The 123,486-nt window shown below is 40.2% G+C and overlaps 4 protein-coding genes and 3 non-coding genes across 9 annotated transcripts; 4 read left to right on the top strand and 3 right to left on the bottom strand.

Annotated features, from left to right (window-relative positions):
• Positions 1–9,199: 9,199 nt before the first annotated feature.
• On the bottom strand, positions 9,200–19,960 carry LOC110071970 (pantetheinase). 2 transcript variants are annotated; one of them, XM_020779886.3, is made up of 8 exons: positions 19,735–19,960; positions 19,115–19,344; positions 18,901–19,031; positions 15,924–16,116; positions 13,777–14,071; positions 11,897–12,267; positions 10,919–11,089; positions 9,200–9,581 (listed from the first exon to the last, which is right to left on the bottom strand). In XM_020779886.3, exons 1-8 carry the CDS (start codon positions 19,787–19,789, stop codon positions 9,456–9,458), a joined length of 1,572 nt encoding a protein of 523 aa, XP_020635545.3. In that variant the 5' UTR covers positions 19,790–19,960; the 3' UTR covers positions 9,200–9,455. The 2 variants fall into 2 exon arrangements, with proteins under 2 accessions (XP_020635545.3, XP_020635535.3); XM_020779876.3 differs by lacking the exon at positions 19,735–19,960 and adding an exon at positions 19,602–19,682.
• A 4,383-nt stretch (positions 19,961–24,343) lies between these two features.
• LOC110071965 (pantetheinase) lies at positions 24,344–39,240 on the bottom strand. Its single transcript, XM_020779861.3, has 7 exons — positions 38,308–39,240; positions 38,079–38,209; positions 35,313–35,505; positions 33,873–34,167; positions 30,731–31,104; positions 28,230–28,400; positions 24,344–26,220 (listed from the first exon to the last, which is right to left on the bottom strand). The coding sequence occupies exons 1-7, from the start codon at positions 38,518–38,520 to the stop codon at positions 26,101–26,103; spliced, it is 1,497 nt and encodes a 498-aa protein (XP_020635520.3). The 5' UTR covers positions 38,521–39,240; the 3' UTR covers positions 24,344–26,100.
• A 2,535-nt stretch (positions 39,241–41,775) lies between these two features.
• On the bottom strand, positions 41,776–75,095 carry SLC18B1 (solute carrier family 18 member B1). Of its 2 annotated transcripts, none has more exons than XM_072996533.2 (14): positions 74,835–75,095; positions 71,292–71,431; positions 68,814–68,909; positions 67,750–67,823; positions 65,846–65,993; positions 63,173–63,329; positions 59,885–60,021; positions 57,937–58,038; positions 56,225–56,316; positions 54,163–54,258; positions 52,126–52,200; positions 44,305–44,398; positions 44,162–44,211; positions 41,776–42,328 (listed from the first exon to the last, which is right to left on the bottom strand). In XM_072996533.2, exons 1-14 carry the CDS (start codon positions 74,878–74,880, stop codon positions 42,262–42,264), a joined length of 1,374 nt encoding a protein of 457 aa, XP_072852634.2. In that variant the 5' UTR covers positions 74,881–75,095; the 3' UTR covers positions 41,776–42,261. The 2 variants fall into 2 exon arrangements, with proteins under 2 accessions (XP_072852634.2, XP_072852640.2); XM_072996539.2 differs by lacking the exon at positions 74,835–75,095 and adding an exon at positions 74,585–74,662.
• Positions 75,096–78,993: 3,898 nt separating this feature from the next.
• Positions 78,994–84,389, top strand: RPS12 (ribosomal protein S12). The gene is made up of 6 exons (XM_020779826.3): positions 78,994–79,107; positions 79,286–79,330; positions 81,549–81,665; positions 82,748–82,850; positions 83,287–83,388; positions 84,302–84,389. Exons 2-6 carry the CDS (start codon positions 79,317–79,319, stop codon positions 84,362–84,364), a joined length of 399 nt encoding a protein of 132 aa, XP_020635485.1. The 5' UTR covers positions 78,994–79,107; positions 79,286–79,316; the 3' UTR covers positions 84,365–84,389.
• LOC140703618 (small nucleolar RNA SNORD101) lies at positions 82,057–82,133 on the top strand. Its single transcript, XR_012082920.1, has one exon. It is a non-coding gene; the product is annotated as a small nucleolar RNA SNORD101 (small nucleolar RNA).
• LOC140703639 (small nucleolar RNA SNORD100) lies at positions 83,129–83,217 on the top strand. Its single transcript, XR_012082941.1, has one exon. It is a non-coding gene; the product is annotated as a small nucleolar RNA SNORD100 (small nucleolar RNA).
• Positions 83,931–84,063, top strand: LOC140703636 (small nucleolar RNA SNORA33). Its single transcript, XR_012082938.1, has one exon. It is a non-coding gene; the product is annotated as a small nucleolar RNA SNORA33 (small nucleolar RNA).
• Positions 84,390–123,486: the final 39,097 nt, after the last annotated feature.

Genomic DNA, 123,486 nt, shown 5'->3' with positions numbered 1-123,486 from the left:
GCTCAAGAGTCAGACCACAATTTTTAGTGGGCAGGTGTGTATGCCACCTTGCCCTGGCAGTAGTAGTCAGAAATCTGAGGTTGGGAAGGATTTGCTAGGCAAGTGAAGGCAGGCTTTGATCAGCATAAGCATGGTAGCCACTAGGCCTCTGCCATGAAAAAGCCTCATGGAATAAGGAAAAAGCCTGTCTAATACTAGCACACTGATTCACAAGCATTGGCTGCCTTGGTGGAAGAAATGCACTAAAGTAGGAAACCCCTCTCTGGAGTGCTTAAACTCTCAGAAGGGACCCTGGGCCAACAAAAGAGGAAATGCATAACATCTCAGACAATAGGTCGGTAGGGCAGTAGAGACAAAATATCCTCATACACCCTTTTATAGTAAGCCTACTGCCCAGTGGGAATGGGTAGGGATGGGTGACCAGGTTTTTTTAAAAAAAATCAAACTTTTTTCTCCCTCTGGTATTTTTTGAAACCAGATTTGTCTCCCTGTGTGGAGATCTGGCAAGTCTACAGATGGCACACTGGAAGTTTAAAATTTGAACGTTTATCTCGTTCCAGGCTTCTGAAGACAGGTAACCTGATACTTTACTAGGGACATGCAACATTTCCAGTTAAATGCACACAGATAGGATGTGTCTGCCCCATCTGGTTCTTATCCAGATCCATGGTGTTGTTTGCTTTTTCCCCCAGCTCTGCGTGAAAAATGTAGTTCTCCTAAATGTACTACCCATACACTGCAGACAATATTGGATTAATGCCTGACCTCCTATAAGACCACTTCTTGTGTTCCTATTGTTTGCCACTGCATTAAATGGCTCTTTGCAAGGTTCATATAGTGTTATGCTAATGTGATGTAATACAAGATGGGCTATTAAAAATAGTGAATTATATCTTGGCAATAGAAGTCTCTTGATCATTCAAGACCTGACCATAATGTTTTCCCCCTCGTTGTATTTATGATAGACATCTAACCATCACAACTTTATTACATGGGCCTCAGTAGTGAAAAGATTCTTTATCCTGATTCATTTAATAGTTCACAGTTCCTCGTTTTAATTTTCATTCTGCTTGTTTCTTAAAATTATATTTCCTCTCTATCAGAGAGATGTCGCTGTTTCAAGACAGGTTTATCAAATTAAATCTAAATGGGTGGTTATTTACATCCATCAGTTAGCAAAATGCTTAAATAATTACATTCTGCAAGTAATTCCCATCCATTTCCTTTAGTGTACTTAAATGAAGGCAAGGAATAATCAAGTTAAGATGAGAAACAAGTGGTTTAGCTAAGAGAGAGCTTCCATCTGTTTTACACTGACAGCACATTCTTGAGACAGGGGCGTAATATACAGTCTCTGAAACAAATGGTGTATATCTAACACAAGTCAAAATTTCATCCCCAGCAGAGGATGCTCAAACGTGGTCTTCCAGCAGGAGATTCTCTAGGACTTCCCTTCCTGCAGTACCAGCGGTCTCCTTCCACAGCAAACCAGCCTGGGCTCTGTGCTTTGAGGAGGGATACTCAGGGATTATCTTCAATCCACACTTCACAAGACCTGAAATAATGTCGTTCTCCCAACTGCACCTTCAGTGATGCAACTTTTGACTTAAAAGTTGGAAACAGGATTCCTCTGCTAATTCCTTCTCGTAGCGAGCTCCTCCAGTTCCCATCATGCTACTTGGAAGGTGAGGGGCCCTGGTCAGTGAGAAAAGATGCACTATATGGAAAAAGGGGAAACTTCTTAGAATTGAGTGGAGACATCTTCAATGAATGGACTTCAGCTCGTGGAAGAGGCCTGTCCCCATTTGGAGGGATCCTTCTTCCCACTGTCTGCACCCCATACAGCAGATTCCACCCATAACCCAGTAATTGTGGTCACCAAAACAGAGTGCAAACCCAAAAGCTGGGGTAACAGGTGGAGTTAGCACTGGGGCATCTTATTTCACTTTTTTCCCTCACAGGAATTCTCCAGTTATGACCTGCCTATGTGCAAACAAGATTCAATTTCAGAGTGCAGATTTGAAGTTGTTAGCTGATTTTTAAAAAAAGCCTTTAAAACAAATTCATAAAATGAATCACCCATTAATTTGGGGATGTATCATTGGTGTAAGGAAGGAGATATACAATGATTACAGAATTTGGGCACCCAGAATGTGATAGCTGGTGTCTGATCAAACCCTCTCCTCATATTTAATTTCTAAGACATGGGCCTCTAGGAAAACCAATTACTGATCTAAACTGCTATCTATCATCTTTTCTCATAACTGGACTTTAGACTGAATGGATGGATAGACAGATAAGTAGATAAATAGGTACTGTATGTTTGTCGATAGATGTTTATGTCTAACCTATTGCCATTTATGGCAAAAATATTATGCAATTGATTTAACACCTCCTTGTTTATGAAATTAACAAATACCAAAGTACAAAGTATACCAAAATACAAATTCTTGGTTTTAGGCAAAGTTTGGCAAACTGCGATATTCATTCTGTGCAGCACTTCTTCTGTTTCCAAAATATATAAAGGGAAGAACATGGGTATATATACAGTCCAAACATACACAGGATACTAGAAGCAGAAAAACATGTCAGTGTGGTGGTGGGATCTTGCACCAAAAAAACCCAGCCCAGTAAGGACTAAGCATGCTCAGTGGGCATAGAGTGCTGACTGAGTATCATGGAGAGGGCAGTAAACTAGGGAAGTGGAGTGAAAGGAAGTGACTGGAATCCTAAACAGGAGTGTTCTATCTATCAAGATTTTGTTGCAGATCCTACTTGTACTTTAGCTCCTACTTATCTTGGCAATGCATTTTCTGCCATGGAACATCCTGTTAAAATATTCATGTAAGTCCTAAACTTTCCATAGTACATGGCTGTACTATAGTGTGTCATACTGCCCTTAGTCAGAAATATTTGACATCATATACTTGTAATGTGTTGTCATCCGGTGTACTTTTTAAAATCTCTTCAAAGAAGGTTATTTTTTTTTGCTGCGTTTTTTAACATAAAATATGTACCATGTTTTTTAACATATAAAATAAAAAAAACTATGGCTCAGTGGTTAAACTGCAGTACTGTAATCAAGCCTCTGTTCACAACCTGAGTTCTATAGTAACAGGTTCTGATAGTCAATTCAAGGTTGACTCAGCCTTCCATCCTTCCAAGGTTGGTAAAATGAGTACCCAGCTCATGGGGGTGGGGAATTGTTGTTTGCATAATTATGTTGTAAACCACCCAGATATTGTTTTAAAGCACTATGGGGCTATATATGATTTAAAACAACAAACAACAAATGCAAATAGCAGTAGTTGGAGATTATTTTAAACATTTTCTTTTAAGTTGGAATGTTATAGTCTAAGTTTCTTTTTGCATCTAGTTTGATTTAAAAGACCAAACAGAAACTGTAATATCTTTAACTGATGCATGAGAGCTGGAAAAGACGGTGAGGAAGCACGCCAGCTTCATTTTAGATGCTGACAAAAACTTCCAGCTGTATGGGACTGACTAGCTTTTGGAGCAAATGGTGATATGAGATTGGGAAAATGCATAGAATGTTTATTTGCATATACAAAGAGATAGATACAGTGGTGCCTCCGCTTACGACCATCTTGAATTGTGACCAATTCGAGTTACGACCAGCTCCGGCCGCAAAATTTTGCTTTGAGATACAACCGGAGCTTCGAGTTACGACCAGAAAAAAGGCAGGGAAAAAGGCAGGGAAATTTGAACTGCTAACTGTTGGTCAATGAAGAGGTTGCTTCTCTGTAGCTCCTTCAGGTTACAGAGTGTACATTCACAGAGAAGCTTTGGACTGCCTGGTACTGCTTTTTGCTTTTTAAAATTTTAAAAACTGCCTGTTCTGGTGAGTATATTTTTGTGCTTTTAATGCTTTAAGACTTTGTTTTTAATGTTTTTATGTCCGTAAGCCGCCCCGAGTAGACCTGGTCTAGAGAGGCGGGGTATAAATCTAATTAAAGTAAAAAAAAGTTTTTAAAAAGTACTGTACAGGGTTTTGCAGCGTGGGTTTGGGCTGGGTGGGGTGTGTTATGTTTCTGCGCTATGCTGGGTCTTGCGGTGTGTTTATTAGTTCCTGCTGGACTGGGTCTCTTTGATTCTGTGGCTCCTATGGTTTGGGCTGTGTGGGAGTGGGGGTGTTATGATGGGGCTTGCAGTGTGTTTTTTAGTCCCTGCTGAAAATGTTTTTTTTTCAGCCAGAACGGATTAATCGTGTTTCAATGTATTCCTATGGGAAATGGTGCTTTGAGTTATGACCAACTTGAGTTATGACCATCATTCTGGAACGGATTAAGTTCACAACTCAAGGCACCACTGTACAAATCATTGGGAACACACATATTATCTGGTCAAATTCATCTAAATGAAGTAAGTGGCCCATGGCCAACTTCTGTCATGACTGACATGGCCACTGTGCTCCTTTCCACCTTTAGCCTCATGACAATGCTGTGAGGCAGGGCAGACGGAGAATGAGCAGCTATTGCAAAGTACACCCAGTGAGTTTCACTGCCCAGTGAGATGGGACTGGTGCTGGCCCTTCCAAATCCCAAGCCAACATACAAAGCTCTATGTTCCACTCTCTCTGTTGGGGTATTTTTTATTTCTATGGCAAAAGGAAATATGGTGGGCTGTTAAGAAGGGGCTTTTTAATAGGCCCATCTTCCTACCTTTTGTGTTCAGTGAGTTATCCTTGGCTGTTGTATCGTACGTTTTATCTTCTCCTTTATGTGGAAATATTTCTTCCAGTGAGAAGCCAACTAGTTTCTTCATTCCTGACAGAGACAGCTGAACCAAAGCATGCATCTATTATAGGCATAAGCCTCACTAGCATGTGTGCCCTGAAAGCCTCTGTCCATACATTGCTCAAGCCAACATGTCCAGTAAAAACTTACTGACTGCAATAGACTATTGGTAAATGTATTCCTTTGCTATAAAGCAAATCTTAACTAGTATTTAACTAAACACTATAGGCAGAGGGAGAACAAAAGGAATCATGCAGCACACTGCACACCATCTACTTTGCGCAATCATAAGGTTCCCTTTTGTGCTTTCTTTCAAAGGGGGCTTTGTGTACAGGAAGTAACAGTGGACACTGAGCTGTTGCTTACCCTGCTAAGCAAACAAGCCTAATCCAACAGACCTATATGTCAAATATTTGTCTGAAAAACAGGCATAGTAGATAAGTGCTGAACCTCCAAAGTGAAGCAGGCCGAGCACCTTTCAAGAAGTATCGATGAACAAAATTGCCTCCTGTCTCTAAAGTTGAAATGGCAACTTTAAATCTTTCTAAAATTTATTTTGTGTGCATGTACATTTATGTTCCATATCAATTTTAAACTTCTTTTTCAGTTCAGGTACAGCAGTGTACCATTACAGTATTTTCGTTATTATCTCTCTTCTAACAAGAGGATCCTACTAAAAACTATCATCTTCATTCAGTTAATGTGTCAAAAGGACACAAAACTCTCACAGAGGGACTGTAATAGAAATTCAGTGGAAGGGAGCAGAGCTATTGCTGTCCTTATCACTGCCCTGTTACCATAAGATAGCTTCCTGGTAATCAAGCAGAACAATATTGTAGTCTTTATCTCTGTGATTTTGCCTAAAATGAGACATAATGGCAGGCATCAATTTAATAAAAGGAAGTTAAATGTCTGTGACAGTATGGACTCAACAGTCATCCTTATTTATTTGGAACTTCTTCCTTTGCCTCCCCCCTTCCAGATGGCTGGATAACTAAGCAAGGGTGTGATCAGACAATGTGAAAGGTGCATGTCCCTTAAGGAGATCCTTTCATCCATCAGGAAATTGTTCCAGCCTGGATCCCATAAGTAGTAATCTTACCAAAAAGGTCCAGCTTGCACACAGATTGGGGTCAGGCTGGGGTACTATCACCTGTCCATCATGTCATCATTGGGAAATGGAGACCATTCCACAAGTGGTCCGAAATGCAAGCTATATACCTAAGGCTTCATACTCTGAGTTGGGTACCTGGCTCTCTAAATATGCTAGGTACATCTCCTGGTTCCAGCAATATCTCCTACAGCTTTACCAGAATACATTGTTTATCTCTCCTAACCAAGCTGGGGAAACAATATTTGATCATCATATAGTATAAACATTATACTGATTTTGAAATAAAGAAAATTTAACTTGTCTGTTTTTGCAGTAAAGGGATAGATGGTTGAGATTATCCTTTTCTACATGAACATTTTCAGCAAAACTTTAATTGTAACATCTATTCCAAGTAAAATAAATTGTAATAGGGACAGTTAACTTTCATGGATTGGCCTAATCAATGCTTGTTAGAAACATATTAACACAATGATTTTTTAAAAATTATAAAAATTGTGCCAAATTTAGAGTTATTTTATCTTCCTTCCCCCCCACACATGCATGCAACAGGTTCTTTTTATCATTGTTTTGCCAGTAAAAACAGATCAGCTGAAAACTTTGATGCCCATCTTCTACCCAACAGCTTTATAACATTCCCCAAAGTGAAAAGAAACTTACCCCAATATAGAAAAAATTACGAGCCAGGACAGCAGCCTTCCCTATCATTAGTCCGTAAGGGGAAAAAAAATTCACATTACTTCTTATATCAGTCCATTCAAATTCAAGTCACTGAGGCTGTGTGCAGCCAAGTCTGAGTTTCCTTAGTCTCATACAAAGCCTTAACCAATTTGCTGACGTAAATATTAAATATTCAGACAAGATAAACAGATGATAAATCATCCCAGCCACACGCTTGCACTGCCAGGGAAGGCTTTTTACTGAAATAATATCAAGTACATGGTATGAATAGGTCAAATAAAAATAAGTAGTTATGACAACTGAATTTGCACATGTTCCACCAGAAATCGTAATATCCTATCATGACAGTTTAGATCTGATCTTGGAAGTTTTTTTTCCCAGTTATGATTTAGTTACTTTAATGTATGTAAAACCATTTTTCAAAAGTTGGTGTTTATAGAGTTGCCAGGCAGTTGACTTCTGTGCAGTTAAAGATAAAACATACTGAAAATATGCAGGGTTTTTTTTGTTGGTTGCTCAGGAAAGGAAAAAATACAGATTTGTTTTAGGCAAACATAAAATGATCCATGCCAGGGCAATCTCAGCTTCACATTTAGAAAGATGGGAATGCTGCTGGCAGCAACATACCAGGAATCATATTGTGGTGCAAAACGCAATGAAAATGCCAACTCAGTGTGTGGCTACTGCCAGAAAAGAACCCACCCACCCAAAAGGGGGAGGGGGGCAAATACTGTTTGGGAATTTGGCAATAGAAAAAGAAACAAAACTTTATTACAATCGCCCCACCTGGAACACTATGTACAGTTCTGGTTTCTGCACATGAAAAAGGATGTTGTAGGGCTCGGAAAGGTATAGAAAAGATCAAACAAAAAGATCAAGGAGCAACTTCTATGCAAACAAAGTTTGCAACATTTAGGGTTGTTCGGCTTAGAAAAAATATGAGCCAGGTGAGACATTGTGGACATTTATAAAATTATAGACAGAAAGTGGATAAAGAGAAGATTCCCTCTCCTGCCTGCCTCTCTCATAGGACTGAAACCAAATGTGGAAAATTAAATATGAATAATGACAATGTAAATTAACACTTTTTTAACCTTATCTGTCTACTTAAAAAACAATTACTCGATACCTAATTAGCAATAGTGATTTTAAGTAATTAAAGATTTCCCACTCCTGTCTTGCAGCCCCCCCCCAACAGTTTCCCAGTGATGAAAGTGATGGCACAGGACTCTTGGGACTTTTGCGGGAAAAATCAGAAATGATTAAGTTGCCGCTGCTGGTTAGGTCATCAGCCGTTCATGGTGGAACTTACGCAACAGGATTTCAGCCAATATATTAAAATTCATGATGGTTCTGTGACCTAGGGACAGGGATCACCAGGGCCTCCAGATATTCTCAGGCTGCGACTTCCATCAGCTGCAAACGATGGAAGTTTCTGTCCACCAACACCTGGCGAGCCAGGACTTGCCCACCTAGGGGTTAATTTTATACAAGCAGTTAAAAAGATTGCATTGCCCTTACGTTTTATTCTGGGTATCAAACCTCTTCAGGCTAACAACACGTAACATGGATAGTTGCATTTTACAAAATTAATAGTTTAAACAGAATCTGGATTTTTAAAGCTCAGATTTTAAACCGTAAAGCTTACAAAACAGGTTTTTAATAGCTTTTAGATCTTAAAGGCTAATAATATCCTGTTTGAAAGCACTGCCCTTCTAGGAGATCGCACGTACTACGGACAGGTGCTTCTTGTTTATTTTGGCAACACCAGCAGGTTGTTAGGAAAGCATATTGACCAGAGAAAAAAAGCAATTCATGCCAGCCAGGAAGTTGCTGAAGAAATTATCTATACATTTATGATTCATTATGGCTCGATATGGAGCTTCTCTTAGAAAGTGGACTTAGCTGGGGATGTAGGTGATATTTATGTTGATGTTTTCATTCAGTATGTTCACCTTACAGACAGTAAAGCTCTTTTAAAACCAATTAAGACTATGGGTGGGCAGAGTCTTGATGCAGATGGGTCCAATAGTTTTTAAAATAAATCTGTTGTACAATTATTCCATAGTATCTCAAGGCGTAAATGTACAGAACTGCTTCTCCTCCACATTTTGGAAAGGTCTCTTCTGTTTGAGACATGATTAACCTACTTTTGCAGTGATTTCAAAGTAGGAAACATGAAATATTGAGTGATGCAAAAGTCCTCTGATACTGTAGTTAACAACTAGTATTGCTCATGATTTTCAAGCAAGATACTAATTTTATTGTTTATATTTCAGACATTTTCAATACCTCTATAGCCTCAATGTGCAGCATTACCTTGAAACATCCTGGGGATGCTTCTCAGTCAGGGTGCTTTTGTCACACAATGACTTGTAATGACATGTAATACATGGTGCAGGCTAGCCCTCTGATACTCTTGAACACCAGTGGAAACTTGTCTATTAGGTCAAGTGAGGTACTGCTGGATGTCTGGGTATCCCCTGCTCTCAGCCATCCCATTTCTGTCTCCTTACTTGAACCAGAGGGCCTTTGTGTGAATCTAAATACCCACATATGCCCCCAGCTCTACCTATCTCCGAATGCTGTCTACTGTCCCACCAGCCACAATGGATACCAGACATGACAGTGATCAATAAAAAACCACAACTCTGCTTGATCTTTATTAGTCCAGATTTCTTTTCAATGAGTGTATATTCTTGTACATTTGATAGGTAGATCTAAATTGATGTAGCCACTATGGTAGGATGCAGCACCTGCAAACATGTTAAAGTTAGCAAGAGATAAGTAATACACAATGTGTTTGTTAAATAAAGTGAAGACAACAGAGAGAAGAAAATAATGAAAATATATGCCACTCATGTTCTATTGCAGTCGTCCTTGCAAGCCATCATGCTCAGAGCATTTCAGAGAATCCTGCTGTGAGTGTATGGATGTGGGGGATCCTTCTCAAACCACCTTCCAAAAAGTGTCACAGTTAAAACTGGCTGTGATGTACGCTTCAGACTAACGAGTCGCCCATCACTCAAAACCTAATTAAGAATGAGAAGAAGGGATTCAGTTAAAAATCCAAAAATTGCACAACATCTAAATGTGATATACTACTTTCATTTCAGTATTTTTATTATGTGAGTTCAGCAGGGACCATAGCTGCATGGAAGATGTTCTCTTTTGTTCGGTCTTGCATGCAGAAGGTCCCAGGTTCAATCCCAGCTAGTGCTGAGAAGAGCCTCCTCCTAAGACCTTGGAGAGCCACTGCCAGACTCAATAGACCGATAGTCTGATCCAGTATGTGACAATATCTTTACAAGAATGAAAGCAAAAATAGAATAGAGTCATTGCCTAATCCGAATTGTATATGTGACCACAGCATTATTCAGGCATTTGCCTGCTCACATGTAGATCTGAATATGAGGTTGGAACATGGGTATGCACATAACCCCCATCACTGAATATCAGTGAATACTACTTCCAGCAGTGTTCTAGAGTTCAGTGTGGTGGAGGGGTCTTTAACCATCTCTGGCTTAATCCAGTAACACAGCTCCCCTAATTGGGAACCCTAATGACACTTGGTTTCAAATGGGTTCACAAAATCCTTTGCACTCAGCATCCGTGCCAATAACTTTATTACATATTTAGTCCTACACACAAGGAGGTGAATGCTTGAGAAGAACTCATACATTGCACACAATGTTCTTATACATTAGAGTTCTCCATAGTTCCCCCCCCAAAAAATATTATATTATATAGATTTTAGCTTTATACAATTTCCCTTGTTTTTTATTAGAACCTTGTGGCTGCAAAAGGTGGACATAGCAGTACAAAAGAAGATACTTCTAAAGGCGTGCTTAGCCCAGGAACCATCTTTCGATGTTAGAAGTAAAACATGTAGATATACAAACACATGCAAAATTTTGAGACCTCTGGCAGCTGTCCAGGCTCTTAGGCAGAGAAAGGTCCTTCTCATCACCTCCTGCCTGACCTTGGATGAGGAAATGCCAGAACTTTACCCTAGAGATGGCCAGGGATGGAATGTAGGTCCTTCTCCATTCAAAACAGTAGCTCTAGTACAGAGGTAAGTATAATCCCCTCCTTTGGGTATCCTAGGCAGCATGGTTAGTGGGACTCTGAAACATTTGGTTGACACTAATGCACCTATTGTCTGCCACCCATATGAGCAATACAGTAACCTTTTGAAGTCAACCCTTGCTGTCCTCTGAAGATGCCGGCCACAGAGACTGGTGAAACGTTAGGAAGAACAACCTTCAGAACATGGCCAAAGAGCCCGAAAAACCCACAACAACCATAGATCCCGGTCATGAAAGCCTTCGCGAATATTTGTGGGCTTTGGTTAGAAATGCCATCCTACCTGAAACTCTCCAGGTGCCAACTGGACTCCACTGAGCAGGACTTCTGGGAGAACATAGTTTGTGCTAAATGTGCCACTGAGGGAAAAATAATCAAACTGGGTGTAAGCTGCAGTCACTGGCTGGCCACAGGTTTGGAGGTCAGTACTTCCACACTTCAGCAGTGTACATACCTGAAAAGAAAAATACATATCTTGAAGAAGTGCTCACAATAAAGTAAGCAGATTTTTATTGCTATAGAAAATTAATTGCTTTTAATTATTCACAGGATCGTCCTAGGTGGCCCTCTCAAGCTTGGTTGATATTGGGTTTGTTTGCTACTGCCCTCATTACATGCCTCTTGGTGGAGAGATTTCAGTAAATGCCTTTTGAGCTACAGAGCCCTGAACTTTGGCACCTAAGAGAAAGCCCTAACAACACTCCTAAGAGAACCACCCAATGAATGGCCACTAGAAGTCTGCTCCTGTCTCATCAATTAGAAGCCATATAGTTGAAACAAAACCTAAAACTAGTCCAGGAAAATGGTTCCTTCTCCATCAAGCCCAGTACTGTGAACTCTGCCTGGAAATGGCTCTCCCGAGGTTCACCTTTCCTCCCTGCAACTAAATGTGGCCTCAAGTAAATTGTTAAAAGAATTAGGACTCTGCCATTCTTCTTTATTGCAACAGGCCTTCATTTGTTACCTGCAACATCCAGTGCAGAGGTAAGCACTTAAATCCTCATAGCTTAAAGTTGATAACTAAATTATAATTAAGTAGCCTAGTAAAAACAGTAGGAAATCTTGTGGCACCTCAAAATCTACTCAGCTTCAATACTGTATGACACAAGCTTTCATGGGTGGCTGCCCAGTAGGATATGGGATTAATATTGCTTTGCTTTGGCCAGATGGCATCCTGCATTTCTCTGATGTTTCTTCCACTTCTCAATCCCAAATGAGCAAAAGAAGAGATCCCACTTCTACATCAAAGATGAAATGAGACCTGGAGGTAATATTCTCCTTCAACTGTATGAAGGCCATCAAATGCCCCAAGGACATAACGTTCATCTTCTTGCTGTTCTGTCATCCTGTAGCTTAAGTGGCAGCACAGACTTTTCTGGCACACTGTCAGATTGCCGGCTTCTTTGGTGAGCTCCGAGAAAGTGTATTCATCAAAGAAAACGATTCCGGTGAAATTAGGTTCCTCTGAGAATGGCTTGATAGTTGTGGCAAACAAACTCCAGTTAAGAGCAGAAAGGTAGGTAGGAGAGAGAGATGGACGGGAATCAAGTTCTGCAACCAGAAGATGCCCATTCTCTGATTTGGCATCATAATGAAATGCCGTGGGTCCATCTGGTGCGTAGATGCCACTACCTATGAATCCAAAAACAAGTGTCAGTTCAGATTTCTTGTGTACTAAAGTTATTACAAGAACTAGACTTTCTTTTTCTCTTCTCCTTCTCTATCCTTTATTTTTATTTTTATGTCATGCCTTAAATTTAGAGTGCCTAACTACTGGGACTGTCATGCTTCCAACTTTGTAAGATATTCTGAGAGTCTTTCCAGCCAAAGAACGGAAAAGGAGTGGAAGGAAGGAAGGAAAGCAGACACTTGTTCAGTTAGAAAGCAGGCAAACACATATGCTAAAATGTACATTTTGCCCTCCCCCTTCTATCTGGCTGTGGTGTCTACCACTTTTTTCAGCAAGAAGGGAATAAGAATGTTTTATATTCCTAGTTTGAGGAGGTAATAGAAATTCTTTGCCGCTGATTCAGTCTATTGGAAAGGATAAGAATAGAAAACTGAAAATTAATACTTGTAGGTGAGCCTAATGGGTGGCTCCTAGACTTGGGGAACTGCAATAACCACACACGTATTGATTGGAATAACTTGTATTGGTTACAGCCACCAACTGCCCCTGGAACAAGCATAGAGGACAGATCCCTGATCAGGCACTCCACCTGTTGAGTGATCACAATCATGACTGACCTAGTGTCAACCACAGGCCAATGAGTGGCTCAATCTTTTCCAAATGGGAATGGGAAGCATGCAACACCAACACTGCCTCATGAGTTCCACCACCTGAATGGGGCCCCATGCCTGTGTGGCCCTCCCTCTACCTCCTAGATCCATCTTCATGCTTCAAACCCAACCCAACTAAAGTTGCGAGAAAATGCAATTATCCAAATTAAATTTATAATTCCAATTAAACCAATTGAACCAAATTATCTTAACCAAAACAAATCTGATGGAGGGTATGTGAGAGATGATCAAAAATAGACTGGCCTCTGCCTCAGCCAGCTATGCTTTTAGGCTTCCCAGGCAGACCAGATTGAAAACTTCAACAATCACAACTGCTTGGGAACTAGTCTTGAAAAAGCCACCAAAGTGGCTAGTTCAGATTCAAGCACAGGAAAGCCCTGCTCTGCACTATGGCATCCGGCAGCATTTTTTTAATCTCAGAGTCACTGCCGCCAACAAAACATGTCCCATGGTAAGCCTAGGATTGAGTGCTTCTCATTAGCACCAGCGACAACCAGTTCATGCAGAACGTTGGACGGCTACTGCTTTCAGCCATGTATGGAAACTCTCAATGTTAGGTGTGGTTACTCTTGGAGAAAACACACACGCAAAAAGTAAATGTTTTCTGTCTTTGTTTTAAAAATGAGTAGAGGAGGCTTCTGTATGTCATCCCTAAGGCAAAGATTGGCTTGCATGAACATATAGACTTGTGAGATTCCAAGAGTTCCCCATATATCATAGACATCTTAATTTTGGCAAATGGACCGTAAGAAAAACCGCATGAACGTTCATCTGCAACCAGTCAAAGTTTGCCAGTAGATGGCTTCACAGAATTTAGCTTTATCTACAATTGTGCATTACCTGTCATGTTCCTGCTACGAAGATGAGTATTAGATGCCAGAACATTGACACGCATGCCCATAGCCCATGCAGAATGGAATTCGATTGCAGTTAAATGTGGAAGGACATTTATCCAAGCAGTAGGGAAAATGATGGTATCCACGTGAAGATTGCTCACCAGTACCACAGCAGGATCATGAAAAAGTATATCAAAGCACGTGAAAAGGCCAAATTTCCCAAAAGTGGTATTGAAAGTCACAAGTTCAGGCTCTTTAGGGGCATCAAAGTGCAGCTGTTCTATCATAAAGAGATTGAGCTGTTTAAAGATAACACGGAAAATTATTAAGGCATATCAGTATAAAAAATGGAGTCACTTTAAAAGAAATGGATTTATGTAATGGATTTATAATCCATCTTTCTCCCAGAAATGGGACTCAAGATGGTTGAATAAAAAGTACATCTGAAGCACCAAAATGAGATCAAAGATTAAGACAGAATAAGCAGAATCTAAAATAATTTAAACAAAAAAGATTTAAAAGCATATCAGTCAGAAAAATAAAGTAACTAACTGGTAACAAGCTCTGTCAGCTGATAACAAGTCAATTGCAAAAGCCTACCTGATTAAAAATATTACTGAGCCAAACTAGATATTATGGGGATTGCATTTTGCCTCCGATTAAGCAAATTTTGTTGTCACAATGGGATTTCTTTGAGGATGCATGCCTCAACAATCAGACTTTCAAATTAAACCTAAATTTATGTTCCATGATCCCATCATAAAACAAAATTATACTAAATGCAAGTTATGGGTGTGAGGAAAATCTTAAGACAGAGATTTTTTATCATTTGTGGGGGGGGGCTCTTCTAAACATGTGCTGAATATCATCTAATTCAACCCTTAGTTTGCTGGCAGGACAACAGAGAGGGCTCAACCTAGTCTCCCTTGGAAGAGTGTTCTACAACAACTGAGAAAGTTCTATCTTATATCCCTACAGTAAATATGCCTCTGAGAGTACTGGAAATCTGAGCTGCTCCAAAAGTATGCTTGCATGGAAAAAAAATCATCTTTCAGATAGCCTGGACCTAATTGTATAAGATTTTATAGACTGTAAGCTGCACTTTGAATTTTTCAGTTCAAAGATGCATAGTCAATGAAGCTACTGTTTCAAGGGTGTAGTATACTCTCTAGAAACAGTCCTGGTCAACTGTCTGGCCACAACATTTTGGCCAGATGAAGTTTTTGTGCACTTTTTAAAAGCAGCCTCATGTACAGTGCACTACACCACAGTAATTTGAATAGCATAAAATTAAGGTGTGCATCATGGTGGCCAGAATATGATACCTTGCAAGAAAAACATGACAACTAAACTCAACATTTTAAACCCAATATGTTTTATTTTAAACAGATACATGTTGAATGGGCCTTTGCCTATTATGCATAGCTTTAGCCTCTGTTCATGTATCACTGTTCATGTATCACAGTGTCAGTGAACAACCAAAATTGACACTACAAATAGCCTATCATTTGTGCCTCAAGTCTGTCAACATTCCAGAGATGTGATTCAGGCAGAATTTCATAACTGGGCAATCATACTTGCAAATGAAGATTGCATTTACATTTGAAGACCAATGACAAAGCAAAGAAAGCTAATTGAAAGCTATGGGAAGTGTGACAAGCTTCAGCAGTGACTAACAAGACATATTTCAGCCCTCGAGGAATTCCCTCTTCCAGTGAAAGGCTATCTGTAGCGTATAGCTGCGAGACATTCGCACTGACTGGCTTGTACATTCTTTTGTAATTTTGATATAGCAGCATCTGTATCTTGCATTTTCTTGTCTTTCATCTCCACACTGTGAGACCAGTTCTTGCCTAACACATATTTTAATATAGATGGATAGGTCGTTAAATGAATACATAAAATAAATAACTTGAAAAACTGGGATTCCGACTTTCATCACGAAAAACAATGTCATAATATATATTCACAAGCCTGAAAACTTTTGCTATACATTGCTAATAAAACGTTTGTCCTCTGATATCTAAAAGATACATTGTATTTATCTTTAGATTTTCGGTCTAAATATTATCAGAAGAAAATTAACTCCAGAGGGATGTGCTTAAGACAGTATGTTAGAAAGCGACTGCCAAAGTGACTGTATACTCGTACCTTGTGGTAACGTGCCACCAGTTTCCCTTGTGAATCAAAGGCAACATCTGTGTTGTACTGATAACGGCCATCACTAGGGCAGTCAGGGTCTGTGAAATTGCATGGCTTCTTATCCCCCATGTTGGCAACCACATAAATAGCGTTGTCACTTGCCAGACAACTCAGCCTTACTAGCACTGGGGCAGGCCCAAATCTAAAGGCAGAGAATCATAGAAATGGAGGACATAAAGCAGGATACAAGAGCTGTAAACAGATCATATCATCCATTCTAGAGAAATGATCATAGCAGATCAGCCCATTTTCCTCCAGGTCATAGGACATAATATAGAAGGAAAGAAAACTTGACCTTGCATAAGACAGTACAGTAGTGTTATATACTCCTTTTATTAAGTCAAAGTTGGCCACAGGAAGGATGCCGGTTAGATTAAAGAAATGATAGGAGATTGGCAGATGAAGTTTCTGCCTCATCCTTTCTCCACGTGCCATTCTTCCATTCCAAGATGGCCATATGAAGGCATATCTGTAGACTTCCCCTCATAAATGAAACACAGTTTAGTTGGGGATGAGAGTTAAGCACACCTTCCAGACCATCCAACTGGAGGGTATGTTTAACCCTCCTCCCCTACGATGCTTAGAAACTTCCATGCGGCTGTTTGTCCTCAGAAATTGTGAGGGTCACTTTCTCTCCTATATAAAATATAATTTCTCCCTCAAATGTTTCAAGCAAATTGAAGCCAAATTACATGGCATGCATCAACATGTGTAACTGTGGCAGAGCAACTTTTTCTCCTACTGTATTAAAAAAGCTGCAGGAGTAGAGATGGCTGAGAAGGGAGAAGCAGCTCATGGGTGTTCAGTCCTTAGCCACTCCAAACCTGCTCCCCCCATCAGCACTACTGCCCCAGGGGAATTTCAAACACATATTTGTGAGGCAAAAATCTGCTATGCTGTCCCTTCTGATCCACATTTATGTAACATAACTACCAAACTGGGGATACTGGGTTAAGTAAAAATAGCTACCCCAGCTCAACGCTAATGTGATGAGCAACGATTTCTAAAACTTATTACCTACAGAATCAACACTGTGGAGTCCTAGCCTACTACTGTGAATTTACAGTCCATAACAATCTTTCTGAATGTTTTATTAGCCAAAGTAGGCTGGAAAAAAAGAAACACTTTTTCTACTTAGTTTCCATGTTTACTTCCAAGTGTGATTTATCTTTATCATGTCATTTCTGACGAAATGAAAATAACTTATTTTCTAAAAACAAATCCCTGAAGAAATGTTTATTTTCAATCCATTTCCTGTTCAAGCAGTTATGATATGTACAACAGTATCAACTCTTAAAGTGGGACGTGGTGGCGCTGTGGGCTAAATCGCAGAAGTCTGTGCTGCAGGGTCAGAAGACCAGCAGTCGTAAGATCGAATCCACGCGACGGAGTGAGCGCCCGTCACTTGTCCCAGCTTCCGCCAACCTAGCGGTTCGAAAGCGTGCAAATGCGAGTAGATAAATAGGGACCACCTTGGTGGGAAGGTAACAGCGTTCTGTGTCTAAGTCGCACTGGCCATGTGACCACGGAAGATTGTCTTTGGACAAAACGCTGGCTCTATGGCTTGGAAACGGGGATAAGCACCACCCCCTAGAGTCAAGTACGACTGGACAAAAATTGTCAATGGGAACTTTACCTTTACCTTTTTATCAACTCTTAAAGGAAAGGATCCTTATTTATTCTCCTGTTTGTGCTCTGAGTTCTTACACCTACAGAATCTGCTATATGACATTGGTTCTATATTGCTATAGGACATTGGTTTAGAAGAGGTAGCTGTTTAAGTCTGTGCAAGCATTCTTCTGTTTGTTTTTATAAGCTTTCTACCAACAGACAGATAAGTGGGGGAGGAAAGACACTTGTGGAAGATGATGATGTCTGTGAAAGAAAAACATTTTGTCTTGGGACTTATCTGCGTGGTCCTCATTTTAGGGATCAGAAACATTCTTTTGTATGTTGTTTCCAGTGCATCTAATCATACTATAAATATTCTATTAATTCCATTCTAGAGTTCCTTGCCCTTCTCTTTCTTACTGTTTTCTAGAACATCATTAAAGATTATTGCTCTGCATTCAGGAACTTTATATATGGAACCAATATGTAGGCCAAAAATATGGGTATTCCAGAAAAAAAGCTATTATCCAGAGAAATGAAAAACCAGAGGAATGTGAAAATTAAATTGCATATTATTTTTAAAATCCCCTCCTTTTTTAAAAAAAAATTGTTTCCTCTTTTTTCTCTGCTGACCCTCCTAGAAAATGTAATACTCAACAGATTCTAAAGCTCTCAGTGAATGACACAAACAATTATAGTATGCTAGTTGTATTTAGACTGGCAAAATCCATTCAGCTACAAGGTTTTTTGAATAACCCTGGCACTATTTCTTAGCTATTCTCCTTGACCTGTTTATTGTGTAGGTAACAGGACAGACCACATACACCATTCTAAAATACAAAGAACCTTTCTTTCTCCATGCTCTCCCTGTACTTCAAGTTATATATTGCAATGCTGAACCTCAAGAGTAGAAGAAAATTACTATGGTGAAAGTGTCTTTAGGAGTTTTAAAGGTGAAGCACAGAGTCGTTATGGTCCTGTGGTTAGCCATCTTGGACTGAAAATGGGAGGTCCTCATTCAAATCCCCTGAGCCATGAAATCCATTTTGTGTAAGCCATGCTTGTCTCATAGGTTTGTTGTCATGGCAAAGATGAAGAAGAGGGCAACATAGCTCAGTAGTTTAGGTATCTGCTTGCAGAGCCTGAAGTTAGAAGTTTGATTCCCCCTTAACAAAACCTGGACTTGATGATCCATAGGGTCCCTTCCAGATCTGCAGTTCTAATATTACTATTATTGTCTTGAACTAAGTGGGGGGAAATCAGGGTAAAGGTGTGACAGACAGACAGACAGGCAGGCAAACAAACAAAGGAGTACCTTTCTGGCTCAGTACAAGGAATCCAGTTGACTTGTGGATCTGGAATATCCTCAAGATACGGATAAAGTGTTTCTCTTGTGAAGGAAAAACCATATATACCATCTTCAGGGGTTACAATGATGTGTGCACCCTGTCAAAAGCCAGCAGAACTGAAGCTACCACAGAACAATTTGCACAGAAATACAATGGAGGTGGTGAGAGACAGTTCCATACCTGCTTTGCTGCCATTTTGATGGCCTCTTCTAAAATATCCATGTTTTTGTTCATCAGTTTTAAAGCCTCTTCAGAAGAAACTGGCTTTGTAGTGCTTTCTGCCAATATGACTGAATGCTCGTATACTGCTGCAGTGTACTTGTCCAAGGCAAAGGCTCCCAGGCCCATCTCCAGAATGAAAATAAAGACACGCCATGAAGACAGAAAGGACACCATTGCTGGAGCTCTGACTGTGGAAAAGAGAAGACCACTAAGCCAAAGAAAGTGGAGAGAGAGAGAGACGTGGAAAAGTCCACAGCTATAGGCAGCTGGCTCTGTATACTGTTAGTCTTGTTTATGGAATGGATAGCATTTCACAAGATTAGCAGTTACAAACTGACCTTTAATCCCTTGTGCAACCTTTGATTAGCTCCAACTTGTGAATGACACATTAGCTCCAAGAGCAGAAGGAAGGTAAAGATGGACAGATATCATAGGCATGCCTTACCTCTCAAGGACAAAAACATTTCATTATCCAGCCATACACTGCAAATCTTAAACTTTGTTTTTCCTCTCATGCCGTGTGAATGCACTTGCCTATATCACACATAAATAAAATGGTTTTCTGTTCACTTGTTTACCTGAATTATTATTACACCTTTCTCTTATTACCGCCAGTTTTTCAGCCACTGTCATGGAATGATTTCAAGAATGCTGTGACTATAAGAATAATAGAGAAATGCCTGTTCTTGGCTGTTGCGGAGGAGGATTACTTAGTAATTAATATTCCACCACTGACTAATGTTCTAAAGGAATCGCTAACTTGAACTGGTGCAAACCAAGCCGCCAAAGGAAATATTTTGGAGTGGATCAAAGATTAGAGAGCTGAACATAAATAAGTGTATCTCTTCCTGCCTGCCTTGTCCTCCACCCACTGTTTTAGGTTTGGTAGGGCCTTAAAGGGGAAAAAGGAAACACAGAGGCAATCTGAGATTGTGCTTTAACAATCTGCCAAAATGATTGCTATTATGAATAATGCTTTTGGGAATGGATATTGGATTACCCATGATTTTTATTTGAGGGGTTTTTTAAATGTTCATTTCTTATATTTTTAGTCACAATTTTCTTAGGCATTTAGTAGGTGAAGGGCAATGAGACATCTTGACTAGATCTCCTGATGACAGTAAAATATGTTTTGTCTATATTTCTCTGTGAGAGTCAGGCAAGTCAGGCTTCATGTATTTGCCACATGTAACTAGTAGTAATGAAAAGCAAAATGTTGGTTAGGTATAGTGTAGCGCAGCCATCCCCAAACTTTTTGGGACTGCAGACTGGCTGAGCCTTTGAGGAAGGTGGAAGGGCCCTCCCCCATAACTGATTTGTGCATGTGCACGTGTGCCAGTGCTGGCGTGAACGCTCCCCACCCCTTCGCACATGCACAGGGGTGCCTGCACGCCCGCCTGTCTGCACGCCCGCCCACCCCTTAGCGTGGACACTCAGGTGTATGCATGAAAGGGTGGCGGATCACTCATGCCAGCACTGGCACGTGCACATGTGTGCAAAACATCTATGGGGAGGGGAGTACGTGCAGGGGGGTGGGAGGCCTGTCTTCACAGCCCAGTCCAGCTCAGGCCACGGACCGGTATTGGGCCACGGGCCAGGGGTTGACGACCTCTGGTGTAGTGGGATGAAGTAGATAAGGCATGGGGGGGGAGAGCACTAACAGTGACTGAATAGAGTGGCAAGGAAGTTTCAGGAGAGACATGACAACGGGCATGTGAGCAGACCCCAGAGGTACACCTTTCTTTTTCTGTTCCTTTCTTCTTCTCCCTTGTGCCAGATTTGCACACAGGTGTGTAAAGTACATTTTAGGGCCTCAGATTATGAAAGGATTCTTTCAGATGACCCAGATTTACTAAACTGTGAGTTTAGCCTCCTAAAATAGTTGCATGATTTAGGGACTCATCATGTAGAGATCACTTCCTTAAGCTTTTATTTGCTTCTTTAGAGTATTTGACACCTGAGCATTCAGCCTGCAGGCAGGCAATGCAGCATGGCCTTTCCTAATTTGAAGAGACCCTTTTCCAGCAGGCCAAGGCAAAGAGGCAGGCACGAAAGCAGCAAAATCAGGGAGCTGGATAGGGGACAGATTGGATTTGTCTTCAATGTGGAAGGGATTGTCACTCTTGAATTGGTCGTCACAGCCACACTAGATGTTGTTCCAAGACTTCTATTAAGAGCACATTACCATAGTCTCTTGAGACTGAAGGATGCCTACTAGGTATTAGATCACTTTGATGAAAACTCATGATTTGATTCCAGATGAGACTTCCAAACTTATGTGGTCACCAGTCTTGGCTGAATGAAGCAAGAGAAATCCCAGGAACAGGCAGTCAGATATTTCATCTACATTCAACATATGACAAAGAGGCTGGCAGTTGATGTTGCCATGGTCCGTGTGGATATAATCCCATTTAATAAGTGTCCTGTTCAAGAAATAGTCATTACTTGCCATGTAGGCTAGAGACTTAGTGTCTGACTTGAGATTGTATTGGTGTACCTGTCTCCCTTCTTCTTTGTCCAACAAATAGGATGGATTGCCTCTCAGCCTTGTGTTTCATTTTAAATTGATCTGTGTTAGGCAACTCAGTTATGCCCCTTCCTTCCTTCCTTCCTTCCTTCCTTCCTTTCTTTCTTTCTTTCTTTCTTTCTTTCTTTCTTTCTTTCTTTCTTTCTTTCTTTCTCATGGAAGGCATAATGAATAGTTTTGGGGTGGGATATCAGAGATCCAGAGCAGAGCAAAAGAACAGCAAACTGAGAACTATAGGCAGCTAGAGATCTTTATTGTTCTTCTTAATGGGAAAGTGAATGGGATAGTTGGTCCTGTAGATGTTACAGGCTTGTATGTTCCTTCCATTCCATCAGGAGATCTCACTATGCCACTACATTGTTGTTGTTGTTTCAACTTATATGCCACCCCGTAGTGCTCTGGGTAGTTTCCAACATAATCTCTCACATACAAACATATTGTTGGAGGGGAGGGAGGTTAAAACTGCCCTTGTGGCCGAATATTTGGTTCACCAAAGGCAGGATTTAACTGATGCCATAACAGGAGATAAAGAAGTATATGCAATAAAAAAAGCATTCTTTGGGTATGTGAATAGCAAAAGTCAAACAAAAGACATAGTGGCACAGCTCCGCAATGGAGATGGAAAAATGATAACAGATGACAAAGAAAAGGTGAAGGTGCTCAATTCCTATCTTAGTTTCATCTTTTCCCATTAGACAGACTATGAACTTCCAAACAAATTGGAAGTGCAAGTGGGGGTGACAGGATTACAGCTGGAGATTGATAAACTAATAGTCAAACAATGCCTTACCACATTGAACAAGTTCAAATCTCCAGGGCTGGATGAACTGCATCCGAGAGTACTGAAGGAACTGGCTGAAGAACTCTCAGAACCGCTATCCGTTATTTTCTTGAAATCATAGGAAACAGGAGGTGTGCCAGAAGATTGGAGGAGGGCTAATGTCGTCCCTATCTTTAAAAAAAAGGGGGGGGGAGGAAGTTGGGAACTACAGGCCAGTCAGCCTAACATCAATCCCAGGCAAAATTCTGGAACAGATTGTAAAGTGGTCGTTGTGCAAGCACCTAGAAAACAAGGCAGTAATAACTAGAAGCCAACACGGATTTGTCAAGAACAAATCCTGCCAAAGTAATCTGATCTCATTTTTTGATCAGGTAACCTCCCTGATAGATAGAGGGAATGCTTAGACATAGCATATCTTGACTTTTGACAGTCAAATATGAGATCCTGATTAGCAAGCAAACTAGGTGTGGCCTGGATAGATCAAGTATCAGGTGGATACACAACTGGCTATAGAATCATACTCAGAGGGTGATGATTAATGGCTCCTTCTCAAACTTGGAGGAGGTAACAAGTGGGATACTCTAAGGCTCAGTCCTAGGCTCCATGCTCTTCAATATTTTTTATTAATGACTTGGATGAGGGAATGCAGGGAATGGTTGTCAAATTTGCAGATGATACAAAATTGGGTGGAATAGCTAATACCCTAGAACAGAAACAAAATTCAAAATGACTTTAATAGGATGGAGCACTGGGCTGACAGCAACAGAATGAAATTGAGCAGGGATAAAGACAAAGTCCCCATCCAGGAAAAAGAAACCAATTGCACAGTTACTATGAGTGAGAAGGTTCTTGGAATTGTTGTAGATCACAAGCTAAATATGAGCCAACAATGTGATGTGGCTACAAAAAAAGGCAAATGCTATTTTAGGCTGCATTAATAGAAGTACAGTTTCCAAATCCCGTGAGGTGCAAGTCCCCCTCTATTCAGCACTGGTTAGTCCTCACCTTGATTATTGTGTCCAGTTCTGGACTCCACACTTCAAGAAGGATGCTAACCAATTGGAACAAGTTCAGAGAAGGGTGACAAGGATGATCGGGGAGCTGGAAACCAAGACTTATGGGGAAAGGCTGAAAGAATTGGGCATGTTTAGCCTTGAGAAAAAAAGTCTGAGAGGTGATATGATAGCACTTTTCAAATATTTGAAAGGCTGTCATACAGAGGAGGGGCAAGATCTGTTCTTGATCATCCCAGAGTGCAGAACACACAACAATGGGCTCATGTTAAAGGAAGCCAGATTTTGGTTGAATATCAGGAATAACATCCTGTTAGAGCAGTACGACAGTGGAACCAGTTACCTTGGGAGTTGGTGAGTGTTCCAACACTGGAGACATTCAAGAAAAAATTAGATAATCACCTGGCAGATATGCTTTGATGGTATTCCTGCACTGAGCAGGGGTTCCACTTGATGGCCTTGTAAGCCCCTTCCAACTTCACTTTTCTATATTTCTGTGTTTAATTTTCCCTCCAGGTGCACCATTTCCCACACCAAAGTGCATAATAAATCAAGTCTGGCTAATCTATTTTGGCCCTTGAGAAAGAAAACTCCACAAATGTCTTTGTGTGGGATTGAATTCCAAAAGTAATAATTAATAATTTGGTCTCCTTTCATAACATTCAAAATCACCTGTTTGGGGTGGCCACCTCATATTACCTAAGGGTAGGGCTGACCCTCTTGCTTGTAGCATAAGAGGCCTTGACATGTCAACAGTTCCTCTTCTTTTGAGGTTTACTTGCTACAGCACATTGTGCTGATAGTTTATAAAAATATTGTGCTTTAGAGTTTCTAAATATATATATTAAAATAAGCCAGAAAAAAATAAATGAGATATTTATTTTAAGCAGGGAGAAGTTGAAAAACACACAAGAAAATTCAAAACATTTATTCAAAGTATGTGAGTCCCCTTTCCTCTTAAGCTAAGCATTCATGGTGACATACAACAAACAGAAACACATTTCATATATAGCTTTCTAGCCTGAAAGCAGAACACATTTCAAATACATAATTACAATTTTACATGAATTTAAGAAGCCATTTATCTTTGGACAATGAAACCATGAAGTCTCTGAACCACATAACTGGAGCCCAAACATGACTCTTGCACATGGGAAGAGCAGCTAAGGACCAAGGAGCTAGAACATTAAGTATGTTTGCTTAGTAAGACTTGAGGGAATGGGGCTTAGCTTCATTTCATTTTTGGTTAATGTTATCAGTCATATTTTATTTTTATTTTATTTATTTATTTTTATACATTTTACCCCTCCGCAGTAGACAATGCCTAATTGGGGTGGCTTACATGGATAAAAACACAACAATATGACAATATAAAAATCATCTAAAACACAGTTTTAACACTTATTACTATACAGCACATTACCAAGATGGCATAACTCAAGAAAGAAAAAAAGGATCAATTAATTGACTGGAGGGAAGGCCTGCCTGAAGAGCCAAGTTTTTAAATGGCTTTTGAAAACACCCAGCGAGGGTGCCAGACAGATTTCAGTTGGGAGGGTGTTCCATAGCTGAGGGGGCACTGCCAAGAAGGCCTGGTTTTTTGTTTTTTTCCTTCTGGGCCTCTCTTGGCGTTAGGCCCCTCAGCCGTCCCTGCAGGGTGATTCAGGTAGATCTAGGTGGAAGAAGACGATCTGCCAAATATCGAGGTCCCAAACCGTTTAAGGCTTTGTATGTAATCGTTAACACTTTGAAATCAATGCGGAAACGGATGGGCAACCAGTGCAAAGCAGCCAGAGTGGGATATGCACAGGGCAAGAAAAGTATAAACTCACACATTGTTGGGTCCAGGAAAAAAGACAGTCTAGGTGTCACGGTGACCTTATAAAGTATGGGGTGAATTGGCTATATGTTCCCCTTCAAGCATTCCAACATAACTCAAGGTACTTTTAGATGGAGTTTGTTAATCAAAAGATAGTCAGCAGTGGAAAAACAAGAGAAAGTTACAAGCAGAAGAGGATGCTGCCTGCCCCTCCATCCAAAAAGGATGTGAGAGGGGCAAGGTGGCTGCGTGGAGAAAAGCCTGTTCTCAAGTGTTCCTAAGGAACAAGAAAGAAAGGTGGAAATTTAGACATCTCAAAATGTGCAGTTTCAAGTAGCACCAAAGCAATATAGATTTCCCCTGGACAGCAAAGTTTAAAGATTAGTTGTCTGACTACTTACAGTCTGGACTAAAGACTGCCATAATTTCTGCCCCCCCCCCCCCGGCAACACACACACACACTTTACAATAGATACTGAGCATGCTGTAGGAATCTCAGTTATACGTAATAACAAAATCTCAAGGCAAAATATTTCTTTGTTGCTTATCACACATTCCTGGTTATGGGATATGGCAATAAAATGGAAAGTGTACGTGGGTTTATTGTATTAATCCATGCTCATAGCTGATAATTGCTCCTAATGCAATCAATCTGGTTTGTCCAACAATGAAATACTGTTTATTTTGATTTCTGCTCTACACACACAAACGCACACCAGGCTCAGGAAAAGAGACATAACAGAAGTGACTAGAGGAGAGAATGCTGGTAAGGTGACAAACGAAGCAAAGTAATGAAGATTAATTTCATGGTGACGTGTACAGTGGATGTAGAGAGTCTTTCTCATACCATCTTCCAAACAGAGCCACAGATAAGACTGGCTTTGAAATACTGACGTTGCTAATCAAACGTCCATCAGGCAGCACCTAAAAGACAGAACATTTAGATAAAACATTGTGCAGAGGAAAACTTGGATGGGTGGCCATCGTTCCTTCTTGTGAATTGGCCTTCCTGGGAGCTGCCACTAAGGTCTTACATTTAGCAGATGGCATACAGAATAGCATGAAACAAACCTGGTTAACTATTTGTTACAAGGAAGGAAAACTGGCACCCTCTTGCCGCTCTTTGCCCATTTTTTAGTGTAGCTGAAGGTGGATAAACCCAGATGACCTGAAGGTTATTTTTCGGATTTGCTATCATCATAAGGGTTGCCCTCCTTGAGGGCATGGGCTGAAGTGGAAAGAATGTGGCCAAAGTTGCAGATTAATATTTCATTTCTGAAGGAGATAAAAAGTAATTTTGATACACTGTTGTAAATCATCGTAAATAATTTACTAGAATTTCATTAATATTTACATTCATTTATTACTTGTTAATTTATTACTTATAATGTTATAATAAGATTCTATGAAGTTTAAAATTTATTACTTATAATGTTATAGTAAGATTCTATGAAGTTTAAAAAAATATATTAAGGGTTTAATTAAGTGATTATTAAGACTCAGAGTACAACTAGAAAAATTTGTATGGATCCACTGTGATGTCACTACTGCTGCACTGCTGCTGCAGCTGGGTAGGATGGCATGAACTAGAACAGCCACAAACCCTTCCATTTGAAGGAGCAAACCATATGCATTGGCACAAACAATTATATGGTCTGAACTAACGGAAATGCATTCACTGAAAAAATAAAGGTAGAAGCCCCAGTGGGAAAGGAAAAACATTCGGGTTGGGGGTGTGTGTGGTAATTCGCATTGATTTGTACATTGTGTTGTCAAGAAATATGATACAAATCTAACCATCCCAATTCCTGAATAATTTCAGTATTATTTGTCAATGTAGTTGCCCTCTTAGTAGGGTTGAAAAGAAAGTCGCTGAGAATTGCTGCTGCAAAACATAGTTTCTGTTATCTATGCAGCATCTCCACAACATCTAGTCAGTTTCACACTATTTACCTCTTCAGTTACTGTTCCTTAAAGTTATTTGGGTGTTAAACAGAGTTTAGCTCTTTTATCTCTTTTAGAACTAAATAACTTTTAAATGACTCTAATCAAACAGAATTAGCCCACACTTTAGACTGCTTCTGGCACAGTCCATTCTGAGCTATTTCCCAGCATTTACACGACATATAGGCAGTAGAGATCTGTGCCCAAGCTGGACCTTTCTGGGGGGCTAGGCTGAAGTGATCCCCATACAGTAAGGGAGATTGCCTCCCCCTTCCCCTGCGGTCATTGACTACACTGCTTAGGGGTGATGTGGGGGTTGCAGCTTGATGACACCTGGTGGGTCACTTTCCCCATCCCTGGTGATGGGTATAGTGAAGAAATGAAACTCACCTCACCCATCTCTCTTACTTCCCTGGGAGTCTCAAGTAGCAGGTACAAAAAAAAGCTATACATAGTGACTGTATCTTTACTACTATTCTTGATAGGAATACAGTGGTGCCTCGCATAGCGAACTTTTCGCTATGCGATGAAACCGCACAACGAGGGGTCCCGGGCCATCGCTGGAGCGTTCGCTCAGCGATGGCCCCTATGGGCTTTTTTCGCTATGCGATGATCGCGCGGACGCAATCAAAGCATAGCGAACAGCTGATCGGCGGTTCCAAAATGGCCGCCGCTAAAACAAAATGGCAACCGCTGTTTTGCCTCGCTAACAAGGCATCCAAAATGGCCGCCGCAATGGAGGAAACTCGCAGAACGGTGAGTTTTAAGTCCATAGGAACGTATTAAATCAGTTTTAATACGTTCCTATGGGCTTTTTTGTTTCACTTAACGATGGATTCGCTGAGCGAGGGTTAATCCGGAACGGATTAACCTCGCTAAGCGAGGCACCACTGTATATGTATTTAATTTAAATGTCTTATTAATTCCCCCCCCCCCGCTGTTCTCATGGTTGGCGTTGAACTTTGAAGCAACGTGAGTTCCTCACTCACCTGAAATTCTCTCGGGGCCAGTTGAGTCTCTGTAAGCAAGACTTCAGGGAATACATAACTGGTGTTGAATGTGCCGCTGAGAGAAAAGGAATCAAACCTTGTATGAGCAGTATCTACTGGCTGCCCACATGATTTCAAGTCTGTGCTCTTACATTTCAGAAATGTACATATCTATGGAAAGAGAGAGGAGTAGGATGTTAATGGAATTAAGTTGTTCAAAGTAATAGGAAAACCACTTGTGTTCACAGAACAGGGGAAAAAATTCACAGTCTAACATTGGTACCACTGGGCTTTGGACTCTAAGTTTTAAAGTAGACATCATATTCAGCACACATTTAGAAGCATTGCTCCCATGTTCCATGGTGAAAGCCATCTGTTTATTCTAGCACATGCTTTTCCTAACCTCCTCTATAGTGCATTCAAGCATCTTTTGTTTTGTAACTGGTTATCAGAAGGTAAAAACAGATTTAATTGACATGCTTGGTAGCTGAGACATACGGTACATATGTATGGATAGCCCATTGTCAGAAGAGAGAACATGCTAATTGTAGTGAATACACAATCTTGTTAACATCCAGTTTGACTCTCAGACTGCACAATTCTTTATTTAAAACAATGTTAGCCTACTTTTCAGTGTCCCAGATTGCCTTATACAAGATCAAGAAAAACCGGATAGTCCCTACTGCTGGCAAGCACATTTTTTATAGAGGAAAGAAGGGATTTTGAACAGGAAAATAGGCAAAAGTAGGCCTAAATCCAGCAGAGTAGTAGCAGAATGAAAATCCCTACTAGTGCAGTCATATGGCATCACATTAATTTAAAATACATTGAGCAATCATTTGTACAAATGTTCACACACCAAATCCATATTGGATACTGCTCTAGCACTAACACTGAAAATGCACAATTACAGTTAGCCTTACACCAGTAGAATAACATAACTGGGCACCAGCCTTTGGGATAAATTCTTAAATTTTCATTGTGGTTTCTATGTTTACTAGTACATAGTTCTTTTTATTTTCAGATAGTAATAGTTTCATTTTGTCTTATTACTTGGAGAAACAGCAATCAAGTCTTTTGTTGATTTCTTCCCTCAGGGGGAATCAATATGAATTACTTTTGAAAGCTTAAATAGAAAACAAAAAACAAAAGTATTGTTTTGAAAGCTTAAATAGAAAGCAAAAAATAAAAGTATTGCACTTTAAGACAAATACATGCATTTCACTGTGAGGTTTGATGGATTACACACCTCAAAACGGCCTGTAATCCATGAAAGATCAAAATGAAATTTGTTTATGTTGAAAGTGCCAATGTTTATTTGTTTTTGCTGCTGTTTTTGTTGTTAACAAAAATTATCAAGACTATGTCTCTGAAAATGTTACATGACACCTTTTAAATTCAAGAAGAAGTAAAGGTAGGATGAAATAATACTCAACATGAAGGCATAGAGGGGCATTGTATTCTATACAAGGGCTGCTTATTTTGTTGCTTTATCACCTATGTGGGTGTTTTTTAGAATCATAATTTTAATATTATTACTGTAATTTTTATTACAACAGTTTTATTGTCTTAACAATAAATACCTGTTTCCAGATACCTGTTTCCCTTCCCTAGCATTAGACAAACAATAATAACCAATTAGATAACAAATTGTTGCCCTTTCAAAATACTCCAGTATCTGCAACCTGAAGTAGATACCTCACACTGCTTGACAACAGAATCAGCTCTGCTTCACTGAGTTTGACACAATGCAAGTGTCAATGGGAGCATTTTCTACATAGAGACATAGCTTGGTAACAGCATTTTAAAATGATTGTGTTAGTGTTCCTTTTAAAAACATTCCTCATTACCTGTTACTCACAAGGAATGAATAACATTACTTATTTATAATATATTAGCTTGAAAAGAGAATTTTTACAAATAAAAAATGCCTCACATTTCCACAAAGCACTCTGCCAGTGTTGTTATGAGATGATGTGTCATTGTTTGGTGAAATATCAACCATCCAACAGATTTTCAAACCTAAGTTTCAAAGTAACATTACCGCCCCCTTGTTGCCCCCTGCCCCAAGAGCAATGCATTACAAGTAACAGGTGCCCATGTAGGAGGGCCTGCTCTGTTGCTGCTCCCAGACTTTGGAACTCCCTCCCACTTGAGGTCAGGCTGCTCCTATCTTGACTTTCTGCCTGAATGGGTTTTTAAAATGGAAACTTGTGCTTTCCTGCTTTGAATACATTTTTGGTGTTGCCCTTCTTTACTGTCTTTTAGTGTGGTATATTTATTTTTTAGTATTTGTATATTTACTGTTTTTAGCTTTATATATTGCCTTTCAATGATGTAAGCTTCCAGGATTCTTTTTAAGAAGAAATGCAGGGTAAAAAATGGTTTAAAATAAATAAAAATAAAATAAACAAAATCACAACTTACAATGCATTACTTCCAAGTTATGGATAAGAATAATGTTTCACAGATTGCTTATTGTACTTCTCTAAATCCTTTACCTGCAAATAATATTCTCCTTCAACCACATGAAGCCCATCGAAAGCACCAAATGCGTAAACTTCATCTTTTCGCTTTTCTGTCATCTTGTAGCTCAGGTGGCAGCAGAGGCCATTCTGGCAGACGGTGAAGTTTCCTGCTTCTTGTGACAGTTCCGTGAAGGTGAAGTTATCACAATATATGCTTCCTGTAAACACTTGGCTTTCTGGTGAGAAATGTTTGACACTTGTAGCATATAAGCTCCAGTTGACTCGGGGAGGACAGGTGGGTGAGAGGCGGGGATATACGTCAAGTTCTGCAAGCAGGAGTTTGCCATTCTGTGTTTCCATATCGAAGTGATACACCTTTGGACCCTCAGGTGCAAAGATACCGCTTCCTGTGGGTGACAGAAGAATTTGCACCAAGCTGTCATGGTGACCGTGGAGATTTTAGGAACTATAGTTTTGAAAAATACATTTTCCAAGTGTACATTGTTAAACACAAGCTGTTGGGAAAACTAATTTCTTCGTGGAAAAAAGTGTGTTATGAATTGCACTAAGCAGATTTGATGTGGATGGTAATAGAACCATGTTTTGTCCTATTATTTTCCATAGATTATAAAGGCTAAACATGTCTTTTCTTTTTCCGCTTCTTTCTCTCTTTCTCTGCTTCTTTTTGTTTTGTTGTTTTGAGGGGACTGAGGTTACCATTAACCCTTTGTTCTCCTAACTTAATTAAACTTTTCAGAGTTTTCTAAATAGAGAGTACTTCACTATTCCCTTCTTGGGGACATCCTCCTTGTGAAGCTTGCCCAAAGCCACCCGGGCTGGCTGGGATGCACAGTGGAGAGTTGAACTTCCAAATCTGGCTTCACAGCCAGATAGCAATCCAGCCAGCCTTGAAAGGTGCTCTGGAACAATCTCCCTCCGGAGATTCGCGCGGCCCCCACGCTGGGCACCTTTGAAACCCAATTAAAAACATGGCTGTTTATTCAGGCCTTCCCTCCAGCCAACTCTTGATTTTTTCTTACTTTTCCTTTTTATTTTTACTGCTGTTCTTGTTTGATTATTATGTATTTGTCTATGTTTTATTATTTGATTTTATATTTGGAAGCCGCCTAGAGTGGTCCGGTGGGCCAGATAGGCGGGGTATAAATTAAATTAAATTAAATTAAATTAAATAAATAAATAAATAAATAAATAAATAATTGCCTACAATTTGTATTTGATTTTTTCTGAAGGTACTTCACTTTCTGTGCTGTATTAATACTCTCAAATGCACATAAACAGCCAGAGAAAAGCTGAAAGACGCTTCTGAGAATCATGCATAAAGTTACCCAATGTCTTATCACACAGGTGACAATCTGAAGATATAGAAATAAGCAAACAAATTAGTTTCTATTCTTAACACAACTAGAAGAGGGTAGGACCTGCTTGTCCGAAGAAGGACTACATTCCTACACGGCGTAACAATGCTAGAAATTTATTTATTTATTTATTTATTTATTTATTTATTTATTTATTTATTTATTTATTTATTTATTTATTTATTTATTTATACCCCACCCCACTAGACCAGAGAGCTAGAATTACCTGATATGTCCTTGTTTTGTCTGTCACTTCCTTCTCTCAGTCCAAACCCTCTCTTTCCTAGATCTGGAGTTAGCCACAGCATTCCAGGCTTATCTCCTTATCTTCCAATGGACATTCTATAATGAATAAATTTTCCTTTTACGGAAAATGGTGTTTGCCACTTATTCCAAATGCCACATTCCACCCATATCTAACAAATGCAGCAAAGGTGTTGCTTGTGAAGTCATTGTATGCCAATCCCCTGACTTGAGAGAACCACATAGGAAGTCCATAGTTATGACTTCAACACCTAAATGACCAGCTTATGTTTATCTGATCCATGTTTGTCTGTTTCAGAAAAAAAAAAAAACCAAAAACAAGAGAGTGGCCTCTGGCACCTTAAAGACTGCTGTAGCTATTATCGTGTGAACAAAAAAGTCTGTAAAATCTGTCTGTAAAGTGATAGAAGATTCTTGATTATGTTTTCAGAAGCACAGTTTTTTAAAAAAAATAATGTTGGTATCTAATAAAGCCATTAGGAAATGCAACATTTTCATTAGCTGTTCTTAAAGTAATCAGAGCTTAGATACGTATGTTATTTTTGAGACTACAACTCCCCAAATCCCCTTAGAGACTTCAGTTTTAGTCCAAAGAGTAACTTTTCCACACACTGAAATGAATCATGCTTTCCTCTGTGTTCCTCTCTCCCTTCCACACATTATGGGGTTATGCTCCCTTTGAAAACACAGGCACGCAGCTTGGGGGATTCATCTCTGAGCCTGGATGCCCAGGTTTCAGCAGTGGCCAGGAGCATCTTTGCATGGTTAAAAGTAGTGCACTAGCTGCGCCCATTCTTTGAGAGGTCTAATCTGGCCACGGTGACACATCCCCTAGTTACATCTCATTTGGATCACTGTAACACACTCTATATGGGGCTGCCTTTGGAAAGTGTTTGGAAGCTCCAGCAGGTCCGAATCTCCACAGCCAGATCATTACCTGGGGCTGGTTACAGGGAACATGTGACACCCCCCCCCCCCCGTTACAACAGCTCCACTGGCTGCCCATCCGTTTCTGGTCACAATTCAAAGTGCTGGTTTTAACCTATAAAGCCCTAAATGGCTTAGGTCCAAGCTATCTAAAAGACCACATCTCCCTCTATGAGCCTGCTTGGGTAATAAGATCATCAAGGGAGGACTTCCTCTCAGTCCCACCACCCTCACAGGTGTGTTTGGTGGGGACACAGGAGAGGACCTTCTCTGTTCCTGCTCCCAGACTCTGGAATTCCCTCCCAGGGGAAGCTAGGCTGGCCCCATCTTTGCTGTCTTTCTGCAGGCAGGCTTTTCCTTAATGACTGGTCTTCTGAGGGGGGTTTTAAATGGACTGCTGTGCTCTGTTGTTTTAATATTGATGTTAGTTATCCTTTTCATATAGTACTTGTTTCATCTTTTTTTAAGTATTTGCATACTTACTGTTTTAGCTTTAAATATTGTTTTAGTAATGCAAGCCGCATTGGGTGGCATAGGAATATTTTAAATAAATACATAAAATAAATATCTTGCTTTCAGCTGCCAGAGTACTTGAAGGTTGCAATTACCAGTAATATCCAGGTGCGGCTTGTGTATATTAGCTGCGAGGAGATTGACACGCATCCCCATAGCCCAGGCTGAGTAGTACTGTACAGCAGAGAGAAGGGGCAGAGTATTCATCCAGGCCGTTGGGAACAGGACAGTGTCCACCTTGAATTTCTCCACCAATGATACAGCAGGCTCCCCAAAGTTAAGTATATCAGCACAAGTGAAAACTCCAAGCTTCCCAAATGGCGTGTCGAAGTTAACAAACTGTGGTTCCTTCGCATAATTAAAGTAGATTTCTGATGCAAAAAGGTTGTACTGTTTATAAGACAGGGGGGAAATCAAGGGAAAAATTATTCAGAAAAGCCAGAAAAAAAGCAGTTTGAAGGCTATTGTTTTAAATAGAACATTAGCCACCTGACTTGTCTTTAGAACTGAGAAAGCAGTCATGAGTTTACAAATGTAACTATTAAAACAAACACAAGGTAAGAGCTGAGTCTTATATTTTCAAAAATGAATTCAGCATTTCTTCAAGTCAGCAGGTCTACATGCTCACAGCACCTAGTGTTACTTAATCTGAGTGTCTGAAACCCCCATCTACATTCCATCTTAAGACTTAGGGGTAAAACAGATGTCATAGAGAGCATGTCCTTAGAAGACCAAGGTGCTGAAAGATGTTTGACTGTCACAATACAAGCTTTTCACACTTCTCAGTTAAGAGGAGTCACATCCTTAAACGTGTAACTCAGCCTTCAATGTCAGCAGCTTTTTGCCCTCCTTTCTCCCCTCCTTTATTGCTGGATTCATTATCTAGTTTGATACAGAGTTCTGAAGAACCTGAAAACTTGTATCCTCTTTTGTAATTGGATTTGTTTCAGCGTAAAGATACTGCCACAATATAGAACTGGAATATAGAATCTGGAATCTAAAAACATGCAATTTGTTCTTTGCTGATGGAAAAAAATGCACTTTGCATTTGTGCCCAATGATACAGATCAAGCATTGTGTGCGTGCAGTGGTCTAAACAATAAAAAGGTCCATTTAAGCAAGATTTTTAGGTGGAAGAGTAGAAGCACACTTTTCCTCTCATTTTCATAGAGCAGAGGTAGGTAATTTTGCTGTATTTTGCCCCTCTAGGTGTTTTATGCTGAGGGAGGACTTTTTTTTTCAAAGCTGTTAATGTCACTTAGGAGAGTATCAACTGGAAAGAAAGAAAGAAGGAAGGAGAGAGAAAATAGTCGAAGACAAAATAGCTCCCTCCTGAGGGAAACAAGGAGACTTACTCAGTGGAATTTTTAAAAATCTGAGGATATACAAATGAAAGTCGGCCCCAAGATCCAAGGCAGGTATGTGTGATCCCCAAGGACACTGGAAGTTGCCTATCCTGAAGCAGAGCAATGTGAATTGCTTTTCTCATTTGTTTAGAGGAACCAATTATTGACTGAATGGAGAATAACGCTTACCTTGTGATAACGCGCCACAAATTTCCCTTCTGAATCATAAACAACATCTGTGTTGTACTGGTAGCGGCCATCGCTGGGACATTTGGGATCACTGGAGTTACATGATTTCTTGTCTCCCATGTTGGCAACCACATAGATGGAATAATTTTTTGCCATGCAGCTGAGTCTTTCCTGTACTGGGTTTAGTCCAAACCTAACATTGAATGACCATGACAAATTCCATTAAAGTTTGGTGCTTTGTGTGTGTGAAATCATAACATAGCTGTAACTTGAGGATTTGGAACATGAGGATTAAATCAGAGTTTGGAAACAACTTTTTGGGGACCATAACTTCCAGAGTCCTCCAGTGGCCATGCTGGCTCCAGGGGTCTCGAATTTGCAGTCCACAAAACTTAACTTTTCTTGTGAATGTGAAGGCAGAAAAGAAGAGATACAGCACAGGCACGTTAAAAATGTTGGTTAATGCAGAAATCTTAAAGGCTGTAAAGAGATCATTTCTCAAAGTGGAGATATCTTGGATGGAAATCTGAAAATAATTCATGGAAATAATTTCAAGGACATCTTAGAGCAATAATGAAATGGTGCCATATTGCAGTTCATTATTGCAGTAGTAGCGACGGATGTTTGAACTAAAAACCAAGAAACAAATTGTCTATATGCTGATTCAGCCTGCTCTCCAACATACAGGCTGTATGTGATAGGTAACCTTCAGCTTATAGCCTGAAATGAAAGTCACCAATTCTGTGAGGGATTAAAACTTCATACAGAAGCAGGTTTCTGTCCAACTGGCAGCAGATGGTCCAGGCAGTAAAATGATGTTAAGAGTCAGCTGCCTACATGCTTGTCAGACTTGTTACAATATAAACCATGTTCTCTATACTAATAAAAAGGACTACTATGAGAACAAATGGGGCAGGCTTTGGAGAAGCTGATTTATTCATTCTGATTAAGAGTTTGAGCAAACATTTGCATTACGGTTGGACAAACAAGACTCACCTGTTACTATTTTAAGGCAGTTGAGTAATATTCATTTGCATTACTACTGCTCTTTAATATTTGTTGTTCAAAGCTTACTCATATTTATTTATCCTTAGCTTTTTGGTCAGTGGCACTCATGCTTCTATTCTGGACTCATTGTGTCCTTTCCAGAAAGGTCTATTTGGAACTCCTTTTTTAAGGATATTGATCTGTAGTGTCCTTTCTACACCTGCTGGCAATTCTATACTCACTGATAATCTTTCTCCTTTCTCCTCTTTTTTTTGAGCTCTGTGGACTGTTTCTGTTCCAACACACTGGGAAAAGTTCAGCCTGCTAAAACAATCTCTCTACATCTGATTTGACTTCCTGCTATAGTTACAGCAGCTGCAGCTCTGCACACAATCTGCCACAGTCCAACGGGTCTGTTTCACTGATGGAACAGCACCACACCATAGTATTTGTCCAAAAATTGATACTGTGTTTGCAAATGTTTTTGTCAATAGGTGTTTGCACTGGAGCAACAAAATTTGAATTTAAAATGTCGATTACACATGTAGTTCTAAGGCATGTCTTCTTAGAAATAAGTCCTATTCAATTCAGTGGGGCTTACTCCCAAGAAAGTGTGCAAAGGATAGATAGCAGTCTACACCAGTTTTCCCTCCAACCCCATTTTAAAAAAAATGAAAATTGTTCCAACTTGTCATTTTGTTCCAAGTTAGCCTTAGCTTGCAAGCTCCCTTTGCTGGATACGTGTCAGGCCAGGAGCAGACATTATATTTGTTTCTTTAACAGCACTGCTTAATTACATCTAAATATTATTAGCTGATAATAATACACAGAGCCAGACTCCAGAATGCATGGAAGGCTACATGACCTGTAGGAAAGCTGTCCCTATACTGCCATCTTCTGAGATAAACAGGGGAAACAGATTTACTGTATTTACTGAACTCCAGAATTTTTAAAGTTGTACCACATCAGCATTAATAACTTATTGTTTTTAAGAAATGTGCAGTCTGCTTCTAACTATATTTACTTAGAACAAAACTCAAGAGAATCCAGTGTTAAGACTGGCAGGTCCTGACATTTTCAGACTCCCTCCTTGAATAGCATTTGATGGTAAATAAAGTGCAGCTGGAGACTTCACAGAAAATCCTTTACAGGCCATATCTATCCTATTGATTTCATTTACTGTATCAGTGTACTTCCCACAACAACACTACTCAAATAAAATGCAAAGATGCAATCCCAAAACAGTGTGTTCAGTTTGGCAACATATCAAGTCAACAGTTTTGTACAGTTATCCTTAATTAACTAACTGGGAACATAACGGCATCCTGTATTTAAAATGACTAGTGCTGTCTGGATTCCCCATTCTGTACAAATTCCAAGAACTGGCAGGAAACCCCACAATGACTTCACCCAGTGTGCTTGCAGATTGTCCCTTTCCTTTGCAGTTGTTTTGCATCATTCTCAGTATTTCTTGGGAGGTCCACCTGTAACTCCTCCCCCCATGTTTTCCTACTTATTTTTCTGGCTCCTTTCTTGATAAACAAATAGTTAAGAAGGAGAAGTTAAGGAGGAAAAAGATCCACAAACTGATTTTTTAAAAAACTGACAGTACCGAGGAACACCTGATTGTATTCTTGACTCTAGATGTACCCCACAACTACTGAGAAGTATATTTGTTACAGAGCTACTAAATAAAGATTACATGCTGTTGAGAATGTACCCCAGGAACTGCTCCATTTCTACTATATATCTAAGCAGAGGAAAGAAGGCAGAGAATACCTTTTGGGCTCATCACACGGAACCCAATTGACCTGAGATTCTGGTATATCTTCAAGGTAAGGGTAAATTGTTTCTCGTGTGAAAACCCATCCATAAATGCCATCCTCAGGGACCACAATGATGTGGGCACCCTAAGGAGAAAAAAAAAGAAAAATGGTCAAAACATATATAACCTTAGGACAAGCCCTGCGGGTTTTTGAAAGGTTGTTTCCTCAGCTACCTACTGTACCTGCTCAGCAGCTGTTTTAATGGCACCTTCCAAGATGTCTAGGTTTCTGTTCATCAGCTTCAAGGCGTCCTCTCGAGGGACAAGGGCCGGAGTGGCTCCTGATAGTATAACTGCATGCTCATAAACAGCAGCAAGGAAGGTCTCTAAGGCAAAGCCCCTGAGGATGATACCAGTCAGAACTAGAGCATAAATGGGAAACCGGAAGGCAGTCATTCTTGTGGAGCTGATCTGTAGTTCAAAATGAGTATCACTAGGAGGTTGCCAGAGTTAGCAAAAGGGGAAGAAATGATTTAATCCCCAAAGCATAGGGAAGTTCTAAGTTCAGAAAAAAAAGTTCTGCATCACAGGCATATTGTGAAACTGGGGTGATTGCCACATGTCACACACAGTGCACCTTGTACTCAGCTAACAGATTTGTGCAAGAGTATCTCACTAACAAGGAATGGAGCACGTATCTACTCGTTACATACGAATGTAAAATGAATTATAATAATGCTAAATACACAGAGTACGTTTTTGGCACCATTAAAAGTAATGAATGTTGAAGTGGTACAGAATGAAGAGTTTTAGATTAGGCAGATGACAACAAAATTTCATGTTCTGTCCCTGGAATGAAGCCAATCTGGCTTGTTTGGCTAGTTCTTGAGTGACAGGCTGGCAACTTCCTGAATGTGGACATATATTTAAGGTCTAAGGAGTCCTGCTAGAAAGATAAACAACTGTATTTCAAAATCAGAGGACAGTCACAATGGGGATTTTTTTTCCCCCTCAGGAGAATCAGTCCCAGCAGAAGGGAGTTGCAGCCCAGATTTAGAATGATCTCTGATTCATAATCAACAGCATCATAGAACAGGGTTAACTCTGTCTGAAAAAATCTTCCTGAAGGCACTCCATGCTTCAGATAAAGGAAAAGGTTGTGTGGTCCCCAAGAGGACACAAATGTAAGAGTGGATGATACCTTTTATTGGACCTCTAAAAATCAAAGAAATTGCAAGCTTTCATGGAAAAAATTCCACTTCTTCAGGCTTAGCACAACCCCTTTATGGATGGTGCAGAAAAATTGTACAACAATTGGCCATCCTTTCTGCCATTCACTCCAGTCCAGAGCTTAGAAATGTTATTTTCTAAACTAAAACTCCCAGAATCCTATACTAGCCATACTGGGCAGGTGGATTTTGGGAGTTGAAATCCAGAAAATGACTTCTCTGTGTTCTGTTACAAGTAGGAAAAAGTAACGGTGACACATCTGTTAAGTCTTTCTTTCATTTACTTGGTCACCCAAAAGCTGCTCACTGTATATTCCTTTTTGGTAGTCTCTCCTTCTCAGCACCTCCAGCAACATCGGCCCTTCTCTCCTCTCCAGCCATCAGAATGATGGCTATTTTGCTCCATCTAATAAGATGGAGAAGGCAGCTCCTTTTTAAAAAAAGAAGAAGTAGAATGATCCCACATTTTCAACTCTGGTGCTATTTTGTTCCTTGCTAATTTCCACCAGTGATTCTCAGTTAACCATTTTACTTTCACAAAGTAAAATATATTGGGCAACTGATGTTCTAGATCAGTGATAGCAAATCTTTTTGAGCCCGAGTGCTCAAACTGCAACACAAAACCAACTTATTTATTTTGAAGTGCCAACACTGCAATAAAACCTGAATACTGAGGCACTATCACTATCTTTGAGGCAAAAATGATGAAACTGAGGTTGTCCTACTTGGGCACATCATGGGAAGGCTGGATTTTCTGGAAAAGACCATAATGCTGGGAAAGGTGGAAGGCAACAGGAAAAGAGGAAGATCAAATATGAGATGAATTGACACTCTAAAGGAAGCCACAGGCTTGAGTTTACAAGAGCTGAACAGTGCAGTTGAGGACACGATATTTGGGAGATCACTTTTTCATAAGGTCATCATAAGTGAGAGGCAACCTGTCAGGACACAACAGTAACAAGATAGTACTCTTAGAGTACTATTACAGTTTTCCTTAGGACACAACACCTCTTGGGCAATATGTTTATTGAATTTAGTGTGAAAGTGGAAATTAAGAGTGTAAGCTTCTGTAAGTAAGTTTACACTCTAAAAGACTTTTCTTTGATTCTATATGTTGGTCTGTTTGTTCACTTATTTATTTCATTACTAAAACACCCAATAACTGAAGCTTTGGGCAGCTTGCAAGAGCTGAATAGAGCAGTCAAGGACAGGATATTAACAAAGCTTTGATTCCATATCAACAGGGCTTGAGGTGGATACATAATTACCACAAATTTACCCTGCACATTTGTCAATTAGAGCTTTTAATTTGGTCAGTTATTTGTTAAATACAGAAGTGACAAATATTATTTAGCTAGTTAATTGTGCATCACAGTTAACTCTGTGGTATATATTATTAAAATAGCAGTGTTGCTTAAAACTTTGAATTATTTTTCTGTACCGTTATCTAGAAAAGTCCAAAAATATAAAAAAAGCACAGGAAGACAGCAAAATAGGAAATTTAAAAGTAGTTATAATCTACAAAATGAAAGAAGGGAGCCAGGACGAGGACCATGAAGCTAAGTTCCAGGAGTCTCTGCTTCACATCTTGTTGTGCAGGAACAAGGAGGGGTTGTTGTCCCGATGGAAGCAGCAGAGTTCCCAGGATTGGGGGGGGGGTCAAAGTGTAGTGGGTGTACAACAAAGATTTTGGGTTGTCTCAGGTCTGACCAGTCAGGGGCTTTAACTTGCTAGAAATCCCTGTTGCTGCTTTCCCCCCCTTCCCAGGCTCTGCCCATCCAGCTCTTGGAGGCTCCCTCCCCTTAGTCGCTCACACACAAACAAAATGGCGGCAGCTGCTTCTTCACTCTCTCGATTCCTCAGAGGGAAGCAGAAAAGAGCCAAGAGAAAAAGGGGTGTGGTGGAAAGGGAAAGATGGGGACTCTGGCAACTCACACAAACAATGGGACGTGGAGGGTTCAGCAGTGGGGGAGAAGCCGAGGCAGGGTTGGTGCTGTCACAAGACTAGGTTAGCCACTAGCCTGATGGCTCACATGCCCACAGAAAGGGCTGTGTGTGCCAGCTGTGGCATGCGTGCCATAGGTTCACCAGTACTGTTCTAGATGAAGGGCTGCTACATTTCGGGTGGGGTGGGCAGAGCACAACCTTCCAGATGTGAGCAGATTCCAACTTCCTTCAGCCCTAGCTAGCATGGTGAGGTACAAAAGAGAGGGAACCAGCGAGCAGCTTTTGAGCTGCAAGCCAAAGAACCTCCTAATGGTTGCACTTTGCCCATATATGATTTTAGGAAATGTTCAACTTGCTTGTAGCTTTACAGTGACGTTCTGAAAATATGGAGAAAAATCCATATTCATGGAGGCAAAGAACACAAACCAGTACATACTCTACATCAGTGTTACAAGGAACCAAACACACCATTCAAGTCCCAGTAGGAAAATAAGCACTGCTGTTGGAATGTTAGAAACTATCCAAATAAACAAGATTTTTTTAATGAACGATAGTATTTATTACTTGTGACTTTAAATTAGTTTTAGGTCATAATATTCCTTAAATACTTCAGCATAATATTCTTTGAAAAATATTAACAAAATGCACTTCTAAAGAAATCTAATCCAAAGGTTTAAATCATGCTGACAATCAGTGACATTAAGGTACAAAAGTAGAATATTACAGAACATACCACTTTGTGCAATATGTTGCTTCATGTTGTGCAAAATATTTCTTGTGTCCACCAGCCCTCTGACACTCAGACATAAACAGCTCTAATGGTTTTACCACAGACATGTTTCTTTAAAAGGCATTCTTTCTCTAACAACGGAGTGGTACATCACAGGTCTCAGGAATCCAAAAATTCATAACAGGGTGTTATGACAAAGATGTCCAAGTTATCTGTGGCACCTTGTTTGTGCGTTATGCTCCTAAATTTAACCTCCTGAAAGTACATTTCATCTAAGGCAAAGCTTTCAGGCTACGTTTCACTTGATAAAAGATATGCTCTTTCTTGGTCTGTACTTGGAAGGTTTTCAGGTATTGATCTGCAAGAAATAAGAAGAAAGAGGACAAGATTCTGAATGCTTTGTCTATACACTTAACATTAACATGACAGAAAATATAGCTGCAGAGAGAGAGAGAGAGAGAGAGAGAGAGAGAATTACATAAAACACATATTCATTCTGAGTTTAAACAACAAATGCTGTTTAAGTTTCAGCAATCTGAACTGTTTGTCACAAACAAAAAATGTTGTTCAATTCTATTCTTCTTTTCCTCCTCTTATTTTTCTTTTCCTCTTTTTATTCTTCAGTTGTATTTACTGATAATAACATTTAGTCTTTCTGGCTGTGATCACACAGTGCATTTTATTGACACATCGACACAATGGATGTTGTGTCAAAGAGGCTGGTAAAATGTGTCCCCTAAGCTGCCTTCTACTGCCAAGAAGCCTATGATAGCTGGGCTAAAGGAGACACCCCCTTGTCAGGAAAGTCTTCCACTGTGCCAATACTAGTGGGGATTTTAATGTGGACTGCATAATCTTGATACAAATGTGTGCCCCTCCCATTGGACATACAGTTTTAAAGAAAAATGTGTGTATTGAATGTGATAACACATTTAAACATAATGTTAAATTTAATTCTCAGTGTGGCAAAAGAAGTTTGAGCACTATAGAGTCAAAGACGGAGAAGGAAAAGAACAAACAAAGGCACAGCCTTCTGAATAAAGCAAAGCAAAACAAAGCGTGTTGCTTATCATCATCATCATAGGCATCCTTCAGTCTCAAGAGACTATGGTAAAATGCTCTGTATCAAGGAGTGTCCTCTCCATAGCATGAAGCCTGGGTAAAGTCGTATGGAGGATAGGCTGTTACCCAAGCAGCAGATCCTCCCTCTCCATGTTGCTGAAATGGTCCAATGGAAAGGCAGGAGCCAATACAACTGGTTCCAGCAATGTCGCAGGAGTTGGCAGAACAACACATGCTGCCTTCGGGACTCCAGCTCCAGATTTTGCCTCGAGGTTAACTCCTGAAGCCTTTTCCATGAGTGGATATAGCCACAAGGCAGTGGAGGTTTGAAATTGGAGTTTTCCTTCTCCTAGATGGGCTGCCTTCCATGGCTGACAAGCCACACCTACCCAGCTTGCTCTCTAATAGTGCAGAAGTATGATCCATCCCTTAAAACTTTCCTGGCTCCCAGGTGTATGCAATGCTAATTGGCTTTCCTATTTACCATATTAGGGTCAGAGACAGAGTCAGAGAATTTGAGGATTTCTTGTTGCTTATATACCACTCCATACCCCTTAAAGCATCCTCTGGGCAGTTTAAAGTTCGATTATGTAGGTTACACATTCCCACCCACTGCCAACTGAACTGGGTACTCAATTTACCACTGTTGTAAGGACAGAAGTCTGAGTCAATCTCAAAACAGCCCCTGAGCCCTTTGGGATTGAACTGTTAGCAGTCTTGACTGCAGCACTGCAATTTAACCACTGCATCATATGGCAGGCACAGCAGTTAAACTGCAATACTAAATTAAAAGATCTGAATGATACAATAAGAAAAACATGAGTGTTCACTGATGCTACTGTTTTATCAATATTTGTTGGGTTGTGTTGAACAGGCTACAGTGGAAGAAAAGGCAAGAATTTGGAGAACATTTGGAGTTCTGCTCATCCTGCTGCCTGAATACATTTAAAGTTTATTGCACCTGAAAGTCAGTCAGGCAGCTCAGGGATCAAACAGCAGATGCAGAACAAGTTAGAAGCTGGCATTAATCATTTGGGCTCTAAATGAAAACTAACATTATGTAACATTTAAGTAGATCAGAAAAGAAATCATGCTTAGATTTTAAAAGGAAGAGTCACTTTTACTGTACCTTCTTCTGTGTGAGGCTTCATAGAGATACCATGTTCCAACAGCTAGTCCCTGGAGGAGAAACAATTGGTTAGAGCATTTGTAATATTTCAGATACAATCATAATACAACAAAACAGTCATATAAAAAAAATATTTTACATACACTTAACAGTGGGAATCCGCCTTGTATGGCTGCAGCCCATTCAAAACCCAGCTTGTCATTCAGAAATCCACCAAGTGTTGGACCTACAAATGACCTAACAAGAGAACAGAAAGGAAACGACACCAAACTTAATTTGGTCTGCAAAGGTGATACAAGCCAAGATCACAAAAAACTAGTACTGAATGCACAAGTGAAGGAAGGAAGGAAGGAATCACAGTCACCTGGCACATAAAATATATTCCCCTGGAATGGCTGCTTATATGGATGTGAGCAACCATCCCCTTTGGGATCTTCAGGTGTTTATGCAAAAGTCTTCAGGTCCCCTCCCCCCCAAAAAAAGCCATGGAGAAGTAACGGGGTAGAATGCTATTACATCCTTGTGCCAATTTAACAGTATCAGTGTAAATTTCAGCAGCAAATTGTTGCAAGTTAACATAGGTATTTAGTATCACACACTGAGTCGTGTGACTGGTGTGTGATAGTAAATGCCTATGCTTACTTCTTGGGTGGTGACAATTAGGGACAGCACTTTCAGGTTTTTAGGACTCCCACTTCCATAATTTGCATAGCAATCCCGAGGGAAAATTCTGGGAGTGGAGGCCCCAAAACAAGGAGGTTTGAGAACAGCTATGCCTGTTGCCATGGTCTTCCCAGGCCACTTTTGCTTTGAACAATAAAGAAACTGCCCTGGTGATTAGTGGGAATTACGTTGGAGGTGTCCTTAATGCCCATTACAGAGAGCACCCTCCATGGAAGGGTAGCCCTCTCATCAACCTTTGAGACTCCCACAGTGCACTAGAACAGTTTCTTTACTGTTCAAAACAGAAGCGTCCTGGGACGGGCATGGAGGTAAGAAGGGCTGCTCTTCATCCTCGTTATTTTTGGGTCTCTGACTGCCCTGGAAGGTTTTGAGTGACTTCTGGGAGTGAGAGTCCCAAAATCCTCAAAGTCCCATTCCTAGTGACAGTTCTTTCCTGAAATTTACACTCGCCAACAGGTATAGCTAATAGGATTCTGGCCATTGCCTCAAAATGCATTGACAGGAAATTATTAAAAACTTGAAAAGATACTTTAGAAGTCTGTTCTTTTGTTGTTTCTGCCTTGGTATCCCACCTTCCTTCTATAAAATTGCCCTCTGCCTCACTTCACTAGACACTGCTGGATTTAAATGTCTTAGAAGCATCACTAGAAATGCACGAGTCTTGGAGATCATAGCAAACTAAATCAGATTTTCGTCTCGGAACTACATGAACATGATCCAAGCCAGCATCCAAACAGAGGGATTGCCAAACAGAGGTGCATGTTGCCCACCTCTTTCCCTGTAGCCTATCAGCAGTAGAGGGAAGGGGAGATGAAATGTGTGCCTTCCACATCCACATCCCAGCCTGAACCCTCTATATAGTCTAGTAATTCAAGCTTTGGATTGTGCTTCGGGTCAACTGGTGTGGGAAACTCCTGCCCAAGGTTGTTAGCCGCATTCCGTTTCAGTGAGTGCAAACACTCCTGGTGGAGAGCAGAAGCTCCTGGCGGGTGGGGTGACCCCTCATTCTGCCTTTTCCCTTACGAGTTAGAGCATAAGTCAAAAAGTTTATTCACCCAATCCTAGTGGTGATTAGGTAACTTGTATCCTATCTGAATTCTCACAACATACAATGTAATCATGCTAAGTTAATAAAAAGAGGTCTCAAGGCATTGCCTGAGGCCCCGCTGGCTCGGACGTCTGTGGTCAACTCGTTCTTTGTACTTTCTCTAAGGCTAATTGCCTTCCTGTTGTTCCGTGATCACCTAGAAACTGGCTCAAGTTCAATGCTCATTTCAAGAAACAAGCAATCTTTTGTTAGACTGAGAGGTTTAGATATGTAAACAATGATACCAAATTCATCTGATTTCTGAGGCTGAAAGAGTCCTTTTATTTGTTCATATGATTTCCCCAACTGATTGGTTCAAAATTGGGAAAGGAGTATGACAAGGCTGTATATTGTCTCCCTGCTTATTTAACTCATATGCAGAATACATCATGCGAAAGGTCAGACTGGAGGAATCCCAAGCCGTAATTAAGATTGCTGGAAGAAATATCAACAACCTCAGATATGCAGATAATACCACTCTGATAGCAGAAAGTGAGGAGGAATGAAAGAACCTTTTAATGAGGGTGAAAGAGGAGAGTGCAAAAAATGGTCTTAAACTCAACATCAAAAAAAAAAAAAAAAAGATCATGGCCACTGGTCCCATCACCTCCTGGAAAATAGAAGGGGAAGATATGGAGGCAGTGACAGATTTTACGAAATCAAAAGACACCTGCTTCTTGGGAGGAAAGCGATGACAAACCTAGAGAGCATCTTAAAAAGCACAGACATCACCTTGCCGACAAAGGTCCACATAGTCAAAGGTATGGTTTTTCCAGTAGTGATGTATGGAAGTGAGAGCTGGACCATAAAGAATCTGACTGCTGAAGAATTGATGCTTTTGAATTGTGGTGCTGGAGGAGGCTCTTGAGAGTCCCCTGGACTGCAAGGAGAACAAACCTATTCTAAAGGAAATCAACCCTGAGTGCTCACTGGAAGGACAGATCCTGAAGCTGAGGCTCCAATACTTTGGCCATTTCATGAGAAGACTCCCTGGAAAAGCCCCTGATGTTGGGAAAGTGTGAAGGCAAGAGGAGAAGGGGACAACAGAGGATGAGATGGTTGGACAGTGTGACGGACAGGTCAGGAACCACTCCTGTCCATCACAATGGAACCCTGATTCAGGAGCCAATGGCTGTACAGAAAAGGTGAGACTAGGGATATATAAGAGAATGGATGACAGTTAAAGAGGAGTTAGTTTTGGAGTTAAAGAGGACTTCAGTTAGGGATGAAGTAGGGACCTAAGTTAAAGGCAGTTAGGACCAGTCTTGTGTTAGTAAAGAGTAATAGAGAGACAGGGAAAGAAATGAATAAGAAAAGAAATGAATAAATACTTGTATTAACATGACTCTACATAAGTAAATATAAATGTTACTAAAGTACAGTTGATTGATTAAATGAAATAAGACCATCCATGATTTACTTTATATGATTTACTTATGAACACTCGAATAAACTTTGTTTGATTGAATAACACTGATTTAAGAATCATATTTGATGTATCGAAGAGAGACTCCTCTGGTGGCAGCGGAAAGGGTTGAAAAATAAATGTCACACCTGAAAGTAAACCTGGGTTGTGGGGAGAAACAAACAGGGGAACTGGGTTCGTGACAGACAGTGTCATCGAAGCAACCAACATGAATTTGACAGAACTCCGGGCGGTAGTAGAAGACAGGAGGGCCTGACGTGCTCTGGTCCATGGGGTCACAAAGAGTAGGACACAACTTAGCGACTAAACAACAACATGATTTCCCCTCCAGTTCCCGCCAAACACACAACACTCAGCTGTTTCCCCTTAAAATGTTCATGTTTTTCTCTAATAAATTGTCTATTTATAATTACTCTGCAGCTGGGATCAGTCTGTTTGGGTATGAATTTAGACTTAAAAGCTAAATATCTGCAAGAAGTACATGGGTTTTTCCTTCAACATTATGAAAGGCCAATGACCTGACCATTCAAACCTATTTCTTTCTCTGTCCAGTAGCACAAAATAGTGAACTGTGAAGCAGAAAATAAGAATCCTCTTATTTATGCAGCAAATTGCTGCTGATTAAGAAGTTGAGACTTGCATTTCTTGTCATGCACCAGTTGTATGACTTGGCAGTCAACCAGAAACAGAAGCATAGAATCCTTAGTTAGTGGCAATTTACTGAAATGGTTTATGTTGTTTGACTTATGCCTGCAGACATAAGTAATAGAATTTTGGCCATGACAATTCAGAGCTAGCCCAAGACATTTTGCAAAGGACAAGATTTCACACATTACCGATGCTCAATGGACTGGCAAGTTGAACACTAACTTCAGTGATGGTAATGGGACTGCATGCCCCTCAACAGCAGAGGGCACCAGGCTGGCTTAGGGGGTACAAGATCTTATGGTCTTAATAACAAATCTAGCAAGGCTAGTTAATATATTAACTACAGTCATATGAAAAAGAAAGTATAGCCTCTTTGAATTCTATGGTTTTACATTATATTAGGACATACTAAAAATCATCTGGTCCTTTTCAGGTGTGAAAATTAGGTAAATACAACCTCAGATGAACAACAACACATGACATATTACACTGTGCCATGATTTATTTCACAAAAATAAAGCCAAGACGGAGAAGCCATGTGTAAAAAACAAAGTACACCCTTACTGCTTCCATAGGAATCAAGAGGCAAAGCAGCAGCGAGATGCTTTTAACCAAGTGCCCTTGAGCAAGAATTGATCATCAGCAAGAATGACCTCCTCTATAAAAGCCAAAGTTTAAGCAGTTTGCTGTCTGGTATGTTCAGGTGTGTGTTAACACAGTGCCAAAGAGGAAACACATTAGCATTGATCACAGAAAAGCAATTGTTGCTGCCCATCAATTTGAAGTCCATCATTCTACAGTGAGGAAGATTATTCACAAGGGGAAAAGATTTGACAGTTGACAATCTTCCCAGGAGTGGACATCCAAGCAAATTCACCCTAGGCTCAGTGCAATGCTCAGAGGAATTGAAAAAAAAAAAAAAAGCTCAGACTCTAGAGCCCTCAGTATGTTAAATGTCAACGTTCATGACAGTACAATTAGAAAAAGACTGAACAAGTATGGTTTGTTTAGAACGTGTGCCAGGAGAAAGCCTCTTCTCCCTAAAAAGAACATGGCAGCATGCCTTAGGGGTGCAAAGTAAGGTTTCCCCACAGTCAGGGGATAAGAGGGAAGGTCCTCTTACGGATTGACAATTGGCTGAGAACCAGAAAACAGAGAGTAGGTCTCAATAGGCAATTTTCACAATGGAGAGAGGTGAAAAGCGGTGTGCCCCAGGGATCTGTCCTGCAACCTGTGCTTTTCAACCTGTTCATAAATGACCTGGAGACAGGGATAAGCAGTGAGGTGGCCAAGTCTGCAGATGACACAAAACTTTCTCTTCTGGTCTTTACCGCCCGGAATTGTGAAGAGCTCCAGAAGGATCTCTTCAAACTCAGAGAATGGGAGGCAAAATGGCAAATGAGTTTCAATACAAGAAAATATAAAGTAATGCACATTGGGACAAAAAAACCCCCAAAACTTTATTTTTCAGCTGGTGGGTTTTGAGCTGTCCATGATGGATCAAGAAAGAGACCTTAGTGTGCTAGTGAACAGCTCAATGAAAGTGTTAACCCAGTGTGCGGCAGCAGTCAAGAAGGCCAATTCCAAGCTAGGTATCATTAAAAAGGGGATTGAAAATAAAACAGGCAACATAATCATGCCATTGTACAAAACACTGGTAAACCCGCACCTGGAGTAGTGCGTACAGTTCTGGTCACCACCCTTTAAAAAAAGACATAGTGGAACTGGAAAAGGTGCAGAAGAGAGGGACTAAAATGATAACTGGGCTGGGGCACCTCCCTTATGAGGAAAGGTTACAGCGTTTGGGGCTCTTTAGTCTAGACTCTAGAGCAGGGTTCCCCAACCTTTTTCATCCCATGGACTGGCTGGGGAAGGCAGGGCACCGCCCGTGCTCGTGCACATGCACAAACGGTGGCGTGGCACTTGCGTGGGCACACGGGGGCTTGTTCGCATGCACAAACGGCAGCACAGTATTTGTGCGTGTGTGCACATTGCACATGCACAAACGGCGGCACGGTGCTCGAACGGGCATGCTGGAGCACGCACACAGGCACAAACAGGATGTGTGGGGTGAGTTGTGCAGGGGGTGGGAGGTCTGTCTTCGTGGCCCGGTCCAGCTCAGGCCACAAACCGGCACCGGGCCACAGACCAGGGGTTGGAGACCTCTGCTCTAGAGCAAGGGTCGCCAACCCCTGGTCCGCAGCCTGGTGCTGATCCATGGCTTGGGCTGTGGAGACAGATCTCCCACCCCGCACACACTCCTCCCCTTTGTGCATGCATACAAGTGTGCATTCCCCACGAGCGCCCCGCCCCTTTGTGCATGCACATGAGTGTACACATGCCTCCGAATGCCCTTCACACATGCATGTGAGTGTGCGTGCACCCACAAATTACACTGCCTCTTTGCACATGCACGCATCTGGTGGGGCCACTGTGAGATACAGGAAGCTGGACTAGATGGGCCCTTGGCCTGATCCAGCAGAGCTCTTCATGCGTTTTTATGTAAGGTGCACTTAGTTTTTCACACATGGTTTCTTCATTTTGGTTTTCTTTTTGTAAAATAAATCATGACACCATGTAATATGTTATGTACTGTTGCTCATCTGAGGTTGTATTTACCTAATTTCCAGGCCAGATAAGGACTAGATGATTTTTATTATGTCCTAACAATGTAAAACCATAAACTCAAAGAGGGTGTACTTTCTTTTTCACATAATTGTAAATTAAGAGATATATTGATTATCTCTATTGAAAAATCTGATGAGGAGAATGTAGTTATTAGTCTAACGCCACCTACTTATTGGACCTTCCTCAGGATGGTTTACTGAGGAATAAATCTTTCCAACACAAAAGATCATGGAAACAATTGTATTCAAACTGATGGGTTAATATTAAAATTATTAGTTTCCCCATCAGATTGAGAGAATGCATCAATGTATTTAATGCTATAAAATAATAACCAAAACCCTGTTGTGCATTTACATGGTTAGGGAGTAAATGGCATAATTTACAGCAACAAATTGCAACTAATTAATAAATCCCCACTTGGATTCCTCATTGCACAACAGCTAGCTGGCTTGGCACATGAACAGCAATCCAAGTGAGGACTCATTTGTGGCACTTTGCCACTACAAGTTGACAACATCTCCCTTCTACTGTAGCTATACAACAAGATTTTGGCCAATAGTTTAAAAGTAATGCTAATGCAATTTATGCATTTAGACTTTTAATTTACACTATGCCTGTGCATCTATGCTCCTCCAGATCAGAAAAAATACATCCATGCACCTTCCAGTTAGAACTAGCTTTATACAAAGGTTTCTTAATCTTTGCATTTAGGTGCTTCCGGAGTATAGCTCACAGAAACATTAGCCAACACAGCTACTAGTCAAAATTTCTGGAAGCCATTGCCCAACAATTTAAATGAGAGAAACATTACTTCTAAATGATTCTTTAATAAAGATATATGGGTGTTTTCTGTTTTATGGGATGTGTATGCAAGCACCTACAGTGATGCTTCGCAAGACGAAATTAATTTGTTCCGCGAGTCATGTCATATCGCGAAATTTTCGTCTTGCGAAGTGTGGTACTAATGGTTGTGCGATTTAAAACAAACCAAAAAAAGGGGAAAATTCATCCTGCAAAGCATGGCCATAGAAAAATCTGTCTTGCAAGTCACCAAAAAAATCGTAAAATACTTTCGTCTTGCAAGTTTTTCGTTGCGTGAGGCATTCATCTTGCAAGGCGTCACTGTACACTCTTTATAAAGAGCCGTACCAATAAATAACAATGTTTAACAACTGAAGATATAATTAACATTACTTTTAAAAGTTATTTTAATAATACTTCATTTAACTGATGGCATTTTGAGTTGTTTGTCTGGAAAAGTAATAAAATTCACACACAAACGCAACACCGACACACACACACATAGATGCTTTCACCGCATATAAGGGATATTAACACCTTAAAAGTAATTTATTATGGCCAAACTACGCTGTTAACACTTCTGTCATATGCCTGGACTAATATCATTTGTGCAACATAACGGTTAACATTCAGAACAAGTACATATATAAGATTATAGATGATGTAGGCATGCCATGACTATTTACTTACCCAGTTGACCACATTGCATTGAACAGTCCAGAAACCAGGCCTAGCAAACTTAATCCTTCTTCAAATCCATTCTCACTGAAAAAGGAAAGTCACACATAGATTATTTTCAAATGCACAGTTAATTTTGAACTGCTACAGTTTTATACCTTAGCATCATATCAGCTTCAGCATGCTGAATATTGACTAGCTCCTCTTTGCTGTCCTTCCTCAAGCAGGCAAAGACTTTTCTCTTCAGGCAAGCCTTCCCTCAATAACCAGTTACCTGTGTGTCATTTTTATATTGTTATGCGTTACAGCTTTGATTGGATTTTTAGTACTACCTGTATTTTCCATTTTTGTGTTTTCTGTTTGTCAGAGTGACTTTTTTATACTTATTGATCTCTGCCTTAATATTCCCCATTAATGCTGTAAGATACCTCCTTATTCATTGTTTAAAGTTTCTTTTAATGATGTTAACCACTGTTGTATACTCATTGTTTTCAACTTTAAATATTGTCTTTCATTGCTGTAAGCTGCCTTTGGTCCTTTTCAAGGAGAAAGGCAAGGTAAAATATTTTAAATAAATAAATAAATAAAACGTGTGAGGTCATACAATTTTTTTTAAAAAAGCATAGGAATTAAACAGCTAAGTATTGTGTATATTCTTTTCTTAATTAAAGGGTTTGTGAAGGCATCAATAGAATCACACATTTAAGTAGAAGTAGTTCAGATATTTAAAAAAATGCTACTTGCTATAAACTGACAAAGATATTAATCAATGTGACCAGCAGCAATCACAAAAGTAAATGAATTAATAGGTGGGTAATGGAAAAAATTAAATTTAATGGCAAAGAGACAGAAAATGAAAAATGTCACTGACATAAAATGCAGAGAATTACACAGAAAAAGTACAGGTTGCTGTCCTCTGAAGATGCCAGCCACAGAGACTGGCAAAAAGTCAAGAAGAACAACCTTCAGAACATGGCCAAAGAGCCCAAAAACCCCAGAACAACCAATACAAAGAAATACTTGACCCCAAAAAAGGGAAGCCAAGGGAAAATGGTAGACTGAACAATGTACAGAAACTCCTATGAGTTACTTATGTAAGTTATATAAAAACTATCAAGGAGGTAGGAAAGAATATTCAAGAAATGACAATGTCTGTACTGATGAACAGTAATAATTTCCTGGTATTTATTTATTTATTTATTTATTTATTTATTTATTTATTTATTTATTTATTTATTTATTTATTTAATTTATATTTAATTTATATCTGACATTAAGATTAAAATCACAATGTCAAGTGAGTAGATTAGCAAATTGTTTGTAGATAACATTTAAGTAGTGTCAGATCCTGCCAGTTAGACTTGACAATATTAGGCTAGATTACCCAATTATCTGACTCAATATGACTCAGTATGGGGCAGTTCCCCGTGTCCTTAAGACCTGCAGGTGAATAGCCTGGAAGACAAGTTGTGTAACTGGGAGAGAAGCAGCACCCACAGCATGCCTCTGTTGGGCACGCCTGTCTTGTCCTTAAAGTGGAAAAAAAAAACCCTTTTCTAGAGTTTGGTGCATAAGAGGAATACAGCGGACAACTGTCTTTTCAATGTTTTCCTTGTACATAAAAAATCAAACCGCATCCTGTGCCAAGTTTCACTTCTGCTGAGTGGAAGACTCTGCATTGTTGCTCTATATGCTGGATGAGAGGGCTTATTATTTTCAGTGGAACGGCAGAAGGGGAGATGTTCTAATTCATCTTAAACCACAGTAAAGAACATTAAATAAAGTTGTTGTGGGTTTTTCAGGCTCTTTGGCTGTATTCTGAAGGTTGTTCTTCCTAAAGTTTTGCTAGTCTCTGTGGCCGGCATCTTCAGAGGACAGGAGTAGCATTAGATCCCGGGCGTGAAAGCCTTCGTGAAAACATTAAATAAACCTCAAGCAGTTTTGTGGTCAATTAACTTGACAGTGAATGCACCACATGGCTCTCCCTAGTTCTGCATCAAGCTGCCATCAGAGGATAAAACAGAAATTAATCAAGAGAGGACAACTTACTATGCATAACTGATTATCTCCGGGAATAATGGGATACCGGTCATAGCAAGGGAGAAACCAATCAGGACCAGCATCAGGACGAAGAGCCAAAGTTTGCTGAAAAAGAACAATATCCTTAAAAGAAGCTAAGAACATGATGTAATATTTCACTATATCCTTAAGTCACATGTAACTATAGTCTGTTTAGAGTCCATCACAACACTTTTCATATACAAGTCACAACCATTGCTAGAATAGCATATTATAATCACCATTTTTATTATAATATGTTATTCTAGCAATGATGGATAATCATTCCAAATCCTAGGCTTATGCTTAGTTGTATGCTTATTCTTATATCAGTCTTATATATTTAAGGTAGCTCTGCTTTAACTGTCTTCTGGAAATCTGGGTGGCTAGAGCAGAGCTACTTAAACAAGCTGGAAACACAGTTGACTGAAAATGGTCAACTATGCTGATTATTTATCTTACTTCTCACTCTTTCCTTGGTCACCTAGGTAGGAAGGAAGGAAGGAAGGAAGGAAGGAAGGAAGGAAGGAAGGAATGGAAGAGGGAGACAAGCAGACATAAGTATCAGATAGTGGGAGGAGAGGATTCCAATGGTTAACAAGCTGCAAACAAGACTGATTTCCTCCCCTTTCTCTGTTGACTCCTGTGCAGCTTAGTTGGCTTGACACAGGAGTTAAAACCTAGCTTCCCAGGTATGATTTCCCTGTGAATCTATTCATGTTTTCTCTACTGTCCAGTTGCCCCCTCAATCCCTAACTGTTCACGTAGTGCTATGAAAGACTTCCTTCTGAAACCCTAGAGAGTCCCTGTTAATCAGTGTTGTTGGTCATGAGCTAGAAGAACAAATGATCTCTTGTGATTATAGAAAGCTTCCTATAATTTTAGGCCAGTTAGGCTGGAATAATTCCCATATTGTTCATAACAAAATATTTCGGAAATCACTTATTCAAAGGGTCACCATAAGTTGGAAGCAACTTGATGGCAAAAACAACATTATCCTAAGTTTCTTACACAAAATCTGGATTGGAAAAAAATTGTATTGGTTTTCTTAGAGAGATGTTTTTAAAAACCAGGTTTTGGAGCAACCCTATTTACAAATAAACAAAGGAGGTGTATGTGTGTGCAGTGAAACTGGGTGGTAACCTTTCTTGTATTGGTCCTCTCTGCAAGTTAAGGGTTTATACAGTAGTAATGATAAATACAAAAACTAGCAGCAGATGTTTATTAAATAGCTTTCAGATGTATTTATTAAATATCAACCACCATTGCTTCAATCCAGATTAGAAATTTGGCAAGGGCTTCAGGAGTTTGCCCCTGAGGCAGGTTAGGTTTCCCTACAGCTGCTATTTATCAAATGGCAATTGTCACTCACTTGCATGATTATAGGTCTATTGTGATAGTGAATGAAGAATGAACAGCATGAAGCAAGATGGCAGAATTCAGTTCTTCTTTGTACAAACATAGATATGTCAGGGCGGAAGATATAAGTGGTGCCTTGCTAGACGATTGCCTCGCGGGACGAAAAATCCGCAAAATGATTGGTTTTTGTGATCACTATGATGCCTCGCAATACATTTTTTCTATGACTGTGCTTCACAAGATTTTTTTTTTAGACCGACGCTTTCGCAAGACCTTTTTTTCAGACCGATGCATAGGGAACCTCGCAAGATGATTTCTTCACAAGACGACAATTTTTGCGGAACGAATTAGAATCGTCTTACGAGGCACCACTATATAGCCCTGCTTACTGATTTCTTTGTACATAAAAAACTTCAGAAGAGACAATGTTTGGGGGTGGGGGTTCCTTACACTTTACAATGGGTTTTGTGTTTTCACAGTTCATCATCTGATTTGGGAACTCTAGTAGTGATCCTGCTTTTGAAGGGCCGCCTTCTAATTTATCCTCTGATTTATTCAAATCAGTGCCAATACAGAATACCCACAGGTTTTGACTGGCGTGCAAATAAAATGTGGTGAGAAAAGAATGTCATTGGCCAAATGAAATTTCTGTTTAGTCAATAAAATCCCAAAGCCAGGGCAACCTGTGTGTTACCTTTCAATGTGCAAGACGGGAGCTGGTCCAAGAAAAAAATAACACAATGAAGTCAGTAAACCTCCAAAGACCAACAGCCACTTCCTTACACGCTGTAAGAGAGACAAAGATGAAGAACATGGCCGTCAATGAAGTCATCATATCTGAATGAAAGAAACAGTGGATTCAAGCTGACAGGGGAGAGAAGTGAAGTATTTCTTTGGATCTTCGGAACAGGGAACAGCATTATCTGAATTAAAATGAAGCCCAGCATCCAGCCTTGAATCCAAGAATGGCCTTTGAGTCTTGCAAGGCTCTTGCATACTATTATTCTGGTGCATTTCAAATTTTCTACTAAATCTCCACTGAACCTTTCTTTTTTCAGAATGCTGTTTCCAAACTAAAATAAATACAAAATGCTAGATAATTTTTTAGAAAACCATATGATCTTAGAGCAAGATCAATAAAATTTGAGAACAATAGTAAATATTATCATTATTATTTACTTAAAAGCATAGTTTTAATACACAGCCTAAAACTAGCTGGCGTCATTGGTACTCCTTTGGGGTGGATGTTCTATGGTCGAGGACCCTCTCCTCAGTCACCCGCTGCCTCCTTTACATATGAGCTCCACATATATGCAAGTCCCTACTCTTTAGGTAACAGAATCTCTAAGGCTTGTTGCTGCCATAGCTTGGATCAGGAATTACTCCTCTGTGAATAGAAAAGGTTTCTCACACAACACAGAAGGGACTCCGCCCCCTACAGTGGCCAGATGCAAGGAGATGGCTTCCTCAGACCTCAGCAGCAGATTTCCAGAAGACACGGGAAGCTGGAGAGCAGAGGTCAGGAACTTGTAGCCCTCCAGATGTTGCTGGACTTCCATTCCTATCAGCAACAGTCAGCCTGACCAAGATATGGTTTGGAATACACCACTACTGGAAGGCCAGAGGTTCCAATACCCCTGCTTTTCTCCACCTTTGGTGGAAATATCCTGTGAAGGGGATTCCCCTTAAGGGAATTTTGAATCCAAGTAGGTATTTAAATTTAATTCAGAAGCATGTATTAACAGTGTATTAAACTGCCATACATTACGTCTGTCCGCTGGTCAGTCTGATTTGACTGGTAGTGTTTCTCCAAGGTTTCAACACTTTCACACCTCTCCTATTTGTGACACTTCCCCTGGTATTGAAAGTGGGACCTTCTGCAGCCAAGGCATGTCCTGTTACCATTGAGCTACAATCCTATCTTGACATGAGGAAAGACTTAACAGGACAAACTAGCTGTATATCACCCATCCAGCCCAATTAAAAATTCCATTGGCGAGAAATCATCAGAGGTGAAGTCCAAAAATTCTGGAAAGTAGCAGGTTTTAAGAGGCTCTTCTATATTATCTTCCATCTGTCACTGACGTAGTTTTAGCTATTACTTGCTCTTGGCATCCCATGAAAGTAAAAGAACTGCCAATATTGGTTCTTGACTTTTGATCTCTATTTTGGCTTCCACTCTCACAAGGCCCTGCTATCATAGCCAGCAGCAAGGGATTCTCAGAGATAGAGTTCAGAACACATAGGAAACCAATGCCTTAAGTCTACATTGGGTTTATGACATCTGGTGTGTTTTAACTTCCAAACAGAATTTCTACTATTGAACTTCGAAGCCTGATTGTTTATAGTATAGCACCAAAACTGACAATTTGACAGAGGAGTTAGAAAATGTAGGGTTGTACTCACTGGTACTTTATCCGATAAAAATCCAAGTAACGGTGAAGACAGGGAGTAGGAAAGTGCTAACCCCAAGAACACTAGCCCTACATAGCCAGTGGGCAATTTGAACTGTAGAAAGAATAGAATAATTATTTTGTATGAATAAATATCCTCTTATTTTAGTGTACAAAATCCCAGTGCCCTTGATCACAATCCCCATCATTTTTAAAAGGAGGCAATTGCTTTATTTTAGCACAAGCTTCTGTGGGTCACAGTCCATTTCTTCAGATTGCAATCCATGGAAGCTCATACTAAAATAAACCCATGTATCTTTAAAGTGCCACGAGACACTTTTTAAAAATAATCTGAGAGCTCTCTGGAAACTCTTATAGTAGAGGAATCTGTCTTATCAGTATTAGTGAGTTGGGATATGCCTTTTACTTGTTATCTATCAAGTATGAGCCTGCCCGGGTAACTTAAGATCTTTCAGGGAGGCCTTTCTCTTAGTCCAGCCTCTCTCAGAAACTCATTTGGTGGTGACAAAACTAAAGGCCTTCTCAATGGCCATCACCAGGCTCTGGAACAAACTGCTAAGGTGGTGGTGGTGGGACTGGCTGCCCACCATCCTATTTTCCTACCACAAACATGAAGAAGATCTTTGTCTTCAAACAGACAGTTGACATTTAGGATGAGCTGTTCTTGAAAAGGTCTCCGACTGGCCGGGTGCTGCTGATTCTTTTTGTCAATGTATGCCATCAAGTCATTTCTGACTAATGGTGAACCTAATGCAGTTTTTGAGGTACACGAGATGTCCAATGAACAGCTTATCATGGCCATTCTCAAGTGACTTTCCATGGCAGAGATTTGAACCCATGTCTCCCGAGTCCCAGTCTGATGCTGTATCAACTATATCACACTGGCTTTCTCTTTCGTTTTACTAATGCATTTTAACTGTATTTTCAATTGTTTAAAATATTTTAATTGCATTAATTTTCTCATGTCACCGTTAGTTATCCACACTACTGCTGGTTGGCAGAAACGTATAGTATAAATGATATCCAATAATTGTACCAATGATTATAAAATGGTACTATGTTAAAAAATTGAAGCTGGCAACTAAACTAAGCTTTCAACGGTGAAATATTAAGTAACCCATTTTTATTATCAGTCAAAACTGTTATTAACTTGGAAGAACTGAAACAAGGTATTAAGTTTATTAATGGAGCTTGATTGTTTAGCATAGCTGTTGGATTTTGTTTCCTTCTCTTTCCTTCAGAGCCAGCATTTAATAATGAAGTAGTTCATGTTTTCATAAACTCTTTATGAATCCTTTCAAAGTATAGACCTAAATCTCTTTGGTAGTACAAATAAGAGTACACCCATTGAATCAATGAAACGTATTGATGTGATGATGTACCAAACTCCTATGATGCAATAGGCCTACCCTGGTTGGGACTAACAATTAATGTAAGTCATAAACTGGATGCTTATTAGCCATCCTTGCAGCCTGCTTGGGAAACCTGCAACTGTGTGCATCTCGCTGCTTATGTATCAGTTTACTGCAATATTGATACATACAAATGTAATGGATGGCTTTACAATCACACAGTGGCTTTACTGACTGCAGCAATTAATGAGAACATTATGAAAGCAAAGGCATAATTGGTGGATGCTCCTGCAAATGTTTGAAGTCAGTGGCTAAAATCCTGCTCTGCAACTCTGCACGTGCAGCAGCAGCAGCAGTGAAAAATTATTGCTAATTAAAGGCTTCCTTGACAAGCTCAGGATGCACATAACTTTGTTGCACTGCATACGAGTTGTGTGCATCCTAAAATTGTCAAATGAAGCTTTTAATTGGCAGTAATTCCTCACTCTTGCAACTGACACTCCACTATTTCTCCAACTGAATCTATACACAGTTATTTTAGGGAGACAAAATGGATTTAAGAGGTGTCTTTTCCAAACAAGTATCTACCTTTTCCAAAACAAATAGTGACAATGTAGGATCAAGAAAGCCTAAGCATCCACTTAATGAAATAACGGAAAGACAGAGGAATACAACTTTGGGCAGGGCAATCAGTTTCAAAAAGGAATCTTTGCCAGGAGTTGAGTCTGTAAGAAACAAACAACAGAGATTCATTAAAGAGGAGTTTAACAACCACTGAGCAGGTTTCAAAACACACACATGCATACATAGGCTTAGATCCTTTGCTAATCCCAACCAGGGTGGACTCACTGAATCAACTGCTGAATGATAAATCAACTTATGTGTAAATCTCATTGATTCAATGCATCTTCTCTAACAGACTAGCCACTAGCCTTTATTACTATAGATACTGTCATTACTATTGCTGGTCCAGTGTGCATGGCACTTCACAGGTTAGATGACAAGCCTCTGTCCCTAAGGGCTTACAAATAAAAATTCAACACGGGGGGGGGGGGGAAGAAGGTGGGGAGAGAAGTGAAGGCTGTGCTAAACAGGGAACCAGTGTGTGTCCATCTCAGTTTGCAGACTTTCAGCTTGTCTGCAGCTGCTCTTTCTCAACTACCATGCCTAAATTGTAAATTGTTAAGAAATAATTGCTTTTCAAGCATGGGATGCACCTTTAATTTACATTTAGATACACCTGTCACAAGTAAGAGGTGTGGGCAATATAGTAATCACATTTGCAACCAGTTAAGATGGAGAAAAGTTGACTCAACCTTTGTGTTGTGTGTGACACTGAGCATGGAGAAAAGAATGAAGTGTAAAGAGTTGTCTGTGAAAATCTTTGAGAGAGAAAAATTGTGAAAAAACATTGACAATCGCAAGGCTACAAGTCCATCTCCAGAGATCTTAATGTTCCTGTATCCACTGTGCGCAATATCATCAAGAGGTTTACAGCCCATGGCACTGTAGCTAACCTCCCTGGACGTGGAAAGAAGAGCAAAATTACTGAAAAAATTACAGTGAAGGGTTGTTCAAACAGTGGATACAGAACCCAGATTAACTTCCAAACAAATTCAAGCTGATCTGCAGGGTACAACAGTGTCAGCTCACACTATCCGTCACCATCTGAGTGAAAAGGGACGCTATGGTAGAAGACCCAGGAGGACACCACTGCTGACACAAAGGCATAAAAAAAGCATGACTGGAGTATGCCAAATCTTATGGGACAAAACCACAATCCTTCTGGGAGAATATACTGTGGACAGATAAGACAAAAGTAGAGCTTTTTGGTCAAGGATATCATGGCACTGTTTACAGAAAAAGAAATGAAGCATTCAAAAAAAGAGAACACAGTCCTTAGAGTCAAACATGGTGGAGGTTCAAAGATGTTTTGGGGTTGCCTTGCTGCTTCTGGCACTGGATGTCTTGGCTGTGTGAACAGTATCATGAAATCTGATGATTACTAAAGAATTTTGGGGTGCAACGTAGTGGTCAGGGTCAGAAAGCTGCATCTCCACCAGAGGTCATGGGTCTTCCAGCAGGACAATGACCCAAAACACACTTCAAAAAGCACTCAGAAATGGTTACAAACAAAGTGCTGGAGAGTTGTGAAATGGGCAGCAATGAGTCCAGATCTGAATCCCATTGAACACCTGTGGTGAGATCTCAAAATAGCAGATGGGAGAAGACATCCTTCAAATCTGAAGGCCCTGGAGCAATTTGCAAAAGAAGAGTGGTCCAAAATTCCAGTAGAGAGGTGTAAGAAACTCATTCGTGGTTACAGGAAACGATTGATTTCAGTTATTTTTTCCAAAGGGGGTACTACCAAATATTAAGTTAAGGGTGCCAATAATTTTGGCCAGTGCATTTTTGGGTTTCTGTTTGGGATTATATCAGATTTGACTTTTCTTCTCTGTTTTTTGTGTTGTTCCAATGCAAACCTAAGAAATGACCATGTAAGTACCAAAACATTTACAACTGCAACAATTTTCTGAGAGAAAGGGCTGCATTTTCTGACAGAATTGGAAGGGTACCAATATTTTTGGACATGACTGTATATTAAGTCCCATTGAGTCAATATGCCTGCTCTAGTTAGCACTAGCAATATAATATTGAACTGATATTAAAAACAGTCTAAAAGTTGCAGAAGTTGCTTATGAGATGAGGACACCCACTATAGATGACGAGGGCAGTAATGTTCCATTTTTCAATATGGCATCAATACTATGGGCTCCCAACTTCAATACTTGAGCTCCCACCTTCCTGAGCTTCAAAGGGATCTAAGGAAACCATCAGATACCTCCACAAGGGAAGCCACAACCTATCACCTCCAAAAGGGGATTTTTTTCCTGCAGTTCTTATTCAGCTGTGCCTCCAAATACTCCCTACAAAAGTTTCAAAACTGTTGATGAGGAATGAGTGGCAAAACGACCATACAGAACATGCAGCCAAAATACCTGGTTACACAGAGCTGATCTCTATCATTAGGGAGTGGAGTGGCAACCTTGATACTATTTGGGGGCAGGGAGGGGGAGATGCTGAGAGGCAGAGCTTTCCGTGTGTTGCAGATGGGAGGGGTGGTAAAATCTATGCTTCATATCCAGAAATTCCAAAATTCAATCCCTGTCCAGTCCAGGTGGGACTGGAAAAGATTCTGTTCTGTGGAGCTGCTGCCAGTTTGTGCCAAATGGACCAATAGCTTGATTTAGAATAAGGCAGCTTCATAATTTTCTATTTACATAGTGTTTCCTGTTGTTTTCAGCTGCAGTAGTTCTAATGTTAGTGCTGAAGTAACATTCAACTGCTGATTCAATCAGTTTCAACACATAGGACAAGAAGGGTAGCCATCCTATCTTCTGAGGGAAAAGGTGACAAAATTATCTTGGGATAGCATGGAAACTCTGGGGACCACTGTACAGAAGGAGAAAAGTCTTCAATTACAAAAACAACAACAACAACAACAAAAAAAAAACCCTCACCTCATTAGTAACGTCATCTGGTGGTGGCAATTTTTGGTAACTAAAGACTTCCTCTTTCCACCCCACAGCTCCCATGGATCCCACGCAACAAAACAGATTACTAGCGAGTCTGAGAAGCTACAGGAGAGAATTAAATTACTGAAAATCTCTCTGCTAGTGATGTCATCACCTCTCCATAGCTGTAGCTTACCAAAGCAGATATAAACCAATGGATCTACTCCAGGTAGATTTCATCTATGTTTTACAAGAAATGAGCTTCACAGAGGCGAAATAAAAATACATAACAAGGCACTTTTTCTGTACCAGATCTGAAAATGGAACCCAGTTAAAAAAACACACAGCAACCTCTACCTACCATATTTTGGTAAGAGGTACATGTTTAGAGGCACCAGGATCAACACTGCACATCCAAGTACAAGGAAAGGGACTTCATAGCCAAAAGACTGGTACAGAAAGCCACCAATAGGTGGGCCCAGTACTAGTCCCAGTCCAGTAAATATTTCAAGGCTGCCCTAAAAAGAGAAAAAGATAACAATGCAATGAGATCAGGTGGTGCCTGTAGTAGAGGTTCTCCAGAGTTTCAGGCAGAAGACTTTTCCGTCTTTATTTGGAGATGACAAGAACCAAATTCCATGCAAAAGACTTTGCTCCTTCCATGCCAGGTTAGAGTGTTGTGAGAAGCAGTCGTAAACCATGTGATAGCATTGTGGCAGTGTTGGGAATGTCAGAATATATGGAAGGAAGATCGATGACTGTAGCGTTCTCTATTTACTAGATCTATAGTTCATGTTATATTGCATAATGGTTCATGTGTGTTATGTAATAAGAGTTCATGCATATTAATGTTGCTGAGAGGCGGAGCCGAGAGAGATGCTATAAGAGGTGGAGCCTGAGTCAGTCAAGTAGTCAGTAAGAGAAATGTAAGAGAGTCAGGCAGGAGAGAAAAGTCAGACAGAGTAATAGAGTGTGGAGTTTGGGAAATTCCGAGGTGTGATTAGCTACTGAAGATATTCATGAATCAATCTATGTAATCAATAAACCAAAGTTTTATTTAAAAGAACTTGAAGTGTGGACCTGAATCTTTCTTAGGTAATGGTGATTTAGAGATCACCTGGTGGCAGCAGTGTAAAAGAGGAATGTGCTTGCCTTCGTGTGCTCTGAGGCTTGACGGTCAAGAAAGGGGCACGAGGGTGGACGCCACAATGATATTCAAGCAAATGAAGCTGGGTACAGTCACCATGCATCAAAAGCATATTTGCTACCTTAAAAGCAACAGCTATAAAACAATTCCACAAGATGATGGGGAATAGCTGCTTGCCACCATTGCATAGGGGTATGAACCAAACAGCACATTCAGTTCAAGCACCAATTCGGCAATCTGGAAAGCAGCCCAGTTTAGCTCAGACTGCTTTGGACACTGCCTTATTTTATTAAGAAATCCACATTTTCATGCCTCTCATTGACTTTCACAGGAAATGACAGATGAAACAAACTCTGCTTAAGGAGAAAGTATAAAAATGTGCACACGTGTATTTAGAATTTTTTAAAAATCCAATCTCTGTCGGCATTTCACAATGGCAACATACTAACTTGCATTCTAAAAAGAAAAAAGAAATTAAACACAGCACTATCACAGCTGAAACGAAATATGTTAATGGGCTTCAATAAACACAAATATAAGCAAACATTTAGTCTTGATTTTTTTCTGGTTAGCACTCATCAGTATTTCACTGAAATTATCCGCTCCTAAAACAACAGTACAGCTCTTTTTATGCAATTAGTTACACATATTTTCCACACCAAATCAAAATTTAAATGCTGCCTTCCAGATGAAACTGCTTTCAGAGTGTTTTAGTGTATTAAGACTCTGCCAAAATATAATTCGGGTCTGTCTCCTGCTTCCTCATCCCCAGATCCATAAGATACTATCTGCCCTTTCACCTCATGTACATACTTTGATAATAGTACGCAGCCAGAAGAGCCAATGTGCGTCTCCTTGCTGCCAATCAATATCAGATAGGAGGTGCTATCCTCCACTAAGGAACTACGTATGTATCACTCATCTTTTCTCCTTTTCTTCCCAGATATCACATGGGACAAGACAGAAGACAACACTCCTTCTGCAAATATGTAACATCTCACAGGGCTTAATGATTTATATGTTATTATGTTTTTGTGGTGATAAACCTTTTCCATGAATGAAAGCGCATGAGCAGAATTGGAAGAAGAGAAGGGAGAAGACCCACAGCTCTCTGGCCAGCTATGTAGGAAAGAGGCGATGCGTGTGCTGCCATTTTTAGCTTCCCTATCACAACACAGCTGCTTCTCTCTTTGGGCTCTCCTTTGCCACCATGAGAAAATAAAAGAAGGCCTCCAAAGTTTCTGTCAAGCTCATTCAAAGCTAATATTGGAATTAGATGCAGGAACAAACACTGGTAGAAAAGAAAAAAAGAGAAACTGAATGTCTCTTTCAACATTTTCTACACGTGTCTCAACACACTTTTGTGAGGGGAGAGAGAAAGAGGTTATTTGCTAAAAACTGGATTTTGTGTCTGAAAAAGTGGGTTTTGATCCACAAAAGCTCATGATAAAGCAACTATGTTAATCTTTAAAGTGCCACAATATTTTATCCCCTTCCCCTTTTCTCCTTTAATTTTTCAGTCATATCCCTGCAAAGAGACAGTGAGGATAGCAAGGGTGACAAGCAGAATTTGCTAGACAGGGGCTGTGTACTTTTCCTTCACTGTACATTAGGCGGGCAAAAGAAGACATAAAAAGAGGGGTGTCCAGCCTATGTGATGGCAGTACCATATACCCTGTATTTCTAACAGCCACATTATGCATTGAATTAAATTAATAGTGTGGTTTCATTTAATTTATCTACTGAATGTCAGGGTTTGTTATCATTAACTTGCATTCCATCTATTTTTCTATTCCCTGATGCTCCCTATCCTATCACGACCAATAACAATTCAAACGCTCTGTGCAATGGGAAGGGTTTCAGCAAACCAGTCAGCTTCATACATACCAAAACTGTAGCTATGTTGTTGGGGAAAGCCTTTGCAAGAATAGAAAATGAAGCTGTTATTGCTGCAGAAAAGCCAATTGCATCCACTGCTCGGGTCAAAAAACACAGCCCTATGAATATGGGCCCATCAGGTGCTCTGTCCAACATCCTAAGCACACAAATAGAATGGATTTAGAATCTTATACACTCCTCAGCATCTTATGTATCACCACTTCTGTTCCTGTACTGTGCATCTGGGAACTTATTTTATCTTGAATAAGTAGCAGTGGAAGAATATCTTTATTCTCTCAGCGTGGCATCCTGGTTACAATGTGAGTTTTACAGAGGAGCGAGTCCATGGGTTCTCCATGGGTGGCCTTGGGTCAATCACTGCCTCTCTCCTTAAGCAACCTCAGAAGGGCCCCCACACACTATCTTGAACACTGTGGAAGAAAGCCAGGTGGGGTGTAAATGCAATAAATTAAAAGACAGGAAACTGTTCTCTTGGGAATAGCTAGCCAGAAGTTTAAGGAAAACTTCTTAACTGTTAGAGCAGTACAATAATGGAACCAATTACCTAAGAGGTGGTGACCACTCCAACACTGGAGGCATTCAGGAGAAAATTGGACAACCACCTGTCAGATCTGCTTTGATTGGGATTCCTGCCTTGACCAGGGGGTTGGACTCAATGGCCTTAGAGGCCCCTTCCAACTCCATGATTCTAGGAGGCTGCCCGTTGGTGGTGAGAAGGAGCAGAGACAAGTGAGCAGGGTCACCCCTTTTCTCTCTGTCTCTCGTTCCATAATCTTGTTCATTCAGTCCCTAAATGCCTTTTCAAAGTTGAGATAGTTTTTAATTTTACTCACTTTTAATTATTTAATCATTTTAATTGGTGTACAGTTTAGTTGTTTTAAATGTTTAAGTATTTAATTCTATTCTTTTAATTTTGTGAGCCACCTTGGATCTCCTTATCGGGAAGCAGCCTACCAATCAAACATTATAGTCCACCAATACAACAAACAAATGACATGGAAGGCTGTATGTAGGTGTGCTTTACAAGTAGCCATCTACCCAGCCACTTCTCTATACATACAGCATGATAAGAACATACTACAGTGGTTCCCTTATCTTGAAGAAGGCTGTTGGGATTACATAAGGCAACTCTGCGACTGAATGTTTTTTTCTGAACTCTGACTATATGACCGTTGGCATTATCCAAGCTGTTTTTATATCAGCATATCAATATAATTATTATTTCCATTCCACAGTTAGAGACTATGTTTTTGTAGTTTTGTATCATAGACCATAGAGAAAATTCCAGTATACTCATTTGCCCTCAGGTTATATATTCTATAGTGTAAAAGAGAGAAAATTGCTTTTTGAGCAGTCACATAACATATGAGAGCAGTGAAACGTTATATTCTGGCAGTGCCAAATATGTAACACTGAGGAGGAAAACATGGATTAAGGAGTACTGTTGATCAGCAAAAGTGACAGGGAGAAATAGTCCCGCTTTACAGAAGAGAAAAATAAATAAATGTAGAAGCCTTCAGATAGTTCCCTGCTTAAATAAATAAATAAATAAATAAATAAATAAATAAATAAATAAATAAATAAATAAATAAATAAATAAATAAAAGGACACTCTGATAACAATGGCTACCATTTTCAACCTTTCTGTGTTTCCCAAACCTTCTTCCATCTTTTTTCTTACCACAAAAGAAATAATGAAAAAGGATGGAATAAATGCAGAGCCTCTTCATTTGCAGCACTGGCAGTCCTCCACCAAGAGGCTTTCCAATTTCCTGAATAGAACCAAGGTCCATTTAAAAAATAATTTAAACTAAAGCCACAATATGTAAAAACAAAGTGCATATTGTAAAATATGTTCAAAGGCGCTGCACAAGAAACGTATAAACACTCACCCAAAAAGAATTGTAGCACATCCTGAGACAAACATTCCAGAAACAAACATAAACTTTGCTCCAATCTGGACAAGCTGTAATGATTAAACAATAGTGTTACATTTCAGTGATCAGCCAGACTTTAAAGCAGAACATTTTATGGAAGATAAAACTGCTTTACTTTCAGTTTATAGGGGAAACACATAATCAACTTTCCCCCTCCCCATTCAACTGACTTACTTCCAGCGCATTATCACACCTAAAAATATTCTAAATGGATAAGTGAATTAACCTAGTTTCACAATGGCAAGGAAACTGGTGCTCTTAACTGTTTCCACACCCTTTGCTACTGTTAACCCTTGTGTTACAGCCTTATGGCGAAGCTTCACATAACAGCACAGCAGCACTTAGGGCAATTAACCCAATGTACTGACAAGATTCAAGCACCATGGGCTCCTGGTGCAATGATATAGCAACAAAATGGCAAAAGGCCTGCATTGCATTGCATGACATTGCACACTGAGACAATCAGTCCTCAATTTGCACCAAAAGTAACAAGTCCCAATATATATCTCTGCAGCTATTGGAGAAAACCCATCACAATGTTGTCTTAGTTCAGAGAACCTTCAACTCTCCCAATTCTGCAGAAAGCACACTGCAAATGTGTCTGGCTTATTACATTTATGTGCTGTCTTCCTGTCAAGAAGAGCACTCAAACAGCCAACTATAATAATTAAAATAAAACCAGACAAACAAATTAAATATGTATCTATTAATGGTACCCAAGGGGTTCCGATTGCACCAGATAATTGATTGTCAGACCAAAGTCCTGCTTGAATGAAATTTATCTCTTTGTCCATATGGCACAGGCACACTTGAAGGGCTGCTGAACAGCCCCTCCAAAAGAGTCGAGGATGTTCTCTTTGAAATGTCCCAAGGCATTAGAAAATGTGAGCATTTTCTGTATGATAAGACTTTAAGAAGGCTGCACAAGGACAGGAAGTGAAGAGGGTAACATGGCTTTGATTTATCTGCAGTATACAGCATTCCTGTACAGACTTTGTCACAACTCTTGAGATACTTACATACTTTCCCATGATCAAAGATGTCAAGAAGTTGAACAAGGCAAAGCATCCAAAAATGAATCCAACTATTGTACTACTAGCGCCTTTCTTTTCTGCCTGGAAAAAAAAAGTTCAAGCACAGAATCAGAACATGAACGCATGGCATGCAGGAAACATTGCACGGTTTTGTGAAATGTACCCTGGACTTCTATGAAGTCCAAAAGTCTCCCTTAATATCAGCACTGTAAACTTGTACAAAGATATAGGAGGGAAAAATATCTGGGAAAATATTTATTACTCCTGCTTATCTGATCCATATAGTATATGTGAAACGGTGCTGCCAAAGGTCTGGAGCCATTTCTTAAACAGAAGAGGAGAAAATGAAAAAAAATCACATATTGAGCAGAAAATATATCCTGCTCAATATATGATTTTTCAGAGCACTGAGTTATAACAAGGGCAGGGTGACTGGGACTTTGACCGGGAGCAATGACATTTGAAGGATGCACAGAATAGTTGCTGAGAGGGCATGGACACGCCCAGTGGTATAAATTCTCCCAACTTGAGCCCATATTGGGTAGAAGGAAACAGAAACAAGAGGGTTCAACACAGGACCAACATAGCTACTGTGTAGAGACCCAGGCATTTCTCCCCATTTCTCTATTCTCTCCCGGGATAAGATGATGTCATTTGACTAAGGCTTAACCAATGGGGCAGGGAAGGTCTGAGCGCCAAAGCTGGGCAAAGGCTTTCTTGGAAGTGTGAATCCGTGATGTGAACACTTCTTTTTACAAACTAAAACAGGTATAGGGGATCTTGCTGTGTATACTTCCTGGGGAAGAGTGTATACCAGTTTCCTTCTACTGAGCCAGCCCACTGGAAAGCTGCTGAACGTAGAGTCTACCATTAACTGGCAACACCCTTCCAGATAGGAGTATTTCCCAGAGACTTCAGGGATCAAGCCCAAAACCTTCTGCACATAAAGCAAGTCCTGTACTAATGAGCTAAAATTCTTCTCCCAGAAGAAGCAACTCATCTCTTCACATCACACACATTTCACAGTTGAGCTCTAAAATGGGCATTGGTTATCTGTAGCAGCATTTGTTTCTCACCTGTTTCATGATACCACACAAAAATATGCTCCACCCATAATACCCCTGCATTTCCCCCCTTTCCTTGACTTTAATTTTTTCTATAATGGCTACTCTTTTATATGGATTTCCTGCAATAAGAATTTTCATATTATTATTATGGGGGGAAAAACGACTGAGTTTTTTCACATGGAAAAAAGGAACAGACAAGGTCAAATTTAAATGCTTTGAAGCAGGCAACAGGTTACCATTAAGATATTTTGGACTATCAATCCCATCATCCCTGGTCACTGCCCATGCTGGCTAGGGTTGGAAAGAGCCTGGATCCAACAATATCTGGGGAGCAGCAGATTGCTTATCTCAGCTTCAAAGCAACAGTGCATCGTGCATCTGGAAAGTGCTGAAGAGTAGCATTAGGACTCTGAGACCTTTTCAGTTAGCACTGGCTCTTTCTTGCTTACATAACAAATCTCTATCATTTCCTCCTCTGTTTGAATGTATTTAGCAAATACAGGGCAACTACTGTATACACATGTAAGAGCTACGTTGAGTCCAAGTTGGATTTAAAGAAATCTGAGGTGCTTTCCTTCAAGTTCTTTTTATACAAAAAAGGGGTGGTGATGCAAAAAAATGAGGCAGACTAAAAAGACTGACTGGTTATTTCCATGTATCTCCATAATAGGCATGGATAACTGTGGCATTGTAAATGTACCAGGGATAGGGTCATTTAGTGGTTATGCAACTGTATGAAGGGTCTGATGAGTGCAAGCACACAAGATAATAATAATAAGCCACCCTATGGATGATGGAGTCCAGCCCCTGTCAAGGAGGCACCATGGGGATTCAAACTTCCAGCCTCTGTTTTCCAGGTACTTGAACCATCAAGCTATCCAGCAGTTCATAGTGGTGAGTATTTTTAAAAGAACACAAAACGGAGAGAAGTTTTTTTACTGTATGGTATTGGTGCACAGATTAGGACAGATTTGCACATACAGTATTTGTCCACAATTTGAGATTTATAAATCAAGATTCTGGATATGTCTCCAATATAACAAGGATATACTGCCTCTAGCAGACAATGAATTGTGTTAAAAAGACTAAATAGCATGAACATGAGTGGGGAGATATGCCAGTAGCCTTCGAAAATATATCATAACCGTGATGTGCCCTTATGCCATGCAATCTCAGTCCTTCTCACAGTTGCAACAGAAGGTCTACATCAGATCACAAAATAAAATCACATTTCCTAGCAAAAGCCTGTGACATATGTATGTTGAGAAACAGATTTCGTCATATCCCGTATGCAAGCTGTAGCAGGTATTGCTGGATAAAGGGCACAGAAGTTCCCCATTGAGCATTCTTGCAACAGAGGGGGTTTTTTAACTGGTTTTTTTTTTAATTTAGTTACCTCTTTCGGAAAGAAAGGTCCCAGAATTGAATAGCAGATCATGGAACTGAAATTGATAGAAGCTGTTGCTATCAAAATGTTTATCTGTTCTTTGCTGAGCCTCCCAGGGTTTTCAGCAGCAACCTGTGGTCTGTCATTGTCTTGGAAATAAAAATATCTCTTAGAACATAAAAAGAAAATTACGAAGATGCAACTTTAGAACAAGAGAATGCTCTCTCCTTTTTAAATTTTGTCAAGAAAATTTCTTTAACCCTTGCCAAGATCCTGTCATCCAGGTAATCTTGTCTCCCGTCTCCCTCTTTAAGAAGAGGGGAGGATCAAAACTAAAACTGCTACACCCATCTCTTTCAGAGCAATAGAACGAAGCCCTTCCCTTCCATTAGTTAACAAACAAAAAACTATACATTGATATTGCCATCACAAGAACTTTTAGGTACAGCATTCCAATACTCAAGAAGCATGTTCCATTCTTGGGCAAGTTGCCAAAGCAGATCGTGACTTCTCAGCTCCACAGGTTTCTGGATGAGACGGATTATCTAGATCCATTTCAATCTGGCTTCATTCCTGTTTATGAGAGTGCTTTGGTCACCTTGGTAGATGAGATGACCTATGCCAGGAACCAGACATGATGGAGTATGTCCCTGTTGGTTCCGCTAGACTTCTGAGCGGCTTTCAATAGCATCAGCCACAGTACCCTCCGGTGCTCTCTCTTTTGGATGGGACTTGAAGGCACTGTTTTACTGTGGCTCCAGTCCTTCCTGGGGGGGGGGGGGAGAGAGGACCCAGAAGTTGGTGCTGGGGGGACTCCTTTTTGACATTCTGGACAGAGAACTGTGATGTCCTTCAGGGTTCTGTTTTGTCCCCTATGCTATTTATCATGTATGTAAAAATGCTGGGAGAACTTGTCTGGAGTTTTGGAGTTCTATGTCACCAATATGTGGATGACACTCAACCCTATCTCTCCTTTCCATCTAAATCTGAGGAAGCTGTTTTAGTTCTAGATCAGCGTCTCATGTCAGCAATACAGGCACTACGCAACTTTCTCTTTTTCTCTGTCTTTATCTACTTTGTTTTGTGTAAATGTTGTGAATTGTTATTTCACATTCATTGTTTTTATTCTGCGTTTTGCGAGCCGCCTAGAGTAGACCATATCTAAATGGGCGGCATATAAGCTCAATAAATCAATCAATCAATCAATCAATAAATAAATAAATAAATAAATAAATAAATAAATAAATAAGACTGGGCGAGGGTGAAGAAACTGAAACTTAATCCAGAAAAGACAGAGATGTTCTTGCCAAAAGGCAGATCAAGGAATAGGGATTCAGCCTGTGTAGTGGATGAGATTGTACACACACACCTTCTGAAAACACAGGTGCACAGCTCATGGGAGTTCCTGGACTTGCCTCTGAGCCTGGGTGTCCAGGTTTTGCCTGTAGCTAGGAGTGCCTTTGGAAAGTTAAAACCAGTGCAGCAGCTGAGCCCATTCCTTAAGAGGTCTGATCTCGGCTGGATCACTGTAACACACTCTAACAAGAGACTGCCTTTGGAAGATGTTTGGAAACTCCAGCAGGTCCAAAATGCTGCAGCCAGATTGTTAACTGGGGCTGGTTACAGGGGACATATAATTCCCCTGTTACAGCAGTTCCACCAGCTGTTGATCTGTTTCTAGCACAATTCAAAGTGCTGGTCTTAACCTATAAAGCCTTAAACGGCTTGGGTCCAAGCTATCTAAAAGACTGCATCTCCCTCTGTGACCCTGCCCAGGTATTAAGGTCATCAGGAGAGACCTTTATCTCAGTCCCACCACTCTTCAAGGCGCATTTGATGCGGACATGGGAGAGGGTCTTCTCTGCTACAGCTCCCAGACTCTGGAACTCTCTCTTAAAGAAGGCCAGGTTGGCTTCATCTTTGCTCTCCTTTCACAAGCTGGTGAAGACCATTCGCTTCAGGCAAGCTTTCCTTTCAATGACTGGTTGACATGGGGGAATTTTTAAAGGGATTACAGTATTATGCTGTTTTACTTGTGTTTTTAATATTGCTCTAATTTATAAGTTTTAAGATATGTTAAACTCTTTTAAAATATTGTAGTAATTTATGATTTCAGCTTTCAACTTTGCTTCTTTGAATACTGAAAGTCACTTTATCTCATTTAGGAGAAAGGCAGCATGTTTTAAATGAATGAATGAATGAATGAATGAATGAATCAATCAATCAATAAGTGGGTGCTGGAAAGATTCTTTAAGTTTAAATTAAAAACAAACAAGGTAGTTCTATAGATAACATTAATTAGAGCAGAACATACTGTCTCTAAACCAATTCCAAAATCATGCTGTTTCGCATAGTAAATCACACTAGAGCAGGTCCATTGAATCAATGGTGATGTAGCAAGTCAACTCCTTCATAAGTTCAATTGATTCAAATGGGCTTACTCTGCCAATTACTGTGCTCCAGTAAGTTGCAGTTAGCACAGGCCCATTTGAATCAACAGAATTTGCAGAGCAGTTGACTCATCAAATCCCCATTGATTCAAATGGGCTTACCATAGTGCAATTTATTATGCCAAGCAACAGAATTTTCCGGCCAGTATGAAGATCCAATGTAATGTAGTAGCTTGTATCCCTTTAAGAATGGGAAGGTCTGGATTCAAATCCTTGTTCAGCTCTCAAATTCACCGAATCATCTTCTCAGCCACCACTGCTTATCCACCTTTTCTCACAGGTTTGTTGAAACATTATGAGGAACAGGTACATCATACTGAATGTCTTGGAAGAAAAATGGAACATAAATGTAATAAAGATGCCTAAAACTATTACGTGACTCAGATACAAGTGTGCACTGTTATAATCGTCATGTAAGGTAAGTGAGCACAGAACTGCAGGCTTCAAGGAAGCATGCCCTCTGGTCCATTTACCAATTAATTCAAATTATTACACCGTCATTTAATGTCTACAAGCCCTCCTCATATCACCTGTGCTTTTAAAGAGTTTACTCCTGCCTGCCTGTTTCTATTCACTCAGGAGGTTTAAAAAGTGCCTTCTTGCTCACTTCTAAGGCAACAAAAAAGGGAAAATAAGGAATGAGGTTATGCAACCAGGGACAAAGTCAGGTCAAGAGATACAGAAGGAAAACGGGGGAATAAGGCAACTTTCCGGATAAACCCACGCCCGTCTTAATACATAATTTGGATAAATTACCAATCATTTCCCTCGTAAAGAAGTGAAACCTCTCCTCACTTCCACACCACCAGATTCTTAGACACACACACATACATCTACACCTTATTTCCTTACTTCCAAGAAATCCACTTCCCTTCCTCGACTACAAGGCTGCTGGCTAAACCGTTCCTGTTTACAGCCTTTGAACCTTACTCGCGAGTCAGCTCTATCGGGTTCAATACATAGATAGGGTCGAGCGGCATCCCTCCTCTCGCTTTCACGCCCCGCTGAGTAGAAGGAAAGGAGAGAGAAAAAAGCCTCCGCTGCAACCAGAAACGCTACGGCGAATGGGGACCCAATCCCTCCCCGGGCGTTTTACACCCACCTGGGAACTCGCCGGAGGGCACGCCGTCGGCTTCGTGACTGCCCATGGCGAAGGCAGGCGACGTCTGGATCTGGCCCCTTGAGAGAAGACTTCTCCCAGATATCAACCAGATCTCCCCCAGCAAGAAAAGGGGGCAGACTTTGGACGCTGTCCCTGAGCGAGTCGCTCTTCTTTCTCAGCCGGTCGACTCGGGACCGTGGCTGCTCGCCGGCGGCGTGGAGCAACAAAACTAAGCCACGCCGGGAGGCTGATCCCGGACCCAGCAGGCTTCGCTCTCCTGGATAACAGCTACGATCGGAAGTTGCCTCATTCAGAAAACACCGCGTCCTCCCCCCCCTCCCTCGCGCCTTTTTAATTTAAAGCTGCAAGATGCGGCTTCGTTTATTGATCATCACAGCCGGTCCCAGCTACAGCTCTGGTATTCGGCAACCTCTCTGGAGACTTTTCGAGGAAATGGAGCCCGCCATCGTGGGCCAGCCGCCACACTCCCGAAGCCCTCTTCCTTAAAGATGGGCCATCTGTTAACTCTACTGGGGCTTACTTTCGCGTTAAGGGTGTTTACTAGGTAGGGGCCCGTACACCGAACCCTTTTAAGGACAAGCTTCGTGGAATCAAAGTTAAGTCAGGCCAGCAAATTATGCAGGTAATAAGAAATAACCAGAACCAAAACTTGCTGGGGAAACAAGCAATCCCCCGACTTGCTTTTCCTCACAGGAGGACGGGGCTCCTGTGCGTTTAAGGAAAGAGGAATTTTAGCAAGGCGTAGCTTGTCTGGAAAGCTGCACCGCCTGAAATGTTCTCTTCCACACAACTATTAGGAGGAGGTAACAACATGATCCTTCACATCACAGGGCCACACCGTATCTCATGGTTTCTTGGAGGGTATTTCAGTGCGCGGTCTCATTCATTAGTTTCAGTATGTATCTGGTTAAAGTGCAAGGGCTGACTTATTTCAAGAGTTTTCTGCAAGGAAGAAACGCGTAAGCAGGTCGACATTGTCCCTGGCCCGGGGATGGTTAGTAGTAAGAAAAGAAAATACTGGTCACAAATTCTTACCCAGACCCAGAAAGATTAAAAAGGAGTCTGCAGATCTTCTAGTCTAAGGTGCATGCCATCACAAAATCCTTCTATGGCTAAGGGGTCTCCACAACATTTTACTCAGGCAAACTGAGGCTGTCCAACTTTGGGCGTTTCATGAGAAGACAAGATCCTCTAGAAAAGACAATAATGCTGAGAAAGATGGAAGGTAGCAGGAAAAGAGGAAGACCCAAATATGAGATGGACTAACTCGCTAAGAGACCAAAGGCAACTGAGGACAGGACTTTCTGGAGATGGCTCAGTCATAGAGTGGCCATACGTCAGAGGTGATATGACAGGACATAACAAAGCAACTGTTTGCCCAACATTGTGCCCGCAGTGTTCCCCTACACTTCATCATTCTAACACTAAATCATTCTACCAGCTACAATACTCTATGAAAGAAGTTAACAATCCATCTTCTGTGGTTTAAAATATTTACAGCAGTATTTCAACAGTTTTTAAATTTATTTTAAAGCACTTGCAGTCACTCTTGGAAATCCATGAAGAACAAACCAGAAGAAAGAGTCCAAATGCAAAGACATGAGCCACATTACCAAATATTCAGAATATTGTAGTTTGAAAATAAAATGCCAGAACAAATTATTGTGATTTCAGTGGAAGGCAGCAGAGAGGAAAAAATTCACTTTTCTCTGTACATGATACACAAGGCCCAAGTAATGGAAAGGTGATTTTGTAAGTTTATTGATACCCCTTATAGCTGTCACAATGCTGGAATAATATGTGCAGACATTTTCTATATTACCACGCAGGCAGACCCATTGTGTACGAGCTACAGCTTCCAGATTTTCTTCAAAAGGAGCCCCACCTAAAGTGTACTGCGGGTGATACACAACATGGTGTTTGTACCTGTGAGTCCCCACCCCATGGGAGAGTCGTTCATGAGATCAGAAGCAAGCCCTAGCTGCCAGCTGGTCTGTGACACTAGAGACCAGCCTTTCATATCCATATCCAGATCTGACACGTTTTTCTTACACTGATTTCTAGCTGATTCTACCTCATCTCCCTAGGATCACGTCTCTTCTTGCAGGGTTCCACTGCTTTAGATTAGACTCTTGTACCTCTTCTTTTCTTCTCATGAATCTCCATAGCAAAACATCTTTTTCCCCTGTGTTATATGCACACGTGATATCAAAACCCAGATCTCTTGATGACTGAAAAAATATTTCCTTTAATTTAAAAGTCACATTACTCAATTCAGCATCACGCGCAAACAGCAGTTCATTCCAAGTTCACATTCATCCCTGCTGAATAGAATTTGGGATCCAGCCACTTCTGTTTATTTTCTGAAATATACCCTCCCCTCCTCTGTATTGTAGCTTAATCTGAAAGGAGCCACAGGCTTGAGTTTATAGGAGTTAAGCAGGGCTGTTGAGGACAGGACATTCTGGAGATCACTCATGCATAGAATCGCCATAGGTCAGAAACAACTTGAGAGAGAATAACAACAGCAACTGAAAGGTGAATTACTACAGAAGTGTCATAATGCTTTTTTATTTTGATTCACTTCTGTAAAGTTTTCAAGGTCCTTAAATGTTTTATAAGGCAAAGTATGGATTTTGGTAAACAAACTTTGTTTTAGACAATTAAAAAAATTCATTTTCTAATTCATTTTCAGAAGATAACACTTATAATATTTAATTGCTACTAATACGCTGATACAAATTCAACAGGTTTGAACAGTACAGTTTTGAAGACACTGAATTATTAGATTGCTGGAAACATGTAATTCTTCCAGCCAATACATTCACTGTGGTTTCTTTATGACATGCTGCTCACAAACACCCCAAATTCCTCTTTGACAACATGGAAGACATCAGCAACATAATCATATCATTTTTTATTTACATGCCATTCTTCCAAGAATTTTCCGAAGATAACAGTGGCTGAAATTCTACTTCTCTTTATGTAATGTAAAGTTACACATGGGTAAATTTGCTGGGTGTTATAACTAGGCAGTGAGGATTACACAATTTGATTGCACTGTGGGTCATGCAGCTTGTTACAACTATTGCACAGCACACAACCCCGAAGTGGTTCATGAACAGCACTTTGGCAATGTTTTCACTACCATTGCCACAGCTTTGTGATACACATGTGGAGCAGTGCAACAAGATTACAGCCATTAAAATAATCCGACTATTCCCCCCCCCAGTTCTATTTGAAGAGCAAAACTGCCCATGTTGAGAAAAAGAAAAAAAATCCCAAAGAAAATGCCAAAATCTGTATTAAGAGATACCTTTCTTATTCACCCAGAAGTCATGAAGTGTTGGGCCAGCTTTTGAATTCTCCAGACGGCTTTCTGAGACAAGATGTTGAACAGCAGCCTGTTAAGAAAAAGGTGTATGTGTGTGTGTGGGGGGGGAGATCCCCTGACATTTAAGCCATATAGTTTACATCTATTTATAATCTTACAATGAAAACAGAGGCTGCAGACATTCAAATCAATATAAAGGACTCTTTCAGGTGTCAGACAATAATCCTGTGAGCTGCCAGGAAGAAGAGACAACCGCCGCCGTAAGGTTAACACTCCAGTTCTGAGCATGTGAAGTCCATCTGTTCCCATCTGCTGCTATTTTTACAACACACGCGCGCAAAAAGCAAAATAAAAGTGGGTAAAGTCAGTGATTATTCAAGACGTTACTAAAAATAGGCTCTGCCCCTGTTTAAAAAAAAGCCGTCGGAGCGCACGAAAACATAAATGACTTTACAGACAATAAAAGCGACTAAACAACCGATACTGGATACATCAAGTATCTTCCAAACCCCCACGTGCTTCTCGCTCCAAATCCAACTGGCACTAACATAGACACCTACCTATGGTGTGTGACTCGTGTCAGGAGGTTATTAGGCCCCTGTGAACTGTAACCGGCCGCACTGCCAGTGGAATTCTGGGAGTTGTAGTCTGAAAAAATCCCTCAAATATTTGCACCACTACGCTCAACTGAGCGTACTGGCCTTGGTCTTCGAAGCTTTTTCGAGCCTTACTGCTGCCAACTGTCTTAGAACGGCTGAGCAGCGGCGACTACCAGTTCAGCTTTTTTCTTTCTTTCAGGCGACTTGGTTAGCTGCCTATGGCCAGGAGCGCCCGAGGGCGGGGGTCCTCGCGCCTTTAAAATGGCAGACGGGAAGGCCCGCCTCTTCCCTTTTACCAACGGCTCGTGGAGGAGGCGAGGTGAGCGCGGGGCTCGGGAGGCCTGTTTTGTGGCGGGCGTGGAGCCGGTCTCCTCACCGCCGCCCTTTTCCCTTACGAGGGCAAGATGGGAGCGGGGAGAGGGAGCGGAACATGGGGGCCAAGGCGTCGGGGTTTCTCTCTCGGGGTTTTGCATAACAGGTTTTTGGTCTTGTTTCAGTAACCCCCGGGCGGGAGCGTCACCACCCACCATGGCCGAGGAAGGGTAAGTCTGGTGCGGCTCTGGGGTTGCGGAAGGGACGGTTGCGGCCTAGTCTGAGGGTTGGGGGGGGGAGAATGCGAGGCCGCTGAACCTACCACTCCGGCCTTGTCCCGTCAGGAGCTCCACGTGGCTGGGCCTTGGAGCCCAGCGTTTTCTGGGCCGGGCAGAGCGGTTTCCCTAAGTTGTCAGAAGTTGTAGTGAGGCCACGCAAAAAGTTGATGAACATTTGCTTTTGCTGATAACGTTTCTGTGCTCTTAAAAGTTTTGAATCTCAGGGGGCCTTAAGTGTGTTATAGGTGTTTAGGTAATTCCTTCTCCCTATTGAATAAATTTGTAGGTCCATATGCTTTGTTGTGGTTTAAAGTTCGGTTTTAAAGCCTAGGATCATGGGGAAATTTAAGGAGATTCCTATGAATGAAACAACCTAGATGCAGAAACAGGCAATACCTTTATTGGGCCACTGAAAAAAAAAGTTAGATTGCTAGGTTTTGATGGTACCATGTCCCCGTCTTCCTCAGGTAGTTTCCAAAAGTTTCTTGGAATGTTTTTTTGAGCAGCATGCAAAGGAACTTGTTAGGGTAGGTGGGTGAAGACTTCCTTGAATAGTAACACCTTGGAATTTAAGTCCCATCTTTTCAAACAAAGAGTCTCCCAAGTGATCTGCATCCCCCTCTAGCCTTCACTATTGCTTTCCTTTGAAGCTCAGAGGCTTATATTTGGGCGGGAGGGGGTATACAGTTACATGGGAGGTCTGCATTAGAGAGCTGGAATTAAAATTCAGTTTAACCCATAACGAAATTTATTGTTCATTCTCTTATTACCCACTTACACCCTTGTTCCCCAAAAAGCATGTAGGAACATTGTGAAATGGGGTGAAACAAAGCTTCATTTTGACAACTTGTTTTAAGTTACATTGAGATCCAAGCCAAAGATTTTAGCAGCCTCATAACAGATTCCACATTGGTTGCATATTGTATATGAATGTCAGAGAATTTTATTAGAAATTAGATCATTTAACGTATTTACTGGGGAGTAACATTTTTGGACTATTTGTGTTCTTTGACACATCTGTAATGTAAATAGTGGGGTCATGTTTTGCATGCTGTCAAGTTGAAACAGTGACATTACTGTATAATTACATTGATAAGGTTTTCAAGGTAAGTGAGATATTTGGGGGAGTGGCTTTACCAGGTTATCCAGACCCGGTGAGTTTCCATAGCTGAGAAGGAACTTGACATTGAATATCCACCTAATAACTGCCCAGAGTGGTAGAGTCTACCAGATGGGCAGGATATAAATAAAATAAATAAATAAATAAATGTGTATTTAGAAGGTGTAATAAAAATGATAATAGTCCATCAGTAACCCTTCTGTGTAGAGTCCAGATACATTGAAGCTGAACACCAGGTGTTAAAAAGCTGCATCACAGCAATTACTGTTATTAATGTGTTGCTTGGTTTTTATAAAAGTTGTATTTTACTGTTACTCCTTATGGTCAGCAGTATGTTGTAAGAATTGGAAAATAATAAGCAAAAGCAAAAAGCGTGCTGCTTATATACCGCTGCATAGTGCTTCAAGCACACTCTGGGCAGTTTACAAGTTAATTGCAGGCTACACATTGCCCCCCCTCCCCCCCAGCGAGCTGGGTACTCAGTTTACCAACCTCAGGATAGAAGACTGAGTCAATCTTGAGCCGGCTACCTGGGATTGAACCCCAGGTCGTGAACACAGTTTTGGCTGCAGTACAGTGGTTTAACCACTGCGCCGTGAGTCTCAATAAGGAAGAAGCAACTGAAAAACCTGAATAGCCGGCACACTTGCCATGTGCTTTTTTGTTCAAGATGCTTGAGAGTGTGGGATATAAGGCTATGAAAATTGTATATAGCTTATAATGCATATACCTCCTGGTTATAGAAATCTTGAGCTATCCTTGAAAAGTTAGTGCTGGCAGATGAAACTAACACAATAAAAAGTGATCTAAGTAATAGTTAAAGAGTAATGGAAAAGTATGTTGGCATCTGATAGTCTTAATGGATGAATGAAACCATATATGAGTGTCATGTATTTCCAGTACTGTCTTACATACTAACAGATGACTTTCCTGTTGATCAGCAGTGGAGAGCTTGCCATGATTAATGACGAGGTTAATAATGGTTAATGCTGAACTGAGTTTTGGTAAGAAGCAGCAAGGAAATACACTTTTATATTTTCTATTATCTAGCATTGTTGCTGGAGGTGTAATGGATGTCAACACCGCCCTTCAAGAAGTGCTGAAGACCGCACTTATCCACGATGGATTAGCCCGTGGAATTCGTGAAGCTGCCAAAGCCTTAGACAAGTGAGTGCTGGCTCTTACTTTTATGAGTGCCATTAGGCTAAAGCTAGCCTATGTAGCCTTTTGCTTTGCTTTACATGTGCGATTGTTGGAGTTTCACTTATACCAACTGTGCAGTTAAGGAGACAGGACTCTTAAGAACATCAACATCCTGCCCCTTCTGGCAGGAAGCATCTGCAGGTACTTGATTTTTTCCTCAAATGAAAAGGTTCCTTTTCCTTGTGAAAAGAAAAGTACACAATCATTAGTGTAAGGTGAATAGTGATACATGAATTCCAGCAAGTTATGTAAACTGAAGAAGTCCTGAATGGATTGCAAAACTATCAAAATTGCCAAACTGGATACTGGTTAAATAAATAGCCAAAACGATGAATAAAGAGATGAGAACTACAGGGTTTGAATGATGACTTTGTAATAAATGTCGGATACCCCTTCACTCGTCTTATGAGTGAAAATAGTAGTCTGACAAACCTGTAGATACAAATTTGTCGCAAGAATGGAGAAACAGAAAAGTGCATGTTGAGGCAAAAGTGTACATTGTAGTTCAGATAATTTGAGAAGGTTTACCATGATAAATGCATTCCGAGATGGATATTAAAATGTATTTTAAAATGTGGCTAAATGTCTTTTTCCTGTCATGTACCATCAAGTCATATCTGACCCTATGGCAAACCTAATAGGGTTTTCAAGGTATGTGAGATATTTAAGAAGTGGTTTTATCAGTGCCACCTAACCCTTGTGTGTTTCCATGGCTGAGCAGGGATTTGAACCCAGGTCTTCTGAGTTCTGGTGTGCCACTATCTGCTACACTGCAATGGCTGACAGACTAGAAGACAGTTACATCTGTTAAAATAGCAGCAATGGTGTTATATTCATTAGTGGAATTGTGCAGTATTTTTAGTATATATACTTTTGTTGTTACTTCAGAAAGAAAATGTATGTAGCATTTATAGTGGCGCTGTTGATTAGATGATTTTAGCTTACAGAGGACAGTAAGTTGAATATATTTATATGTAAATTTGAGGAAATAGCTTTGCTGTAATTCTTTGCATAAATGACAGTCTTATTTGACAATACTATTCTAGACGCCAAGCCCACCTGTGTGTTCTTGCATCCAATTGTGATGAGCCCATGTATGTCAAGCTGGTTGAAGCCCTTTGTGCTGAACATCAAATTAACCTGATAAAGGTAATGATTTTGCACTTTTTTTGCAGTTAGTAGTGTAAGGCAACATCAGTTTTTTATTTGTTCTGTAAGGTCTTTGAGGTGTGTAAAGTGCATACCTTGAACTTAGTACGTGGCTTCTCAGGAAGTAGACTTTAGTCTATGAAAGCTCACACTGAAATGAAGCCACAATTTTTACAGTAAAATACTACAGTATTTTTCTTTTTTCTTTTACCAACATTCCAAGACACAGACTTAACATGTCTACTTCTTTGGAAACTGCTTTTATTGGTTTTGTCTATGCTGTACAGTGATGATAACTTGGCTCCCTCTACTGAGACTTGTGAGGAAAACAACCATAAACGTTACCCTATATGTCTGAGTGTACAGCATTCTTTAAGTCTGTTCTTACTGGTTTATATCAAATACTCGTCCAATTGAATGCAAATGTCTTTGACAGGTTGATGACAACAAGAAGCTGGGTGAATGGGTAGGTCTCTGCAAGATCGACAGAGAAGGAAAACCCCGCAAAGTTGTGGGCTGCAGTTGTGTGGTTGTCAAAGTAAGATGACAAAAATTCTCTTATTTTGAAATCGGATTATTTTAGATCTATTATTCATTGGATGGCTGCTCACATGCAAGCTGTGTATGATTTAGTCTTGTGTATCCAGTCCTGGCAGTGAACTGTCAGCTGGGAAGTACAACACCTTTTGTTTTGCTAGTTTAACTAAGGAGAGGTGAGGACCTATTTACTTGAAGACTGCACAAGTGTCCCCACCCCCACTTCAAGCAAGCTGTCCTTTGCATTCCTAGTTTTATGCTAATTTCAGAATCAGAATATACTTTTCTGCAAATTGATTTTCTCCTGTAGGATTTTGGCAGATGAAATAATTTGGGAGTATGAGTGATAGTAAAAGTAAAATGGTAAGAGGATCATATATATAAAAGTGTTGAAAAAAGTGAATTTTTATATTAATGTTAGTTATATTTGCAGTCTTCTAATACTATTTAAATGTAAATTGATGCACATAATGAGTCTGGTAGCTAGATATTTTATAAAGGTTGTTCAATAAACTCTGTTTCAAGATGGTGTCATAATGAGAATGGCCAGTAGGATAAAATCTGCTTAACTTCTAAATGTTTTGCAGAAATTTAAAATAATGCTGGCAAGAATAAGGCCAGAGTACGAGCCTCAAAGACTTTATAGTCATTGAGGTCCCAATAAATGGCTACATGGATGTTTCAAATCCTTAATTGATGCTGGATTAACTTTGTTTTAAATTACTAACCTTTAATCTTCCAGTCTGCTCTGCAGGAACATTTAGAAAGCTGTAAAGATTTCAGTTAAAACTTTACAGAACCTCTGTACCTGTATCTTGCGTAGTATTTGGATATCTGATTTGTTTAGGTACTTGCCATTACAATGCCTGTTTTTTTTTAACTTCCTGTAATGTTGACATGTTGTCTTATTCCAGGACTATGGCAAAGAATCTCAGGCCAAAGATGTCATCGAAGAGTACTTCAAGTGCAAGAAATGAACAAATAAAATATGTTTGAGCCTGACAGGTGTTTGTGTTTTGCTGAATTTTGAGGTAGATCTTGTAATATCCTGATATATTTATGAAGCAAATCAATTGCTTAAAATTCCACTTCTTTCCGAGGTACAGCCTTCAGATCTCCTTTCTGGGGCTCTAGTATTTTTCCTAATGTTCCAAAAGATGTCCTGTTAGTTTTCTTGCAAGAACAAAAACAAAATATGGCATGTAGAAGACTAACAAAGTTATTTCAGTGTGATCTTTTTATAGTTAATCCACTTCTTCAGGCACAACATACCTTTAATCTATTTTTGAAGCCCCACTCAATAACTTCCAGAAGAACCATGGATTTATTTGCCTAAAGTGTAGTGCAGAATTGACAGATTAAAATTTTTATTTTTACTGTCATACACTGCAGTTATAGTAACTAAAAGTGGAATATTGAATATTTCTCACCCATCAGAGTTCCAGTGTATTTAGGCTAGGTTGTGGTTAGGATTTCATTTGTAGTTGTCCTATCTACAGCATTTCAGTGGCATCTCCAGTGAAGCTGGTGATCCAAGGAAGTCTCTCTTGTCCCATGGCTTACTGGGAATATTGTATGAGACATTTTTTCCTCCAAAAATTGGAAGAAAAAATAATTTCAGTAGCAGAAGCAGTGGCTATCTTGAGATGTTCAACCTACTGTAAATGGGTTCTTGCTTTACTGCAGGCAGTTCCCCCTCTTAGTAAACATTAAGTTGTAACATGCAGTTAAAATTACTCAGTCATATATCTGTTTATTCATCTTCGCTGACAAACTGAGGTAAACTTAACCAATTAAGTTAACCAAATATCCCATAACTGTTGGTGGCCTCTAGTAGTGGGGGGGGGGGGCTCCATCAAACTCATCATCTGTAGGTTTATTTATTTATTATTTATTTATTTATTGGATTTATATACCGCCCCATAGCGCTACAAGCACTCTCCGGGCGGTTTACAATTTTAATTATAAAGGCTACACATTGCCCCCCCAGCAAGCTGGGTACTCATTTTACCGACCTCGGAAGGATGGAAGGCTGAGTCAACCTTGAGCCGGCTACCTGGGATTTGAACCCCAGGTCGTGAGCACAGTTTTAGCTGCAGTACAGCGTTTTAACCACTGCGCCACGAGGTTTGCATAGGGATGTACTCCAGCTCGTGAACAGAATCCCACACTGGGTGTCTGGCCCACTCCAATGGGTTTCTCCAGTGTCAGGCTTCTCTCAGTGTTCTTCCGGGGACCATCTTTCTTGGGATAGACTAGTTCACTGGTTCTTAACCTTGGGTTACTCAGGAGTTTTGGACTGCAACTCCCAGAAGCCTTCACCACCAGCTGTCCTGACGGGTTTCTGGGAGTTGCAGTTCAAAAGCATCCGAGTAACAAAGGTTAAGAACCACTGGACTAGTTCATTCTATACCTTCCAGCTAGACTAACTGGACAGTGACTCCTTTGTCTTCCTATTTCCTTCAGAGAGAGTTTCATACAGTCTCATGGGTTTAGGGGTTTTCCAGTTTGACTCACTCCCAACCTGGCAGTAGTTCCTTTGTCTCTTTGTTTCTTTTTCCTCACCTCTTGTCCCCAATCCTTGCCCTGCTTTGCTTTATCATGTCCTCTATCTTCACCTCCTCTTCCTGTCATCAAATATTTGGCTATTGGTTCTCCTGTTATTCCTCCGTGATGGTAGTTTGAGGGGGACAGCTCACTCCTTTTTTTTCTGATGGAGATTTGTTCCTTCTCACACCACAAGTTTTTTTCTGCCTATCAGGTCCCAGCTCTCCTCTCTCCTCTGCCGTTTTTGGATGACAGCTGCCTTTTTCCCAGAGGTGGTAAAATTGTGTAAGCAGTCTCATACTCTTCAGCCATAGATGAAGGAGGGGATAACACACCAACGGAGCTGGTGTTCTTGGGAGTGCCCTCTTCACACCTGCCAAGCTTATAATTTTTTAAAAGTGCCATTGGAAATGGCTGAAATGCACAGTGTTCAGTTGAAAGTGCTGCAGAGTATCTACATTAGATTTTCTGAATTCTGAAACAACTTAATCTTTGAGGAATTAAATTCCAATTTTAGTATTGAGTCTTAAAACAAGTAATATATAGTGTTACAGGTGATGCCAAATTCTTTCAAATAGTCAAAGGTAAGTGATAGCTGAGTTAGTGAAAACATCTAGACTTGGTGGTTGAAGGCTGGATATTTTTTTTAAAATAAGCAGTTACTAATTAAGATGTGAAGCTGGGTCATCTGTCATGGGAATGTAAAATTAGGGGAACAATGATAAAAGTAAGGGTGCATTGGTTCTCCCATTTTTCCTTCAGGTTTTTGCTGTAAATTTGTGGGACCAAACTCCTGTTACAATGGAGAAAACCCTCCTTTGTAAATTTACACTGGCATAAACCAGATTATGAAAGCTGACCACCAAAGAATTGGTGCGTTTGAGTTTTGGTGCTGGAGGAGACTCTTGAGAGTCCCCTGGACTGCAAGGAGAACAAACCTATCCATTCTAGAGGAAATCAAGCCTGAGTGCTCACTGGAAGGACAGATCCTGAAGCTGAGGCTCCAATACTTTGGCCATCTCATGAGAAGAGAAGACTCCCTGGAAAAAACGCTGATGTTAGGAAAATGTGAAGGCAGGAGGAGAAGGGGATGACAGAGGATGAGATGGTTGGACAGTGTCATTGAAGCAACCAACATGAATTTGACCCAACTCCGGGAGGCAGTGGAAGACAGGAGGGCCTGGCGTGCTCTGGTCCATGGGGTCATGAAGAGTCGGACACAACTAAACAACAAACCAGATTAACCCATCAATACTGGCAAAATGTAAATTGAAAGCTTGCTTGCTTCTCAATCAGCATGGGTAGCCTCAAGACAGGGTAGTAATGTGTGTGTATGCAGCGCTTTAATGGTAAAAAACACCACTAGATCACCGCCAACCTTTCTGATCTTGGTGGTGGTGATCTGGAACCCCCTTTCAGCAATTAAAAGCTCTCAACCTCACTCCTTTGTCCGAGAGCTGCTAAAGTCTTCATAGATCAAAGGGGAGCCCTATGCACCCTTGGAACCTTATAATGGGGCAGGGGAGGATAGGAAACTTTCAGTTCATTTAAATCAAATTTTACCAGTCCATATGATGTCATCCAGTTTTCACCAGCATTAATTTAGACCAATAAGGTTTGGACACTATCCTCCAGGATATGTGATCCTTTCTAAGCTCCATGTAATTATATTTGCAAATGAGGCCCACTTCCCTCCCAATGGCCAATCATCATAAAATGAAAGCAATGTTTCCTCCACGGTGCGTGTGGGTGTGCAGAGAAAGTGAGTTAATTTGCAACATATAAAGTGAGGAAAACAGATAGCCTTAAGGGAGATCCTGTCCAATCAATATACTCTAATTTTCAGCCCCACTGGGCTTCTCTGTGTGCGCCTCTGCTCCACGTGCTTGCCAAGTCCTGCCACAACTGGAACCAAAGGGGCTGCATGGAGGAGGAAACTGCACAGAGGGAGGTGGAGTCAGGTTCGTGCAGCTGCCCACCTTGGAGGGATGGTTCCTTCCAATGATGTAAAAACTATCATCTAGTTTGAGCCCTAATTTACATATGCAAGTTTTTTCTGGCTGGTCCAGCAACTAGAGAATTGCCTGTTCTTTAAAATTGCTTCTGATTAACTCCATCAAAATACAAGATTAGTACAACAAGCACATTTGTCTAAAACAACATATCATTTTATCTAGGGATTGCAGCCCCTCAAACAACAAAATTTAGAAGCACTTTACTCAAAAGGTTCCCATGTGTCTTCTAGGAGTGACAATACTTTTGATAATTTTTGAGGAAATCCCGAACTACAATTTATAAAAATGCAACAATTTGCCACTGGATGGCACAAGGGGGAAGCAGTGGTAAACTTGGACATATTACATACTTTTAAAACCCAATTAATGTGTTGCTGTCAAGTCAATTCTAAGTTATGGGGACCCTTTTCAGGGTTTCCTAGGCAGAGAACACTCCCAGGGCCACACAGGCTGGCTTTTCTGTAATTCACAGTGACGAGTTGTGTTGGAATTATTTTTCAACTTCATATATTGCCTTTAAGAGGTTTGGCTGGGAGGGACCTGTCTGGTCTAACATGTCAATCAATCCAGCAGTATCCAATTGTTCCTTGTCTGCCTCTGATTTTGAAGAGAGCCACACCTTCCTGCCTTTTTCAGTATTTAGTTTGAGTTATATGGCAGTCTACTAGCAAGTTATGCTGTTAGTCATGTAGCTCTGAGTCAATTAAATTCTGTTCCTGTAACCAGTAATTTTTCCTACAATATGTTTTGGATTTGTTCAGAACTAGGAATGGGCAGGAATTTAAATACAAATCACCAAAATCATTCAAAAATTGCTAGTTTATTTATTTGTACAGTACAAATAAATGCCCCTGATCAATATGAATCAATGAATTTTTAGCATTTTTTATTTGTTTGTTTGTTTGGCTATAAGCCTGGCACCTAGAGACATCAAAATTACAAACTACTACTAAACTTCTCTACAATTCCTCCAAGTTTGGTAAAGATTGAATTTCCCCAAGGGCACTTTCTTGGTTTGGGGGAGCACTTTCTGAGTGTATAACTTGGATGCCTTAAACCCCATCTTCACCAATCTTAGAGGGACTGTAGAGGAGAGTCAGTAGAAGCTTCTCTGAAATTTTCATGTCTCTAGGAACCTGGGAGAAACTTTCCTGGAGAGCTCTCCTTGTGGGTGTATAACTCAGATGTTTGAAAGCCAAACTTACAGGACTTGTAGAGGAGAATCGGGAAACATACCTGCAAATTGGGTGTTTCTAGGTGCTGGGGGGGAAGCATTTTATATGGTTTTAAATTTTAAAAATGGATGGATTTATTGATTCATCAGAAAAAAATTGTACATTTGTAATTTGTGATTCATCAACCTTGACAAATCGCAAATCATATTTTTTTTCTGATTTGTGCCTCTGGTCAGAACTGAACGAACTGAACTTTTTATTTCTCTTACCAATTTCTCAGTTATCGACAGTGTTAGTAGGGAGATATGAAGCTAATGCTGCTTTATAGGCCCCTGCACTTCTGCTGTGTAGCTAGAGGTCTAGCCAAATTCTTCACACTCTGTCAAAACCAATGCAGCTGATAAGATTTAGATGCCATAAATACATGAGTAAATGTCTAGCTCACAGGTATCTTACACATCTTTCAAATAATTTTTCTCATAAAATATTGCATGTGGGAGATAAGAACCTTCAGGTTTGCTTTGGGAGAAGAGTAGGGTCTACTCCCATTTATCTTAATAAATGAAATGCAAAAAACTGCAGGTTGTTTTTAGTGAACTGCATATCTATGTAGATTTTTTTCATGCATGGTCTGTGACTATAGTAGAAGCTAAAAGAAATTGTAGCAAACTGGTGCTTCTGAAAATACTAGCATGGCAAGAATACTTGTGCTGGCTGTCAGTTATGAATCTAAATGATAACTTGTGCATCAGAAAGAAGATCACACATATTTCTGCAGTGAGAAAACCTGCAGAATGAAATTTTAAAATAAACTTTTTAAGGAGTTATTCACAGCTATTGAAATACCAAAAATAACCAAAACATTGGCATGATAAATTTCACAGCCAATCCAAAATTTATAAAACATGCAAGTCTTGTGAATTTTCTTCTATGTGGATGTTTTTGTTCAATAACAATAGCAGAAAAAGAGGCACATGGGAATAAAACTGCAGCATGGACCGGGGGCTATTTCAGATATATGCATTTTTAAAATTAAATGTTTATTTAATGGCTCATGAGATTGTGTATGTTTGATGGGTCTGCAGCGTCTGTGTATGGGAGCAGCATGGGTTACGATAGCCTTCTTCAAGCTGATGCTGTCTGGATAACTTTCAGAATACATGACCCTTCGCTAGGGCCAGCAAGAGTTAAAATCCAAAACATCTGTAGAGCACCAGAGGAGTTCTGTAACTGAATTGTACTGTCCTCCTGTCAAGTGATATTTGTTTCCATGCTACTGTATAGGTAAAGGGGACTACATGGTTATACGTGGTGAGATCAGACTGTTGTTACTTGGGAGTATGTGATCAAACTACAGTACTTGCCTTAATCACCTGGATGGAAGTAGGAAGTGCAACACCAGTGGTGGCAACCACACAACTCCAAAACATAGAAAGGAAGTCAGACTCATGGAACTGTTGTGGTTTTAGCTAGTTTTTAAATAACGTTTGAGCTGTCTTGGATCCCTTAATTGGAAGAAAGGTGGCATAGAAATGTATGATCAACCAACAGGTTCCTGTTGCCCAGGGGATGCCCAAATGTGTTTGCACAGCAGACATTTCTTCTTGGAGGGTTCTTCTGTGTTCCCCATGGAACTATAGGTTTAAACCTATAGGTGGCTAATCTGTGGCACTAACAGCACTATTTGTGGCAGGTGTGAACTGGTGCTGATGTACCTGGAGGCCTCACTATTGTATAGACATGCATATATTCCTACTTGTTGCTTCTGCACTGTTTGGGGTGGCCGTGTATCCTCTTAAGGAGAGCCGTGCTCCATTTGGAAGTTTGCCAGAGAATAATTGCCTTTGGAAAGTGTCCACTGTTTCAAGAGCTACCCACTCCAAATTTGATGTAAGAATTCAGCATGCACTGAAGATGCCTCTCCGTTCATGGGAAATGCATTGTCTAAATTATATGGCTTGTTTATCTGTTTGAATCTGATCATACAAATCAGTAGATGCATGCTTATGCAGTCTAGTGTCCTCTTTGGTCCTCCTCTTTGATAATTCTTCCTCTTTGTGGCCATCATCTTGCTGCCTAGGATGGATGTAAAACCACCCCAGAGTATAGTATGGAGAAAAGAGAAAAATGGCCCACCATGGCAGTTATATCATGTATAGTATTGTGTGGGAACTCAGGGTCTTCGTTGGTCTTCAAATCAATTTTCAGTTATTAAAAAAAAACCTATATGCTTTTATTCCACCCCCAGGAGAGATACACTATAATAATAAAATTCTGCATTTTAAGAGATGTAAAAAAAATTAAAATTGATTTTGGACCCTTGAGAGTAACAAAAGGTTACTTAAATCAAGACATTATTCTTATAGACTTAAAGTGCAAGTATTTAAATATTTTTGCCATGAAACATGCAAACAGTGCTGGATTGTATAACCAAGCCCCCCTTTCTCTCTTTACTACTTTAGTTTCCCCTTTACTTAACCTCACTGTATGCTTTAAAATTTATAAACTGTTATAAAAATCTTATTTATACCTGGTTGGCTTATTATAAAAACATTCCTTAAGAAGTTTATGATATTTCACGTTGCTGGCATGTGAGGTTATTATGTGTGAAGGGGAGATATAAAAATAATAAATACAGTACTCCATAATGGGGAAAGTAAATGTTAACATCCATATTAGCGAAAAATTACAACTTTATTATGATTTTGGTGTGTGCTGTGTCTCTGTAAAAATTATATGTGAATATATGAGTTCGTTAGGTCAGCAAGTGTGGTATCTACTGCTGAGTATTCTGAACAATTAATCCATTCTGTCATTCCAGTCAAATTAATGGTGTTACAGTACTGACAGATTTGCTCCATGGAAACTTGTGGACTGCAGATTTATACTGTTTCGTATGTTTTAGAAATTTATGCTGAACAATGATTGAGTGGTGAGAGACAGTAATTTTAAAATATATTTTGATGAATGCATCCACTTTCACATTTTATCTCCAAAAACATTTGGGGTTAAAGCGAAGCAAGTGAAATAAATTAATATAGTTTTTGTATAATACACTGCTACACATATAGCTAAAATAACGCATTATGCTTGTGGCAGAAGTTGTTTGTGGTGGTTAGCTGCTCAGTATGAGCACATGGGATGTTCATATATGTTGTAATGGCTCATGAAGAGAATTTTTTTTACTTAGAGATGCTAATTCCACCATTCAAATCTTTTGCTCTCTTATCTTGCATGATGGTCCCTTCGTGCTGTTTAAAATAAGGGCTTCACAGTGTTTTCCAGCCCTCTAAAACTAGTTTCAGGGGGACCTGTGATGGGTCTTCAAAGACACTGGCTGCCCTCACTTTGCTGGGCTGCATCCTGTTGTTTCACTACTGGCACCTCCCCCAAACATCACTCAAGTCCTAGGGATGGGATTAGTTTTATGAGGCAGAAGAAAGGGAGGGCAAGACAAGGTGGCTGAATTAGGAATGTTAAAGAATGAAATGAGAAGCTATTAAATTCTTTTTAAAAAATGAAAGAAAATACTGCTTTATGAATATGGGGTATTGTGCTTTGGTATCCACGATACAAAATGCCAGGAAGTAGTCCAATATTGCTGTATAATATCATGCCTGCATTGCCAGCAGAAAAAAAAAGGGATGTCAAGCCTTATATGGCAAAGAGCAGCCTGAATAGTCCACTGGATACTCTCCTGTACTCATTACCCTTGTCGACCCTCACCTCTGATGAGCTTAAGAGCCAAGAGGGCTCATATAGGGAGATGCGGTCCTTCAGATAGTCTGTACCCAAGTTGTTAGGCACTCAGTATTTTATATCATTTTAAAATGTTTTTACATTTTTAAATTTGTGTTTTAATGCCTATTAGCTTTTTTTAAAAAGGTTGCAGTATTTTGGTTTAATTCCAGTGTGTTTTAAGAAAATTGTGTGACACTTTGAACTCCTACATCAGGAGAAGGGCAGTGTAAGAATCCAACAAACTAACCAACAAAAAACCAGCCTTTATGATACTACTGTATTTATCCTGTCCTGTGTCAGGAGATACATACACTCAGCTTGTTCTGCAGCAGTTATGTGGATTACTGAATTGTCTCTCAACCAAATTTCCACATTTTAATTCACCACAGCAATTGTGACAATGCTTACTCTTCACACTTCCTTTCACCTCACAATACTTCAAACTGTCAATTTTTCCAAATGGGTCTGTTAGTTATTTCCAATTTGCATTTTCCCCTATTTTTAGCAGTCTGTGTGGTCTGTGGAGAATTCCAGAAGCATAAACGTTTTCCTCAGATATGCCAGTATTGCCCACCCCAGTTTAAATAATCTTTATACTATTGCAGTAAGCAGGCTTGGGTATTATGAAGCACAGATCAATGCGGGTCAGTGCATAGCAAGATCTCAAGATTCCCTAAAGGAACACAACCTCAACACAATGTGTAGGTGGAAAAAGCTTGCAAGATAAAGGTAAAGGTTCCCCTTGACATTTAGTCGTGTCCGACTCTATGGGTTTCCAAGCCATAGAGCCAGCATTTTGTCTGAAGACAGCTCCCGTGGTCACATGTCCAGTGCGACTAGACACAGAACACCATTATCTTCCCACTGAGATGGTACCTATTTATCTACTCGCATTTTTACATGCTTTCAAACTGCTAGGTTGGCAGGAGCTGGGACAAGCGACAGGAGCTAACTTCATCTCGTAGATTCTGCTTAACCCTCAGTGCCACCACGTCCCTGGAGGGGACTTGCACCAAAAGCTTGTACTATCACCAAATAATCCTCCTCCTTCAGATGAAGACTTCAGGAATACTTTTATACTCTTACCCAATCAAACATAGCAATAGTAAACTCATCTATTGCAAACTCATCCCACTTACGTTGTAATGATGGAGTTCCCTCTGCCAGTATAATGATCTTGACCTGAACAGTTGTTATGGTAATAATGTTACAGAGAAAATACTATTTCTCATGTAGCAAGCAATGATTATACTTTTTGAGAAAATCTACACTTTGTTCTCACAGAGTTGGGCAGCATCTTAAAGGCTGACAAATTTTATTTGTTACGGGTTTTCATGGTTTTTAGCCCACTTCAGCAGGTGCATAGTGTTACCTGGGTTGCTGGACATAGTTTATGAAACTTCTGTCACATAAAACTTAGTTGGCTTTAACATAGTAGTCAATCTTTTTATTGTGTCTGTCTCTTGAATTTTTTCCCAGCAAATTAAACCAATTTTCTTAAGCAGCTAGATAGAAAATAAATAAAAGTTAAAAAAAATTTAAAATGCTGTTGCTTGTAGATCAGTAAGGTTATATTAGTACTTAAGATGCAGAGGCAGGCTTATGAAGAACAGTAGCTTGTGCATATTTGCTACTATGACTTACCTGGTGGACTCCTCAAGAGAAGCCATGACTCAGCAGAAGGGTTCTCAGGTTGAGCTGGGCTGGGCATCACAACCCAGACACCTGGAGAGAAGGATCCCTCATTCTGAACAGAGATGAAATGCCAGAGGAAGACTTCCATGTGCTCCTGACAGCATAGAATGATCAAGACCAAGGCCCAACTGAGGCAAAGTCAGCATCTATAGCAAAAACATTCCAGTTGTTGTAAGGGAGGTACCCACACTTCAGATAAAAACAGAACTCAGACACTTGTGCAGTACTGAAAACCAGTATTTGTGTCTGTTGCGTCTTCCTCCTTTGCTCTCAGCACTTTCTGTTCGTTGACTGCTAGTTCTTTAGATAATCTGACCCTGACTGCTTTGTAACTATACCTTTCCCTTTTTCAGACTATTGTCAATCCAGTAAACCCTTGATGTATGGATAGACTCTGAGTGACATCTTGACAAATGTATCTTCCTGCTCCTTGGGTTTTGGTTACTGACTCCCTGGTGTTCCAAGACAGTTCACCTTTGGATATTCCTCTCATACCCTAACCAAGACTGTCTCTGTACAGATGCGAACTACTGGGTCCCTTGTACTTGCTCCACAAAACCAGGATAATATCCCTTGGATGTGTTCGTGGAGTGGGATTTGAACCATAATCAGTGCAGTCATAACAAGCATCACAACATACTGCTGTCATATAAATGACAGAAAATATTGAATTGGAGATGCTCCAAAGGGTTCAAATAACAAGATGATTTGAGCTAGATACGTCTGCAGAGAGTCAGAAGGGAAAGAGCACATGGATTCAGGACTCACATGGGCTGGTCCAATGTGTGTATGAAATGTTTCTGTTCTAGCTTGAATGGTTTACAAACTCAGTGATATGCTTGCTGTGTTTTCTGCAGAGGTGCTGAGAGCTGCAAAACATCTGACTTTTCTTCACCTGTGTCTTGCAGTTACCACATTCTGTTTTGTGACTGATCATCAGGGAGGTCCAAGGCCTTCATTTGTACGTTTGATTGCCCACTTAACTCTGAAGAAATCCTTTTTTGGAAGGGGGAAGTGTCTTAATGGAAGGAATTAATTTAAATCCTGCCTTAATGTCTGATTTGGCTGACAGTTAACAGAAAGGGAGCTGTGTGCCTATCTGCAGACAGTGGGGTTCCGCTTAAACTTTGGATCTCACAAAATTGTGTGGTCCCTGTCAGAAAGTTTTTGTGTATCTTTAAAACAAAATGCTTCACTTCATCACTGATTTTCTTCTCCATCTGTTTCTCCAAACTAGTGTTTTAAATTGGATCCTTTTGAAAATACATTACAGAATTAACCACTCATATAGTTTTTGAGAAAATATTGTTTAAAGGGGGGGGGAAAGTTTAAACAGGAGGTGGCAGTATTGCTAAACCAAAAGCAGCTAGTGCTACAAAGTGGATGTGTATGTGAGAGGTGCTGTTGTTTAGGAACAGAGTTCTAGCAGCAGGTGTTGTTATGCTGCCTTCAAGCTGAATACATAGGATACAAATGTAAAATCATTTGTTTAATGCCACTGAACATTCTGTTGTAGTGCAATGCCTTTTTCCATGTTGAAAAAGATTCTGATGAGAGTTCATCAACTGATTTTTCAATTTGGGCTTTTGAAAGAAAAGACCACATTAGGCAGAGTAATGGCTCAGTCTCTCCTCTTCCTGCCTGCTGTATCTCATCATCAGCATGGGGGCTGATGAAGAAGAGGTATCATCATCATCATGGCATGAAGGTGATACTAGCTTATAGCAAACCTAGCTGGATTTCTTATGTACAAGGTAATCGGAAGTGGTTTACTCATCCCTTCTTCTGGTTTATAGTTACTTACATAAGCTAGAGCATTCACACGGGTATTAATTAACAGGTAGTTATTACAGATGTCTAGTGCTAGAAACAGAGAGACAATGTTGTTTAAGTGGATGTGTTATCTGACAAGGACCCAGAAGACCTGGGGTTCAAATTCTTGCTCAGTCATGAAGGGCTGGCAATGAAATGTCCTTGAACATCTCACATACTTTGTAAAACTGATTAGGGTTGCCATAAGTTGGAAGTGACTTAATGGTGCATAGCACATACTATATAACAGTATAAGCACAGCTGTAGCATTGTGGCTAGGAAACTGAACTGTAAGAAAAACAGTTCGTGCCTGAAACCTCATCTTCCCAAGAATATGTTAGAAGACCCTAGGCAAGTGACGCTCTTTGGTATACTTTCTATGTATACCTGCGATATGGGATTCATAATACTGTCCCAACTTCCAGAATGGTTGTACGTGTTATGAGAAGATCGTGTATGTAGACTGCTTTGAGATATCCCATAGTACCATGTGGGATTTTAATTCAAAGTAGGCATGATAGTTTTCCTTCTCATCTGCCTATAAGCAAAAATCTGGTATGCGGGACTGATGTGCTGGGCCTAAACAGCATTTTAAAAGATTTAAAAGTAATACCAACTTTTCTGATGATGCCTTGTATGTCTACAGCACAGGATAGGTAAACACACATCCACTCCCACTTCCCTCAAAAGAGATGGTAAGCCAAACAACCCATGTTTTTTTGGTACCTGAAATAGCAAACATCTCAAGTTTCTTTTTTTTCCCCCACCTGGTAATTGAAATGCAGTGAAATAGCCACTCTTTTGCAGCACTTTGGTGTCACCCCAAACTTGCCACCTCCGGCAGCTGCTCCCTTCTGTCTTAACAGGATGGCTGGCCATGCAGAGCCAGATAATAAGTAGACTGTAAATGACACGCCAAGTCCAAGCTTTGTGGGCTGCTGTTTTCTAGCAGAAAAATCTTGATTTGTTGCATCAGGTGTGCTTGATGTAACACCTGTTTTGCATATTTGTGCTGTTGTGAGGGATTAATTTTGAGACTGCAGAATTTGTTAAAAGTTGCATTTACAGTTGAATTTGGGGAAAGCACTTGAAGCATTCGTTGTGCTGAGCCATTTTAATAGCTTTTGTTTGATTTGGTCATTGCAAACAAGCTGAAATTCTTAATTTGAACAATAAACCTGATTTGCAATGGGAGTTGAATAATTTTGATTACAAGTGTAGACAGAGAGTAATCAGAAATGATTTACCATTTTCTTGTTACAGGGGCATCCTGTGTAACTTTACATTAATTTAACATTTAAAACACTTAACAAGTTTGTAAAGCATGTAGAAAGCCTGTCAAATAATGTAGTGACATTTCATAATGAAAAAGTCTGTGTGTGCGCCTGTGCACACACATGCTTGTGTTGAACACACATGGCTGCAGAAATTCAAGTGGTAACTATTTTCAGTTCAGTTTGCCTAGTTTCCTGTTTTGTTTTTTTTCCTATTCAAATTTTAAGGTGATATCTAGTGGAAGGGGTGGTTTGCCAGTCCTAAATTTTAAATTTATAGAGCGCTTCTAGAAAAGCCAGTTTGTCCATATTCTGAGACAAAGGCAGGAACACAAGAGTTTTTTTCTCAAATCCATTGTGCCAGTTTCTGCAGTTTACTCACCCAGTGCAATGTATTTGACATTCCTACATTAAAAGCTTGTGGTTAAATCCATAATGTACAGCTTGCTGAATTTTTCATTGTACGTAATATAATCTCCACATGTGTATGGAGAATGCAATATTTTATTTTATTTTTTTGCTTAAGCCAAGGAATGTGAAATTAAATTTATCAGTTGAGGAATTTGCACAAGAGCTCATAAATAGTTTTCGACATGCTTCTAGGGACACATGGAGAAGGGAGGGGGAGGAGGCAAAAGCAGAGTCCATTTGAAAATGCTTTTTTTTTTTTCTTGTTGAGAAAATATATCACTCTGTTCATACCTTGGTCCAAGTTAGTGATCTAGGCAGAGTGACCTTGAAGGAAAGGCAAGAACAGATTTGTTTAAATGGCATAGAAAATAAAAAGAAAAATTTGAAAGAGCAATTCCTCATTTTTATGAGGAAATGTATAAACCTTTAGATGCCCTGTGTGGTATAGCAGACAGAGTCATGAACCAGAACTCAGGAGGCCTGGGATCACATCCCTTCTGAACCATGGGAATTCACTGGGTGTGTGTGTGTGTGGGGGGTGTATGTGTGCAAAGCACTTACACTGCATGCAAATTGATTTATTTAAAATAAGCTCCTCTCCATTACATCTCAAGGCAACAACATGCAGATGCCACAACTTGAAGATAGAGGCTTCCCTCATTCTCACGCAATTTTACATCATGTTTTAAAGAGATCTACAGATTGTGATCTCTTTAAAACTCATCAGGTGCCTGAGTCTGCCATTTAGGACAGAGATGGGCAATTTATGCCCCTCCTGATGTGGGACTGCAAATCCCATCAGATGTAGTCACCAGAGACCAGGATGAAGAGTGAGGAAAGTTGGCTTAACAATATGCTGGTTCCTCATTCTTGGCTGAGAGCTTTTCATGGAATCATAGAATAATGGAAGTTGGAAGGAGCCTATCAGGCCATTAAGCCCAATCCCCTGCTTGATGCAGGAATACAAATCAAAGGATAGCTGCCATGTGTTTGTCTAAGTTTCTCTTGAATACATCCAGTGCTGGAGCACTCACCACCTCTCAAGGTAATTGCTTCCATTGCTGTACTGCTCTAACAGCATTTGGATTAATGTAGTTGGGACAAAAAACAAAAGGAGGATGGTAGTTGGAGTCTACTACTGCCTGCCTGATCAAGGAGAGAATGCAGATGGAATTTCAAAGAGACATGATGTAGTAGTAATGGGAGATCTCAATTATCTTGATATCTGTTGGGAGGCAAATTCTGCCAAATATGAGCCTTTCAAGAAATCTCTGGCTTATGTGACTGATCATTTTCTGCTACAAAAAGTGGCAGAAAAAATCTAGAGGATTATCTATCCTTGACTTTGTTCTAAACAATAGAAATGACTTGGCGGAAGAAATGCCAGCAAGTGACCCTGATATACTTGAGTTCTTGATATCAAAAGAAGTAAAGGCTGGGGTAGCTGCATGTGAATGCTGGATTTTAGGAAACCCGGTATTAATAAAGTCAGAACAGATAGAAAGGTTCCATGAAAGACATTAAAAAAGGATAATGTGGCTTCACACACACACACACAAAAAAAAACTCAGAGAAGAAAGACTGTAAAAGAAAAAAGGACATACAGAAAGTGGAATGAAGGCCAGGCCACAAAGGAAGAGTAACAAGAAGTAGCAAAGAATTGCAGATATGCTGTTAGAAATATAAAAGCTGAAAATGAGGTTAGTAAGGGACACTAAAAGCAACAAAAATCATTCTTCAGATACATGCCTAGCAAAAGACAGAGAAGAGAAATAGCGGCTCTGCTGCTCAATGGGGATGGAAAATGATAACAGATGACAAAGAAAAGGCAAAAGTGCTCCATTCCTACTTTACCTCAGTTTTTCCCCAAAAGACAGTCTGTGACCCTCCAGGCAAGTGTCAAGTACAAGTGGAGGGGACAGGATTGCAGTTGGGGACTGATCAACAAATAGTCCAAGAATACCTTATTTCTTTGAATGAGTCTAAATCCCCAGGCCTGGATGAACTGCACCCAGGAGTAATGAAGAAGCTGACAAGGCAGCAATCCATGAAGGTAGGCTTCAGCAATATGTGGACTGAGAACTCCCAGAAGTACAAGCGGGATTCCGAAGGGGCAGAGGAACTCGAGACCAAATTCCTAACATGCGCTGGATTATGGAGAAAGCCAGAGAGTTCCAGAAAAACATGTACTTCTGCTTCATTGATTATGCGAAAGCCTCTGACTGTGTGGACCACAGCAAACTATGGCAAGTCCTTAAAGAAATGGGCGTGCCTGACCACCTTATCCATCTCCTGAGAAACCTATATGTGGGACAGGAAGCAACAGTGAGAACTGGATATGGAACAACTGATTGATTCAAAATTGAGAAAGGAGTACGACAAGGCTGTATATTGTCCCCCGGCTTATTTAATTTATATTCAGAATACATCATGCGGAAGGCTGGACTGGAGGAATCCCAAACCGGAATTAAGATTGCCGGAAGAAATATCAACAACCTCCGATATGCAGATGATACCACTCTGATGGCAGAAAGTGAGGAGGAACTAAAGAACCTTGTAATGAGGGTGAAAGAGGAGAGTGCAAAAAACGGTGTGAAACTCAACATCAAAAAAACTAAGATCATGGCCACTGGCCCCATCACGTCCTGGCAAATAGAAGGGGAAGATATGGAGGCAGTGACAGATTTTAATTTCTTGGGCTCCATAATCACTGCAGATGGAGACAACAGCCACGAAATTAAAAGACGCCTACTTCTTGGGAGGAAAGCGATGACAAACCTTGACAGCATCTTAAAAAGCAGAGATATCACCTTGCCAACAAAAGTCCAAATAGTCAAAGCTATGGTTTTTCCTGTAGTGATGTATGGAAGTGAGAACTGGACCATAAAGAAAGCTGACTGCTGAAGAATTGATGCCTTTGAATTGTGGTGCTGGAGGAGGCTCTTGAGAGTCCCCTGGACTGCAAGGAGAACAAACCTATCAATTCTAAAGGAAATCAACCCTGAGTGCTTGAATCCTGAAGCTGAGGCTCCAATACTTTGGCCATCTCATGAGAAGAGAGGACTCCCTGGAAAAGACCTTAATGTTGGGAAAGTGTGAAGGTAAGAGGAGAAGGGGATGACAGAGGATGAGATGGTTGGACAGTGTCACCAAAGCAACCAACATGAATCTGACCCATCTCTGGGAGGCAGTGGAAGATAGGAGGGCCTGGCGTGCTCTGGTTCATGGGGTCACAAAGAGTCGGACACGACTAAACGATGATGACGACGGGAGGTTTTTGTTGTTATTGCAGTGATGTTTCAATATATTCCTTAGTGGTATGGCATGTGTGTATGATCCTATCAATACTTTTTAAAAGCAAATTCACCAGGGAAGGCAGCTGCCATTACTGCCCCATAGCAGCCCTTCTATATGCTGTAGAGATATAATTTTTCTGTGGCCCGAATATCGATGCATTGGTAAACCTCACCTGCTGTCTAGCAAGTGACATAGCGCTGGTGGAGGTCCATTGAGTGCAATGCATTGCTTCCAGAAGCTCCTGTGCAACTGAGGGAACTTTACCCATCAGGAACTATTATCAATGTATTGTTTATTTCTTTTTAAAATTAAAGTTGAGGTGATTCAGTGCCCCATAAAACAAGAGAGAAAACAAATCAATACCATTGTGTAACAGGGCCATAAGGATTCAAATGGAAGAAAATAAACTGGCAATATTAAAACACATTGGGACACTCATCTAGGTAAAATCCTGTGAAATACTACTACTTTGTTCAGCATTGGTTAGGCCTTGTCTTGAATATTGTATCCAGTTCTAGATGCTGCATTTCAAGAAGGATGCGGACAAACTAGAACAAGTTCAGAGGAGGGCAATAAGCATGATCAGGGAACTGGAAACCAAGCTCTAGGAGTAAAGAGAGAAAGAATGGCATGCTGAGCCTTGAGGAAAAAAGACTAATGGGAGATACAAATATAATCACATTCTTCAAAAACCTGAAAGGTTGTTATACAGAAGAGGGGAAGGATCTCTGCTCAATCATTCAAGGTTGCAGGACATGTAATAACGTGCCCCCCAGGGATTTTTGTGGTTATTATTTACAAAAAAAGAGAGAGGTAAATTTCTACTCCTTGTAGCCTCCAGGAGCAGTAGTTTTTATATCACGGACTGGGAGGCAGGCAACTGGGCATTTCCTGGTTACTCCTTTTTTCCCTGTGTGCTTCACAGAAGAGGCTGGGAACAGAAATTTGTCCCTCTAATGCAGGGGTCCCCAACCCCCGGTCCACGCCCCCCTGCAGGACTGGGCCACAGAAATAGATCTACCGCCCACCAGCACTGCCCACATGCACACATGGCCTGCACAGGTGCCCTGCTCACCTGCACGTACATGCCATGTGCATCCACGCATGTGTGCAAGCACATCCCACCCACCCGTGAGAATACTCTGCCCACCCGCACATGCGCCCCACTCACCCACGAGTGCGCCATGCCCATCCACCCATACATGTGTGTGAGCACACCATGCCCACCCATGCATGTGCAACAATTCTGAGGTCCCTAGAACTTTCAAGGGGAAAGACATACCTAGAAGAGAAGTTCTCATGTTCATGTAGCAAGCATTTTAAGGAAGTCTGAGAAATAGTCCTCCTCTGACACTCTGGAGGGTGGCTGCCAGGCAGTGTAATCTGCAGTGAGACAGACAGATCATGAGTGTGCAAAAATGTTACACATGTGGATGGCAACGCCTGGAATTTGAAAGGACAACAAGAGGGTTATAGAAGATGCTGCCCAAAAGACTAATTTTAAGAAGTTCAGGAAGGGGCAGCTTCCTTTGTTCCTAACTACATAGTTAGTTTCTTGGACTAACTTCCTTTGTAATTTACAAGTATCGCTACAATTGTTACCCTGCCTGTTTTCCTGGCATGAAAACCATGTGCTTGTATCGCTCTAATTCTAAGTGACGCTTTGCACATTAGGAAAAGCCTTAATGAAAGACATCAATTTCAAATTCTATACTCTCTCCTTTGTATAATTGCATGTGGAACTCTCCAGGCACAACTTTAGTTACATAAATATATCCATGTTCAATAACATGTTAGAGAACAAGAAGCATTAACTCTTCCACATTATTTCATGTGCAATTCAAATCATGGAAAATAAATAGCCACATTAGGTGGATAGTTTAATCATACCCTGCCAAGAATCCAGAATTTAAAACAATAGCTCAGTCTAGAGGTAAGTTTATATTTCCAAATAGACACTTAGTCTGTGTTAATGGATTAAATGAATGGGAGAGAACAGCTGGAAGTTATGTGAGATTTGAAAAGTATGATGAAATTTTGGTATAGCAGCAATGTTAAGTGAACTTGCTGAAGATGAATCCAGATGAATATGGTGTGGATATGGTCCTCTTCTATGTTCCTCTTCACATGTGTAGTCTAAATAGTTTCTTGGTTGAGCACTTTCTCTGTTAACTGTTAAAATCTTTTTCTGTTGAGGAATAGAAGCTGGAAATTAAACACTTTTGTTACTGGATATTTCATTGTTTGGTATCTACTCGCTAAAGGCAATATATCCTTGGCTTAGATTGTTTCCTTGGCTTAGATCCGTGCTTTCCTCCCATGAACAAGATGGACAGTGTGATCCCAGAAGGGAAGTTTCATGTCTCCCTGTAGTCTCCCACACCCCACATTGTCTTGCAGGAATGGCAGCTAGGTAGGTATCCTTGGGAATGATGCAGGTCCTACAGTGTGTAGGGTACAGTCTGGTGGGTGAGGTGACAAAACTTTCTCCATTATATAAATATAGGGCCAATTTTGGAGTCAATTCCTTACTTCTATTACATATTGATTTGTATAGACCAGTAACATTTTTTCCTGGCTACCATGTGATTATAAGGCCATGACCTTTTTAAAACTCACTTGCATTTTAAGAAAACAGGACTTCAAAGTATTTAGCTTTGGCAAGATTTTGCACTACATAAATATGTAAAATGTGCATATTTTCATAGTCCAAAGTAAGAAAATACTAAAATTGCCTGCACAGCAAATCAAAATGTCAGTAATATTTCCAACTTTTAGAACTTTGGCCGGGGATTTCTGAATTATACAATTGACTCCTGTGGCCACAGCCATATGAATTGTCATGCCTGCATATATTCCATAACATTTTGCATCCCATAATTCTACTAAGCTACTCTAACAATGGAATGACCTGCAAGAGAAATTTAAGTGGGTTATCTGTATCAACAAACTTTAGATAGAGTTGCTCTTTTTGTGCTATTTCTTATTTGCTATAATACACAATGAAGATAATGTTCTGTTAAAAGTATGCAGAAGAAAACATTTGTCAACTGGAATTATTTAAAAAGTAGATTTAATCTGACAGTGAAATTCATATTTACAGATGAAGGGTATTACAGATGAAGCATATGAATATTGTAAAGAAACTAATATTTTTATGCTTAAAAGCATGACTCTGTGCACCTCTAAAATGTTTCAGTACTGATGTTCTCCATGACAATGAAATATAAATTGAAAAAAGTTCCTTGATTTAATGTAGACACTTCGCCTGTCAATACTTTAGTGTTAAATCTAGACTACGGTAGTTAAGCTCAAGGGCAGAACTAAATGAGACACAACTTTGTAATTAGAAGCGGATAAATATTTTCTCTCCAAAGACATTCAGAGTTCCTGTGATGGAGCAGGAACTTGGGCTAATCACACTGATCCAAAGGAAGCTGATCAACAACTTCCAAAGCTGAGAAACTTTCACTCCAGGGGAAACAGATACATTTCATCCCTTGTCATGTTTCTAGCTGCTTCTCTTCACACATCAACAACAGATATATGCTTCAATACAAGGCAAGAAAAAAAACTCCATTTTCCACCCTGTTTTTACCAATAAAGTGGATAAAAGCTGTGAGAGGATAGCTAAACCAGCCTTCACTAATCTTATGACACCCCATAACATTTGTCAAATTCCTATAAATCTTCAGTACAATATACTTGGAAAAGGGTCATCAGCATTCACAATATTACAGACTTTCTGAATTCAAAATGTTCCTGACCAGTGTTTAACCATCAGAAATTTATTTAGAAATCTATGTTTTAATTGTAATATTGTTTTGCTTTTTAAAAAAGCTGTTCGCCAAAATACCATTTGAATATTGCTCAACATCTCATTGTAGCGAATGCAGAAGGATGCAGAAAGTCTGAAATGAAAATGAAAATACTGACTCCTAGATGTCAAGTAATGTTGGTCATAACTCTGCACCAAAACATTTTAGTGCTCCAGAGCTACTAGATCCACAACGTGGACACTCTGCCTCCTAAATAGGACTATCTGTGTCTCTACGTTTCAGAAGTTCACCATATATGGTTGCTGATTGTTTGTTTGTTTTTGTTTGTCTTGTGAAGAATAAATAGCTAATATGAAAATATCTCCTCACCAAAAATCTATTGCTTTTTATGAGTGGGGGAATTGTTGTTGTTTTTTTTTTTTAAAAAAAAACCTCAAGTACTGTAACATATTGAACAGAAGCCAGCTGCTTTTCAGTGAGCCATGTTGTAGAGAAGTAGTAGTAACGTACTTGGTTGGTCTGATTCCAAGGCGTGGTGGGGATGGGGGGCAGGAGAGACAAGAATGCCACTGGGTCTGGGAAATACAAGAAGTGTACATGAAACCCTAAACAAACTGATAGCTAATTCTCAGTACACTAGTATTCCCACTGAAATCAGAAATGTCTCACAGCTCAGTCAACGCAAGTTATTTTTAAAATCCCAGTTCATGAAGGTTGATACACGATTGCTACGGAGAAAGGACAGTGGAAGGAAAAAGGATGGAAGAGCTATGAATCAGGGTTGGAGAAGTTACTTTCTTAGACCACTAATTTCAGAATCCCACAAGAAGTATGGTTAGTGGTCATGCTAACGGGAGAAATCTGGATGCAGCAGTTTGGATTGTGTTCCAAAGCTTTGTTTCTGTGTCCCTTTGTTTTGCTTATTTCCACCACTCCCCAATCCCTATTCAGGTGTCATGGCCTGAAACATCTGAAGAGGCACTTATGAATACAATCAGTGAAGTGTGCACATTAGGGCATGTTGAAGGTATTCAGCTGAACATGTACATCCTCACAAGATAGGATGGACATTGGGGGAGATGTTAGGGCAGGACCTAATTGCATGCCTATAGCTCTTTCTCAGCTACACACCTCTCCCCAGCCTGAATAGGGGGCTAATCTCAAAACTGGCTATGTCAATCATATGTTTAGTGATGGGAGCACACCCCTAATTCTGTGCAAGAAGCTTTGAACATTGCACATACCAATCTGTGTAATGAGGACATCCTGGCCTTTTTCTGTGTAAAGTGTCTTTCCTGGATATGAAACTCAACATTCAAAATTTCACATTCAGGTTTAAAACTGAGTTGACATTGGCAACAGAATTTTGTTCACTGGATTTTATTTTACATTGAGTATACTTTGACAAGGTGCTATCAACAGACCCAACTCATTATCATTCCTAACTTTCCTAAACGGTTTGTTCTTCCTTCAGACTGCCTTTGTTTTTTTCTGATGCTTAAGTGTTACAAGGCTATCTAAGGTGACAGGTCATAAGGTTAAAAAACTTTCCTAATCATTGTCTGTTACAGCTGTACATTAAAATTCTAAGACTGCAGATATTCTGGATTCCTCATTTCATTGTCAAAATGAAATTGTTGGTTGAAACTGCAGGACACTCTTTGATTAGAAGGTTTACTGTTAACTGTGAATTTAATATTTAATTGTAATTGCTAGCAAAATATAGTTTCACTGAACAGTGTGCTATATAGGTAACAAAGTCCCCTTTTTTATTTGAGCAGGAATATGGATGTAGACCAAAATGTGTCTGCATGGTTCCAATTAAGTGGAGGAATGCTTAATGTAAAGCTCCACTTGATGAATATAAGTGAAGTCTCTGACAAGCTAATAAATTGGAGTTTAGAATACAGTACTGTATAGTATACAGTCATAGGGGGTGACACCTACTTTGGGTCATCAATTTTGGTCAAGCTTTCCTGTTCTTTTATACTAAAATAATAAATGTGTGGCTAACTCACTTTTTCTCCTGCTATAAACATGGAATGAGATTTGGGACAAACCCCATTCCAGTAACACTAAATAGATTGCTTACATTGAAACTTTAAAGAAATGCACACGTGAGTCTATAAAGCAGCAAGGAACTCATTAACAAGCATACAAAAATAGGTGTGAACTGATGCCGATCTCCAATAGATCAATTTATACTTTTGCTGTTGCAGCCAGCGATGGAACAGATGATCTGGAAACCCCTTCCTAAGAGATGGAAAGGGTGGGCTGGGGGTTCAGGCAAAAGCCAGGTCATAAGCCTAAGGGTGGCCATGTGCTCTCTTCTACGGAAGACAATCCTTTATTTGAAGGACTTCCAGAGAAAAGTCCTCTTTGCAAAAGTTTTCTTATTTGAAGGATTTGCCCCACCCAGGCCTGATTTTACAGATTTTTTTAAAAAACAAAACCCACTGATGGACATCAAGGTCCTGGAAGTGGGGGGCATCCACAGGCAGTGTTACCTAGACAACAAACTTAGCAGGCACTGAGGTCACCTTAGGTGAGATTTTGATTCTGTTTAAATTGTTTTTAAAATCAATTAAAATTAGCATATGGAATTTTATGCAAACCACAGTTTGTTCTCCTAGGGGTGGGGGAGGACTTGTGGTCACCAGAGGACTGGTTCCCCTATCTCATGTGGCCATCAATCAACACTTTTCTTGTGAGTAGGTTCCTGATGAGTTTCCTTTATTTTAATTTTCACCCTGAGCCTAATTTTGTTTGGCCATTCCACCATGCTTCTCTCTCCTGCTCAGTTAATCTACATGCAAAATGTCTGTGGGCACTTGAGTGCCTTTGTTGGGGAGTTTAAGTATGTCCTGAACTTCTTGACAATTCTGTGTATTGCTTTCAGCTCTTGTCACCTGAGAGAGAAACTCTTCGGTCAGTCTTGCCCTCCGCCCTCCGCCCGAATCAAATTCCTGAAAAATGTAAGAAAAGGAAATGATTATTTCACTGTTTGTTTTTGTGATGGAAATTGCTATTTGTTTTTGTAAAGAAATTTAGTAAACTATTCAGAACATGAAATGCTCTCATTTCTTATGGTGTTCAGAATCTGAGGGTATTCTGTCATGGTTGATGCTATTTGGGCAATTCAGAAGAAACTTCCACATGAGGCTTTTACTGTACAATTGATTTGATTCATTCACAGAATTATATCAGGAGACCTAGATGCCATCACTTTCCATTTCTAACCATCCTGTATTTTCCCACAACATTTTTCATCCTTCTTGCCACACAAAATCTGCTGAGAAGGCAAGAAAAGAATAGCTGCTGAGCACATTTTTAAATAGTCGTATTCAGATTCCAGAGCCTGAATGTCATCTTCATCAGGCTCTGTTAAAATCTGCAGTCCTCCCCCCCCCCCCCCCATTATTAGAACAGAGTGACAATTTGCCAGCAATTGTTCTTCCTCCAATAGTTTAGTGGATTCAAGAAGTCCTTTGTTGGGTCACAGTACTAATAAAAGAAACGTGGTGCTGAAGTGTAGAGAGTGGCTTTTTACAGGAATCATTTGTGTCAAATAGAACCTTCCAGGGCATATTGTTCTCTCCCCCAGCACCTTGAGATAAATGAACAGTCACAAGCCCAGAATAGTCCTCAATCTATCCAGGGTATTTTAGATTTCCCTCAGCTTCAGCAAAATTTTGTCAAGGACATTCCTGTCACGTTCCACAGAGTGACTGCCGCTGTACTTGGCTTTCTCTTGATACCTAGCTAGAAGTACTGGTTGTATGCAGAGGCACATTGCTGATGTTGGAAAGCTTAACACTGATGCAGCTTTCTTTTTGCTGCTTCCCACTTTCTGCCACATGGTATCCATCTTTCCGCATTTCCCTTCCAGCAGCATGCCTGGCTCACTTACTGCCAGTCTAAAAAGGTTGTTGCTGATGGTTGACTACAGCATTTATACTTTCCCCCGACTTCAAGGGACACTCTAGACTGGGCTTTTAACTACTGCATGACAAACAGATATTTAAGAGGGGCAACTTTCCCCATCACTGAATCTCCATGTGGGAAAATGCTGCAGATGGGGTACCAGACTTTTTGAAAGACAGCTCCCACAGCCCATCAGCCAGCATAGCTAACTAAAGGTTTGGGGGAGATACAGGATAAAAATGGTAATGGTTTTGAGTTCTGCAGGATGGATATCCTCCCTACACAAGCACACCACTTTTCTAAGAACCAGATAAGATAGCAGCTTCATAATGAAATGTGGAGCTGCCTTAAAAACTAAAGGGTGTTTGATTATTCTGCAGAGACGATTTGCCATGCCAAAAGCTGCGACTGAGGTTTTTTTCTTTTTTAATGATTGCTCCATGGGAGGTAACCTCTATTGGTTACCCAACTAAATTGGGGGACTAAAATCTCTTCCCTCACAACAGGTGTTGCAAGGGTATGCCTCTCTCCCATATCCATATGGCTAATGACGAAAAGTTGTCTCTTTGACTAAGGTATCTTGATAACAAAAAATTGGGATGAATCTTGCCCCCTCCCACAATTCATCCAGGAAGTTTCTGTTTGTTTGGAAATTTTGTTTGCAGGGTAGTATTCCTGCAACTGCTAATTAAAAAAAAGCTCCTGGATTAAAGTAGTACAAGTGAGCAAATGAAAACATAGACATTGAACTTGCAATATTTTTGTTTTCATTTGGCATGGGGTTTGGCTTTCATTTTCCAAACACTTCCTCACATATTCTGAAATATCACCTCCCACCAAAGCCTTTTTGAATTCCAGTGTATGCTTCCTGAAAGAAATGTTGCTGTTTCAGACAAAAATATGAATGAAGAATGTCTGTGCTTTGGTACCTATTTACCTTAGAGTAAAATCCATTGAATGCAACAGGGCTTATTTATCCTACATATAGGATTTTGTTGTGTTCATGTTGTATGAAACTAACCACACTCAAAAACTTCAAGTTTCTCCACATTTCTAGGTTTGCTTAGTGCAGACTTATGATATAACTCCTGCAGAAACATTTGCGACTACTTTTTAGTAATGGAGAATATAGCACAGTGGGAAGCAATCATAAACTGGCATGGTAGAGAACAAAATAACCTAATAAATCTTTTTCAACCATTGTTTTTGTTGTTTTTATATTTGGGCCTTCTTCTGGCAAATGGCTGCCAATTGGGCATGGAAATTTGTGATATGTCAAACTTCACTACCTTTGTCACCTTGGCTGCCTCACAGTGTGAAATGAGTACAGCCAAGCCATGGATTCATGAGGTGGTATTTTGTAGACCTCTCGTAACTGGGCTAAGATTTTACTTTGCATTTCATTTTTGTAAGACAAGTTCCTGATATATAAGGAATGAACTAGCCCTCATATTTTCTGGTATGTCTTTTATGTAGGGGTGACTCCTGACTAGAGCACAGCAGTGTTTTCCCTCCAAATTTTGAGGCGAGGCATCTGTGTTTTTACATAATAAATTTTAAACTGATTCTTGAGGCATTCATACAACCTACCTTCCTAGACACTACTTGACATAAATGGTCTTTTCATATATACCTGTTCTATTGTTTTAATGATTATCCCAAGACAAAAGGCATATGGTACACTCTGGGTACACACATGGGTGGGTGGGTGGTTGTGGGTTTGCGCACACATGTGGATGATGTAGTCTCTGCTTCTCCCCTCTAAAGGCCAGTTCTCAGGAAGTGGAAACTACAGCTGAAAAGCTTCCATATTTGCACAAAAGTGAAGATGGATTTATGTGTGCACCTGCCATCATATGCATAGCCCTCATGCTGTACCATTAATGGGAGTATTTATTTCAATTTTCCATGACTAATTCCTGTCCAATACAAAAGGCTGCCTCCCCTCCCCATTTCTCTATAGAACCTTAAGCATAGTGAGGGAGCCGGGTGTGCCAGGAAACGACTTAGGTGAGGTTTCTAGGTAAGAGGCCTGGAAATAGTGGTTCTGGCTGTACATACACATGCACCGTTCCTACATATAGTGAAGTAGTGACAAACAGTGGCATGTGATAAAATTCTCCACATGGCAGATTTTGCCATATGAGATAGTATATAAACTGGGAAAGAGGCAGAGATTTGGCAGGCCAGGATCATTTTTGAAATGGGGCCATCTTTACCATGGCAACAGTGTGCATCTGTCAAAAACGCACCACAGCATTTTCTTATACAACCTGCCTTCCAAAATGGAGGTGGAAGGTGGGGTGCAATTTATAAAGCCATATGGGAGTGGGAGGATTACTGACTGAACATTCTGCAAAGGCCGTCGTCGTTTGGTCCTTTAGTCATGTCTGACTCTTTGTGACCCCATGGACCAGAGCACGCCAGGCCCTCCTATCTTCCACTGCCTCTCGGAGTTCTGTCAAATTCATGTTGGTTGCTTCGATGACACTGTCTGTCACGAACCCAGTTCCCCTGTTTGTTTCTCCCCACAACCCAGGTTTACTTTCAGGTGTGACATTTATTTTTCAACCCTCTTTTCCACTGCCACCAGAGGAGTCTCCAACCATCTCGTCCCCTGTCATCCTCTTCTCCTCTTGCCTTCACACTTTCCCAACATCAAGGTCTTTTCCAAGGAGTCTTCTCATGAGATGGCCAAAGTATTGGAGCCTCAGCTTCAGGATCTGTCTTTCCAGTGAGCACTCAGGGTTGATTTCCTTCAGAATGGATAGGTTTGTTCTCCTTGCAGTCCAGGGGACTCTCAAGAGCCTCCTCCAGCACCACAATTCAAAAGCATTAGTTCTTTGGCAGTCATCCTTCTTTATGGTCCAGCTCTCACTTCCATACATCACTACAGGAAAAAACATACCTTTGACTATTTGGACTTTTGTTGGCAAGGTGATGTCTCTGCTTTTTAAGATGCTGTCAAGGTTTGTCATTGCTTTTCTCCCAAAAAGCAGGTGTCTTTTAATTTCGTGGTTGCTGTCTCCATCTGCAGTGATCATGGAGCCCAAGAAAGTAAAATCTGTCATTGTCTCCATATCTTCCCCTTCTATTTCCCAAGACGTGATGGGGCCAGTGGCCATGATCTTGGTGTTTTTTTGATGCTTTCACACTGTTTTTTGCACTCTCCTCTTTCTTAGTTAAGCCCTGGCTATTGTAGGGAGGAATTCATGACAAGTAACTAGTTATTTGTAGCTCATTCCCTTCAAGTCGAAAAATCCACTGGAAGATATATACAGTCCACGGCTATCTGCATATGTCTAAGAACTGTGAATTAGAGTGTGTTGTCTAAAAACAAAGTTCTCCAACAATGCTGGTTCCTGGTTCTAATTAAAATGAAGGTGAAAATAGCCCTCAAAATACAAAGCTTTCTGTATCATTGAAGGGAGTTTTCTTAACATCATTATTTGTTGCAGCATTTCAAATAAAAGCACAAAGGTGTAGGCTTTGTTTTGCCTTTTTTTTACCTTCCTTCATAAAGTCTTCCTGCACATAGCAGAGCATTTGGTCTTCTGAGGCTTAAGTAAGGTGATGACAGACTAGTTACATATTGGAAGAAATGTGCTCAGCCATTCTTTTTCTTCCCTTCCTTGAAAGGAAGTTGGTTTAGTTTCTCACTTTGACAAATTAGGTTCCTTTTTAAAAGGCTTATTCCCTCAGCGCTTATTAGTGAACACATCTAACCTTCTTAGGTATCGTGCATGAGATCAGCCTCTCGCACTGACTGCAGTGAGTTATATTTATCACTAAGACTTCTCCTTTAAAAGTTGCAGAATGATTGATTTTAAAAAAATAGAATGGGGACATATGCTTCTCCAAAAGCCGGTCATGTTTAAAGACCAAAAAGTGTGCAAGAATAGCAGTTTACCCAAGAGGACTAAAAAGTCAACCTGACGTTCTTGATGCCTTTCTGCCCTGGGCTAAGACCGAAAATGTTAGATAGGCAAGGGGCTGACACTGTGATAAATCTCACTCCACATTCAACCTGTGGAAATCATCTGAGTGCAACTGGGTTGTCTTTTCGCACATGCCTTTGATGAAGCGGCTGCTGTAACCCGATTCATGCAGGAGCCTGACAGGTGAGTTACTAGAACAGGTCTGTGCTCGATTATGATCCTGTTCACAATTAGTGCAATTCCTTGGGAACATGATTGGGATGTAGACTAAACTGGGTCACAGGTGACTGCAGAGTTTGAAATAAAGGGAAGGCTTCCCCCCCACCACGGGTGTGGACACATTTGTTTTGCCCTCTCCACTGCTGAGCTTGCTTGATGTACTTTTGTCCTATAGGGTTCCATCAGGGCCTCTGTGAAATGCCCCGCCCCCCTCTCTGCAAAAGGACACTGCTCTTTCCATTTTGAGGACTGTGCCCTGGATTTAGATGAACCCCAAACCCCAAACTAAATCATATGAGCTGCAAATCAAAGCAGAATGGGCAGATTCATTTCCAAGGCAAAAGTAAACTCACAGATCAGGAACACAATCAAATCAGAAGCAGTGCAAATGGCATCAGCCTTCTGGTTGTGGTTATTTTGGGGATAAGCAAACTTTAAAGGTGTGCAGTAGGCAAAATCTTCAAGTGAGCTGTCTATAATTTGGTACATTTACTCCCCTCTTTAATGTCTATTCCGTTGTCAAATTTCTTGTCCATCAGTGCAAAAGCCAAAAAGTCGAAATATAATTTCAGAGTCCCAGACTGATCTTCCTGTTGATTGCCATTGGCCTATCCCTTGTATGGTTCCATTTCTTACCATGCTCCAGCACCGGGAATTTGGATCTGGGATGGTTGCAGACAGCATGTGGATCGTTTTGACCATGGAACAGTGCCAGAAAAAGGCATGCTGTGGTAGTCTCAAAAGTCACCCCTTCCCCAAGGAAGTCTAAAGCTGCAGGCAGCTGTGCTGAGAGATTTTACCTTAAACGAGAACAAGTTTTATAAGGCTACTAGAGATCCACTGTTTTTTCAAGAATTCCCTGATATTTTGCATTGCACTGGGATAGCTAAGAACAATGAATTGTCACTGGGAAGAACCATGTCACTCCCAGTTCCAAGCACAGAAAAACCTGGAGAGGTTGGAGGAAGCTTCTGGGGATAGCATGGTCCCCACTAATGAAACATCTTGTCCCCTGACCCTGTGTAATTTGGCCCCTCCAAAGCTCTGGCTGATATAGACATAGTTAATAAGAGAGATCAACACATAAACCAGGCTTCTGAAACCCATGGCTTGAATACAGATGGTAAATACTGTACAGGGGTCTAAACCAGAGTAAACCCATTGGATCTGTGATATTTAATAAGCATTGACTCACCATCCAGAGAGTGATTCAATGTGGTCTACTCTAGTTAGACCTGGTAATTGGATTTAGGCCTCTATTTTTCAATAAGCTACCTGCCCATTACAGGTTGTTGTTGTTGTTGTTGTTGTTGTTGTTGTTGTTCTTCTTCTTCTTCTTCTTCTTCTTCTTCTTCTTCTTCTTCTTCTTCAACTATAAAAACATAGACTGGTATTATATAACAGATACAAGTTTTAACCAAAAACCTAAGTATCTGTTAAATATGGATGCAGTATGTATGCTGTTCTTAATATTGATGCTTTTTTTGTAGCTCTGATGGTGTTATTTCTGAGATCTGCAACTGTTTATAGTACTGTGTGAATTTTTTTTGATATTGTTCCCAAAGCCCCAATGACTATGGGGACCACTGAGGTGTGTTTCTTCCAGAAGTGAGATGTTTCAATTGGCAGGTCTGTATTTTGTTATTTTTTCCTATTCTTTATTTTCAACTTTGGAATTACAATGTCAATAATCCAGACATTTCCTTATTCTATTGCTACTATGTCTGGTGTGTTATGTTCAAGGTGTTTGTCCATTTGGATCCAGAAATCCCACAAGATCTTGACTTCCTCATTTTCTGACACCTTCTCTACCTGATGGTCCCATGGGTTTTTGGAGACTGGCAAGTTATATTTTTGGCATAATGATGAGTGCACTAATTTTGCCACTTCATCATGTCTAATTTTGTAATCTGTTTGTGCAGTCTTTGGACATTCGTAGATGAGGTGTGACACAGTTTCAGCTTTTTCTTGGCAGAGTCGACATTTGCTGTTAGCACTAATTCCTTGGATCTTAGCTTTCATCAGATTGGTTTGGAGCGCTTGTTCTTGTGCAGCAAAAATCAAGCCATTTCTTTTTTAAGAGTCCCCAGTTTTAGCCATGCCCATTTTGAATTCTTTTCATGCTTTCCATCAATATTTCTCAGGTGTTGCCTAGTGGTTTATTTTTTCAGCTGTTTAATTTCTTTTCAAATTGTTGTTTCTCATATTGAGCTTTTGTTTCTGTTGTTTTCAAAATATTCTCCATTTTCAGTGCCTTAAGTATTTTTTCTCAGCTTGTACTGATATAATTACTTAAGCTTCTTTATTCCTCCTCTACTACCTGTTATATTTGCAGTAATCCACAGCTTCTGATTTTTCATGGTAAATATAATTGGTCCACATCACTTTTTGGATGCACTATGATGCATGTTCATTAGTTTCTGTGTTTACTGATCCAATCCTTCAAATACATTTTGAGTCCAATCTATTATTCCAGCTGGGTATCTAATTACTGGAATGGCCCATTGTTTATGGCTTTGGTTGTATTTCAACCATTTAACTTTGATTTTAAGATTTTCCACAGTCTTCTGATATTCTCTGTTGGTTCTTTAACTTTTGTGTGCACGATGTTATCTGCTTCTATTATTCCAAAGTATTTGTAGTTTTTATCACTTGATAGTGATGTTATAATATTGCCTTTTTTAATCTCTATTCCATCTAGTTTTGGATCTTGCTACGATGTACCGACAGAGCTGCACTTTTGTTAATTCAAATTTCATTTTGATATCATCACTAAATATTTGGACTGTGTTTAGCAGTGATTTAACTTCTACCTTGGCTTGGGCATGTTGTGAGGATGGCTGACGGTCGGATTCCAAAAGATCTTCTGTATGGAGAATTAGTGCAGGGAAAGCACCCCAGAGGGAAACCACAGCAGCGATAAAAGGATATCTGCAAGTGGGATCTGAATGCCTTAGGAATGGATCTCAACAGATGGGGAAACCTTGACATCAGAGCGTTCAGTGTGGAAGGGATTGTCACTCTCGAGAATTGGCTTTCTCAGCCACACTAGATGCTGTTCCGAGACCTCTATTCAGACCACGTTGCCATAGTCTCTCGAGACTGAAGGATGCCTACACAGCAGTGATTCTATCTCCATGGAACTTTTTGTATATAGTTTTAGGTCATCCATGTATAAGACATTATTATTATTATTATTATTATTATTATTATTATTATTATTATTATTATTATTATTATTATTATTATTATTATTATTATTATTATTATTATTATTATTATTATTATTATTATTATTATTATCATATTGATGCAATATGCTTTGAAAAATACAGAATGAGATCTCTCTGTTGGATATTTGAGCTGCAAGCTAGGCATCTAGGCACTGCGAAACTAGAAAGTATCACTGCCTGGAGCCTCCAGCTGTAATTAACAACGGTTAAACAATATCAGTGCCTGAACTTCAATCTGTCTGAATCTGGGGATTGATAGCAGTTTAAGAGCAATCTGAGGTCCAGATTTATTTATTTTTGATAGAACATGCAAGCGACTCTTAGAACCCAAATCATGTGCTGAAGCAAAGTACAGATGTGTTCAATATTTCAACAGGTCAAAGCTATGTTATTTTTATTTTTATTTATTTATTTATTTATTTATTTATTTATTTATTTATTTATTTATTTATTTATTTATTTATTTATTTATTTATTTATTTATTTGATTTATACCCCGCCTATCTGGTCTATTCGACCACTCTAGGCAGCTTCCAGTATAGGATAAAACAATAAAACACAAGAACATTACATAATCTTCTCTTTACCATGATGCAGAAAGCAGGAGAGGCTGGGCTATAAATGCATCCAATCCCGAGAGTCACTTTCTGCACCAGGTTAGAGAAGTAACATCAGATCAGTCCCAAGGTGAGATTTCTTGGAATGTGATCCTCATATTAACAATATTCATCACATTCTAATCCTGAGTGCCAGTCTTACCACCTTAGAATGTATCCTTCATTTTTGGTGACTGTTCCATGCTTGAATGAAAGTCCACATCAAGAGTCCCTTTGCTATGAAATTATGAGGTTCACAATTGGAAACTGACAGCTGAAGGATTTTTTTTTCAGGCCTGCATGAAGTTTCTGCAACTCCGTAAGCTGCCTATTTGCTTGCTTTTGTTCAATATCTGGTCCTTGAGAGTTAACCACAGGCTTCATTTATAGGTTGATTATGACAACATTTGCAGATTGATTGTGCTAACAAGGCAGCTGTGAAGGAAAATGTTTCCAATGAGATAATGTTTTATCACTATACAATTGTAAGGCTGCAATAGAACCTGCATCTTGTGTGAATTAGTCCTAAGAAGGCCATTCTAGTTATTTTGTTTTATTTACTAGTTGCATTTATATTTTGCTTTTCTTTCTATGAGTTCAAAGTGACATAAATGGCCATCTTTCCCCATCTGCATCATCCTCACAATTACTTTCTAAGATGGGTTAGGCTAACAAGAGAGCGACTGCCTCAGGATCATCCAATGAATGCCATGGCTTTGTGGGAACTAAAACCTGTAAATGTGTCAAGTTCTAGACTAGCCATCCAATGGCTCCATGGCACTGGCTTGCCTAGGTCTGTTACCTCAGAAAGTCATTAGAATCTGATTTATTTAAGAGGCTCGGGCAGCAGCTTACATACACAAATTATATATATATATATTTAATTTATATACTGCCCACCTGGTAGCCAAGGCCACTCTGGGCAGTTTACAACAAACAAAAAACAACAACAGAGTAACAAAATAGCAAGTAGCGACATTAATACATAGGGCTGAAAAAATCAAAAATCATAAAGTGAAGTGAGGATAAAATTATAATACAATAAATGCAATTAAAGGTGTAGGAAAAATAAAAACATGGAGCATAGCTGTATGATAGAAGTTATATTACTGGACACTATTGTATCAGGATGTAGTTTATTCAGGGAAGACCTGTCTAAATAGCCAGGTTTTTAGTAGCTTTTTGAATGTGTCCGGGAAAGGGGCCAGGAGGACTTCGGATGGAAGAGAGTTCCATAATTGTGGCGTTACCACCAAGAAGGCCCGATTCCTAGTGGTTGTTTTCCAGGGTCAGAACTCTCAGACTCCTTGCCTGCAATAATCTTATAGGACGAACAGACCTAACCGGAAGGAGGTGCTCGGCCGGATATCGAGGTCCCAAACCATTTAGGGCCTTATAGGTTAGTACCATCACCTTGAAACTGGTACGGAAGCGAACAGGTAGTTAGTGTATGGCGGCCAGGGTGTGGGTAGTATACTGGTATTTTCTAACCCCACTCAGAAGTCTGGCCACCGCATTCTGGACCCGTTGCAGTCTCTGTAGCAGTCCCAAGGGCAGCCCCACATAGAGAGTATCACAGTAGTCTAATCCCGGGACTACTAGCACATGGACCAGCATGGTGAGGGACCCGGTGTCAAGGTAGGAAAAGCTGGGCATTCCACTTTAGGTGGAAATAAGCAGATTGGACCACAGATGCGATCTGTCATTGATAGGAATGGTTCCAAAAGCACGCCCAAGCTACGAACCTCATTCTTCATGGAAAGAGTGCCCTCCCCCAAAGATAAGGAGGCACCCAGACCACAGACACTAGGGCCCCCACCTACAGGATTTCCATCTTGTCCGGGTTCAGCCTTAGTATGTTGTTCCTCATCCATCCCAGCACAGCATCCAGGCAGCGTTCAAGGGACAGGACAGCATGCACTGCAGAAAGATGGAAGAAGAGACAGAGCTGCATGTCATCCGCGTATTGGTGACATGAAACTCCAAAACCCCTGATGACCTCCCCCAGTGGCCTCATATAGATATTAAATAGCATTGGGGAGATGATTGACTCCACAATTGTGAGTCCACAGAGCGGACAACATCCCCCAAAGCTGAACTCTCTGGGGATGGTCTTCAGGAAGGATTGGAGCCAGGCCAAAGCCTGACCACTGATCCCCAACCTTGAGAGCCTCCCCAGGAGGATATCATGGTTGACAGTATCAAAGGCTGCTGAGAGGTCGAGGAGGACCAGCAGGGACATTTTGCCCCTGTCAGCCTCCCTCAAGAAGTCATCTTGTAGGGCAACCAATGCTGTGTCCGTGCCATGACATGACCTGAACCTGGACTGGAACAGATCGAGGGCATTGGTCTCCTCCAGGAGAGCCTGAAGCTGGTCAGCCATCACTCTCTCCACCAGCTTGCCAATAAAGGGGATATTGGTGACTGGACGATAGTTGTTAATATCATCAGCCACTAAATTGGACTTTTTTTTAATAGGACGAAGGAATGTCTCCTTGAGGGCCAGGGGGACCCTGACCTCAAGGAGACACCCATTGGTAATAGACTCTGCCCACTCAGTTGTTATCAGCCTGGCTGTTTTCAACAGCCAGGCTGGGCAAGGATCTAGTGAGCAGGTGGTGGCCCTGCAGTGATCAAGGACCCTGTCAACCTCAACTGATGTAATGGGCTGAAATTGTGCTAAAATTCCCAGGCAAGGCGATGCGCTGGACGTCTCAGCTCAATCCACTGATGAAGAGGAGATATCTAGATCCCAGCAGATTTCAAAGGACTGTCCCTGCTCACAAGTTTAGAGTCTGAAAAACAACAAGGAGAGGGGGATCAGGGAAACAGAGGGGGAAATAAGGAGTTTCAGAAGGGCTGGAGGAACATCCCTACTTCTATCCTGATGGAGTGGTCGCCGGCTGTGATAGTTGAGGGAGATATCTGAGGAATTGGCCTTTCCACATCAGCTCTGAGAGAAATGACCCTTGCCCCCCTTTGTCTAATCTAGCTTTGACCAGAGGGCCAAACCAGTTGGTTCAGAATACTATTTCAGTGGCTGAAATCTTTTTCTGTAAATTATGCTGTGTTAAGGATGATGATGTCATTAGCCATGACAATCGTTCAGAAATAAGAAATTTCCAATTCCTTACCTCTAGGTCCTGAGGTTCCCATGAAATTCTTTTCATTTTTGGTAAACTGTTGGGAGCTAAAGCATGGTGAGGGAAGTCTTTAATTTCCAAAAATAGCAGCCAACAATTTTCAGAAGTCAAAGACTACCCCCGGCTATCCCGTTGTCCCAAACAGCTTCCCAATGATGAAAAGGATTTTATTGGAATTTCAGGACCTTTGGGAGGGAAATCAGGAGTGCTTTAGTTTGCAAAAAATCATCACGGCTGATGTTACCTGGTGTAACTTATAGAAAAGGATTTCAGTCAATGGAACACACTTCTGAATATGTATAGGATTGTGCTGAAACTTATGTCACAAAGTCAGATTTCGGAAGTTCCAGATTTCATTCAATGCTGGATTCTTCTCTCCCTGTCCCCCTCTCCTCCAATGGAAAATGTTGCCTGGATTCCTGCGCCCTGGCATAAGGTCCTATAGAATGTTAAGGGTATCTAAAGCTCAAAGCTGACTTTGCTTGGTTTGCACGGAGATCACATTTTCTTTTTTAACGTGAGCAGCATTTCCAAGAAATACTTTTCCTCAAACACACACACACATATATTTCAGCATAGCTGTCTGTCAGTTTTTCAGGGCAGGAAAGAATGTAGAAACTGGAGAATGGTAAGAACAGAATTGTTTTGAAAGGAATCGCCCCCATAGCATTCTGGGCCAAAAGCTTTTATTAAAGTTTTATGAAAATCCTCTCTGTTTTTTACATTCCAGTTGAGTCTATTAACTTTGCAGGTTTTGATGATCCAGCAGGTATAAGTACTTTTCACATTAAATGCAGTGTTGACAAAGGAAATTCACTAGCAAAGGTTTCATTAACTGGGGATTATACTGAACCCCTTTCCCAGAATCACCAGTAAATGGAACCTTAATCCAAAATTTGGCTTTCAAACCAAATGCAACAAATACAAATTTATGTCATTTTTTGTTTGGCTTTGAAGTTACCCAAGGCAGTAACTGTTTGTAGCGGTGGGGAGCACTGCCTGTGAGAAACACTGTGCGTAACATGGATTCAGGTTTTTTTTTCCTTTGTGATTATTTAAAAGAAGAAGAGAGATCCTTTTCTGATTACACATATAATTTTTTAAAAACAAAACTTTTGATCTTGTAGGATCTCAGGTGGCAACATTCTCTCTTAATTTTTCATCCATAAATCTTGTAAAACTATATAAAGCATTTTGTCTTTGAGACAAAGATCATCTCGTTTTAGTGCTTATTGTGACAAAAACTGCCCAGTTCTCAAATATGCTCATGATGGGTTGATCATAGCTTGGCTCCATAAACCAAGATATGAACATGCCTTGCATTTAAGTGTGCAATGTTTCTTTCCTTCATTACTGACACGTCAGAATGTCTGTGGAAGTCTCCAATTAGCTATATTTTCTCATTTCATCCAAACTATTGCAATAGTCATTTTTGTTGAAACATGGCTATAAATGTGTCAAATAATATTTCAGAAGCTGGTAAACATTTGGAGCTACATCCATCAATGTCCTCCTGGATGCAATGTCCTTTTACTGGCGGTACTGTTTTACTCCTCAGACTGGAACACTCTGTGAGGGAACTACAACAGCCAACTAGAGATGATGTTCCATTTGAGAATGTTCCCTCTAAAGGCCTAGTGTGGACAAAAAGGTGTGAACTTGTATTATAATAGTACTGCACCAGCTGCTTCCCTAGTAGTTATACAAGCAGATAAAGCCTTGCAGTTTTGGAACTTCACTTGGCAGCTTTCATAACGGCTGAGGTTAGTTGTTGTTGTTTTTTTTTTTTTAATTAATTTCCAATTTGAGGTCTATTAAGCTATTAGCAAAAGTGTATATATATATATATATCTTTTAGTTTCCCATCATCTGGAAGAAACTGCAAATAGCAAATTCCTCTCTCCAAATCATGCAAATTAATAGGTTCTCAATACGTACATTTGAAAAATATATGCAAATATGCCTTAACCAATGAGGAAAATGCATAAAAGAGTGTAATTTAAGAAACAAATATGTGAAGAATGAGTGTATTAGAAGGAGTGCATCCCAAAATAGAATCGTTTCCATGTGATACTCCCTGCCCCCCATGTCTCGCAAACAAGGGCAGGAAAAAAATTCAATGGGACAGAGATGTCTTCACATCACAGTTAGAAGGCCCTTCTCCCTGCACCCTATAGCAACAGCACTTTTGGCACTGTTTTAGCACACCCACACCAACCTTAGCTTTTTAAAAGTATGTCATTTAGGGCATACATTCTGGATTTTGTGAAGAATCATACAGTAGCCTTTTTACACACATGGGCCTCTTGTGAGCTGCCCCCTCCCATGTCTTCTCCCTCTAAACCTACAAAGGAGTTAACAACATAACTGGGAAATATATACTTGAGCTGATCATACATTTGAAAAACAAAAAGTAAAGAAAACAAAAAGAAAAATGGATTTCGCTTTTCTTTTCATAGTAAATTCCACTGCTAAGTCTGCTTCTTGGTGCTCAATAAAGAGAAACCAAATATTGCCTTTTGTTATAGGCAGAGTAAATTGAATTAGTATTCATAATTGCTTCTTATCTTAGTCGGTTAGATTGAAATACTTTTGGCATGAGACCTCTAGTGTTTGCATACCATATTTTAGTATTACAAAGGGTTTGAGCAGAATCTTATCAGCCATACCTAATGTTTTTCCTCAAGCAAGCAATGAAATACTTTAGAAAAATAATAAACAGCTCTTCTGTCATCGGACAGCTTCATTTTCTCCATCAGATTAAGGTGGTCTCTGATGCTTTCAGCAGCTGATCTGACAGAATAAATCTGAAACAAATTGCTGTTGTGGTAATCCTTGACTGGCCTTAGGTGCTGAATGGGAAAGAGGTCAACTAGAGCCACATCAGTACATTGGCTGGTGCATCACCTTGTGTAATAAGGTTATGACTCAGAGAGTTAGCTGGACATACTAAACTTTCATTTTCCCCAGTGCATTTGGGTCCATAACAGAAAACAGGTACAAGTATCAGGCATACTGAGCTTTAGCATATAGATAGTAATAAGTGGGCTGTTGTGAGACATTCACTGCCTGCTGGAAAAAACAACAACCCAGCATCCCTCCCCCAAACGAAAAAGAGACAGAGAAAAGGAAAAAAACACAAAGTTTTTCAATTCCATTAAAGCCCAACTGGACTTGCACATTATTGTTTGTCTGTCTATCTGTCTGTCTGTCTGTCCGTCCGATTTATTTATTTATTTATTTATTTATTTATTTATTTATTTATTTATTTATTTATTTATTTATTTATTTATTTATTTA

This window comes from Pogona vitticeps, chromosome 1 (assembly GCF_051106095.1).
Source record: "Pogona vitticeps strain Pit_001003342236 chromosome 1, PviZW2.1, whole genome shotgun sequence".
Classification (NCBI taxonomy): Eukaryota; Metazoa; Chordata; class Lepidosauria; order Squamata; family Agamidae; genus Pogona; species Pogona vitticeps.
The sequence above is the reverse complement of the archived record's forward strand: the minus strand, read 5'-3'. Positions and strand labels throughout refer to the sequence as shown.

Coding starts and splice junctions, on each gene's coding strand:
- RPS12 (XM_020779826.3), top strand. Junction 81,666..82,747: donor GCTGCCAAAGCCTTAGACAA/GTGAGTGCTGGC, acceptor ATACTATTCTAG/ACGCCAAGCCCACCTGTGTG. Junction 82,851..83,286: donor ATCAAATTAACCTGATAAAG/GTAATGATTTTG, acceptor TGTCTTTGACAG/GTTGATGACAACAAGAAGCT.
- SLC18B1 (XM_072996533.2), bottom strand. CDS start 74,880: ATGGGCAGTCACGAAGCCGACGGCGTGCCCTCCGGCGAGTTCCCAG. Junction 63,330..65,845: donor ACAACATAGCTACAGTTTTG/GTATGTATGAAG, acceptor TTCTCTTTTTAG/GGCAGCCTTGAAATATTTAC. Junction 56,317..57,936: donor TTTTATCGGATAAAGTACCA/GTGAGTACAACC, acceptor TCTCTCTTACAG/CGTGTAAGGAAGTGGCTGTT.
- LOC110071965 (XM_020779861.3), bottom strand. CDS start 38,520: ATGACTGCCTTCCGGTTTCCCATTTATGCTCTAGTTCTGACTGGTATC. Junction 31,105..33,872: donor GCCGCACCTGGATATTACTG/GTAATTGCAACC, acceptor TGTCACCCACAG/GAAGCGGTATCTTTGCACCT. Junction 28,401..30,730: donor AAGGAGAATATTATTTGCAG/GTAAAGGATTTA, acceptor CTCTTTCCATAG/ATATGTACATTTCTGAAATG.
- LOC110071970 (XM_020779876.3), bottom strand. CDS start 19,671: ATGAGAGGAAAAACAAAGTTTAAGATTTGCAGTGTATGGCTGGATAAT. Junction 19,345..19,601: donor AATGTTTTTGTCCTTGAGAG/GTAAGGCATGCC, acceptor TCTTTTCCACAG/TCAGAGCTCCAGCAATGGTG. Junction 12,268..13,776: donor TCGTAGCAGGAACATGACAG/GTAATGCACAAT, acceptor TTGGATTCATAG/GTAGTGGCATCTACGCACCA.